The sequence below is a fragment of the Neomonachus schauinslandi genome, chromosome 12, assembly GCF_002201575.2.
Source record: "Neomonachus schauinslandi chromosome 12, ASM220157v2, whole genome shotgun sequence".
Taxonomy (NCBI): Eukaryota; Metazoa; Chordata; class Mammalia; order Carnivora; family Phocidae; genus Neomonachus; species Neomonachus schauinslandi.
In genome coordinates this window covers 88,329,238-88,434,277 of record NC_058414.1, presented here as the reverse complement: position 1 = coordinate 88,434,277, position 105,040 = coordinate 88,329,238, and the positions used below count along the sequence as shown (strand labels likewise).

At 39.3% G+C, this 105,040-nt stretch overlaps 2 protein-coding genes and 1 pseudogene across 2 annotated transcripts; 1 reads left to right on the top strand and 2 right to left on the bottom strand.

Moving 5' to 3' along the window:
* Positions 1–2,639: 2,639 nt before the first annotated feature.
* Positions 2,640–4,562, bottom strand: STMP1 (short transmembrane mitochondrial protein 1). Its single transcript, XM_021692859.2, has 2 exons — positions 4,458–4,562; positions 2,640–3,512 (listed from the first exon to the last, which is right to left on the bottom strand). The coding sequence occupies exons 1-2, from the start codon at positions 4,560–4,562 to the stop codon at positions 3,438–3,440; spliced, it is 180 nt and encodes a 59-aa protein (XP_021548534.2). The 3' UTR covers positions 2,640–3,437.
* Positions 4,563–22,515: 17,953 nt separating this feature from the next.
* On the bottom strand, positions 22,516–103,722 carry NUP205 (nucleoporin 205). The gene is made up of 43 exons (XM_021693039.1): positions 103,695–103,722; positions 96,270–96,412; positions 94,560–94,731; positions 92,413–92,557; positions 91,879–92,038; positions 91,182–91,410; positions 88,329–88,493; positions 83,349–83,524; positions 80,077–80,193; positions 79,755–79,892; positions 77,295–77,445; positions 76,080–76,285; positions 73,767–73,949; positions 72,323–72,373; positions 71,510–71,719; positions 68,775–68,874; positions 68,217–68,354; positions 66,676–66,865; positions 65,087–65,207; positions 63,248–63,329; positions 62,808–62,972; positions 62,141–62,265; positions 60,431–60,545; positions 58,160–58,309; positions 57,301–57,372; positions 56,792–56,949; positions 56,188–56,268; positions 54,525–54,716; positions 53,714–53,981; positions 53,525–53,623; positions 44,354–44,502; positions 42,943–43,134; positions 41,948–42,069; positions 40,014–40,152; positions 37,895–38,021; positions 33,218–33,294; positions 30,656–30,784; positions 30,311–30,437; positions 27,101–27,267; positions 25,434–25,557; positions 24,867–24,995; positions 24,459–24,532; positions 22,516–22,863 (listed from the first exon to the last, which is right to left on the bottom strand). The coding sequence occupies exons 1-43, from the start codon at positions 103,720–103,722 to the stop codon at positions 22,711–22,713; spliced, it is 6,039 nt and encodes a 2,012-aa protein (XP_021548714.1). The 3' UTR covers positions 22,516–22,710.
* LOC110582764 lies at positions 58,716–59,225 on the top strand (annotated as a pseudogene).
* Positions 103,723–105,040: the final 1,318 nt, after the last annotated feature.

Sequence of the window (105,040 nt, the reverse complement as noted above, 5' to 3'; positions counted from 1 at the left end):
GCTCGGCAGGGAGCCTGCTTCTCCCTCTGACCCTCCCCCCTCTCATGTGCTCTCTGTCTCTCTCATTCTCTCTGTCTCAAATAAATAAATAAAATCTTTAAAAAAAAAAAAAAAAGATTTTATTTATTTATTTGAGAGAGAGAATGAGATAGAGAGAGCATGAGAGGGGGGAGGGTCAGAGGGAGAAGCAGACTCCCCGCTGAACAGGGAGCCCGATGCGGGACTCGATCCCGGGACTCCAGGATCATGACCTGAGCCGAAGGCAGTCGCTTAACCAACTGAGCCACCCAGGCGCCCCCAACAGGAGTTTTCAAACAATTTTAAAAGGAGAAGAGTATGTCTTGTGATTCTTCCCATCCCTCTGATGGTTTATGAGGCAAAAGTCCCTACAAAACACCCAGAGAACGCAACTCTTAGTGCCACAATCACACTCACTGCAACCCTCACCCACATTACAAAGTTTCAGCCATACCCTAAAATCTGTGATGGTTCTCAGCTCCTCCTCTATCTCAGGGAGGATAATCTCACCTGAGAAAACTCTGAGCCCCGTTTCGCTGCTGCGAGAACCTTAAAACTAGAAGAGGGTACCTGAAGAGTGACCACTGAGGCAGCCTGTTCTCACTGTGTTGCAGTTCACATGAAGGTGAACGCAAGAACGGAGTTGCTGGATGGTTCCCACTGGTAGAAATGAGCCTATTAGCAAAGGGAAGAGTCAGTCATTCCTGAGGAAGCCCTGTATCCAAATGAGATTAGACATAATATAGAGATACTTAATCTCCTACTACCTAAATTACCTTTATCCCTAAAAAGCCACTCTGGAAACGACACACGAGCAATCATGCTACCATATCTGTGACAAGGAATCACACTCTGGAAGCCCCTTTCTAAACCTGTAGCATTTTGAATACCCTCAAAGGTGGTAAACCTTTATCCTTTAAGGCTGTGGTTCATTCTGCTAACAATTCAGTTATTCAAGATCAAATCTTGTGAACCAGGAGGTATGATCAAGGTAGATACTCTAGATTTTCATCAGCAACCAAGAGAGTGACCACAGAATGACAAATTTTGCATGGCTCATAAACTGGTTCCAAAAAAATGACTGCAGAAAAATAAAGTATTCTGACCAAAAGCAGCATGTTTGGACCAATATCTATTATTTATTGGGCAATTTGCAAAGCACTGTGCAACACATCACACACATAATCTCAACTGTTTCTCATGTGAGCCGTGTGAGGTAGATACTGCGTCCACATCTTAGAGAATACAACAGTGTCAAAAAATAAGCCCCTTGCCCATGATCTCACTTCTAGGGTAAAGCCAAAGCATAATATGCTGCTAATCTGTATCACACACCAGGACAAGCTGCCAGAGATAAAACTTATACCCATGAATGAGAGATCCCTGTTTCCAAAGAGAAGCAGAACCCCTTTGTTTTAGAATCACACAGTACCAATGTCATCACTGTCTGAAAAAAAGGTGTCTCTAAATTCCTCCTTTCAGTTTATGGATTCTGCTAAAATGTCTTCAGAAATGGCATTATCAGTGAGCTGCCTGACAAGTCCCTAAAACAAAACACACAATCAAATGGGACTTTATCTAGAGTTAGTGCAAATTCCACTGTTAGGGTTTAGTTTATAGCTATACCCTGCACAGATATGTACAGTAACTTTAGGTTCAAAGTTATCACTGTAACAGCAAAAGACAGGAAACCTAACATTCATCAGTAACAGATTAAATGCGTTATGGTATATCCATTCAATAGAATCTCATGTAGCCAAAAAAGGGAAAGAGGTTTCTTGTTCCTTACATACTGATATGGAATGATCTCCATTAAGGGGGAATAAAAGAGGGGGGAGGGGGGCGAAGGGTGAACTCAATACAGTTTATGATTTGTGTAAACCCCCCACACACACACACATGTATTTGTTTAGGCAGAGAATCCTTCTCAGAGTATACAGGAGACTGTTGATAGTGCCTGCCTCCAGGAAGAGGAACTAGGAGCTGAAGGACAGGAGTATGAGAGGCCCTTTGCTCTGAATCACTTTTGTATCCTCACCCAAGGTACAAGTCATATATATAAACATTTAACTTTTTAAAAATGGACTAATTATATATTTGACAAATTACAATGTGATCTTTCTCTTTCTCTCCTTCTTTCTTAAAGTAACAGAAGTTTACTGAATACACTGCAAGGGGGCAACGGGCAGGACAGCAAAGGAGAGACTGCCAAGAGGTGGTGATGAGGGGCCACAGTTATAGGGAGAAGTAAGGGGCTACGGAATTCTCCCTTTTTGGCAATCTCAGGGACCGTGACTGGTTTTAAGTAGCCCATTGGTCGGTTAGGGCCTATGGCTTAATGAGCCTGTATGCATCAGCTCGATGGTCACTGTGGGCCCTTTTGCCTTGCTCAGGTTTCTATTGCTCAAGCCTGTGGCCTAAAAGTGGCCTCTCTGTTCCACCTCGACAGATCAACAATGACAAATCTTTGGCAATTGGGTGGAGGTCTCATCATAGCTTCTTCCTGCTAAATGAGGGACTTAGAGATGTCCCTACCTATGGGTCAACATACAATGGTGATTTCTGATTGCAGGAAAAAAAAAAAATCCTCAAAGTTTCTCATGAGAATCGCTATAAAGGTATAATGTAAATACATTTTTAATGTCAAGAGGCAAAAAATTTCCTTTACAACTTGTCATTTATCCATCATGTAACGTCAAATGCACCTGTAATCCCCTAAGATAAGTAGGATTCTTTTGAGGGAAAGGAGCCAAATCAAAGACACGATTAAGGAAAAACATGCATACTAGACTATGAATTCTACGGAGGATAAGGGCCATTATTTTACATTTTTAAACTAACTCCCTAGTTCCTGACAGGATTCTCAGAATATAGTTTCTCAGTTAATGAGTAGTAAATTGATTTACTGATTAAATTAGCACTTATGGAGCTGTCTGACAACAGTATATAATAAGTGGATAATTCCGGAGTAACTGGCTTCTGGGCTTTAATTTTAATGACTTTAAAACAACATAATTTAGTACCAAATGTTTAAACACCCATTATAATCGCTAAGCTGTGTAATCAGCATTATTTATGTCTGATCGGCTATACAAAACTCATCAATTTTTCTTTAGAAAAGAGTAGAAATTCCAAGAATAAAGGAGAGACTACAAATTAAAGGTCACATTTACTAATCTAGCACCATAATTCCAGTCTTAGGCCGTCTCAAGTGGCTGGAAGGAGGAAGGGACGAGGTGAGGAAGTTGGAAAAGGGTGGTTCTTAACTTGTGGCCCCATCTGTGCTCTCACGCAATGCAGAATCTAACAGGAAAATTGCTGAGGCTGGAATTTAAAACAAAAGCTTTTGGTTCAGATGGTAAGGAGGCCCTCAAGAACAGCAGAATCCATACATCCAGAAGGCAGTGCTGGAGTCCGCCTCATGAACTAGGGGGTTTCTTCTTAGCATCCAAGTCCTTTTTAATTTCTTCTAGTTTTTTAGCCAGGTTTGGTATCTTTAAAGAGAAAAAAGATTATTGTAATTTTGCATCAACCTAATCAATAATCTTTTACTTCTCTTCCTCCAACAATAAAGGGTTGTTGTACAAGTCTTTATTTTTCTCTGAAAGTGACCTGCTAAATAGAATTTCTTAGCCTCCTAACTGCATAAGAAGGATCTCAGAAGTTGGAAAGTAACGTATGCTCCCTCCCTGAAAGCCAGATTCTGACTTCTCCTTTTATATACTCACTTAGCACCTCAATCCAGTGCCAAGTAGAAGCTGTACATATAAACAATAAAGGTGATATAAATTAATAAAGCTCCTCCCTAGAAAACCATATAAGTCAAGTGAAGGTTGATAAAGAATTTCTTTTGTCACATTAAAAGCTTCACCACAAACAAATCAAAAGTTAATATCATGTTTCCCTTCCTTCCCTCTTCCCACCCCTTCCTTCCTTTCCGTCTCTTTACAGTTTTGTCACCTGGTTTTCAACTTCCCATCTATAAAATGAGGCTAATATAACTCCTCACTTCACAAAACTCTGACCTTAACTGAGCTGCATTATAAAGATCCATCACTAAAATTCTCAGTCATTACTACCACGTAGCGGGTAGTACACTACCAAGTAGTCTTTAAATTCCCACTTATCACATAATTTTCCATAGAACTGTAAGAAGACTCCAACTTAGTAATTAATTACTCTGGGCTAACAAACATAGTTCAGGATCACAAGACCATCTTAAATTGATGGGATTTTGCCCTCTTGTGGTGATAATGGAGGACAGATGCTTCTGTGAGATGTATTTTTCAAACAATGGAAAATCTTTCTACAAAATTCAGGACATTTTCCTCAGGTCTATGGATTTCATTTATGCTGGAAGGCGTACCTGACTTTAACAAAGACAAATCACTACAAATTTGTGACATGGAATCGGGGTGGATATGGATATGGCCACTTACGTCATAGTTCTGAGCCAGATACATTCCAACCACGTTGCCAAAAGTAAATCCAAGCTGAAAGAATAGAACAGGAAGAGTTACACTGGATACCAAGTTCTGTGCCATCTGATACCAAACCAAACTATATAGACAATAGTCTAAGGAGCTCAGGACAGTTCAAGACCCCAGTTTCCAGTCTAGGGCTAGGCAGTATGAGATTCAGTTTTCTTCTATAAAATAAACATAGAAATACTCTCCCAAAAGGTTAAACAGCATACAAAAGTGAAAATAAATGGCAGCACTAAACAAATCTACCCTAGATTCTCCCTGTCCCCTCACAACCTCCATAAATACTTAACTGTCAGTTCCAGAAACCTAAGCCAAAGAGATGATTTTGTTGTTAAAAGTAATTTGTTTTTTGTCTTTCTTTCTTTTTTGGTTATAAGTATTGTTACTTCTTGCTACATCAAATTAAAAATATCCCATTAAAAAAAGTACTCAGCTAAACTGTATTATCTTGGACAATGAAGAGATTTTCACAATTCAATCTCTTCATACCTGAGTCCCAGGATAACGAAGTGATTTTTTCAGGGTCATTCACAACAAAGGAACACAGAACCTAAATTAGATTCATACTCAAAACCGAAAATGTATCATGACAGAAGAGCATGGGAAACTCTGACATACAACTGAGACAGCATATGGCTTAACACTCTGCCATGGGTGGAACCTAATGGGCAGAACACTTAAGACTGTGGGGGACAAAGATTCCCTAACCAGCTCTTACTCAGTGAGGAGAGACAGGCATGATTTTTAGAGAACTATAAATGCTTATGCCATTGGGTGACTATTTTCCTGAACAAAACCTGTTTCATGAAAATGTAAAGCACTCCATTCACCACAAAAGAACCGAAGCTCATTAAACTTTGAGTTTAATGATGATCCATAATTCCCTGAGGTTTTTTTCCTCCAATAATTAAGAATCTCCAACGGGACACCTAATTTCTAATTTCATAAATTCAAACTGGCATTTGTTTTTTTGTTTATCATTTTCTCTAATCGGCATTGCTCCTATTCAATACACAGCAGTTTAACAGAAAAAGTATGGCACTTAACACCGTCAGTTCTACATGGTGTGGTCGAACCTTCTCTTCAAGTCAGAGATACATATAGGGAAACAGAATACTGCCTTCCTGAGCTTTAAACACCAAAAGCACAATTTAAATTGGTTGTTAGTTAATTAAGGAGCATAAAAGCAGCTATCCATTCTCTAATCAGAGTCCATCTTCTAATCATTTGATTAATTAGGCACATTCTGTGAAATAATAGTTTTACCAAGTTGGCACCAAGAAGCAAAATGATTTTTTTCACTCCTGTGGGTTGAAACCAGGTAGACAAAAGTTTTCCAAATCCAGAAAGAGTATTATATTTACTTGGGGGGGGGGGGGGTCAAATGAGAATTTTAGCTCTAACTCCAGATAACAGGGTGAAAATTTTCAAGAAAAATAGAATTCTGGTTCTACTACTCACTATCAAGCTGTGTAGCTGTAGCTGATTGGAGTTTCCTGATCTATAAAACATTATACTAACAATGTTCCTTTCAGCTCCAACATTCTAGGATTCCTGGTTCTTACCACGTGTCTCTCAACATAAATATGGCATATCTAATGTTGGCTTCACTTTGGCAATTTCACCAGCACATGAAAAATTGGTAGTTGTTTTAAAACACAAAACAAAACAAAAACTATGGGCCTCTAGACAAGTGCTATCCAATTCCAGTTTCAGAACATCGCCATGTCTACCACTGGGATATTGTAAAATTAAATACATTACATTACATTAAATACATGTTACATATTAAGTGAAATGTTGAGGAAAATGCATGAAGCCAGAAAAACATTTATATGTTATTCATGGGATGCTCACTAGGCAAGTTTACACAGAGAGAACATTTTAATCTAATAAAAAATATAAAATATAAATCTGAGGAATGGTGACTCATTAGTCTGACAAGTTAGATTGGAGCCAGATTATATAGAAGGCCTTCAATGAGTCTGCAACCTCTCTGCAGGCCAAGATTGCTTAACTTCTTCCAGGCCAAGACCTGGACGCCTCATCAGGAGTCCATCCAGATGGCTGTATGCCACCTCCATGCGGCCCCCTCCACATCACTGATTCCCCCACAGTACTCCCTGCAGAGAAAGTAGTGCAGAAAAAAGAAAAATGACTGCTTCCCAAGCTCAACACTAAATAAATTACTATCACATCCCTTCTGCAATCATATATAGCTGCTTCTCACACGCACATGGGGGATAATAAATGGTAAAAACACCAGAAATGTGGGGACAGTGGAGTGACGTGAGCAAAGTGGTTAGAGAACAAATGGGTGGGAGAAAGAGGCTACAGCTAAGAGCCACAGGAGGCAAGTCTAGACCCACCCAGGGCAGCGTACATAAGAGACAGAATTTTCCAGCTCTACAATCACACCATACACTTAAGAATCGGTGAAGCTCCTCAATCTATTACAATTCTGAAACCCAAAACTCTAATCAAACTGTTTCACTCTAACTCAACTGGCAGCAAAATCACACCTGACCTGAACTGATATGATACTATTTATAGTCTATCACATTTCAGTGTGAATACTCACTTTTTGCTACAGAAAAAGCAATCTCTAAACATAGGATCCTGCCCCACATCCCACTGGAGAATATGTGTAACAGTAAATATTTTAATATAGGTCATTAAAGAGTGCTATCCCAGAGTGCTACTGGGTTAAATAACAAGGTATATACAGCTTAAACCTTTCTAGAATCTTTTTTAAAAAAAGTCAAATACATCTGGCCCCCAAAGGTTTTGATTAAAAGATTCAAGACCCTTATATACTAAAAATAAATTCATATTCAGCCCTGTGAAGGGATTCTAAAACGGTCCCTACACATTTTAAGAGTTCATACAGGATGTGTAGGAAGAAAAACTACATTTAAATAAAATAGTTATATAACTGAAGGCAGCAGCCAGTACAGGACCCTGAATGTAACAGATGCAGGAAAAACCAGAAATGGGTCATGCATTAAGTGGCCACATGAATGACACAGAAGTGATTCTTCTAAGAAACCATATGTGAAAGAGATCATTGCACCTCAACTTATTAAAGCCTCTAATTATGCTGAGAAAGTGTTAAAATATAAACGGGGAAGGGAACTGAATGTGGAGAATCAAGGCATAAGGTATGAATGAGGAGGTGATGACTTTACTAAAAGAAATAGGACTGACCAGAAGAGGATTTGAATTTAGAAATGGAGAGAAATAAGTATGGAGCCCTGGGTAGGGCTGGCTCAGGGACCTCAAAAAGCAGGCAAAGTTTAGTTCCCATGTAACCTCGGTAGGGAGCCAATGGCTACTCTTTACCAGCAACAATACGATAAAAGCACTGCTTTGGAAGTATTCACCTAGCAGCTCTACTCAAAAAAGGCTGAACAATGAATAAGTACAGATCAGAGAAGGCCCAGATTAGTGTGGCAACAGAAGGGACAGCAAGCAAACATGACTGAATTGTTTTTCTTCTTAAAAGTCAATGATGATGATCGCAAAACAGGCTCTTAACTATAGAGAACTGATGGTTACCAGAGAGGAGGTAGGTGGGGGAATGGGTGAGCACTGAGTAATACACAGAATTGCTGAATCACTATACTGTACACCTGAAACTAATATAACACTGTAGGTTAACTATACTGGAATTAAAATTAAAATTAAAAAATAACAAAATAAAAATCAATGATGACCAATGAAATAGAATGGAGAGTCCAGGAATCAACCTTTACATTTATGGTCAAGTGATTTTTTAACGATTTATTTATTTTAGAGAGAGAGAGCAGGGGAAGAAGGGGGAAGGGCAAAAGGAGAGAGAACCCAAGCAGACTCTCCACCAAGCTCAGAGCTGGACATGGGGCTCGATTGCATCACCTGGAGATCATGACCTGAGCCTAAACCAAGAGTGGATCAATAGACCGACTGAGCCACCCAGGTGCCCCTGGTCAAGTGATTTTTAACAAGAGTGCTAATACATTCAATGGAAAGAACAGTCTTTTCAAGAAATGATGCTAGGACAACTGGATATCTACATGCCAAAGAGAATACGGACCCTTATCTCACATCATAAACAAAAACTAACTCAAAATGGATCAAGACCTAAATGTAAAAGCTAGAACTATAAAACTCTTGTAAGAACACAAAGTAGTAAATCTTATGACTTTGTATTAGGCAACAGTTTCTTAAACAGGACATCAATAGCACAAAAAGTACAGTTTCTTAAACAGGACATCAAAATTAAAAATGTTTGTCTTTCGGGCGCCTGGGTGGCTCAGTTGGTTAAGTGACTGCCTTCGGCTCAGGTCATGATTCTGGAGTCCCGGGATCGAGTCCCACATCAGGCTCCCTGCTCAGCGGGGAGTCTGCTTCTCCCTCTGACCCTCCTCCCTCTCATGCTGTCTCTCATTGTCTCTCTCCCAAATAAATAAAATCTTAAAAAAAAAAAAAAAGTTTGTCTTTCAAAGAATACCATCAAGGGGCGCCTGGGTGACTCAGTTGTTAGGCGTCTGCCTTCGGCTCAGGTCGTGATCCCAGGGTCCTGGGATCATGACCTGAGCCAAAAGCAGATGCTTAACCGACTGAGCCACCCAGGTGCCCCAAGATTTTATTTCTTTATTTAAGAGAGAGAGAGCCAGAGAGATCAGAGAGGGGGAGGGAGAGGGAGAAGCAGACTCGCCACTGAGCAGAGAGCCCGATGCGGGGCTCGATCCCAGGACCCTGAGATCATGACCCAAGCCAAAGGCAGACACTCAACCCACTGAGCCACCCAGGTGCTCCTGAGCAAAGGATCTGATAGACATTTCTCCAAATAAGATATACATGGCCCACAGCACATGAAAAGATGCTCAATATCACTAATCATTAAGGAAATGCAAATCAAAACCAGAATGAGGTGCCACATCACACCCACTTGGGATGACTTTAATCAAAAAGATAAACAAGTGTTGAAAAGGAAGTGGAGAAAGTGGAACCTTCATCCATTTCTGATGGGAATGTAAAATCGTACAGCCACTCTGGAAAATGGTCTGGCAATTCCTCAAAATTGAGCGCAGAGTTACCATATGATGCAGCAATTTTACTTTAGGGTATATACTCAAGCGAACTGAAACATACATCCACACAAAAACTTGTACACAAATGTTCACAGCAAGATTATCCATAATAGCCAAAAGGTGCAAACAATCCAAATGCCTATAAACTGGTGAATGGATTAACATAATGTAGTATATCCATACAATGTAATGTTATTCAGCCATTAAAGTACTAATTCATGCTATAACATGGATGAACCTTGATAACACCGTTCTGAGTGAAAAGCAGTCGGAAGAGACAACGTATTATACGACTCCACTTAAAGGAAATGTCCAGCATAGGTAAATGATAAAGACACAAAATTAGTGGTTGTCCAGGTCTGGGGAAGAGGGGAATGAGAAATGAATGCTAATGGATATGGGGTGTCTTTTGGGAACAATGAAATATTGGATATAAAATTATAGTGGTAATGGTTGCCCAACTCTGTGAACATATATAAAAAAACCACAGAATCCTACACTGTAAATGGATGAGTTGTAGGATGTAAATTATATCTTAAAAATATTTTAGGGCGCCTGGGTGGCTCAGTCAGTTAAGCGTCTGCCTTCGGCTCGGGTCGTGATTCCAGAGTCATAGGATCGAGTCCCACATCCGGCTCCCTGCTCCTCAGGGAGCCTGCTTCTCCCTCTGCCTCTGCCTCTCTGTCTCTCTCTCATGAATAAATAAATAAAATTTTTATTTTTTTATTTTATTTTTTTAATTTTTTAATTTTTTTTTTTTTTATTTATTTGAGAGAGAATGAGAGAGAGCACATGAGAGGGGGGAGGGTCAGAGGGAGAAGCAGACTCCCTGCTGAGCAGGGAGCCCGATGCGGGACTCGATCCAGGGACTCCAGGATCATGACCTGAGCCGAAGGCAGTCGCTTAACCAACTGAGCCACCCAGGCGCCCAATAAAATCATTTTTAAACATCATTAAGATTTGGTAAAATATCAGCTATATGTGATAAAACTGGAAATCAAAGACAACTTCAAGGTTTCTAGATTGGACAAATATTTGAAAAGAATGGAAATGTTAGAGTGAAAAAAAATGAGGACCACGGAGATAAACCGTTGGCTCTGTGTATGAACACCACAGAAAATCAACTCTTTTTTATGTAAGGACACACGAGCTGTTTAATCACAACCACTAAGTCTTAAAAATAAGAAAGCCAACTCCATAGCAATCTCTTATCATTTGCTGCTCAACCTCTTCCCCAATCAAAAAGTTACATCTGTCAATTAGCAAATAAAGCTACAATTTTTACCCGGGGATGGCTCCTGGCAATAACCCCAACTGAATACCTAACAATTCTGAAATAGGACTCATCAAATTACATTTTCAAAGAGTACACAACCAAACCCAAGTTATGACACAGAATCTGAACCACGTCCTATTTACTGACAAGGGCTTAAGAAATCTAAAAATAATCTCACTAAAAATAAATAATAATCTCATTTTATTTAGCAAATATAGCTACAGCTAGCATTCAAAAGGATACCTAAAAATGTTTTATGGTCTCAGGTGAGAAAAGCTACACAATGACAAGAAAACCAGAAGTATACATTATCTAACATTAATAAAAAGACAAATTGATAATTTTATTTCTCCACATAAGTCTAGAGACCTACAGAAGCTCTCTCAAGACTGCTCATCCCAAGGAGGCAAGAAAAAAATTCACCTTTAGTCTTTAAACATTTAAGACTTGTTGTGGAGAAATTATCAACTGTGTTTAGCATCTGCTTCAAGTAATAATAAAACTCATATTCTATACATTAAACCAAAAATCTGCTGAGGATATAACCTATATCTCTTCTACTACCACCACAGAGATGTGCATTTTAAAAATGTAAGCTAGGTTTTATATGCAGTAATTTTCCTTAGATAATGGAGGGGGGGGGCTGTTAATTCTTCAATTGAGCCAGTAAATTAAATAGGGACATTCATGAAAAAGATAGCTGTAACACTTTGGAAAGAGGTCCATCAGGTAGAACCGGTCTGCCTGTTCTCAAAGGAGCTGATTCAAATATTCAAGTATCTTATGAATATGAGAGTAGTAATCAGGCAAAGGAGGAATATCTAATTAAATAAATAAATCACATAGTATTGACTAAGTGCCATGTGCTTAGGAAATCTAAGCATAAGCTATGTTGCTTCTTCCCCTGGGATTTATGATCTATTCTAGAAAGACAAGACTAACATAAGTGAAGGTGCAGTGAACAGTGCATCACCAAATGATGGTCTGAATGGGCCACATAGTTCAAGGGCGTCATGTTAGAAATCTAACGTAATCTCTATAAACATATTACAGGAGAAAAATCACTTGATCATCAGATGGGGAAACAGCATGATAAAATTCAACAGTCAATCACAAAAACTCTTAAACTAGAAATAGAAGAGAATTTCCTTAATGTTAGGAAATATCAGAAACACAAAAAATCGTATTAAAACCTGAGAATCATTTCCACTAAAAGCAGAAGAAAAAACTAGGATATCTGCTCTGCCATTGGAAGTCCTAACTCGAGACAAGACAGAGAGAGACAAAAATTGGAAAAGAGCACGAAACTGTCATTTTTGCCTTCACTGGAGATATGACTGCCTTCACAGTATTGCATTTATTGATTTACTTCCTTTTTAAAATTTTTTTTAAAGTTTATTTATTTAATCTCTATACCTCATGTGGAACTCAAACTCATGACCCCAAGATCAAGAGCCACACACTCCTCTGACTGAGCCAGCCAGGTGCCCCAATTTTTTTTTTTAATTAAAAAAAATTTTTTTAAGTAAACTCTATACCCAATGTGGGGCTCAAACTCACAACCCAGAGATCAAGAGTCACATGTTCTACCCACTGAGCCAGCCAGGCACCCTGTCAGTGATTCACTTCCAAGAGAATCTGCAAATTATGGGAGCTAAAAGATAGCTAAGGCTGCTAGATACAAAAATCAATACACCAAACTTAGCATTTCTATACATCAGCAATGAATCTGAAAATGTAATTTTTAAAAAGGATGCCACTCACAACAACTAAAAAGCACCTGGAAATATAAATATAAAAAACAAAGTGAAAGACTATTACTGAGAAGATAGTAAAACATTGATGAAAGACATTTAAGATGTAAATTAACAGGGAGAAAGATAACAGTGATCCATGAGCTTTCTTTATGAAAAGAAAAGTTTATGGAAAAAGATGGGAGTTGAGAATAGATGGGGAGGCAAAAAAAAAAAAAAAAAGAGGACAAAGGGAAAACCAGATGGGAAGGTCTGAAGGCAGGAAGGTCCATAGGTGGTCCAGGTCCATAGGTGGTCCAGATCGGTAAGATAGCCTAGTCAATCTAAAACAGAGGAGGTATGTTGAAAGACAGTAGTAAGGGAAAATGGAGTCAGATGAGCAAATCTTGAAAATCCGATGTGCAAGTGGTTACTATCTGATGTGCAGGGACATAAAGACCATTGACAGTTTCTGATTATGTGAATAAGACAATTAATACTGGATGGTTACTCTGGCAGCTGCAAGAGTGGACAGAACACCAAGGGCGTCAAGGGAAACCTAGAACTAGAGAAGACAGCCTTACTTTTCTATGACTGATCAGACTGGAGCAGGAGTGCCATGTTTCAAAAAAAAAGAAAGACTGAAAAACTAGAATATTCAGGGAATAGGCTAACCAGCATGAACCTGAAACCATAAAGAATGGACGGAATGGACGGAAGAATCAGAGATGTTTCGTCTAAAGAAAAGACTAGAGGGGGTCAGGGAGATAGAGAGAGGTACCAAGATAATGCTCTTCAAATATGTAAAGGATTGTCACGTGGATTAGAACTGCTCTTTAGGGGTGGCCTGGGTGGCTCAGTTGTTAAGCATGTCTTTGGCTCAGGTCATGATCCCAGGGTCCTGGGATCGAGCCCCCGCATCGGGCTCCCTGCTCAGCGGGAAGCCTGCTTCTCCCTCTCCCACTCCTCCTACTTGTGTTCCCTCTCTCACTGTGTGTCTCTCTGTCAAATAAATAAATAAAATCTTAAAAAAAAAAAAAAAGAACTGCTCTTTAACACCAAGAACTAGTTAGGGAGACACTGACCAAAAATGATATAGATCATCTGAGAAAGTAGAGAGCCTATTTTAATGGGAGGTGATGAAACATAAACCGGAGACCCCCTTAGTAGTGGAAACTGACGTGTCAGCATGTTAGCTGAACTCCAGAACCTAAAACAACTCTTCCAATTCAAAACCCACATTCCTATACCAGCTAAGCTGGTGTAGCTAGTACAACGGTGGAGTAAAAGACCCCTACTCTACAAACCTGGCAGTAGGAACATAAAGATGGAACTTTCATAAGTTGAGTAACGAAGACCCCATGGCTTAACACAAGAGCTAACATTCAGAGTGCTGTGTGCAAGGTAGCGTTCTCTTTTTCATGAATTAATTTCAAAGCCTTATAAGCAGCCTTTTAAGCAGGTACTATTATTGCCCAGTTTATGTTGGGGAAACTGAGGCACAGAGCAGATAAGTAACTTGCCCAAGAGCACGCAGGGAAATATATGTGCTAGGCATAGCAGCTAAATGATATGGAGAATGAAGGAGAGAAATAAATCAAGGATTATGTCAGTATTTCAAATTTGAGACAGCCAGGACTGGAGAACAGAGAAAGAAGTTAGGTGTGAGGCGTGCGTTGCAGCGTGGGGAACAGAAGAGGTAATGGGTCCAGACGTGTTGGATCTGAGATAGAGGGGATGACGAGATGTTCAGTGGACAAGAGAGGACAGCCAACTGGAACTCAGAAAAAGGGATGCAGGGTAGTCTTGGAAGCAGCAGCAGAGGAGAAAGGTGACAGCATGGCAAGGAACACAGTCCCTGAGGGTGGGTTTGAAGAAAAGAGCTGAATGTCAAGGACTATGCCCTGAGAAAAACCTAGTAACCAAAAGAAGGGAAAAGCAGCCAGCACTAACAGGCGCGATTAGATAGGGCCCCTTCCCAGCTGCCGCACCAAGATACTGATCCCCTCAGCCCTTGGAGGGGCCAGCACCCAAGCCAGTCACCTTCACGGGTTCTTCTGTAAAGATAAATCCATGTGTGTTATGTTAAAGAATGTCAGAAAATACAGACACAAACGATCCAAAAGCCAAGGGAGGAGGGATTAAGGAGGTCGTGCTTAAGGGTACCAAGAGCAATAGCTGGTGCCAGTAACGGTCTGACAGGCAGTGTGCACAGAGCTCCCATCCTGTCAGGCTTCCCCTCAAAAGCTTCCAGAGTTTCCTTAAAACAACTGTAGCGAAACCTTAAGGAAGCCTCTGCAGTAAAAGCAAAGGGCAGCAGGACCACAGGAACAAGTTTCTGAGACCGGGATGATGGGCAAATATTTTAATCCACAGAGATCTGAACAATGAAAGCAATAGATAAGCAACCTTAAATCTTAAAAAAAAAAAAAAAAAAGCAACCTTAGATCTTAAAAAAAAGAAAAAATCAATGTCCTCTCAGTCTGTCCATGAGCTACCGCTGTATTAGGCTCAATGCTATCATCTTACACTTTGGGGCTGATGTTTTTTTGTTTTTGTTTTATTTATTTATTTGACACAGCGAGAGAGGGAACACAAGCAGGGGGAGTAGGAGAGGGAGAAGCAGGCTTCCCACTGCGCAGGGAGCCCGATGCGGGGCTCGATCCCAGGACCCTGGGATCATGACCTGAACTGAAGGCAGACGCTTAACGACTGAGCCACCCAGGCGCCCCCAGGCTGATACTGTTTTTAACCTGAGTGTTTCCTACAACTAAAAGGCAGTCATTATTTCTATTGACTCCTAGTTAGGACACTGGAGAAAACTTCCAGAGGCAAAGGAACAGCCCTGTCTTTGTTGGGCAATTTATGTCAAGGATACCTCTTTCCTCCTAAGGATTTAAAAAATCAATTACCACCTCAAAAAAGACAAAGGGGGCACTTTAAAAAATTCTCTTTGATAAAGTAGGTAACATTCCGGAGGGCATCTCCTCCCCAGAGCACTCCATTTGGCCACCTGGAAGATAACTGGAACGGTCACCTGCCTCTTAATCAGAATGAAGTTCGGAAGGCACAAACACTTGGAAGAAAGAAAGACTCGGACTTGGAAATGTCTGGCGAGGCCTCCGGGAACCTTCACCAGGCAACCTCTGAAATACACTCGGCTGTGCCAGAAAGCCAGTTTTTAACCGAAATAAAGAGCCATGGGATAGAATTTATTTACTCACAGTAACACTCATTTCCCCCCAGAATGAGCCCTCTGGAGGAGTTCCGTGCACACCGGGGTCTGACTCATGCCAGCAACCAGCCATCCTCAAAGTCTGGAAGCTATAAAAGGCCTGACGAGGGCTCCCCGAAGCCTCCAACTCTGCCCTTGTGCGTCCGCGCCTCGCGAGGCGGCTCACTTAAGAGTTCGCTGCTGGCCCTCCCGGCCCTGCCACGTTCCCAGAAAACCTACCAGCAGGGCCGGGTGGGGTGTGGGGGCAGAAGAGGGGAGCCTACAAGCCATTAGGGGCCCCAACAGCCTTAACACGAGGATCACCCAGTGCCCGCCAGGACGGCACAGAAGTGGCTGTGAAAATGCCCGCTGACACCTCCAGGTCTGACGGACTCGGACGACTGCACCAGTAATGGCCACGGGGCTTGGGCCCGGCAGACACCAAACCCCGCAGCCCACCCCGACAGGCGACCAGCGGGCGCCACGGGGATCCGCACACACGCCCAGACCCCCCGAAACCCGGCCCTAGGCCGGCTGGACAGGCCTCGGGCCCACCCCTGGCCCCTCCTGGGCAGCTCCCCTCACCAGGAACTGGAGCATGGCGTCGGCGAGGAGGGCGAGGAGGGCGCGAAGGGCGGCGGCAGCTCGGTGGGCCGGTCCGAGCCTGCCTCTCCCCGAGCGAGGGGCGGAACCCTCCGTGGGCTTCCGGGTCACGCCCGGCCCCGCCCGCGCCTCCCTCCTCTCCTCGCCTCGCCTCGCCTCGCCCCGAGCCGCTCGCGGCGCTCCGCCGCCCACTGGCGGAGCGCCCCGGAATTACCGCCTGGACTGGGGAGAAGGCCCGCGCCCAGGGCAGCCTCAAGTCCCGGGCAGGTCTGGCTGGACAGATTTGATCATTCAGAATCCAGGACGCCAGTCTCCAAATCCCGCTTCTGTAAACCTGGGTCGGGCCGGGGATCTAGATTACTACCAGCGCCCCAGCGATTCTGATGCAGAGCCAGACTTAGGACTCCCTCACCTAGAAGGTCTGCAGGAGGCAGCGGATCCCGTACCTAGGTGCAAAGCAGAATCATCCGTGGCGCTTTTGCAACATAATCTACCCAGATCCCACGCAGAATCTGTGGGAGGTGAGGAGAGCTGTACGTTTCAAAAGTGCCACAGGTGTGCTATGTAACCTGCAATGAGCACTTTTGATAGAGGCTAGGTACTTAAGTGGTTAAGCTAGAGGCCTTTGGAGTCTGGCACAGCCGCGTCCAATTCATGACTGCCTTCACTTCCTGGCTACTTAACCTCTCTCAAGTTCGCTTTCCTTCTCTGTAAATGGGGCTAATTCCAGCTCCCCGTTGAACTGTTATGTGAATCAAATGAGACAACGTGAGGGATCAATAAATGCTTGTCATGTGTCTGGGGTGGACAGTGAGCTCTAGAAGACCTCTCCTCATCCTGTCTCCACACAGAGCTACCCAATCATACTATGGGCCACCTCCTGCTCCTGGTCTTCAAAACCTTGAACAACCTCCATTAACACACGCTTCCAAAGCAAGACCACTTTGCTCTCTGCCTTCTGAATTCACCCATTATCTGTTATATTAAGTAGAACTCTAGTTCCAAACCATAAAAACCAAATCATAATAGCTTAAACCGTATGGGAGTGTGTTATGAAGATAAGGTGGACAACGATGGGGAATGGGAAAGGTGTCCAGAATTAAGCAGCATTTTCTCTCCATTTCTGCTTTTCTCCATACATCTGCTTCATTGTCCTCTCATTTTGACTTTTGTTTTTTTCTGCCTTCCAGAATATGACCATTGTTACTGGAGTTTACTCATTAAATGATCCAACGATAGAAAAACTGGATCACTCTTTCCCTACCATTTTCAAATACCTGGGAAAGGAATGCTGTTGGTCAAGTTAGTGTTGGGTGCTCTCTCATCCATTATAACCAAAGGAGTGGGATCTCTTTGAACTAAAGTGACTGCCAAGAGAGAGATGCTGGTAGATGGCTATAACACACTTCAATTTCCAACATATCTAGATTAAAACAAGACTCAGGCAAATCTTGACCAGTGCTCCTTAAATTCTAATGTGTATTCAAATCACCTGGAAATCTTGTTAAACTGCAGATTCTGATTCAGTACATCTGAGTTGGGCCAGACATGCATTTCTACCTAGCTCCCAAGTGATGCTGCTACCAGTGGCCTCTGAAACATTTTGAGCTGCAAGACACCATACTGTGAGCTCCACGAAGATGAGGATTTCATTCCATTCATGACTCCATCCTCAGTGCCCATCAAGTGCTTGGCACAGGCTCTGAACATAGGATTTATTGAAGATCCTTGCATAAAACCTTATCCCCTTCTCACAGATAAATCCTGAAAGGAAGCCTCTTCCTCTAAGGTCTTTTCAAAGGTTCTTTCTCTTATACCCCCAAATAACCACAAGGAGAGGGGGAAAAAGGGCAGAATTCTTTTTACTACTTTGAGATTATTACTTAAATGTCCTCTGATGAAAACACTTCAAGATTCATGCCTTCCCTTTATCCCTTCATGATCCCTTCATCTACTGAATTCCCAGGTGGTCCCCTCATTCACCAAAGGCTTTAGCATCTAACAGCCTTCCTTTCAGCCTTGCCAAGCTATCATGATCATGGGTGACTTCCGAGGCCACATATACTTGTATTTTCCAGACTCCTTACCTCCAGTGACCTTCATCCTCACACCACTTCAGCAATCTACCGCCATGTTCATAACCCCTACTTTATTATCTACTGGACCTGCTCCACCTTTGAATTATTATAGTCACAAATCTTATTTCCTATTTTACCAATTCTTCGATCTTAGCCAGATCTCCAGTCTCAGCTCTTCCATATTCTTACAAGCTGTGAGCTCCCCTCTGGCTTCACTCCCTTTCTAGCTGGTCTAAACCTCAAGAAATCTGAACTTCAATCTATGGAAACAACCAAGATGCCCTTCAGTAGGTAAGCGGATTAAAAAACTGTGGTACATCCAGACAATGGACTAGAAATCAGTGCTTTAAAAAAAAAAAGTTATCAAGCCATGAAAAGAACTGGAGGAAGCTTAAATGCATATTACTAAGTGAAAGAAGCTAATCTGAAAAGCCTACGTACTGTATGATTCCAAGTCCATGACATTCTGGAAAAGGCAAACCTATGGAGACAATAAAAAGATAATTGGTTACGAGGGTGGGGGGTAAGCAGGAATGGAGAAATGAACAGGCAGAGTGCAGAAGGTTTTTAGGGCAGTGAAAATACTCTATATTATAGGGATGGATATATGTCATACATTTGTCCAAACCCAAAGAATACACACCAAGAGTGAACCCTAGGGCTTTGGGCGATTATGATGTGTTAATGTAGGATCATCTCTGGTAAAAACATACCATTCTGGTGAGTGGTATTGATAATGGGGGAGGGGAGACTATGCATGTGTGGGAGCAGCAGGTATATGGGAAATCTCTGAATCTTCCTCTCAATTTTGCTGTAAACTTAGAACTGCTCTAAAAACATTAAGTCATTGGGGAAAAAAGTATGACAATTGGAACTGTTACTAATGGTATGAACAAACAGGAACTCTCACCCCATGGGTGGGAGTAAATTGGAGGAACCACTGAGAAAAATACTGCAATGTCTAGTGAAATTTAAAATTCTTAATCTCCATCTCAGGATTTCCACTTCTAGTTATGTAATCCAGAGAGGTCTTCTTACACATCCTATGTCTCATCCAACGAGACACGGGTGATAATCATTGCAGCACTGTTTGTAATAGCAAAATACTGGGAATTTAAATGTATGCCAGTCCACCAACAATAGAATGCATAAATTAGGGCATTTGTAAAATGCAGTAACTACCATTCAATATTTATAATAAATGAGTATGAGGAATTATTAAAAACACAATGTTGAACCAAAAAAAAGCAAACTGCAAATTGTTCCATAGTATGACAATACACATATAAAGACTAACAACCTGTAAAACTAGGGATAGGTTAAATGGGTGATGGGGATTAAGGAGTGCACTTGTGATGAGCACCAAGTGATGTATGGAAGTGCTGAATCACTATACTATATCCCTGAAACTATGTAACATGCTCTGTTAACTGGAATTAAAAACTTAAAAAAAAAAAAAAACACCCCTGTAAAACAATCCTTTTTAATGCTTATGTACACACACATATGTAGTGGAAGCACAAAACATGAATGGCAAATTCAACAATGAATTCTTGACAAAGCTTGTATCTGGGAGGGAAGTAGGGGAATGGGATCAGGGAGTTCACAGGAGCCCCAAATGTATATACCATAGATTTCCTTAAAAAAATAATTCTGGAGCAAAGATGGTTAATTTAAAGATTTGATCAAATTAAGTATATGACATGAGGATAGAGTGGGTATCTGCACGTTTATTATATTGATTATATTATTTGTATGATTGAAGCCATACACAAATTGTTCAAATTTGAATACATGATAAAAAGCAATGGATGAAAAGGTTTTTGGAAACATAAATTCACAGTCTTGACATATCAACCTACAGATTATTCATTGCAATGGAGAGGTGTGTCAAGCACTACCTCAATTGAGCAAGCTTAAAATAATGGCACAAACTGATATGTACCTCCTGATACGATATGCTGAAGGCATATCACCCATAGAATTGTAGTATTCTTGCCAAAAATGTTTAACCTGAATTAAAAAACAAAAACTGTGGGAACTTTTACAAAATAGCTTAAAAGTGTCAGGTTAAACACCTCCCCTGAAAAGGGAGGGGAACCGCTTCTGAATGAAGGGAACATGACAGAACTAAATGTAATGTGGATTCTTGGTTTAATTCTGGGTAAAAACATAAAAGTTCTAGAAGTACATTTTGGGGGGCAATTGAAATTTGAATACAGACTGACTATTAGAAAATTCTTTATTGCATTTTATTAGCAAATGTCTTAAGTGCAATAATGGTATTATGATTTGGAGGGAAATACTTGCTGAAATATTACGGATAAGGTGTCACGATGTCTACAACCTACTTTCAGACAGTTAAGGGAAAAAAAGATGAAGCAAATGTGCAAAATGTTAACAGTTGGTGAAGCTAGGTTAAAGTATATAGGTTCACTGTACTTTCAACTCTTGTGAAGAGGTAACATTTTTCAAATTAACTTGGGAAAACAGACAAATATTTAGAAAAGATTCAATTGTGTATGAACAGCTTTTATAGCTCAGATAAAGTTCAGACTTATATACTCATGCAACACTACTTTATGAAGACTACAGTAATAAAGAAGGTACTCACCTCTTTTTTTCTAATCCCACCAGATTAACTCAGTAAAAACAATGCTTTAGGATCCTACGCTTATTTAGCAGTTTTTAGGACTAGACGAACCTTCCCTTTAAACGCTGAACCTTTTTAAAATGAAAGTTCTACAGTGTTTGATCCCCTTTGCTTTGCTGCAGAGCACAACAGCCCCTCTCCACACCCCAGGTAACCATGCTGAGTCAGGCAGTGCGTCCTCTGCAGCCCCCAAGCCTGTTAGCTTCTCCCTCCGACTTTATTACACAAATCGCATTCCTGGTCAGCCTTCTAAGCAGCACACCTGCAGCTGCAATCCTTCCTGCCTTCCCTCCCCACACGTTCTCCAGTGTCCAACTTCCGATCCAGTCTGCTGGAGTTTTGGAAGAAATGATGGGAAAACAGGAAAACAAAGTTTAGTAAATCTAAAAATCTTCATTTTCAATTTAGCTTCACACTCCCAAGGTCTATAAAATGCTTTGACTCTGTGCCCCAGGCTCCTTTCTGATTCTTCCTGGGCTCCTGCCTGTGTTCTGATGTCACCAGAAGCCTGACTGTAGTGAGTGGGGGTGGGGGAGAGCTGCAGTTGCTACTCCATGGTGTACCCACTTATTCACACATTCACACTCCCCTGAGACTTCTATTTATTAGCAGGATGCTTTTCAGCTAAAGACTAATGTTTCTAAGTGGTGGGCAGTAAATTAACTTCAAAATATAACAATGACAAAGCACTTTTAAAAAAGATGCTAAAAAGCCATGGAAATGATATAAAAATTTTTTAAAGAGCAACACTGTATAACTAAGTATAACTTTTCTGCTACTGCATGACTCAAGACTCTTTCTGCAGTCTCTCCTATATATTAGGCTGAAATAATTGGTGGCTGGAAAGGGAAAAATGGACTTTGAGATGATGTAGTCACTTGAACGTAAGTACAACTGGGCAAGAAGTAGAGTGGTGATTGTATACGTTCTTTTGCCCTAATCGTAGCCATCATATTAATTACAGGTGATTAGTTTGGGAAATTTCACAATCATTTCTAAGGACCAAATGCAAATTATTATACTATCATTTATATGCAGAAAAGAAAAAAACAATTTTAGGGAAGAGATGGCTTCATTTCTTGGGACTTTTCTGTAATACATTCACAGTACTGAGCACACTATTCTGTTAAAGAGCATAGCTATAGGTTGTTGTCCGCTCTACCCCATGGAGTAACCCTGAATATCACAGAAGTGTAATGTAGACAACAAAGGGATAAAACATTAGAATTTTCAGACTATGCCTTTAATGTAACATTCAGAATTATATCCCTAGGGGAAAACCACCACTGTGGGAATTTTATTTGTTGGATTCCCATTAATGTTGATCATTTTCTAGGTAAAATTTCAAAAGACTAACCATACGTTTGTTTTGTTTCTTTTTTTAAAAAGTATTTATTTTTTTTTACTAGTGAGGTTGGAACCAGGCAAAGAAATTTACAGAAAAGATGTCCATATATAAAGAAAGAAATAGCAAAATATTTTTTGGTCATAATTTAGAAACAAACTGATCTATAAAAAGGGGACAGTTCTCCCCAATTCATCTCTTCCCTAGAAGAGCGTTAAGCACAGGCTCTCAGTTCCTGGATATTCTCAGCAGTCCTCGGATACGTCTGACAAGAGCTTGTATGAAACTATAGCGAGATCGAACTTTTGAGTATAATCCTTCAATGTCCAGAAGTTTCTTCTGTAGTGATTCTCCAAAAGCGCTGATGGCGTCAGCCTGAAGCTAGAGGAAACACAGATGACATGTCATTATTAAAATTATAGTCTCAAATATTTTTTTTATTCTATGTCTTCCAATTTAAAATACCTTTGAATTTTTGTAATGTGGTCCTTTCTCATGTAGCAAAGTAACTAAACATTCACATTTCCATGCTAGAATTTATCGGTACAGAATTGTTTTTCCCTTTCCGGTCCGTATAAAAGTGTAAAATCTTAAATAGCAACAACTACGATGCTGCTGTTGATATATGGGCATATACACAAAAACATTTCCCGAAGGGCAATACAAGAAGCTGTTAGGAGTGGGTGCCACTGGGGAAAAGAAACAAAGGGTAAGTTGGAAAGAAGCTTTTACTTTTATTTGATTTTTCAATTAAAAAAAAAAAAACATTTGCATGCATTTATTTTCAAAATATGTAAGCAGAGGAAAGGAACCTGGTACACATTTTAGAATTCATGTAATTTAGAATTCATATGTAGTTTTGGATGGATTCTATTGGTATTATACTGAAACGCTAAAATTAAGTGTAAAATTAGATGACTCTACCTGCCTTCAGTTTTGCAGTAAAATCAAAGCACAGAGTGAGAAGATTATTTATTAATCCTGCATTTCTTCTAACTATAACAGAGCAGTCTAATGAAACAGAAATAGTCATTAATTCAACACATATTTATCAAACATCTTCTGGAAGAACTATTCTTTGGCTAATTCTGCCCATGGCCTCACTAAATACTGGCTTCCCTAAACAAGCCTAGCCAAAACATGAATTACTATTATGAAGTCACTTAAAGGGCAGATGTAGTCAGGGCTAGGATGAGAGCACGCTATGTATGACGTCTGGTTAAGTATGGTCTGGAGGATGCTCTTTCCTGGATAAAGCCCAACCTTCACCATCAAGAAAGGCAGTGACCAAGAGGGATTAGGGAAGAGCAGAGGCTTTATCAAACCAGGGCTAGGGACACTCAGATGCCTAGCAGCAGATCTAGTTGTAATTCCATTTATCTAACATCACGTACCCTGCTAACTGCTTTGTTCCCAAGACTCCTATTAGGTTCATGTGAGGTTTTTACGTTAGTTGTTTTTGGAATGCTCTTCTTCCATTCCAATATTATTGGTCAAGAGGTTCTTAATACATAATACTGTATCATATCATAGTCTCCTACAATGGAATTTTTAATGGCTGCTCACAATCTCTCCATTAAATTATTTTCTAAAAAATTAAGTGCTAAGTGACACTTTGTGCCTAAGAAGTCCACAAAGTTAATCTAAAGAAATTGGGAGTTTCCGGATCACGATGCCTACTGATGACTGAACTCTCACTATGTCCCTTCCAGGCACTACTGCCCTAGAAGCCTCACATACGAGACCTCATTTCACTCTGACAAAACTCCTTGAGCCTCAACTATCATTCCCACTTCTTCGGTGAGGAAACGGAGGATCGAAAGTAAGTTGTTCAAAGTCCCAGAGCTGTTAGGCGGCCAGGTCAGAATCAAAATCAGGTCTTTGCACACAATCCTGAAAATCATCATCATACTAACATACCAGTCTTTCCCTTTTTCCTTTCAAAAAAGAAAAAGAGTACGAGAAGAGACCCTCACCTGGTCTATGTCATGTTGGCTCACTCCAGTCAGTCCACTTCTAAAATCCAGGTTGGTTTCTGGAGTGAAGGAATCTGGCAACAAAAGACACAAACAAACCAGCTTTACAAGTGCGTATCTATCATATGGTGGAAGAACCTGAAGACCAGGGGACTCTGGAGCTGGCCAGCCCTTAGCTGCAAGAAGCTGAAGAGCGGGGTCTAAGATGTTCTTATGCTCCACACAGTCTCCCATGAATAGAAGTAAACTACAGGAAACAGCTATGTCTACTAACTAAGTAGCTCTAGATTGCCCAATCCACTCTTAGTAACCCGGAAACACAAAAAATAAATAAAAGTGTAACTAGTTTTTCAAGGCACTGCAATCTGTAGGTATGTATGGTTCGCTAATTTTCAGAATAAAGTTTACCTTGTAGTCTTCTGCTTTTAAATAAGGTTCTGGAGGCAAACAAGGAATCCTGAGAATCCGTGGGCGTGCAGTGTAGCAAGTAGTACTCCAGATGGCGCCAAAGAATAAATAGGCAGGTCTCTATGATAACTACAGAGAGCTCGGACTAAAGGAAAACAATCTCATCAAACCAGTTTCTGAGGAGGAAAACAAAGGAGAGACCGCACTACTTCGTGATGTACCCACGGCCTCGGTCTAATAGCGAGGGGAAAGGTTCCACTGAAGGTGTCCCCCCAGAAACCAGCAAGGTGTGTTGAGAGGAAGGAGGTGGGGACCGGAGGGTGCTGTGTCCCTGCCTCCTGTCCAGACAGTGACTGTATACATTATCAGAGTTACTAGCTAAATCTAAAAGAGAAGAAAAAAAATTTCAGTTTGGAAACAGATCAGGCATTTACTGGAAAAAAAATTATGTCCCTTTTCATACAGTTTTCCTGCCCAAATAATGTGACAATCAATAAACAGTTCCTACATTTAAAGACTCTTAAAGGTCACCATTCAAGTTCCCACTGTGATTTCCATTAAGGATACAAGAACAAAGGGAAAGGAGTTTGGCTCGATTGTTGATCAACTTCACCAAACGCCGTCTTGCTAGAACATATTTCTGGGCAGTGGAGATTTTCTCAACACCAACAGGCATCACAGACTGGCACAACTGAGGACCAGAAACAAACACAGTATTAGCAATGACATAAACTGTAACAGAAACTTCATGAAAATCTACAGAGAGGGTCACTATGATAGGCACTGCGAAAAACATTCAAAGAAGTTTAAACATCCTTGCAGACAAGAGTTATTATCTAGTTAGGAAGCCGGTAACTAAAAAACTGAGAGCCAAAGTAGTCGAATTCACAAATGAAGATTCATCTGCTGCTTTCTGGAAAAGGTCTTATCTCTGAAACAGACGTTTCCAATCTGCTGAGGGGCCAACCAACCCTCAATTTCCTGTCAAACTAAAACAAAACACAACAGTAGGTTTTTCAAGCCGTAGGTTTAACAGTGCCATGGAGAATTTCTGTAACAGCCATCACGTATCTTCTGAAGAAAATGTAAAGCAGATTTCTACAGCAGAAACTAAAATAGGCTCATCAACCCAGAACTCCCTTCATCACACCTCTGCTCGGCATAAGCACAGTGGGCCAACTCAAAATTCAGCTGCTGGCTTTGGCAGAAGGCACCCTGAAGTGGGGCTGGGAGAGCACCACGTCCTTGACAGGAAGGCTGCATCCCTCTTGCAAGTACTGGTGTTGCCCATAAGCTACACATGAGGGGGAAGGGCTGCCAGAGTTAAACCGCCCAATCTCAGGGATTACCTGAACCCCATCAGTTACTCCTGTCTCGGGACTTGCTACCTGTGTGGCTTTGGGTAAGTTATCCAAACTTCCAGGGCCTCGATTTCCTCATCTGAGAAAACAGCCATAGCAACATCTGCCTCATGTACTGAGACAGAACTTGTAGCTCAGGACCTGGCACATTGTCACCACCCACTACACGTTCCCTGTGATTACTAGAAGAGTGGCAAGAGGGAGCTTTGACTACTCTGAAGAGTGACATGGAGTTTTTCAGGACAGTTGGTGCAAACGAGGAATGGCAACATGTTCTACATCCGGGCCGCCCCAGGCCACCAGGAAGCTTCAGCGTGGGCCAAGGGAGTCTCGTGCCGTTCAGCTGTGCCAAATGGGAAAGGCAGCTACTGAGGAAGCAAGCCTAGCAACTCAGCATCGTTAGCTACAATAAACAGCAGCGAGTGATTCTGGGTCACTGAGAGCCATCCCATTTGTCTGAAAAATTCACCCAACAGATACTGAAGATGCTGAAGGCACAGAGACATCTTAACTTAAGGGATCACTTCTATTGAATTAGCCTCTGCAATTGAAACCCAAGTTTCTCAGCACAGATTTTAGAGTATAAATTACCAAAACCCTTCTTTGGAAGCCAGCTGCCATTCTACTGAAGGGCAGGCGGTGTTCCCGAACAGGTGCGACTTCCCTGTCTTCCATGCAAGAGTTCCCCTGCTTACCAGGCGTGCCGCTCCGGCGGGCGACTCTTCTTCAAGCCACACAGAGCAGTCATTTCAAGCCCTTTCACCTCACTGCATACATCAACTTTACTCACAAATCGGACACCAATACTGTGACCCTTATTAGGAAAAGCAATGGCTTCTCAAATATCTCCACAGCTCATTATAAAATTCATACCTCTTTGATCTCATCTGGTGGAAGTTGCTCTACATTCTGTAGCTTGTTGACACTCCGTCGATGGCTGTCGTAATAGCTGAAGAAATCATTAGCACTCTGTTTCAACAGGTAGACAATGATGCCCAAACCAGGCAGGCGCCAATATGGAATCACTGGAGCTTGAGTATCTAACAGAGTTGATAATAAAAAACAATGTTCCACTTACAAGACCTGTTTTAAATGAGGGATGCCCAGGATTTGAAGGGCATGTAAACTATTATTAAAACCAACCCAAAACTACTTCTGAATACTTCTGATAGTTCAGAGGAGCAGAGAGGAGCTACTGTGATCAGTTATGTGCATAGAGCTAGAGCCCTAAAGAATAAGGAAATTTGGCTGGTGGACACTGGCAGAACTCCCTCTTTACTGGGGAAGACCTCTTTGAGAAATCTATCATGAACTTTTGCATCCAGCTCCCCCCCCCGCCCCTCCACGGGTGTGTGTGTGCATGTGTGCACGCACGCACATGCGCACACACACACACACACACACACGCACACACGCCGTACACACAAGTCTGGAGGTTCCTGAGCCCAGGTGAAGAATTCCTGCCTCACCCTACAGCTCTAGTTATATGGATTCATTTCTGGTCTGCACCTTTCTGGTTGCTGAATTCCCAGCTCAAAGTCATTCTCCCAAGAGAAGGAGAACACTGAGACAGTCAAAATATAGAATTAAATTTAAACTTCAACAACTGTCTTACCACCATTAGTCCATTTGGGTAGGAAAACATACTGATCTACCTTTTCCTCACCTAGCTTCTGATGAAGGTGCAAAGGAACCAGGAGAAGTTGGGAAAGTCGTTCGTGAAGGGAAGAACTGCAAGGACTGGTGCAAACAGAGTAATTCCCTCTTACAACTGAGGAATTCCTTGAGAAATACCTTAGTAATTTCAAGTTCAATTTGGAGATAATCTTTGTTTAATGGCTCTAACTGCCAAGAATACTGCAGGAGAGATGTGCATTTGCTTCCTTCCCCACTATCTCCCTTAACTTTGCTTCAAAGTCAAATTTCACAGGTCTTCATGAGGAGAGGAAGAGAGAGAACAGTTCCTTGTCAGTGGATGTTGCCACCAACCAGGACATCCTAGACTCATCTCAGTTGCCAGGTTTCCCCTCCCAGTCTTCATTGAAGATGGGACAGTCTCTATGATACAGAGCCTTCTCCTAGTGAAATTAGGGACCCTGGTGCCCAGGCAACATTTAGATGATACGTACTCTGGTAGGAACACATCCAGAAAGAGAATGGTCTAGTGCTGAGAGGAGTACTCCAAAGCCTATCAGGAGTTCTCATATGCTGATGTGCTCGTATCTAGAAAATATTAAGGGTGGGCGCCTGGGTGGCTCAGTTGGTTAAGCGACTGCCTTCGGCTCAGGTCATGATCCTGGAGTCCCCGGATCGAGTCCCACATCGGGCTCCCTGCTCGGCAGGGAGTCTGCTTCTCCCTCTGACCCTCCTCCCTCTCATGCTCTCTGTCTCTCATTGTCTCTCTCGCAAATAAATAAACTCTTAAAAAAAAAAAAAAAAGAAAAGAAAATATTAAGGTGTGCAGAAGCTACCAGACTTAGACGTCAGATGAGGATGGCTCACGACAAACCTGACTACAGAAACAGAGTCTGCAGGAGAGTGTGAGGTCGAGGCAGCAGAAGTGCTACAGGAGAGGGCCCTGAACCACAAGTAATAGCACATATACTAAACAGTAACAGTGAAGACCAGCAAGAATGAAAATAGTTACAGGTCACACTTAACCAGTGCTAAGTGCCAGACACCGTTCTAAAGCACTTCACATTGAGTAACACGTTTAATCCTTACAATAATTCACTGGAAAAGAGCTTGTTGTTACTCCCATTTTACAGCTGAGGAGGCTGAGGCACAAAGAGGCTAAGTAGTTTTTCTGAAGTCATATCAATAGTCGCTTACAGAACTGGGACTCGAATCTAGGCAGTTCATGATCAGTCTGTGTTCTTCACTGCTAGGTTAAACTCTCCCTCTACAACTGAATGTTCCTGAACCTACCACACACCTACCCACTCCTGTGTCTACAACTGGCAAAGATAAGTATGCTGATTAAATCTTTAAAAAGTCTGAGGAAAAATAAAGACCAATATATAAGGCTTCATAAACTTCATCATCAAGTATTAAAGATCTAAGAATGACCTGGTATGTGAAAGACTGGCTCAAAGTGAGAAGAAACCAAATGAAATTTTAATAATTACTAGTGATACATTAGTAGCATATGATTAATGTTTTTGAAGAATAAATGACAAAACCACAATTTCATTTGAAAATCTTATGAACAGGTTAAATTTGTTTTAAAATGTTAGATTCAAGGTAGAAGAAAGGGGCCCCCTTGGACACTTTATAATGAAGTTACACAAACAGAAACAAATAGTTCTCAGCACCATTTACATGAGACAGTGGTTATATGCTGTTAAGCTAATATATTTTTCATAATATCATTCTATTAAATATTTTATGTAATTAAGTAATTTTCAGGGAAAATAAGATCTTGAAGAAGATGAAAATGTGACAAAATGATTTTCAGAAACCTCACACAAAAAGCTTCTGGAAATCAGCAGCAGTGCATTCCATTACCAAGCACCACTAAGATCACAATGGGCTTTGTCTTCTGAGTGTCCCACAGGATGATAGCTTTAATCAACCCATAGCCCTCATATTCCAGACCTCACCTACTATGTCCTTAGGAAGTCATAGACTATGTCAGCCTACTTAGCATCTACATTTTACTTTGCTGTGGCATAGAAATTTGGAGCTATACTACAAGACCCAATTTAGACACTACATTCAGCTTAACATGATTTCACACATTAACCATCTGTTATATTTGTACATTTTTCACCCAGCTAGCTTACTCACCAATCTTAGAGCCTTTCTTTGGGGTCTCCAATACTATTCAAAACCATACTCTCCCCGCAAAGCTCTTCTAAATGTATCCTCAGAATATCCTGAAGTTCTCTGTCCTCTCAAGCTCTCTAGCCTATCCACGGGACTGACGACAGTACCTCCTTACCGATCCTTCCTAAAGGCATTTACAAATTTTCCCACTAATTACACATAAAGAAAAAAACTGCGTCTCTCTGGAGCCAACTAGAGCTTGTCTTAATCACAGCAGCTTAATCCTCAAATACAGAAAGAAAGGAGCAGCCTCACCTTGCCGGGGTCCATCTCTATTAATGGTTTCTGACAGGCTAGGGGTAAAAAGACACACAGCATGCTGAAATGTGGGGGAGCTCTGTAACATGAGTGACTGGCAATATTCCATGACATTGGCACAGATCTACAATGGAAGAATAACAGTAACAAAAATATCAGTTCCCCAAATGCCCAAATGTCACAGAATTCCAGATTTGAAGAACAAAGTTACTGATCAATTCGTAAAATTACAACAAAGTTATAAATCAAATTGCAAAATCACTCCCATCTGTTATTTTAATCACATCCTTCCAAAAACACACAAATGTTCAAGAACAGATACACAATGCCCACTCCTCTTACCTGCTGCATGGCCAGTTCGAGTTCATCTTTTTTGCTCACTCTATCTCCCTCCACATTATCATCTTGAAATTTAAACTGACGCAGTCTGTCAGAGCCCCCAAAGCGGCTTAGTAGTCCTAAACACTGACGCTGAGAAAGAGAAAGATACTTTGTTCATATCTAATTGGTATATCTAAAATTAGTGACCTCTCTTTGAGGGATATAAAAAAGAAAAACTCATTGGGGAGTGGAATCACTCTTTAAAGAGTCTGATTTCTTACTTCCAACTGAAACAAATGAAGTTAGCCCTATTAAAATTCACCTTTTTGCAAATGTCATTTGCTTGGCAGTCAACTCACTAAAAGAACACCATATTTGTTTTTAGCAATTAATCCCCATTACATTGTAAGCATTAGCCAAAGAATATTCTGTATCACACCAAGTAATTCCTTGGTAGATACCCATTAAATAAACACAAGTTGATAAACAATGAGAAGCAAAATGGAATGGCAAATAGACAACACTTTGTCACAAGCACATCCATGATAATTTTGTCTAATGGCTCAAACTTAAAGGCTGTTTCTCCTAGGGCCACTTCTGGGGACTCCATAAAAGGGGGTGGGAACACACAAAATGAAAATGTCATCTGCTTGAAATGTTGGTACTTTTCACCGACATTACAATTTTTCCTAAGGTTCTTGGAAGGAAAGGACGAGCTTTTCACAACTGGCAATATATCTAGTGGTTGAAATTAGAGATGTGGGTTCCACTAGGAGGTACCTCACCTCTTGCTTTGTAACCTACAACAGGTTACTTAACCTCCACAAGCCTCAAGGCTCACATTCCTAGGATGCAAATAGCGATTCCTATTCTACAGGATTGTGGTCAGGATTATTTGAAACAATGAATGAATCATTTACATTTGTATACAGTGCCCTGCACATAATAAGTGGACAATAAACATGTATTTTAAAAACTGGTATCTCACACACACACCTACGTACACATACAGACATAAACAGATATAATATGTAATAACTTATGTAAACTGATGTTAGTTTACATAGTAAGATTGGATAAGGCAAAACATATTAAAAAGACAATATAAACTTAGTTTGCCAAAATAGTTATATCTATTTTTTAAAATATTACCTGTGTGCTACCCTTACAGACAAAACAGATGCACTACCACATTTCTAGAAGTCACCTACAGAAGATCCTTCAAAAATATCTTTTTCTCCCTACCAACGAAAAAAATTAGAAGACAAAAAAAGAGAGAGGGAAATAAAGGCAGAGCATTTGGGTTTTACTGGTGAGAGGGCAACCCCTTCCGGAGTTGGATAAGGGCTCCACATGTTCTGTGTGTGCACCCTCGGATCCAGTGAGACCAGTTAGGTTTATCTAATCTATAGCTCAAAAATTTGTACACAAAAACACTGATAGCAGCAGTTTTCTTTTGGAAACCTGAAAAAACAGTTCACAAAAAGAGGACTGGTTAAGAAAATTACTGTATCAAAAACAATGAAACATAAATTTTAATATATAAATACAATTATTCCGAAGCCAATCAAAAGTGAAGCTGTTCAGATCAAAGCAGGCCAGGAGGCTCCCAGAAAGACTAATAAATATTTAGTTGACAAGCTATCTAATACGTTTGAATATATTAAGAGAAGATTACACAACTGGAAGAGAGCTTGGGAATAATTTAGAAGTAAGTACATAAAAACCAAGCAAATAGGGGCGCCTGAGCGGCTCAGCAGGTTAAGCGTCTGCCTTCAGCTCAGGTCATAATCCCAGGGTCCTGGGATCAAGCCCCACATCGGGCTCCCTGGTCGGTGGGGAGCCTGCTTCTGCTGCTCCCCCTGCTTGTGCTTGCTTGCTCTCTCTCTCTCCCTCTGTGTCAAATAAAATAAAATAAAATCTTAAAAAAAAAATTTTTTTTTTTAAAAGTCAAGCAAGTAAAAAAAAAAAAAACCACCACTCACTTTAGGGAAAACATAATGTTGCACCTAGAAGTAACCTATCACCCATTCTTAATCATAAATGACACGTGATCTAACCAAAATTATGATATAATTATGTTGCGTTTCAGTGGGGAGGGAGGCAGTGTTGTGAGAAATGTCCATATTGTACGGTGGAAGAAAAGGAGAAAAGAGATCTAAGGTCTCATCCTCCTCAATGGAAAATCAACAGGTGATTCCTAAAATTTGAAAATAAGCATATGATTTAGATATACCAAAAAATCAATTAAAAACCATCGAGAGGGTTTGCCCAGGGGCGCCTGGGTGGCTCAGATGGTTAAGCGTCTGCCTTCAGCTCAGGTCATGATCTCCAGGTCCTAGGGTCGAGCCCCACGTTGGGCTCCCTGCTTAGCAGGGAGTCTGCTTCTCCCTCTTCCTCTGCCTCTCCCCACTGTTCCTGCTCTCTCTCTCAAATGAATAAATAAAAAAAATTCTTAAAAAAAAAAAAAAAGAGGGTTTGCCCAAATCCAGGAAGCAGAATAGGGAGAATGGATAAGAGGACTGTTATATTTTGCTGTAAGTCTTATAGGAGCTACTCTTTAAAGAAATAAGAATCAGTTACCTGGAATCTTCCGATATGTCCCTGTAGCTCCATTAGAGATCCTTCATTTACGTCAACATCAAGTTCATTTAATATACCTATAAAATTTGGAATGCTTTTAAATATAGTTTTATAATCAACAAAATAAAAACATTAAAAAACCAGGAAGAGTGGTTCTAGCATTTTATATTCCTTATGTATAAGAACAGACACAGACTTGGCAGGAAGGAGCTTTGGGAAATACAACTTCACAAAGATTGTAAGTTCACCACTTGTTCATTTATATGCAACCTAAATCTAGACTGAATTCATAATTTTAAAAGGTACTTTTTAAAGGTTTTGATATAAACCTACTTTTTATTTATAACCATAAAGTTAAAATTTTCTAAACTCAGCAGTAAATTACTTTCTCATGAAAGAGTTTAGGATATAAAACACTTATAATGAAATACATTTCTTTTTTCATTTAACTCTCCTAGGTACTGTATCATTTGCTTTTTTTTCTTTTCCCTTAAGCAAAGTACAGTTTGCACATACACAAAAAAGTTCCCATGCAACTTGTTTAGACTTAGTACAAAATTCTTAAATCACAGTGATCAACCTCTCAGAGTATCAGGAAAAAAAAACCCTTTATTTCTATCAAGTCCTCCAAGCAAACCCACTGGTTTCTTCTTTGTTCCACGGCTGTCGTCATGCTGAGGATCCACCTGCGCCTGTCCTAGTCACCCTGACTTTGTGTGCGCAATCCTTTTAATTCAGTCCTCACTTCCAAGCATGCACTCCAGAGCATGTAACTCAGAACCTTATCCTTTGCTCCTCATAATGACAAGACCTCCTCTTTCTAGATCTCTCAGCCCAGGACCTCACCCAAACCCAAAGAAAATACCCCTATCCTTTGGTACCTGCTGGCTTGCTCTACCTCACCTGTGCCTCATTACTCTACCCCTTCCCACTCTGCCTCTTCCGGGAGTCTGCTCCCAGAATCACCTTCTTTTCCAGCTTACCAAAATCTACCCTGCCACAGAGGATTTTTCCACACTTTTTGAAAATATGTTCAGGTCTCCCTTGTATTCCAAAACAAAACAAAAACAAGCAAAAATCTGGATAATATCAAATTCTTGAAATATTTTTTCCACATTTGCTGCTTGCAATTTTAAGCCCTTCTTTCCCACCCTACCCCTTGAAAGCTGGATCGTGTATCTAATACTATCATGGAATTCAGGCCTTTTCCTCTTTGTCCTCAAACCTCCTGATCTCTGCAACATGTATTGCTACGCCCCAATTCTTTTCTTCCACCTGCTGCCTCTGTTTAAAAAGACTACTTGGGGCACCTGGCTGGCTCAGTCAGTGAAGCGTGGAACTCTCGATCTCGGGGCTGAGTTCGAGCCCCGCACTAGGTATAGAGATTACTTAAAAATAAAATCTTTAAAAAAAAAAAAAAAAGGCTACCAATTCTCAGTTTCTGTAAGACCCTTCTAAGTGTCAGTTGAGTCCTCTGTGTACCATTTGTATCGCTCTCAACTCCAAAACACTCTCCAGAATATTTCTGAGTCATGAAAAAAATTAACCTGCTGGTCGGTATTTGAGGAGGTAGGACATACCCAGTATAAGGCTAGGCAATAAAGGGGACACAGTTATAAATGGGCTTATAACTTAACGGGAGCATTTAAGATAAAAAAATATATACAGTAAAATTATGGAAGAATACAAAACAGTATGTCATCAAGGGCTAAACTGTGCAGAGTAGGGTTGATAGGAATTAAAACTGTTAAGAGTTTGTTTAAAAAAATTGGGGAGGGTATTCGGCATTATCTCCCCCCAAAAAATTTAAGTATATATATTTTCAGACCAAGCACTGTCAGGAATTAATCAAGCCTACCAGCTCAAATCTACAAAAACACTTATGTGTACACACACACACACCGAGTTATTAAAAGCCACAGTTGGAAATTTAAAAAAAGACTGGAAACAGTCAACATGTTACAGGGGTCTGGTTAAACAACAAAGATCTGGTTAACTCTCACAACTGGAAAATTATGCAGCCAATTTAAAAGAATGAGGTAGGAGCTCTATATGATGATGAGAAAAGATCTGGAAAAAAGAATTACAGAGCAGTGTGTATAGTATGATTTCATTTGTGTAGGGAGGGGACAATTTTATACCATATGCATAGAAATTTCTAGAAAAGTGAACTGATAACTAATTCCTTTTAGATAACAGGAACTGCTAGTCATGGTACTTTATACTCTGTTCTTCTATTTTGTTTGAATTTATCATGAGCATGTTAAAAAAACTGCTTTTCCGAATACAATCTTAATACATTGACAGGGTCAAATGATGCTATTAGCAAAATACAAAAATTTTAGGCATTTAAAAAAATTAATGACAGGAGACTTCATGAATAAAACCACCTTATGAGAGGATTTGATAAAAGGTAAATTCTCTTTATACCTAACTCAGCACTTCTAGGTGAAGATGGCAGAATGAAGTAGCATCATAGAATGTCCCTCCTGTTGGAGCGCCTGGGTGGCTCAGTCGGTTAAGCCTCTGCCTTCGGCTCAGGGATCAAGTACCACATCGGGCTCCCTGCTCAGTGGGGAGCCTGCTTCTCCCTCTCTCTCTACCCCTCCCCCCTGCTCTCTTGCTCTCTCTCAATAAATGAATGAATAAATAAATAAATAAATAAATAAAGTGTCCCTCCTGTCATCAACCTACAGAATGAATGAAATTCACCAAAAAGGTGTGGGGGTGGGGAGACATGCCACAAATACTGAAAAATGGTGATGGCAAAGGACAAAAAAAACAGAAAATTCTGGTGAAGCAAGCAGCATGATTCAGCTCATGACCCTTATTCCACTCCTCAGATGCAGTGTGAAGGAAAGAAGATAGACCAAAAACTCTTGCAAATTCTCATGGAGACTCTTCAATTTGCAGAGAAGCCTTTTAGAGTAATTAGGTAAGGCCTAGAGAAATCAAGGGAAAAGCGTTAGGAGAACCACTACAAAGCACCGTGGGACCTTAGTAGAGGCAAGAAGGACAGCCTGACTGGTATCATCTAAAAACACTGGGATGAGCTGGGGAAATGAGCATAACAAGCCTCCAGGACTGAGACACGCCATGACTGGGGGGAGTGGAAGCTGCGCTCTCCTCAGAATAAGCACGGGCTCCCAGTGCTTGCACGGGCACTGCCCTCCGCCCTACCAAACACTCTTCTCCCAATACAAAGGGCTCAAGCACTGATACCCCCTAGAGAGGAAAACATATCAGGGTTGGGGGGTGGAATCATGGGCTGGCCTCAGACTTGGTAGCAACATAAAAATGGAGGTAGCAGAGTCTACGAGTTAACTGCACAGGCTCAGAAGCCATACTGGCTGGGAAACCACACCACCAGTATTATATATGTGACTCTGGACAAGGCAAGCTCTCTGTGCCTCAGTTTCCTCATTTGTAAAATGGGGAAAATAATAGTTCTACCTCGTAAGACTGTTGTGAGGAATAAATAAATATACTAAGTGTAAAATAAGTACTTGGCACATTATGCTTAATAAATATGAGCTATTATCATGAGCTACAAGGTCTGAGGGAAATAAAATCATAATCAGCTATGCCATCATTCAAGAACAGAGGCAACCTTTAGATGTTGATAAACATTAGAGAATTCAGGGACTATAATATACTTCCTTTTTTATTATGTTATATTAATCACCATACATTACATCACATAATATACTTTTCTTGGGGGAGGGGACCTCAATAACAAATTAAAAATACCAAGAGATAGGGGTGCCTGGGTGGCTCAGTTGGTTAAGTGTCCAACTCCGAGTCTTGACATCTAGCCCGGCACCGGCTCCGTGCTCAGTGCAGAGTTTGCTTGTCCCTTTTCCTCTCCCTTTGCCCTCCCCCTGCTCACAAGCGCTCTTTTCTTGCTCTCTCTCTCTCAAATAAATAAATAAAATCTTAAAAAAAAAAAAAAGAATAATAGCTCTTATGCTCTCGTAGTAAAGAAACATTTGTCTGGAATTCAGCAATGTCTTCAACTTCTCTTCAATTAATTCTTTAATCTGTTAAGTTCCTGTAAAATTAGGGGCGCCTGGGTGGCTCAGTCGTTAAGCGTCTGCCTTCAGCTCAGGTCATGATCCCAGGGTCCTGGGATCGAGCCCCGCCTCGGGCTCCCTGCTCCGCGGGAGGCCTGCTTCTCCCTCTCCCTCTCCCCCTGCTTGTGTTCCCTCTCTCGCTGTGTCTCTCTGTGTCAAATAAATAAATAAAAAATCTTAAAAAAAAAAAAAGTTCATGTAAAATTAAATAATTTTCTAAAACTGCACATAAAAGGTAATCTTGTTCTCTTAAATCACCTCAGTATGTCTCCGTCTCCATCTCTCCTGTATATGCATATACAGAAAACAACATTTGAGAAGCTACTCACCCAATGTTAACATGTGGTGATTGACTAAAAAAAGCACTTGGTAATTTCTAGGTAGTGAGGTTCTGAGTATTAATTATTTTCTTGAACTCTTTGAATTTTTTTGTATGATCATATATCATTCTTATATAAACTTACTAATTTTAAAAAAGCAGTTAACTCTTAGTACCAATTTCAAATAAGTCCTATGTACTGCAAAGCCATAAAAGCCTCATTCTATTAAGTGTATGTCAGTCTGTAAAGAATTATTCAAAGTCCATCCAACCTAATCAACTCACCAGGAAGTGCTGCTTTACTGATAATTCCTGTCAGCAGAGCCAGTTCCTGCAAAGACCCAGCACTCACATCCTGACAGCGCAGGATTGCTTGTATGGTATCAGAATGTGAAATGAGAAACTGCAACACCTGAGCCAAGGAAAAGGAGGGGAAACAGAAAAAAGGGAGGTCAAGATTAGCAAATTTTTTCTACATCTGTAATTCATCTTTTTAATAACGCTGAAGCACCAAGTTCAATGTAATGAATCATAGTGAATGTATGAAAGCAACTGTCTTTTACATTTATAGTTTATTTCTTCAAGAAGCAAATATTTACCTAAAATTCATAAGAAAGCCAAAGATAAAGATGATTTCAACTTTTAGAAATTACTGTATTTAAAGGCTAGAGTAGGGCGCCTGGGTGGCTCAGTCGTTAAGCGTCTGCCTTCGGCTCAGGTCATGATCCCAGGGTCCTGGAATCGAGTCCCACATCGGGCTCCCTGCTCGGCAGGAAGCCTGCTTCTCTCTCTCCCACTCCCCCTGCTTGTGTTCCTGCTCTCGCTATCTCTCTCTCTGTCAAATAAATAAATAAAAATCTTTAAAAAAAAAAAAAAAAGGCTAGAGTAGAAAAGTATAACTTACAACTACTAAATGAAAACTATTACTTAACCCTTATTTAATTTCTTTTTGTCCAAATGGACCTAGAACAGGAGTAGGCATAAAAATGATTCACTGAATTTAAGTTGCTCTATGAAAATGTGACTAGCCTGACATGGGGACAATCACATTAAAGCTCTTGTTAAATTCTCCTTTTGATATAATACGAATGAGATAAAAATCCTGACCTCCAAACTCTGCCCTTCCACCGTGGCATTTTCTACTGTACTTTCATGGAGGAATCCAATTACTTACACATATGATGTCTCCTCAACTAGATCATAAATGCCTTGAAGGCTGAAACTATGCCAAACAGGCCAAACATCTGAATCACTCAAGAACTGTGCCCCCTTTTATTTTTTATTCAGATTCCTGGCCTTAACCCATAATTACTGGACGTAGAACTCTGTTATCTTTTTTTTAAGTAGGCTCCATGCTGGGCCCCAACGTGGGGCTCGAACTCACGACACTGAGATCAAGATCTGAGCTGAGATCAAGAGTTGGACACTTAACCGACTGAGCCACCTGGGCGCCCCTCAGTAATCTGTATTTTTGAAACAAGCTCCTTGGGGGATTCTGCCACAGCCAGTACAAGAGTGGCATTAGAGAATCTTACATCATCACAAAGTCCCACTTCTAATAAAAAAAAAAATCTTAATCTCAATAAAGGAGAAGACAAGGAAAGTCTTTGAGTTTTAAAGAACTGCTTCAAAGGCCACATATGGAAGTGGCAGGATGTACTAATGCAGCATAAAACAAGGTGCCGTGTTAGAAAGAGCAGCATTCTACCTCAGTGACAAGCCTGAAGGCTGATGGCAGGGAAAGCACCTAAAATTACTATAAGGTATTAGGACACAGTTCCTGAGGGTGTCGTAATAATAGAGCAATACAATCAAAAACTGCAGAGTCATATTGATAAGTCTAATCAGTGAATGGCTAAATTATACACTGTATTATTAATTTAAAGAAACAAAGATTTTTTTTGAAGGTTTCATTGAAAAGGGATGAAAATAAAACTAATTTCTGGTGCCCAATGAAAAAAATTTTTATGTTAGAAAATGCACTTATCTCAATTACTTCATCCTCTAAATATCACAACCCAATGGGCCATTATCATCTATCTTTCATATTTTCTGCAAGGTCTAAAATACTGTACGGCCTCTCAATAAATCCCTGGTTAAATTACATTTTAGAAGCCAGTTTATTCCTATCACAATAACCGCTTCCTTTTACAGAAGAACAAACTTAGAGATCTTGCTTTCCATCTCACTATTCTGTTCTTCGCTGTGGGGTTTCATTCAAATAAGAGTCAAGAGCGGGCCAATGAAGTTCACAGCAAAGCACAAGGGGCTGGCCTTCGACGCCCAGGGCTGCCACAGAGAGTGTGACTAAGGTAAAGGCCCGGGCGCTGTCGATGCCTCGGGTTTGTGCAATGATAAAAGGAGGACTCTGCGTAACGCCTTCTACACCAAGGGCTCTTCTCACCTGCCCCGCTGCCTGTAAGTGCTGGGCTGTGCTGGATGTGAGGATGACCTGGCACAAGCGGAGAGCTGGGAGCAGAATCTGCCGATAGCGGTCCACCGGGGCAGGGATGAACACTGGTGGGTCTCTCATGCCGAACATGCTTCATTCATTTCCACCCAACAAGGAGAGAGCGACAGTCCAAGAGTTAAGAGATGCTAACAGTTCCTGACCACCTCCATGTCAAACAATCACAGGTGCCTGATTAAGATGTGAAGCTACTAAGGAGAATTCTGCATCCCATACCAACAGTAAAAACAGTTATTTCAGTTCTGAAAAATCTCGGTAAAGAAAATCTGCATAATTTGAAGACAATGCTTGGAAGTTCCTCAACATATTTATTCTACTCTAAATGCTCCCGTGGGCCACAGAAACTATAAACAAGAAACAGATAAAAATGGAAGTTATTTTCTCCAAATTTCCCTCTCCTGTACGCAAAGCCAGAAATGAGTCTACATTGCCCATTATATTAAAAAATCAAGATTTTAAAAAGTTAAAATGAGGCTGTAAGATCATTTCACTTTTAAGATTAGGTATTAATAAACCATCACTTATTGTAAATGTTTGTATTTAAATTTTTAGACAAAAGAAAATGGTTGCCTGTTGAAGAGAAGGGAATGGAAGCAAAATATGGAATAAGAGAAAGGCTTTGCACAGACAAGTGATTAAATGCCAAGAGCTGAGGAATGTAAATAACTCAATCCTTTTTACCTAAGGGGAAAATAATAACTCTCATGTTTAAAATTTTAGAAAGCAATATAAAAAAAACATTTCTTTTCTGGAGGTAAAATAGTTCTACAGTTAATCCTGAAACACTCAAATATTCAATTTGGCAATGGATCTTTTGAAGAAAATTAATAAAACTGACCTAAGTGTTATTTACTGCTAAGAGGGTACGCTAACAATGTTGCAGCCAGGTAGACAAAAATGAGGGGGAAAAAAACCCATATACAAACTGAACTGAGAAATCTGTTAAAAAGCTCGAAACTTAGGGGCGCCTGGGTGGCTCAGCCATTGGGCATCTGCCTTCGGCTCAGGTCATGATCTCAGGGTCCTGGGATCGAGCCCCGCATCGGGCTCCCTGCTCTGCTGGGGGCCTGCTTCTCCCTCTCCCACTCCCCTTGCTTGTGTTCCCTCTCTCACTGTGTCTCTCTCTGTCAAATAAATAAAATCTTTAAAAAAAAAAAAGCTCGAAACTTAAAAAATTGTTTGACTAAAAGATTTCAAATGTGCAAGCAGTTGATAAAATGCTACAATGACAAAAATATAAAATACTATTCAAGTCATCAGGAATAGGAAATCCACAACAAGTTATAATTTCACTACAATACTTTAAAGGATCACTATAACTAAAAATAAATATTCTTTTTTGTTTTTTTAAGATTTTGTTTATTTAGAGAAAGAGAGAGAGCGTGAGCAGGAGAGGGGTAGGGGGAGAGGGAGAGAGAGAATCTCAAGCAGACTCCGCGCTGAGCTCGGAGCCCGACATGGAGCTAGATCTCACGACCCTGAGATCATGACCCAAGCCAAAATCAAGAGTCAGACACTCAATCGACTGGGCCACCCAGGTGCCCCTAAAAATATATGTTCTATTGAACAGAACACTAAAGTTGGGAAGAAAAACATTTACTAACAAAATGGCTCTATTTCCCTCTTACATTACTGCTCTAAAATGGAAAGCATTAGGTCCCTCCTACTTTTACTCTTACTAGCAACTTCCACTTATTAGTAAATGGCAGGGACGTAGGACCCAAAAAGAGTCATCAGGATGAAAGAATACTGCTCAAACAGAATGACAAAGCAATGGCAAAATTATGTTTGGAATATCTTTTTCCCTCACTGACCCTTTACAGTGAAGAATTAGTAAGGAAACAACACCAATGTATATGGACACTTACCCCTGTGGGTCCATCTCTGGGCGCATGTCATAGACCTGGCATTGTGCCAGTCTCACTATCACCCCAGACCTCAGCAGCTCTAACGCACCCTGCTGTATCTTAGCCACTCTTGTAAGAAATGCCTAAGAAGTTACAAAGGGAAAAGCATCAGTACAGAAATCATATTCAAGGGCCTGAGATACAAATGAGACTCTCTCACAGCACATTTGTGATCTTTAATCATAGCGAAGAGAAATTCTGAGCTAGCTGTGCAGGGGCACACACTATGGTTCTCAGAGGATTCTATGAGGACTGAACGGCACCGTGTATCTCAATCGCATCCAGTGCCTTGGCATGAAGGAAGTGTTCAACTCAACTGTAGTTTCTCTGATCATCATGTGGGCGTATGGAGGGCAGGGAAGATTGTTTTGCACACAACTGTATCTCTAGTACCCAGTGCCACACACCTGGCATGTAGTAGGTATTTAATAAATACTTACTGAATCAACAAAGGAGGGGAAAGAACTTTAGTAAGGAATCTAAAACTTCAGTGCTCCTGTTATTGTGACACTGTAGTATTTTCAACCAGGAGGAAACAGAAAACAAATTTGGAGGAAAGGAAATAATGGGTTATATACTGTACTGAAAATCCTGTGTTAAACTAGAACAAGCACATCTACACTAGAATGTTCACCAGGCAACTAACAGAGTCTGAATTTTATTGTGAAGAGACAATTTTGCTCATTGCTCTCCTCAGAGGACTGAATGTCCTATCATTCGCCATCAGCAGCAGCCTGAGTGAGCAGCAGTTCCATTACCCACCAACCCTCTCAGGATCACTTCAACTCAACTCTGGCATGCTAGGAAGATGCATTTCTAACATATGTTCCAAATTTCAAACTCCGTAAAAGATGGAAATATTCAAAATTGCGGCCACATTAATGTTCTTTAATATAGCTATAGCTCTAAGAGGAAGTGAGCTGTTGATCTAACTTCAAATGAATATAAAGCCTTACCATTTTGGATTCGTAAGTATAAAGGGCTTTTAAAAGGGGAGGTTGTGGAGTCAGTAAGCTCTGCAAAGTATGGTCATCTTCTACCAAGCTGTCCACAAGCACCTTCAAATAGCCACTGTTAGAAAGATACAAAAGCCACTGCTGCTGCTTATCTACGGAGACAATCCGATCAAGTAGAGCCAGGGCCAGCATCTGAGGGAAGAACAAATCACAGTCCGAAACACGGAAACGGCCACCAAAATCATTGACAGAAACTGTCTTTATGTGAAAATACTCAGAACTCTTCTTACCAGGGGGATGGTAGCTTAAAATAACATTTTCTTATTTTGGTTTGGTTTTGTTCTGTTTCTGAGAAACTGAAAGCTATGTATACAGAATCTCGATTTATCAATAAAAGGAGGAAAGGGACTTTTTAAAATAGCTTTTTTTCCTAGTTGTGAAGTTTTACATGCTCATTACAGGAAACCTAGAAAACGTAGAAAGCATATAGAAAATATGTGGTCTGATAAACACTCCATTAATCCATTTTGGTCTCTCTCCTCCCAGTCTTTTTTCAATGCATAAAAACACTTAAAACTTTTTTCAACGTAACTGAGAACTTACTACACAGTTTATATTTCATCCTATTTCTTAAAATCTCGTTTCCCACGGTCTTCAAATACAACTGACCCTTGAACAACACGGGCTTTAGGAGCACAGTGGAAAAACCACGTGTAACTTTAGACTTCCCACAACTTTAATTACTAACAGCCTACTGTTGACCGGAAGCCTTGCTGGTAACATAAACAGTAGATTAACATATATTTTCTACATCCCATGTACTATATACTGTATTCTCCCAATAAAGTAAGCTAGACAAAAGAAAATATTATTAAGAATATCATAAGAGAAAATACATTTACAGTGCTGTACTCTACTAGTCAAACAAATCCACGCAGTTCAAACCCATGTTGTTCCAGGATCACTTGTGTATGATTCAAACGCTATGAAATTCTCCACCAGCAGGAAGTTACCTTCTCACTGCGCTATCACCAGTCTGACACAGTATTTTAAAGAAATAGAAATGCAAATTCCCCTCCACAAAGCAGAGAAAGACATATTCAGTATAAAAGCTGTGCACCCAGCATTCTCTTAACCAAGATCTTCCTTAAGCAGCATTTCTACCAGTGTAGGGCCAACCTCACAGTCAGCACAAAGAAGATTCTGAACAAACTGAGATTCTGAACAGAATTAAACAAAACATATGAATAAACGATAGAAATGCCAAATCACAGCAAGTAAGAAAATTCACTAAAATATATTACAGAAAACAATTCTCAATATGCAACATGCATTTGAAAGTTGATGCAGTTTATACCTTAATGAGCCAAAATATTTATTCAATTATTCTACTAAATAGGAGTTACTGTACCCTTCCAATCTCATGACCGTCACAGGCATCTCGACAGACCACTTCCATGAGGGCAGCACCGTAGCTCTCAATGATGGCTATGTTTTCTCGCTGTAATTTACTAAATACATCTTCAGGGGCTGTCAGCCTTTCCCACATGGTTTTCTTGGCTAAAAGGGTTATAAAAGAAAATATTTAAAACACTCCAATAAAAAACAATTTGGTAACGAGTAATTACACCTCATACACACAAGAAAAAAATCCCTCCGTTACTGCATGTACCCAAAGGCCCACGAACCAATGGGTCCAGGTAGGTGAACTTCAGGGACCCAGTGCACACGTTCCACGTATGTACACTAAGATTAACAATGGTATTAGGAAAAGGATAAACTAACTATTCTTAAAGAAATCAAGATGAATTATGAGACTACAAGAGAACCAATATCCTGTGTTTATTCTGCTAACCAATCTGTTTTCATCCTTCACTGAGATCTATGAGAAATGTGGCTAAAAAAATCAGGTACAATGTAGACAAGTACCTGCTTCCCAAAAAATCAGATAATTTTATTCTTTTATATATATATATATATATTTTTTTTTTAATTTATTTGAGAGAGAGAGAATGAGAGACAGAGAGCATGAGAGGGAGGAGGGTCAGAGGGAGAAGCAGACTCCCCGCTGAGCAGGGAGCCCGATGCGGAACTCGATCCCGGGACTCCAGGATCATGACCCGAGCCGAAGGCAGTCGCTTAACCAACTGAGCCACCCAGGCGCCCTCTTTTATATTTTTTAATTGACATTAAAAGTATACCCTGTATGATGGCAATTTAGATAATTAAAGATATGATCATACATTTTAACATGGGATTCATGTAAACCTTCTAGAAAAGTTTCAAAAATATATTACATAAAACCATGACCTGTATTTGAAGCCAATCCTATGACTTTTTTACTACCTAGCAGCTATCTTTTAAAATTAGGGAAAAGTTCTTGGGGCGCCTGGGTGGCTCAGTCGTTAAGCGTCTGCCTTAGGCTCAGGTCATGATCCCAGGGTCCTGGGATTGAGCCCCACATCGGGCTCCCTGCTCGGCAGGAAGCCTGCTTCTCCCTCTCCCACTCCCCGCCCCCGCTTGTGTTCCCTCTCTCGCTGTGTCTCTCTCTGTCAAATAAATAAAATCTTTAAAAAAATAAAATAAAATTAGGGAAAAGTTCTCAAGATGAATTGATCAGAATGGAGACTAAAAATGAAGCAGGCTTCATCATGAAAAATAAAAGTTAATCCACATTGTGGCCTACACTCCATTATAAAGTTTGCAGCAGGCAAACTTCCAGTATTAATAATATTTTCTCCCTAAGTATTTTTACCACTACTATGAATTTTATTTGTCATACTTATTTGTAATCTCAAATAATGTCAAAGGAGGGTACGGTTTTTACATTTCTCATTATGTCTCTGCCTTAGGTCACATGGTCCCATCTACTTCTCAGCCTCATCTTCCACTCTCCACCTCTCCCACCAGCTGCCACCACATGAGCTTTTCTGTCTCTGAAATGTACCACTTTGGTCTCAGGATCTTTGCACTTTGATCTCCCATGGTTTTCCTTGGGTCTTAGCATGGCTGCCTCCTCTTCATCACTGCAGCCTCTAATACCACTTCTCAACCACCTCCAGCACTCCCTACACGTACACACATACACAACACGGTACTGTCGTATTTTCTGCATGGTACTGATTTACCAGGACCTCAGGTGGTGTGACAGTGGGATTCTGTTTTGTCCACCACTAGTCTCCCAGTATTTAGCCCAGTCGTTAGCACAGTAGCACCAATATTACTGACAGATTAACAGCTCAGAGAAAGTTCAGAACCTTGTCCCAGGGATGCCACCAGATGCCCTCAGGATGGGTAATTCAAAAACCCAGTCTGAGGAGCTATGGCATTTTTTCTATTTTACACATAGGATTGCCACAAAATTCTGTTTGAATAAAGGTTTTGAGTAACAGTCTGAAAGCCACCACATTATAGTTTGTTTTAGCCACAAATTGCATATTTCAAACATGGCTGAAATGAGGGTAGAGGGCTGCTGGAACATTACTCCACAGACTCTTCCACAAAAGCCCTAAGATACCCGCGATACCCCTAGGGCTTCACAGTGAAAACTGAAAGCAGTGATTTGCAGAAAACCAGGATAGGTATCATAGAAATAACTTGATTTTCATTTTCAAACTGTGAATAAGACTTCCAAGTTCCACATACTATTTATTAACAGCACCACCTAGAAATAAGAAAATTCTAAGTCTGCAATTTAATTAGAACTTTCTTTTAAATCTTCCATCTTTGGAGGGTAAATTAGCTCATCAGAAACCACCAAGTTAGTCTCTTATACAGCAAACCATCCCTTCTTCCAACATACCTTATAAATCACTGCCATGCGAGCTTTTCTAAATACCAACTTCATATCATATCTCTCAATAATTAAAAATGGCTACCGACTGCTTAATCCAACCACCTCTAACACTGCAATTTCATTTTCAAGGTCATCAATAATATGGTCCTACCCTCTCTACTTGACTTTGCCATCAACCTTCTCTCTTGCTTACACCCAGGACATCCCCCTTAGTCTTTACTCCCTCCTAGTTTGGGCCTTGCCTGAAAAGCTCTCCTCCATTTATTCCTGTGTAAAAACATCTTTACCTGCAAAGTCCAGTGAAAGTCTTGATCTCCTTTTTTCTCTTACCTCTTATAATTTATACTTGGGGTTTGAAAACTAAAGGCTGAGGGCAAAATCTGACCTGTTTTTATAAAGCTTTAATGCAACATAGCCACAGTCATTCATTTGCAGTCTCCGGCTGCTTTCACACTATAATGGCAGGGTTGAGTACTTGCAACAGAGAGCATGTGGCTTGCAAAGCCTAAAATACCACCTGGCCCTTTACAGAAAAAGTTTGCTGGCATCTGGTCTATATCATCCAATTTAACACTTTCTGTTTTATAAATACATATATTGTCATTTATACTAAAATGTAATCCTTATGAGAATAAGAACCCAATTAATATTTTCTGCTTCTTAGAATAAGTGAAAATAACCAACCACCAAATGATTACTGATTTTTATTTGTATTGTGAAAAACTAGAAATAATCTAAATGTCCAAAAATGGGTAGGCTAAATAAATTATGGTATTCCATAAGTGACAAAATGTACAGAACTATTAAAAATATTACTTAATGAAGAAAAAAGTTCATAAAATACTGAGTGGAGAGAAAAGGGAGATTATAAATCAATATAAAATGATGGCTGAAACTGTGGAAAGAGCCAAGATGCCCTTCAACAGATGAATGGATAAAGAAGATGTGGCCCACATATACAATGGAATATTACTCAGCCATCAGAAAGGATGAATACCCAACTTTTACATCAACATGGATGGGACTGGAGGAGATTATGCTAAGTGAAATAAGTCAAGCAGAGAAAGTCAATTATCACATGGTTTCACTTATTTGTGGAACATAAGGAATAGCATGGAGGACATTAGGAGAAGGAAGGGAAAAATGAAGGGGGGGAAATTGGAGGGGGAGACGAACCACGAGAGACTATGGACTCTGAGAAACAAACTGAGGGTTCTAGAGGGGAGGGGTTGGAGGGATGGGCTAGCCCGGTGATGGGTATTAAGGAGGGCACGTACTGCATGGAGCACTGGGTGTTACACAAAAACAATGGATCGTGGATCACCACATCAAAAACTAATGATGTATTGTATGGTGACTAACATAACATAATAAAATTTAAAAAATAAATAAATAAAATAAAATGATGGCTGGCTACAACCAAAATGTTGTGGTAGTTTTTAGCAGGGTAAAATGTGTGACTTCTTCTTCCCTTTATTAGTATATTCTAAATTTCCTACGTTCAGTATGTATTTTGAAATAAAAAATAAAAGCTAGAAATATTTTTTAAATGCCTGATTGTTAACTCTTAGTCAGATTCTCAGGTTTTTGTTTTTGTTTTTTTTTAATTTGGGAGAGAGAGAGAGTGAGTGCATGTGTATGCGAGTTGGGGGGGACAGAGGGAGAGGGAAAGGATCTTAAGCAGGCTCCCCGCCCGGCTTGGAGCACAACACAGGGCTCCATCTCACGACCCTGAGATCATGACCTGAGCCAAAATCAAGAGTCGGTCGCTTAACCAACTGAGCCACACAAGCGCTCCAGGTTCTCAGGTTCTAAAACAAGTGATGAGGAATGTGCATCTAAATTCACATCAAGCAAAGAGCCTACACTCAACTATATACACACACGTACAGCTATAGCTAGTGCTTTTAAGTCACTTACTGGAATCAGACCCAAAAGAACAGAGTCAACAGCAGGCAAGATGTTCTATGAGATCCTTTTAGTCCCACTACTTTATGACTTATGGGTGCATTTATACTATAATGCCAGATCACACTAATGCCTAGACCATAAAAACAGACTCTCACAAAAAATTTCTCAAAAATTTAATAATGGCAATAGATTGTCTTTTCTTTTTTTTTTTTTTTTTAAAGATTTTATTTATTTATTTGAGAGAGAGAGAATGAGAGACAGAGAGCATGAGAGGGAGGAGGGTCAGAGGGAGAAGCAGACTCCCTGCCGAGCAGGGAGCCTGACGCGGGACTCGATCCTGGGACTCCAGGATCATGACCTGAGCCGAAGGCAGTCGCTTAACCAACTGAGCCACCCAGGCGCCCTCTTTTTTTTTTTTTTTTTTTTAAGATTTTATTTGACAGAGAGACAGAGCGAGAGAAGGAACACAATCAGGAAGAGTGGGAGAGGGAGAAGCAGGCTTCCCCGCCAAGCTGGGAGCCCGATACGGGGCCTGGGATCATGACCTGCGCCGAAGGCAGACGCTTAACGACTGAGCCACCCAAGTGCCCAATAGACTGTCTTTTCTAACCGCCTTTTTAAAAAAGATGAATTGATATTATGGTTTCACAAAGAACAAGAATATTCTTGCTCAGGGGTGCCTGGGTGGTTCAGTCGGTTAAGCGTCTGCCTTCAGCTCAGGTCATGATCCTGGAATCCCAGGATTGAACCCCACATGGGGCTCCCCGCTCAGTGGGAAGTCTGCTTCTCCCTCTCCCTCTGCCACTCCCCTTCACTTGTTCTCTCTCTCTCAAATAAATAAAATCTTTAAAAAATATATATACATATATTCTTGCTCAAAAGTCACAAGAGCGCAAAAGAATTATGACAATTTCTAATGCTTACTTATAAATAAAGTGTAAAACTGAATATCATTAACTTGTCAAAATTAAGGGAAAAGAAAAGCCAATTTAAAACAGAACATGGGACGCCTGGGTGGCTCAGATGGTTGAGCATCCAACTCTTGGTTTCGGCTCAGGTCATGATCTCATGGGTTGTGAGATTGAGCCTCGTGTTGGGCTCTGCACTCAGTGGGGAATCTGCTTGAAGATTCTCTCCCTCTGCCACCCCCCCCCAACTCATGGGCACACACGTGAGCGCTCTCTCTCTCAAATAAATAAATCTTAAAAAATAATTAAATAGCCCCTCATCAGGCTCCCTGCTCAGTGGGAAGCCTGCTTCTCCCTCTCCCACTCCCCCTGCTTGTGTTCCCTTGCTCGCTGTGTCTCTTTCTGTCAAAAAAAAAAAAAAAAAAACTTAAAAAATAATAAATAAACAGAACATGTGAGAAAAGCTTATAGTAAAAGTGTTTAAGACTGCAACAATTTAAACAATTTTAAAATTAAGTAATTGAACCAATATCTTCCATACAGCTATATCAATCAGCTATAAATTAAAGTTGGATGATAAGCTCCTAGAAAATGAAAAGTCATTAATGAATCTGTTCTAAAAGCAATATAATCCACTTTACTGAGATTACAATAGAACATTCAAACAGAGCTAATCTCATGGAAATAAAACTAAGAAAGATGTACTACACTCTCTGCTCCGAAGTGTTAGCCTAACTTCATAAAATGGCTTTATAAATAAACTTCTATTGAAAATACTAACCTGCTAAAAAATGTGTATCTTTGTAATTATCAATCTGTCTTTAAACGTGAAGCATTTTTATAATACCAGAGCTTAAGAAATAAACCAAAAAAAGAAATTAAGAATGTAACAATGGTGCTTTACATTAAACATTTAGGCTCTGGTCAAATTATCCATATTTTCTCCTAGTGGTCACTGGTAGAAAAGAAAATAAAAAGTGAAAAGAATACAGACAAAGAGAGATATTCGTGATGTCAACTCTTGTCAACTAACCCCTAGGGATTACATACGCAAAAGCAATGTCAGATTTTAACTACACTGTTCTTAACTAGAAAGACATATAAAAATCTTCCACAGAATTTACTCAAAGAATATATGCTTTTGTTCCTTCCCAGATCTGCATTGCGAGCTCGAGGAGATAGAATCTACCAATAGGGATTTTCAGAAAGCTACCTATATGCTTAGGAGCCATATGATTTCCTTTTCCCTAAACTGTAAGCTCATAACCTTTGCCCATTTTTCTACTGGGTTATTGATTTGTAGGTGCTCTTTACATACTAGAAATTAATCCTTTATAACATGAGCTACAAATACATTGCTGGTACATATTATCTATCAAATTAAAAGGAAAAAATTACAAATTTCAAAAAGACAACAACAACAAAAAAGATGAAGATCTGGTCAGGAAAAGCAACATTCTATTACAAATTGAGAAAACTGAATTCTAATCTCAGATCTGTCACAGACAAGCAAGTCATTTAGTCTCTGTAAGTCAGATTCCTTTTAAACAAAACAGGGAAAATAGCTGCCTAGTATTCAGTATATATAATTATGTTAAAAATAAAGTAGGGGCATTTGAGTGGCTCAGTCAGTTAAGCGTCCAACTCTTGGGTTTCAGCTCAGGTCATGATCTCACGGTCTTCAGATCAAGCCCCATGTTGGGTTCCATGCTCAGTGCAGAGCCTGCTTGAGATTCTCTCTCTCCCTCTGCCCCTCCTCCTGCTTGCGTGTGCTCTCTCTCTAAAATAAACTCTTTAAACAGTAAATAAATAAAGTAAAAGTGGTATGGAAAAATAAGTATATAGACTTTAAAAATTCAGTTTCTGTTTTAAAACAAAATAGAAAGTAAGTACAGAGTCAAAATATACACATACAAAAAGACCCTCAATAAATATTTATTGAATTTAATTTTTTTTTTTTTTAAGTAGGCTCCATGCTCAGTGTGGAGCCCAATGTGGGACTTGAAATGAAGACCCTGAGATCAAGACCTGAGCTAAGATCGAGAGTCGGATGCTCAACCAGCTGACCCACTCTGAATTTAATATGTCTAATTTGAAACTTAAAAACACTAGTATCTAGGGAATAAATTACTTTGCTATTTAAAATAAGTCAAAATAAGCAGCAATTAAGTGGTAAAAAACTAATTAAGGGATGAAATTACTCTGAAAACAGATCATTTGAAAATAAAAACAAAGGAGAATTTTCTTTCGTGGTCCTATTACTTTTTTTTTTTTTTTTATTCATTTGACAGAGAGACAGCGGGGAGCGGGAGAGAGAGAAAAGCAGGCTCCCCGCTGAGCAGGGAGCCCGATGCGGGGCTTGAACCCAGAACCCTGGGATCATGACCTGAGCCGAAGGCAGACGCTTAACCGACTGAGCCACCCAGGCGCCCCACGTGGTCCTACTACTTTATCACATCTTGATAATGATGCCTTATAAAAAGCATGTTGTGGCGCGCCACCTAGTGGTTATGTGGTGATTTTGCCATAGTTCCACTAAATAGAAGGTTAACAAAAATTTTAGACAAGAGAAAAATGGGGGAGGTGGGAGGAGCAGGGAGTGGAGTCCCCATTACTATCTCTCTTTATAAAAGCTCTTATCTGTTTAAAAAGCTTCTCTGAACTATTATTTAATGACTTTAAAAATATTTTTGTGCATTTTTTAAGTGGGTAGGGCATTTCTATAAATATATCATTTGGCTATTATTACCTTCTAAGAAAGATATGTAAAAATATATAGCCAGTAAAGAATAATATGAGATGATCTGGGTCTTACATACAGAGTGGTTTTTAAAAATCTGTGTACAAAATAGCAAATACTTATAAAGGTTCTCAGAAGGGTACCAGGAGTCCATTACCAAAAGGTACTTACGACAAGTTCTTAAATAGCAGAATAACTCTGGTGTAGCATATTATATACTCATCTGCTGGATGGTTAAAAATATTTTTCATATCCAGAGACCAAAGAGTCCAGGTTATTACTCGTAACTAAAAATGCTAATTATATTTTAGAAAGTGGATTTATCAATATTTTTAAATAGGTATTACCTTTGACCAAGAAATTCTACTTCTTGGGATTTATCCAAGAAAAACCTCACATTAGTACAAAAAGACACATGTACACTATTGATGAGACTTCAAACTGGTAGGATGCCATCCGGTAGAATCTACTAAAATAAAAACGTGCATACTCTTTCACATGGAAATTTCACCATGAAGGATTCTTCTTAAAAAATACACAGGCATATAAAAGAATATTTGATGCAGCACTTTCCTGACAGTAAAAAATTAGAAATAATGGAAGTGCCTATGAATAATGCAAGTGGGGAAATAAATGTTTCCATATTATGGAACAACAGTCATTTGAAAAGATTCAACTAGGGGTGCCTGGGTGGTTCAGTCGGTTAAGCGGCTGCCTTCAGCTCAGGTTATGATCCCAGGGTCCTGGGATAGAGCCCCATGTCGGGCTCCCTGCTTGGTGGGGAGCCTTCCTTCTCCCTCTCCTACTCCCCCCCCCCCGCTTATGCTTTCTCTCTCTATCAAATAAATAAATAAATAATCTTAAAAAGAAAAAAAGAAAAAGATTCAACTAGATATGCACTGTGACATACTGCAAAGGAAAGAAAGACATGGACACGCTAAGTATCGCATATTGTTCAGTGCGACCAGAGACAATAGAGGGAGTCAAAAATATATATAAGCTAAAGTGGTATCTGAGGGTTTGTTTTTATAGTACTCATGTACTATCTTCTTAATTTTAGAAAATTAAACATTCTTCCTTGACTTTAGAGAAGGCGCTTTAATGATTCCATAAAGACTCAACAATTTGTTACAGCTTTGCTTAGCCAAAAGATGGAAAAGGGCCTTTTTTAAATTTAAAGTAACCAATCACTAAAACAGAAAAGATTAGGAATGTGTCTAGTTCTACCTGCTTCTAATGTGTCTGGTTCGTCTGGTCTTTGGGCGATTTGTAAGTAATACAACAGAGAGCCATACAGGTGTGTCCTCACTCGCTGGAATCCGCCACCTAGGGAGACATAGAGTAAAAGTCTCTTTTCAAATTAAAGTTAAAACAAATACAAAAGGTGTAATTTATAAGAAATTTAGATGAAAAGACCTGTCTTCAAAATGAAGTCCAAGAGCTTCTTCAATATAATGTGAAGCGAAGAATCTCCAATAGAAGCAAAACCCACCACAGGGCTGTCTGCTGGAGGAGGGGGCGTGAAAGAACTCTCAAGCATAAAAGCGTAATGGGTCTCTCCGGGTCCCAAGACTAGTGGTTGCTTCTGTTCCGTGCGAACGGCCTGGCTTAGGTGAGCAGTCAGGGTGAACACGGCACCTGCCACCACCGGCATTAACTCCTGCGCTGCTTCATCATCCAGGATCTTAAAGCAGAAAGACAAATCGGAGTGAAGACTGCGCTTTCAGCTACAGTCATTACGGGTTTTATATGCATTTAGCTTTCCAACTACCATAAGAATGTAAGAATGGAATGGCACTGTTCAAAGCAAATAAAAGCTAATATACAGAAAGAAATTGAAACATGATGCTGGTAACACATGTTCTTAACCAGAAGGGATTCCTATCAAAATTCCTTAGGGAGGATTTTAATGTAAATTCACATAAATGGTCTCACCACCAGTGTCCCATCCAGTATGTCCAGGGTGGGATCCAGCCCTGTGTATTTTTAAAAAGCTCCCTAGATAATTCCGGTATGTACTCTGGTTGAGAGCCACAACTGTACAGAAGCCTTTCTCAAGGAAAGTCTTCAACACCGCCAGTGCACAGCTCTATTTATTCCTACTATAAAAGGGGTGGGGGGGGCAAGGATGGTGGCAAACTGTGTTTAAATGGTATACAAATAAAGGCAATATAGGAAGTTATTAGGAAGTAAGGAAGTTCAGGAAGCCATTTAGGAAGTACGTCACCTTATCATGCACATCTTGTAAAATATCACGAATAATCAGTTGTCGATCCTCTGCCTGAATGAGGTCCTGGGGACAAGCTGTCAGTATAATTTCTACCAGCTGTCTCCATGACTCTAACACATGCCGTTTTGCATGAAGACATTGCAGCAATTTGTTTCTTCCTACCACATACTGAAGTATAGTGCTGATTTCCTAAAGCCACAGAAATTGAATCACAAGGTAAACACATGGGCAAATAATATCTTTTATTAATACAGTCCCATTTTCTTTTAAAGTTTATTTATTGGGGTATCTGGGTGGCTCCGTTGGTTAACAACGTCTGATTTCAGCTCAGGTCATGATCTTGGGGTCCTGCGATCAGGCCCCACATCGAGCTCCCCGCTCAGAGGGGAGTCTGCTTTCCCTTCTCCCTCTCCCTCTGCCCCTCCCCCTACTCGTGCACGAGGGCACTCTCTCTCTCTCTCAAATAAATAAATAAAATCTTTTAAAAATAAATAAAAGTTTATTTATCTTTTTTAGTAATCTCTACACCCAATGTGGGGCTCAAACTCACCACCCTGAGATCAAGAGTCGCACGCTCCGGGGCGCCTGGGTGGCTCAGCTGGTTAAGCGACTGCCTTCGGCTCAGGTCATGATCCTGGAGTCCCAGGATCGAGTCCCGCATCGGGCTCCCTGCTTGGCAGGGAGTCTGCTTCTCCCTCTGACCCTCCTCCCTCTCATGCTCTCTGTCTCTCATTCTCTCTGTCTCAAATAAATAAAAAAAATCTTTAAAAAAAAAAAAAAAAAAAGAGTCGCACGCTCCTCCAGCTGAGCCAGCCTGGAGCCCCAACAGAGTCCTATTTTTAACTCTGTCTGTTCATCTGAATACATTTTTATTTATTTATTTTTATTTTTATTTTTTTTAAGATTTTATTTATTTATTTGACAGAGAGAGACACAGTGAGAGAGGGAACACAAGCAGGGGGAGAGGGAGAGGGAGAAGCAGGCTTCCCGCTGAGCAGGCAGCCCGATGCGGGGCTTGATCCCAGGACACTGGGATCATGACCTGAGCCGAAGGCAGACGCTTAACAAGTGAGCCACCCAGGCACCCCTGAATACATTTTTAGTACACTTTGGAAACCTTCCACATGCATGCCAATAAGCAGAGGTGATAGGGGTAGAAATGAGCTTTTTAACCCCATTTTCTCTTTGTATTGTCTACTTACGCTTACTCTCAAACACTAGTTGCCTAAAACTCAAGGTCAAGGGCATGTTTCCCTGACACATCTTTTATTTCTTTGCCTCTTGCTTTGGCCTAGCCAGCTGTGTCTCCATGTATGTGGTTCTTCCTGCCTGACCTCTTACCATTACTCCCCACCTGTGATGACAAATGACTCTCTCTTCCCTCACTGACAGAGAGCAAGGGAAGTCTAATACACAATATGGACAGGTTGCAAATCCTTAACTAGCATAACAGAAAAAGATTTTATTTCTTCTGGCATCCAGACATTAACTTCAGTTTAGTTTATAAAAATTTTAAAGTCAAAATGAAAGATTCCATTAACGTTTAATTTTAAGCAGTTTACTAATTAATCAGCTACAAATCAATTTACTGTTTTGTTTTCTAACTGGCAGTTAAGTAGTTTAAAAAGGTTAAGACTAACATACACTCAATGGGGCTTACCTCCATTAGTAATGGTCGCTGGCCTATGGCTGCCATACCCTGAAGGGCATTTACTTCAGCTACAAGAACCCTATGAAGAAGCTATATAATTGAGAAAAGAGAGAAAAATCAGACCACTGAAGACACTGACAGAACAATACCTCTACCAATTACTATAAACTGACCTAGAGGGAAAAGTTTTGGATACCTTTACATATAATCTTCAAGTGGCACTGTCCAGCTTCTAGACACAAACTTTAGGTATCCCTCACATTACTAAGTGGTACCAAAGAGCCTCGGTAACAGGTCAGTTGGTGCAAATGCCCTTGGGTATCTTTTTCCTACTAGTGAGGCCATTACCATTTACCTGGTAGAGAGTTAAATAGCTTTACCGTTCCATAGCTGGGCAGCATGACTGCTCTCAGGAAGGTGATGGGGAAACTTTTAAAGAGGTAAAGTTAGTGTGGCCTATTCAGTTTCATTTCCCAGCTGTTTGAAAAATGAAAACACAGCCCAATAAACCAATATCCTTATCAGAAAACAACAAGTGTATGGGTTCTATTTTTGTCCGATGACTCAAAGTCAGAAGCCCTTGATACTGCACGCACTTCAAAACAATCCTCACCTTGACATTGCAGACTGTCTGTCCCCGTAAATTCTTATGTTCACAGTTAGCAATAACTTGTTCGATCTGGGCCCGATCAAAGAAATCTAACTGCAAAGGCTCAGGGATCTCCTGACTGAAGTCAATCGAGTCAAGAATACTTAGAATTTTTCGACGTACTAGAAATAAATAAAAAGTAGTTCAGTTGTACTTGGAATAGTGAGGAGAAAAGCAAACCATTGTACTCAGCTCACGCCCAAAGGCAGTGCTATGGTCAAGCAAGTCCAGCAACAGAAGACTGTGTTGAAATCTAAATTTGACTTTATTTCTAATATATCCATTTACAGAAATATTTTTTCCATTCATTCATCCTAATTACAAAAAAATTATTTCTGAATGGCAAATAATCCTTTCTATAGCTTTTCTATACCAGTTCAGAATTTGCAGACACAGGAGTAATAATTACCTCTTGAAATTTTAAGCAATTTAATATATACCTATAAAGTCATTACAGATTCAAAGGTCTTTACCTTTTGTAGCAGTGTCAAAGTGAAGGAACCCAGAGACAGACCTATTTTCATCTTCCATTCCTCCTTCACCATCTGTTAGAGCATCAATAATAACAGATCAGGAAAAGAACATACTTGTAACATTTATTTGGAAATAACAAACATAAGGTATTTCTTTTTCTAGGTCATTGTTGCTAGGTCAAAGAGCCCTCCACAAATGGATAATTGAAATGCAAAGATGATGAGGACTTAACAACAACATTCATCTAATTCTTTCCGTCCCTAGGAGATCCACTTCACAACTGTAAAGAGGATAATCAGAACTCCCAAAGAGGCAGGACCCAATCATGCCAATGAGATGATTAGAAAAGCTTATGTTTAATTTGCATGTATAATACACATTAAAATATCATGGGTCATGCTGGCTCAGTGTGACAAACTCCACTGAATATTTGTGGATATGAATATAGCAGAATGTGGATGCTTGAAACAATAATAAAATGACAATTATGGGATGATTTAAAAATTTTGTGTTTTAAGGAAAAAACTTTTTTTTTTTTTTTAAAGATTTTATTTATTTATTTATTTGAGAGAGAGAGAGAGAGCAGGAGAGGGGGGAGGGTCAGAGGGAGAAGCAGACTCCCTGCCGAGCAGGGAGCCCGATGCGGGACTCGATCCAGGGACTCCAGGATCATGACCTGAGCCGAAGGCAGTCGCTTAACCAACTGAGCCACCCAGGCACCCCTAAGGAAAAAACTTCTAAAGACAGAAAGAACTTGTTTGGCCTACAATCACATGCTAAGCACAAGACTGTTGTGCTTGCATTCACACAGACCAGTCAGCAGCACAATAAAACAAATGCCAACATGCACACACTGACCTGAGTACGGTTTCACGGGCATGTCATCCAGTAAGAGGTGTAGGAGCCTCTGGGTATGGGACCGTTGACGATTCAGAGAAGTTACCCTTAGTTCTATTGAGGCAGTCTTCATTAGCCATGACATCTGGTTCAGCATAGACATTTCATACTCTGCAAGTTACATACAGAAATTTAGTTTCATAGAGTAGTAACACAGAATCATAACAGACCTAAATTCCGTAACTCATCAGATATTTTCCCATGTCACATTGTCAATAACTTATAAAACCTGGCATCAGAATTTATCACTCTAAGAAAATTAAAAAAGCAAAAACAGATGCTAAGAGAGAAAAAATAAACAAGTATATGTCTATAAAAAATAAGCCAAAGCAAATGAAGAACAAAGGAGAATCAAGTTTCCATTACCAGAATAATTTTACACAGATCTAACTAAGTCTGTCCTATTTTGACATTAATATGGAACTTCATACTTAAAAAAAAATTCTCAAATATATAACTTGTAAAAAATAAAAACCTAACATACAGTTTGACTTTTATTTCCTAAAACAAATACACAATGCATGATTTTACGATATCTCTGAAGATAATCAAGGACACCCGATTTAACATACAACTAGGGTTGGTTTTTACACCACAGCAGCCACTCCAGAGCTACAGCCATGGCCTGTGCTACCCTACGGCTGTGGGCCTCACCGCGGGCCACAAGGTGACCAAGAACACGAGAAAGCTGAGGCACAGGCACCACGGGCACCTCACCAAGCACACCAAGTTCATGCGGGACATGATCTGAGAGGTGTGGGGCTTCATCCCACAAAAGCAGTGCACTGTGGAGCTGCTTAACGTCTCCAAGGGCAAGGGGCTCTCAAGTTCATCAAGAAAACGGTGCGGAAACGCACCAACACCAAGAAGATGAGAGGAACTTCGCGATGTCCTGGCAGCCACGAGGAAAGCGGCCATTGAGAAGGACCGAGCCCCTCCCCACTCTGTGCAAACTAAAACCTTTCCAGAAACAAAAACAAAAATGAAACCTATAATTAGATTTGGAACCACTTACAGAAGTTTTTGAATCCAATATCCTTAATGGGCCTGATCTGAAGTCCTAAATTCTAACAGTACAAACATAAAATACACCAAATACTCCTACTCCTACTGCCACCAGCTCTACTGCCAATAAGCAAAACCAGATGGATTTTTGAAAGACAGATACAGTAATAGATAAGACATTAACTTTTGGGGCGCCTGGGTGGCTCAGTCGTTAAGCGTCTGCCTTCGGCTCAGATCATGATCTCAGGGCCTGGGATCGAGCCCCGCTACTCGGGCTCCCTGCTCAGCGGGAAGCCTGCTCCTCCCTCTCCCACTCCCCCTGCTTGTGTTCCCTCTCTCGCTGTGTCTCTCTCTGTCAAATAAATAAAATCTTTAAAAAAAAAAAAAAAAGACATTAACTTTCCCTCCTGATTAGGTAGAAAGGAGGGTTTCTTAAAAAGCTTGTTATATAAACAAAATCTTAGGACTAAAAATAAGACATGCTTATTATGAAAATGAAGTGAAAAATTTTTTGCCATTAGATAATTCCCAAGGGCTTCTCACACCCTCACTCTAAAAAGTAGATTAGTAGCTGATAATTACTAGTAATCCAAATTTATTATGAAATCTGTGGGCTTACATTTCCCAAAACATAAAGATGATACAAAATAATCTTCAAAAAAAACTCCACAGACTACAACTGTCTGGATATAATATGAATTCAGAAAATTGTTACAAAATGATCAAAAAGAAAATTATAAAGTAGAATCCTATAAAACATAGCCTGGGATTGTGGTGGTCAGGTCAATAAACTCAGCTATAGTTTCCACTGTACTTAGTTTTCCATTTCTCATGTCAAGACCTGAATTGGTTTCAACATATACATAAGAAACAAAAGTAAAACAAATTTTAATTTATTAAACACCTTCACTCAAAAAATCTAAATTTCCAGAATCATATAAATATTTTCTTATCTCTTCAACACAATTTAAAATCTTTATTTGGTAGTATAAGAATCAAATTCTATCCTTGACAAGCTATTTTTAAATAATTTAATGCCAACAGCTAGAATAGTGAGGCTTCTCAAGAAGAAATTACAAAAGCAACCCAGAGTAAGAAGCAAAGTAACAAAATGAAAGCAGAATTCCACAAGTACTGTAACTGCTACCCCCCAATGTTGTATAAATAAAATCACTCAACATGGACTTTACAAATTAGTTACAATAGTGTGGGAAAATAACGTCCTACCTTTGTTAGAAAAAGGTAAATGTTGCAACTGAGAAAATAAGAAATCCTGGCTGGTTCTCAAGTACCTCATAGTAGGACCGGATGTGTCAGAGCATGCACACAACTGATATATCACCTAAAGAGTTCAAATGAAATAAGAAAATCCCCAAATCATTTTCTCTGTGTTAAAAATTTTAAGATAAAAGGTGACCCAAGGTTTACTAAATGGAAACTAAGACCCATCAATAACTCAAGCAAAATGGATAAACACATATAAAACAGATGCTCAGTTACAAGCAGTTGTTGGTACCCCAACTCAAGAAAACATATTGGAATATAATTGAGAGTGTTGATGACATCACTATAGAACTAATCTTTAAGTCAGCCTAAGTATATTAATACATACAGTTTAGTATTTTAACTATTATTAATAGCAAATTACTCGAAGTAACTTCTAAAAATTGTACTGAGTAGCAGCACATCTGCTTTCCGGTCTGTCAGACTCTCCGCCGTCACCCTCTCCCCAGCTTCCTGTCTTAAATCTGGCTCCTTTCACTAACTTCACCTGCCTAACTCCTTTAGCCTCCATGATTAAGCTTATCAACTACTTCTACCTAAATACGTCGAATTCTAGAGTACTGCTAAAATGCCCGTCAAGGGCGCCTGGGTGGCTCAGTTGGTTAAGCAACTGCCTTCGGCTCAGATCATGATCCTGGAGTCCCAGGATCGAGTCCCACATCAGGATCCCTGCTCAGCGGGGAGTCTGCTTCTCCCTCTGACCCTCCCCCCTCACACTCTCTTTCTCATTCTCTCTCTCAAATAAATAATTTTGTAAATAAATAAATAAAATGCATGTCAAGTTTGTTCTCCCATTAAGGAAGAATTCATTTTGATTCTGAGGAAGACCTAGCTTACAGGCTTTCCTTACAGGACTTACAGTTAAGGGCTGTTTGGACAGCCAGAGGACAGGAGAAAATTGTAACAGATTACAAAAAGAAAAATGGGAGAATAATAAAGAAAAAGCTCCAGGTCACTAGAAGCCAACGATGCCTTTTTTATTCTGAAAATGTGAATCAAGGGTGCTGCTGAAATTGAGAAACAAGTCGCATCTTATAAAGCCTAGTTTTTCACACACAAAATAAGACAAGAAATAATCACAAGCGAACACAGACAAAACAGAAGCTCTCAGTACAGTTTCAACTTTGCACTAATTTGACTTTCCACCACCTTACATTTAGCTCTAGTGCTGGAGTCACATGGTTCTTAAATCGCGCTCTCACCCACAGTCCTACATTCTCAGCTAAGTCTCACAACAGCCCGCTGCACACATTAAACTCAGAGAAGTTTCGTGCCCCACCCAAGCTGATTTAGCTAGTTAAGGGTTAGAGATGAGAATCAGAGGTCTTCTGACCCAAATCCACTACTATCTTCACCAAAAAGAGACAACTTGAAATAGCACCACTGGACACTTTCTACACTACCAGCTCAAAATCCATCTCAAAAATCTAATTTCCCTCATTTTTCAAAGGAGTGACATACAGGATCTGTAGATCTATAGGAACTTGGGGTTTGTGCTCCGTGGATTTTATCTATAAATGAAAGACCAGCCAAACTACCAAATGAACTCATTTTAACTCAAGTCTTACTGTTAAACTTCCGTACCTGTGATATATTCAAGCACCTAGTTAAATTTCTTCTACTAAGTGCTATCAAATACAGCCTTCTGTGTACCTGGTAACATAGTTCAGCGAGTTGAGGAGATTCTCTCACTGCCACCGGGCCTGTTCTCCCTTCAGTTCCCTTCTCCAAGATGTTTAAAATGGCATGAAGGCACGTCCGAGGGCAACCTAACACTCCTACAGGAGACCAAAAAGAAGTTCAGCTTTTCAAATTTCTGCATTAAAAACTTTAAAATCCCTTTAGAAATATTAAATTCCAGGGCGCCTGGGTGGCTCAGGTGGTTAAGCGACTGCCTTCGGCTCGGGGCATGATCCTGGAGTCCCTGGATCGAGTCCCGCATCGGGCTCCCTGCTCGGCAGGGAGTCTGCTTCTCCCTCTGACCCTCCCCCCTCTCATGTGCTCTCTCTCATTCTCTCTCTCTCAAATAAATAAATAAAATCTTTAAAAAATAATAAAAATAAAATAAAATAAAAAGAAATATTAAATTCCATAAATATATGCTCCACTGTAAACACACTTTCAAATACTGACACAGAAAATTAATAAATGCTAATTTTCCAAAGCTTAATTTGTTGACTTGATCTAAGTTCTAAAGACTTACCTACCATATAACCTCTCACTTCCAGTTAATTATCCCATGAGCCCAGAATTCAACGAATGACCATTTAACTACATAAAACCGAAAAGAAATCAATGTCTATGTGTCTTCTGGTTATACCTGGGTCTTGCAGGTTTGTGGTACTGACAGGTTTCTTCAGTTCAAAGCCCAGGAGATAGAGAGCAAGGTTGGGTGGGTTGCGTTCCAGAGAGGTGATGAGAAGATTCAAGATGTGGATTCTTGTTTCATGACGGATTCCAGCTAGCTTCTTTTCAAGTTCTGATCCTTAATGTGGAAATCCACAAAACAAAATTACAAAACAATAAACAAATCAAGATAAGTCAAGTTTAAATACATAAAGCTTGTATTCCAAACCTCCACATTCTCTTAAAGTTCACTTCATCAGCCATTAGAGTGCAGATTTAAGAGGTTTCCAGAAAGCCTTATGTGTTTGTGCCAGCAAATTCTCAAACTTCTCTTGTATCACCAAGAGACAGTTAACAGTTTTCTTTATATTATTTATAAAGAGTAAAAAATGTCCATGTTAGTAGAAGACATACCCTCTTCTAGACGTACAAATTCTTCTGTATCTTCACTATCCAAACACTCCACAAATCCAGCCATCAGCTTCTGACTTACACTCTGGGGTCATATAAAGATTTTTTAAAAGACAAATTATAAGCTTCTTAAATATTAAAGAAACTATGATAAATATGCTATGGATTATAAACATTTGTCTACAAAGAAGAAAGGCAAATCTCTAAAGTACTTAGGTTTCAGTTTCGCTTTTAATTAATAGGAAACTCAGTTCCTTAAATTGCCATAAGTTAGCTCTCTATAGAAATAATTAAAGAAACAAAAATTTTTTAAGTTACTGGTTTCAAAACTTGCTTCCCTAATTTTCTTTCCCAAAGGATCAAACCAGTTTAAAAAAAAAATGACATTAAATTGCCATCTCATGATCTCTTCATTGTATACCCAATGCTATGAGATCTTAACTAAAATATAAAATAAAATTCTCATCTTCTCTCTTTAGAAATGTATTGCTTATCACCAGTTTTACGTATCTGGGCTGGGCTGAGAGATTAGACACTACCCCATCTCCTCGAGGAACCTAGCAGGATATTAAAATTGGTAATAATAATTCATACTCAAATGTATATGAGTGAGCTGAGAACCCTCACTTTCCACATCCCCTATCATGTAGCTTTTGTGGGGTTTTTTTGTTACAATTAATTAATGGAACTTCAATATGTGGGTGATACACTGATTGCAGCCCAACAAAGGAGGATTCTGATGAAAATACAATCCTCTCTATCATGTAGTTTTATCCAAAAGCCAGATCAGACCGTGGTTCTCAACCTGGGTGGCACTGCTGCTCCAGACGGCACTTGGAAACATGTGGGGGCATTCTGAGTTGTCACAACTAGAGTTTACTACTGACAGACACTGGCAGGGCACCAGGGATGCTAAGAGTCTTGCAATATGAGGAAGAGTGACACAGAATGAAGATCTGTCCCATCTAAAATGCCAGAAGAGTCTCTGTTTTATTTTTTAAAGATTTTATTTATTTGAGAGAGGGAGAGCACGAGCAGGGGGGAGGGACAGAGGGAGAAGGAGAAAGAGAATTTCAAGCAGACTCCCCACTGAGTGCAGAGCCTGACATGGGGCTTGATCTCTGGACTCTGACATCATGACCTGAGCCAAAATCAAGAGTCAGACACCCAACCAACTGAGCGACCCTGTCACCCCAAGAGTCCCTCTTTTAAAACACTGTACACAACAAAATTCAACTAGCTAAAGCAGTGACTTCTAACATGAAGATACAAGGGGAAAATGCCTATAAAGAGCAGGGGAAAAAAGTAGCAGATTCCCCAATAGTGGCTATTCAGCATAGAACCGAGCTATTCAGAATAGAAAGAGATTATAAATTAGATTAATAGAAGAACATCTGAAAACTGTCTACAGTGCAATATCAAATGAAGTGACACAAATGGAAGTCACCAGAAAGCCACAGCAGCAGACAACTCAACAGTGAGACACATTCAGAATTGCACAGGCTCAGACTACGGTCAGAGTGACCGACAGAGTGAGACAAAGGATGCAGAACACAAGCAGAAGCCATACTTACAAACCTCATCACCTTAATGTACTCAGAGGGGCAAGAGTTTCCCTCCGCCTGCCAGGCACACACCACAGCGTCTGGAGCATCACTACGGATGGTGTTCTCTTCAAAACAGATCACAGCCCAGTACATGGACGGGTCTTCACCATCATATATAAATATACTTACTCTCACAGAATTTTTTCATAAACATGAGTAAGATTCCTCCACAGACACTGTGACTTCCATACATACTCAGAAAGTACCAGAAAATAACAACACCAAAATCAGTTACCTGGTCATGTGTGAAATCTCCAACCAATTTTATCTGAATATTGGAATTGCAAGAGATACAGCAGAGGATCTTGGCACTTTCAAAAGCCAATTCCGGATTAGTATTGCCATGATAGAGGTATCTTTAAAACAAAAAAACATTTGACGAACAATGTGACAAAACTTTTGGCTTTTCACTCCTCTCTACAAGGAACATTTAGAACCAGGCCATACAGCACTCTTGGGTGAATGAGACAAAGGTTTCTGTTCTAACTAGATGCAGTCTGTTATGGGTTGAATTGCATTCCTCCAAAATTCAGTCATTGGTATCTGAACACGCAGTGCTCAATCAGGACACACAGTGACCTTATTTGGAAATAGGGTCTTTGCAGACACAGTCAGTCAAGTTAAGGTGAGGTCATTATAGACAGCCTGGTCCAATGACTGCTGTCCTTATTGAAAGGGGGGATTTGGAACAGACGCACACACACAGGGAGAACACCATGTGAAGCTGAAGGCGGCAATGCAGGGGACACCTCTATAAGTCACAGAACACCAAACACTGCCAAGCAAGCCACCGGAAGCTAGGGTACACACACTGGTAAGCTTCCTTCCTAGCCCCTAACTGCCAAACTTCCAGCTTCCCTGAAGGAGACAAACTATATATATATATATATTTTTTATTAGTTTCAGAGGTAGAATTTAGTGATTCATCAGTTGCATAGAACACCCAGTGCACATTCCATCACGTGCCCTCCTTACTGCCCATTGCCCGGTCACCCCTTCTCCCCACCCACCACCCCTCTCTAGTAACCCTCAGTTTGTTTCCTAGAGTTCAGCATCTCTTGTGGTTTGCCTCCCTCTTAATTTTCATCTTATTTTATTTTTCCTTCCCTTCCCCTAAGGTTATGTGTTTTGTTTCTTAAATTCCACATGAGTGAAATCATAAGATATGTCTTTCTCTCACTGACTTATTTCGATTAGAATAATACCCTCTAGTTCCATCCACAGCGTTGCAAATGGCAAGATTTCATTATTTTTGATGGCTAAGTAATATTCCATGGCACGTGTGCGTGCGTGCGTGTGTGTGTGTGTATATACATACACACACATCTTCTTTATAAATTCATCTGTCAATGGACTTCTGGGCTCCTTCCTTTGTTTGGCTATTGTGGACACTACTGCTATAAACATTGGAGTATATGTGCCCCTTCGAATCACTGTGTTTGTATCCTTTGGATAAATACCTACTAGTTCAATTACTGGGTCATAGGGTAACTCTATTTTTTAACTTTTTGAGGAACCTCCAAACTGTTTTCCTGAGTGGCTGCACCAGTTTATATTCCCACCAACAGTGTAAGAGGGTTCCACTCCAGGAGACAAACAATATTAAGATAATGTCATTTTATACTTAGAAATGTTTAGGATACGGAATCCATCAGAAGGAAAAAAAGAAATTGTAAACATCAGAGTAATTAAAATCAGAAGGGCTAAAGAAGACAAGAACAAAATGAGCCCCCTACCCCCCAAGTAATGAATAAGGGATCTGACCAGATTTGGAAATCAAAGGTAGAATGCCCACGTGTTTTCGTCATTTTTCTACCTACTTACCTGGCAATATTCACCACATTATCAGCCTTCTTAGTTCTGGGATTGATTCCCTGTAACAGCTGTTCTAAAGGAGAGACTATTAGAGCCAGCTGACTCTCTCTTAGAAGATCCATAAAGAGATTTTCCTTTTGCAGAGTCAGATTGAGAAGTGCAAGGCAATGCTGCACTGCTTTCTCCAAGTGTTTCTTCCCTACAAAAAACATAAACTGAAGTTAGAAAGTTCTACATGAATCTTAGAAATGCATAGTTCTTAGAAAAACAAGCTAAAGGACAAGTTCTAGACTCAAAAGGCCCTCAAGCGTTCACTTGCAGCAGCAACTTCATAAAACTACTCACCCATGCCAATTCACAGTAATTATCGTACCTTAAGATTACCTGTATGCAATGGCTTCTCAGTCACTTTCCCTTATCTCTTCATTGATTATTTAGAGAAATGGTTCCCAGATTGGGGGGAGGGGGTGGTGATTTAGGCCCCAGAGGACACTTGGCAAGGCCTAGAGGTAATTTTGGTTGTCACAACTGGAAAACCACTACAGGCATCTAGAGGCCTACAACGCACAGGACAGTCCACACAACAAAGAATTATATGGCCCAAGATGTCAGTGGCACCAAGACTGAGAAACTGATTTAGAGTAATACATACTCATTGCAGAAAAACCTGCAAATAAAGAAACTGAGAATTTGAACAAGGATCATCTATAATCCCACCATTCAAATTTAAAATACATGGACTCTGGAGCCAAACTGCCTAGGTTCAAATCACAGAGCTACAACTTACTGTGGAAATACATGAAACCGCTTTGTTGCATCAATTTCCTTATTTGCAAACTGGAAATAATAATATCTAATAACAGGGATTTTGTACAGATTAAATGTGTTGGGGCGCTGGGTGGCTCAGTCGTTAAGTGTCTGCCTTCGGCTCAGGTCATGATCCCAGGGTCCTCGGATCAAGCCCCGCATCCAGCTCCCTGCTCTGCGTGAGGCCTGCTTCTCCCTCTCCCACTCCCCCTGCTTGTGTTCCCTCTCTCGCTGTCTCTCTCTCTGTCAAATAAATAAATAAAATCTTTAAAAAAAAATAATAATAAATAAATGTGTTAAATGTGCTTTTAAAAGCATCAAATGCATACTAAGCACTCAATAAATCATGATAATTAGCAGTAGTCATGATATTAAATAAAACCTATTGAATTCTATGTACCAGGCACTAATTAAGTTCCTTTACAAAAACTATATGGACAAGAAAACAAAAAGTACATTAGATTTAAATTTAGACATGTTTAAGACATTAAAGTGAAAGAAAGATAATCATAATTACCTATAAAAAAACATGCAATGAGACACAGTTATAGTGAGAGTCTCTGTACTTTACTCTTTCACTTTAAATATGCTTTTACTGCATGACTCACTGAAAACACCACTGTACATATGGAGAATCTCACAGTGAAAAAGAACTTCAGAAATCATCTACTTTAACCCTCCATTTACAAAAAAATGAAAATATGAGAACTGTTTTCACGACATTAAGACATTCAGGCACATACCAGGGAAAGGGGCATAGGTATCCAGCTGCTTCACGCCTTCTTCCAGTAAACTAAGGGCAAGCTCCAACATTGGTGACTCATTCAGAAGATGATACATCAGACTAAATCCTGGTGGCTTGTAGGCTATGATTTCTTCTCCTAAATAGAACACAACACAATCCAAAAGACAGTCAGTATTTTTATCACACCCTTGATTTATATGTAATGTATGAGACTTGTAAATTAAATGGCATCTAAATGGGCAAGTTTCAATTCAAAGACAAGGACACAAACGGTATACAGCTGTAATTCCCAAAAGGGCTATTTTGCTCATAGCAGTTAGTTACCTATAACATGTTAACTCATCAAAGAATCTGTAAGGCAGTGTTGTCTTTCATTTGGGGAAAGTTTATTTTCTCTTGCTCAGAACAATTAAAATAACTACAATAATGTAACAAAAAAGATTACACTCTAACTTAATTCATAAACTTAGAAATAATTTGTATCTTATAGTTTATAAATTATAAATAGCTTTATAAATAGCTGACAGCTTATTTGAAAGTGACAGAATTAAATTACCTTGTAATTCCACAAACTGGTCTACAAAATCTTCAAGTTGAGGCTCATAATCTCTGAGCAATTTATAAAACACCTCCAAAACAACCTCAGCAACTTCCCACTACAGAAAGAAACAAATGTTACAGTAACAATAAAACAGTCCAAGGTGACAGCCTTGCTAGACTTTTCATTCCTCCCACTTTTCTCCAGAACATGAAGACACTTCGCCAAAGTGTCAAATATTTCATATTTTCTCTAAAAATCCTGGCTGTAAAGGGTCTGAGAAATCATCTAATCACCCTTATTTCACAGAGAAAGCAAGTGAAGCTCAGAGCATGAGTAACTTCCCCAAAACCATAAAGCTTGGTAGCAAAGGTACTGGAAATCAAGCCCTGGACTTCTATTCCCAGACCAGTATTCTATCTTATGGCTCTAGCCAAAGAAGTGAAGAAGACTCAATCACTTCTGGGCTTGCATCTAATGACCCCATTAACACCCTTCTGTTAAAAAACATTTTTAAAAACTATGTACAAGGAAAAATATTTATGCCAAGGGAAAAATATATACAACAGTATAGACAATAAAATTAAAACTTTACTTTTAAAAAAATCCATTATATAGAATTTATGAAGGCTGAGGTTGGTAACTGTAGTTAGGGTGGTTTTTTTTAATTATTATTTTAAAATCATTTCCACTGCACATAATTTTATCAAGACTGAGTTTGGGAACTGGGACTATACAGTGATATTTTTTTAATTACTATTTTTTTTTTAAAGATTTTATTTATTTATTTGACAGAGAGAGACACAGCGAAAGAGGGAACACAAGCAGGGGGAGGAGTGGGAGAGGGAGAAGCAGGCTTCCCGCCAAGCATGGAGCTTGATGCGGGGCTCGATCCCAGGACCCTGGGATCACGACCTGAGCCGAAGGCAGACGCTTAACGACTAAGCCACCCAGGTGCCCCTAAATTATTATTTTAAAATTATCCACTTATCTGTATTTTCCAAAAATTTCAAGATCATTTATTTAAATAAAAAAGGCTTATCACCACATAATAATGGATTTTAGGATTGGTAAATATATACACTGGCTCTAATAGTCTATGTTATTTATCTCAATCTAAAGCACTGTTTTTGTGAGAAGCTAGTGCTCTAAAATATAGTAACAGAAGTTAAACCTGAAGAAGACTTTCAAGTGCAAAAAATTCATGAAGTTGAGGGAAAAAAGTCTGAGGGTAAGTATACTGGGGGAGCAGCTAGGGAAAACAGCAGCACTGGAAGTGTCCATATGCATGAATGAAAAACAATAACATGGAAAGAACACAGCTGACTGAAGCTCTAAACACTTAGGTCATAATGACCTTTTTAGGAAAAGGCAAATAAGCTACCTAAGACAAGTACAAAAACATTATCAGAACATCTTGTTAAAGAGATTGCCATTCTTAGTGTCCATTATTTGGTCACCGAGGTAATTTTAGGACTTAAATGTACACCCCCTCAGTGTTTATTTTTACTATGTGAGAAGCAAAAATCATAAAACAACTGACAAAAAATGAATTTCAGTTACTTGGGACTAAATATGAGAAACGAACTGTCCAATGAAAGGGGAATGAATACATGAACCACGCTAAAAACAAGGACCATGCAGTCATTAAAGAGACTGTTTTCAAAGAATCTTTGATGGCATGAAGAAGTGCTCATGATACCATATTTAGTGGCCAAAAAGAGATGCAAACTAAACTAATTATCTCAATTAAAGTATGTATGTATAGGAAAAAGACTAAGTTATCCTTCCTTTGGCAACAGGATTATGGATAATATCATTACTTCTTATATTTTTCTATATTTTCCTAATTGTCCCAAATTAGCACAAAAATTATTTTTATAATCACTAATACAACAACAAATAAACCCAACAGGTTCAAAAACAGCAAATTATAAAAATAAAGCAGAAATGTCCCTACAGGACACATCCAAGCATATTCTGTGAGGCAATAAACAGTATTATAGACTAAGTGAATTATGTCAGAACCTGGAAGGGTCTCTTACATAGCTTAGAGGTTATGAGCTTGAATCTGGAATCAGAGTCCTAGGTTCAAATCCTGGTCCTGGACCTTAGGCAAGTTCCTTAACCTTGCTAAGCCTCCATCTGTAAAATGGGAATATTAATAGTACCTGCCTCACGGTAATATTGGAATTACATAAGATGATATATATGGTAAGTATAGTTCTGAGTGTGTTGCAACCAGAGCAAATATGTATGTAAATTTCAGTGCTCCCTCAGGCTCCATTCGTGGCAAACATACCTGACGGATCATAATACATCTTCCCACTAAGCCGAGACTCTACAACCCAAAAGAGCTACTAAATCAATAGAAATTGGTGTGCAAGTTTAAAACTTATTTCAATCCCTAAACAAAATCATCCCAAAAAAGGACAATGTGTTTCCAACTGACAAAGGTATGACATTTTTGGTTCAATTTTGGTCCAAATTTGTTCAATTAAGGATCTGAATGACTATGAATTCACATCAATTAAACTACTGATCACTAAAAAGTCCGTGCTTTAGTTTTAATGCCGAGATTTTTTTTTTTTAATGCACATAAACTTAATCAGATCATGGACACCTCAGTATTAAGACTCTGAATTTTACTGATTGGCAAAAGCTAAAATGAATTTATAGCATCTTCTATCTTTCATAAAGGAAAAAGCAGCAATAAATGAATAAGGACAAAAAAGGTTTTCTCTGAACATTACCTTTTCAGCTGCTCTCCGGTAAGCTCTTGTACGGAATCGGAGAAACACAGAATCTCTAAGGAACTGCAAATAAGGGTCAAAGCCAGGGGGCCGCAGGCCAGCACCCAAATTAGAAGGAAATGAGCTCTCCACCAAAGTACTAATAAGCTGGCAAAAAGCCCGAGTCAGTGGGTATTCTTCACACCGGGATTCTATTTCATTTAGTTCAACCTACCAAAGAAAAATAAAGACATTAAGTAATATAAAACAATCAGCTATAAAGTACAAAACATCTTGCAGACATTGACTCATTAATACTGAACATATCATCACCACACCAAAAGAAACCTAATATAAATCACCATTTTTCATTTAGAGGAAAAGACACAAAAGTAGTATATAAATCTAGATCAATCAGATGGAAGAATTTCAAATTCCCACATATTGTTCCCAACTGTGAATTAAAAAGAGAAGTCTTACATGTTTCTTTATGAAAAAGAGAGGGGGAGCGTAGAGAGAGAAGAAAAGAAACTAAAACAAGTAAATTCTCACTTCAGGTTGACCCAAGTAACCTAATTAAATTGAATTTAAAGCAAACTTTCAGCTTGGATGGCTGCCATGTAACATCCTTTCCCAACTTTGAAACCTAGAGTATTTTGGTTCCTCTCACGAAAAATTTCATCTCCATTTCAACACTGACCAGACAACACTTCAAATAAAATTATATTAAATTTGAAAATTATAGGTACCTAACAGGGTTAAGAACAATTTTTGTTAATTTTCACCATGTGACTGTATGAATAGAGAGCATTTAAAGAAAAAGGAAAACTTTACCTCGATACCAATAGCTTGCCTCTGGCTTGGAACCCTTACGGTCTGCAGTATCTTAAAATAGTAAGAAAACAGATGTTAGGAACATCCCCCACTCCTCAATGAAAAGTAGTGGCTCTGCAATGTAATAGTCATATTCCTCACGCAACACATGCATGTATCTCCTGATGCTGATCAGAAAGCACAACTGAGAAGTCTCTGATGGGACTTTCATTGGCAGTTGTGTGGGATTCAGGTAGAACCTTCGATTATCTGGGCTTCAAAAAACTAGTAGTTTCTAAGTGCACACAAGAAGTATATGCAGCAAATTTCCTCTGAGATATTCTAGGAATAAATCTTAAGAGGATTTATGGGACGAAATCTCACCAGTGTTCAAGACCAGCCCTACAATCAGCACCAGAAAACCAATAATTAAATTTGTTAAGAACAGGTCTGAATAGGTTTCTTGTGTGGGCAAAAGTTCTGAGTTAAGATGTTCTGATCTGACCTTGCTAGGGACATAAGCAGTATACGGTATAATCAATTACACTTAATGTTATGTTATTTACCACTCTTACAAGCTGAAAATATACTATCAGGTAGGATCCTTTAAAAACAAGTCTTGCTCTAAGAATAAAAATGTCTAAATCCAATCATATTTCATTTTCAGTATAGAGGGGCACACTGAACACTTAGAACACTAAGTGGTGATACACTCATAAGTGAAAAAAATGAAGTATTAATACTAAACCTAAGGGCACACACCAGCTCCCTGCATTTTGCTCTTATAAAGTATCATTACATCTTCAGGACACACGTTAGAAAATATCATTTTACTGCTTCAAAATGGTGTTAGAATCACAGGTTCCTATACGTTTTATTATTTTTAGACAAACACATATTCCACCTAACCATTTTCCTAGAGATATTTCTGTAAAGCACAACCTTATTCTCCTTTTTAATCTTAGTGTATATACTGAATAACTATACCTTCACAGAAAAATTCCAATAGGCCTTACATCTAAAAAAATAAAAGTTAATAGAGATACTTTGTTCTTTTCAGATGGGACAGGAGGACATAAAAGGAAGCAACAGAAAAGAAAAACTGGTATTCCCCACATTTAATGAGTACAAATAATGTCTGAAGGCTTTCATCAGCCTGGTCTTAAAGACAAGAGTTGAGGAATTCTGTCCATTTATAAATATCTCACAGACACTGAAAAACAAAGTCTTGAGAGAAGAACCTATCTCTGGTAACCTAGTGAAGCTGTCAATTGATCTAATAGAAAAACCTAAGCCTGTTAGTTTCTGATGCTATGGCTCGGTTCTAAACCACTGGCTCGGTACTAAATCATTAATTGGGAAGTTCATGGCATACTGTAAGTTGCAAACTGGATGCCCTTGTTTCTACCATATTATCAAGCCTCACTTTCCAAACTGTAATAAATAAGAGAGCTTGTAATGCTACCTGAGTGTATTCCAACGACTGCCAAAGGGAAGCAGCAATTTCAGGGGATTTTCCAAAAGCTGCAAGGGTCTTCAGCAACTCTGCTTTGAGAACAGGGGGGATACTGCATTGCAGGAGTCCCAGAATCACCACAACCGGGGTCCACTGAGGATGTTCACAGAGTGCCAGACGAGCATTTTCACTCTGGGAATCAAACACAAAAAGAACAAGAGAGACTTTCCCATCTTTAAAAGCTAAGAAAAATGACCAGCAATCATCTAAATTGCTAGCACTTATACTGAGTATTCATAGGCTTGATACATACTAAAACAAAGATAAGCCTATGGCTATGCTTGAGGTGTACCAGTGGATCAAATCAAATTACAGCTCAGTCAATGTAAGGAATAGGGTAGAAATAGCCTTTTAGAATTACTTTTATAGCTCTCAGTATGGAAAATAATCCATATGAGATAAATGGTCTGCCAAGGTCACATAAATCTTACCTAAGCACTTGCAATCCTTTCTGAAACAATGTAGTATATTTTTTACTATAATATATGAATACCTTTTAGTTTTTTAAGAAAAAAAATGAAGATATATGTGGCATCAAATGCCACTTTCTTTTTAAGTAGGCTCCACACCCAGCGTAGAGTCCAACACAGGGCCTGAACTCATGACCCTGAGATCAAGACCTAAGCAGAGATCAAGAGCTAGCTGACTAGCTGATTGAGCCACCCAGGCGTGCCAATACCATTCCATTTTAATTCAACAAGAAATAACTACTAACTTTATGAGTTTTTTTTGTTTTGTTTTTTTAAGATTTTATTTATTTATTTGTCAGAGAGAGAGCGCATAAGCAGGGGGTAGCGGCAGGCAGAGGGAGAAACAGGCTCCCCGCTGGGCAGGGAGCCCGACGTGGGGCTCAATCTCAGGACCCCGGGATCATGCCTGAGCTGAACGAAGGCAGATGCGTAACAACTGAGCCACCCAGGCGCCCCCTAACTTTATGTTTTAATGTTTAATAATAATGTTAAGGGGCGCCTGGGTGGCTCAGTCGTTAAGCGTCTGCCTTCGGCTCAAGTCATGATCCCAGGGTCCTGGGATCGAGCCCCGCGTCGGGCTCCCTGCTCCGCGGGGAGCCTGCTTCTCCCTCTGCCACTCCCCCTGCTTGTGTTCCCTCTCTCGCTGTGTCTCTCTCTGTCAAATAAATAAATAAAATCTTAAAAAAAAAGTAATAATAATAATGTTAAGCACTCCTAGAAAAGCCAAAAAGTTAGAAGACACTATTCCTGTCCTTAAGACAGAATGTCTCAGTAAGCAATTTTGCTCTAGGAAATAATAGAACAACTAGAAGAGGTTTCTAAGTAGAGAAATTATGTAATGAAACTCATGTTTCCTATAAAGACTAATTTGATAGTGAGGGGTAAGATGGTTTGGTGTAAGGAGAGAATAAAAGTAATCCAGTAAATAACTTTTCTTGGTTTTTTTTTTCTTTCTTTTTTTTTTTTTTAGTAAAAAACTTTTCTTTTTAATTAAAAATATTCTTGGGGTTCCTGGGTGGCTCAGTCGGTTAAGCATCCAACTCTTGATTTTGGCTCAGGTCATGATCTCAGGGTCGTGAGACTGAGTCCTGCTTCGGGATCTGTGCTTAGCGTGGAGCCTGCTTGAGATTCTCTCCCTCTGCCCCCTCTGTCCCCCACTCGCACATGTACTCTAATAAAAAAATAAATTCATTAAAAAATAAATTTAAGGGCGCCTGGGTGGCTCAGTTGGTTAAGCGACTGCCTTCGGCTCAGGTCATGATCCTGGAGTCCCGGGATCGAGTCCCGCGTCGGGCTTCCCTGCTCGGCGGGGAGCCTGCTTCTCCCTCTGACCCTCCCCCCTCTCATGTGCTCTCTGTCTCTCTCATTCTCTCTGTCTCAAATAAATAAATAAAATCTTTAAAAAAAATAAAAAATAAAAACAAATAAATTTAAAAAATAATAAATAAAAAATATATTCTTTATGTATACATAACACCAACACACATATCCACACCTATGTTAGGAAACCTTCTAGAAGGATGTGCAGTCACAACTGATTCGTATTTGCCCTTCTATTTTCTTTCAGGCATATGCTATTATTTTCCCACTAGCTGACAGCAATAAGCTGGGCTACCATTACTACACCCTCTGAAGGTAAAGAAACACAGAGCTTAAAAACAGAATTCTATACATGCAAAATTCATCACTCATAAACTTCAAGCATTTCATGAAAATTTGGGAGTTCCTTAAAATGCCCCTGTGCTAGAAAACAAGTAAAATTATGCTCTCACATGCTGTGGATGATAATTACCCAAGTAATGATGGTGGAGGTGAGCTGTAAAAAAGCAATCAATCCATCCTGCTCCTTCTGGGTGATGCCACGTGAAGGAAGGTGACGGTACTGGACACTATCTGCGCTCGGAAGATCCTTCCGGAGGTGCTCATGGTAAAGCATTAAGGAGTGAAAGAAATGTTCCCAGGAAACAGGACTGCCACCTGTTCCCTGAATATTTTCAACTGTAAAGACAGCACAGAATTTTGTTTCAAGAATGTCTAAGGATGTGCTTGGAAATCGAGGGAGGAAAATAAATCTAAAGCAATAAACTTTGCCTTTGTCCTACGTAAGTAGAGTGTGTTGTCTGAATTAAGGAGTGTGTTGTAAAAGGGTTAGAATTCCTCTATAAACTAAAACTCTGGATTAATTTTTCCTCAGGGCTAAGAATGGGTGGTGCCCATGTAAGTGCAAAGGCAAATTACTTTGGGTGTCAGTTATCTGCTTTATATCCATAAGAGTTCTCTGTGTTGTGCTGTAATTATGTAGGACTACTTTCCCCATCAGATAATTCCTAAATGTGAGCTTAAATTCCCAGAGAGAGAGGTAAGTGCAGTCTAGATTTTAAATTACGCTACAAGCAGGCCTTGACAGAGTAGCCAGAACACTGGCCTTAGTGCTGGCAGATCTGTTCCAATCCTGCTCCTCCTCATGACCGTGGGTAAATTACTTCTCTAAACCTGTTTCCTCACACGTAAAAATGAAAGTAATAATATCTACCTAACAAAACAGATGCTTAATAACTATTTCTTTCTCTTCTCTTTTGCAGTGTTGCAAATTTAACCAGACTCAAGTCTGAAAATTAAATGAGGAAACTGGGAGGGTTGACAGAGAAATTGTAAGTACAGAAATTTAGAAAACAAGTACTTATGAACATGAATTTAAAAAATCAAACTCATGTGGCCAGGGTATATATTCTGTTTCGAGTACCAGATGGGTTCTTCAAAGTTTTTATGTATCAATTCTGATTTCTTAAACTAAATTATATTTTATAAAGCAAACAGTAAAACTGCCCAATCTGTGAGACCATCACTAATGCATAAAGCTACTAATGTGCTTCTTTCCCATTATTATAAAAATAACGTATACACCTGGTAGAACCTAGTACAAATAACTAATATTCTTTAATAGGCAGGGGGATAGTGAACTCAAGAATGTCACAACAAACTTAGACAACATCCAGATTTTTCTTACCATGACTACTACCATTGACTTTAAGCAGGCTGAAACAGTAGTGAGCACACTGGGGCCCATTGGCCAATCCCTGGAGCATTTTCAAATAAGGAATGTAAATCGTTGGAGGCAATAGGTCACCCATTTGCCTAACAAACTTTGACAAGACAACCTGAAATAGGGAAAAACCAATAGTTTACATAAAGCTTATCTTAACTTTTAGGTAGCATGAACTAACTAATAAAGACTACATATGAACTAAAACTAAATGCTCTAATTTAATAATCTGGTATTCTACTTATGAAAAATTTTTTCAAGATCGTCATTAGTAATTTAATGCAATTATAGAATATTTTCGTGAACATAAAGTACAATTATTTTTTAAAACATCTCAATGTCACAGAACATAAGACTACTCACATTTTAAATATGTAAAGCAATGGAAGAAATTTATTCCTCTAAAATTAACCACAAAGTCAGATATACTTGGAACCCAGGGTTCATGAATCCCAGTCAAATTTAGTATGAACACCTAGGAACCTGAAAGAATTTTGGATGCTAACCTAAACATACTGTTTTGTGTTCAGCCAGTACCACATTCCTACATTCCTGTTCTGTAAATCCACTTCTTAGTTTTTCCTTTTATCTTGCTTATTCCTTAAATCTAATAACAAAAATACTATTCAGACATTGAGGCTCATTGGTTGTAATTCAGAACTGAAAATGTTACAGATCTCTGGAAATCGTTGTTAAATCTGTTAGGTATAAATGATTTCCTAATTATGTAGAAAAACATCCTTATTTTTGAGAGATATTTACCTAGTAAAAGGGGAAATGTCATGCTGTCTATAACTTACTTTAATGTACTCCAGCAAAATCAAAGTAGTAAAAATAGCAGTAGTAGATGAAGCAAACAAGGCAAAATGTTAACAGCTATTAAATTGAGATGTTGGGTATTCATTATAATTATTCTCTCTTCCAAATGCTTGAAGTATTTCGTAATATAAAGATGTTTTTAATCTTCAAAAAATTTTAATAAACCCTTCTCCAAAACATTTTTTAAATGGGGAGAAAAATAAATATAAGAAATGCAGTAAAAAGGCATCTGATCCCAGACTCTAGCATAACTGAAAATTATTTGACATGAAAGCTTCTAGAACGGCAAATCCCAAAAAGATGAAGATAGATACTGCAATCCATCTTATTTGAGACTGCGTATCCTACTTAACATAGAATAGAAAATGGACTTTTTCCTACATTATCTATTGACTCATAGGCATTTTGTCATCAATTCTAACTTCTAAACCTTTCCTTCTAGTACTTATACCTCTCCTATCTTCCCCAACTTCTTAAGAATGGTATATATTGGGGGTGCCTGGCTGGCTCAGTCTGTGGAGCATGAGACTCTTGATCTCATGGTAGTGAGTTCGAGCCCCATGCTGGGTTTACTTAAAAATAAAATCTTATGGGGGCGCCTGGGTGGCTCAGATGGTTAAGCGTCTGCCTTCAGCTCAGGTCATGATCCCAGGGTCCTGGGATCGAGCCCCGCATCGGGCTCCCCCTAGGCGGGGAGCCTGCTTCTCCCTCTGCCTCTGCCTCTCTCTCTCTCTCTCTGACTCTCATGAATAAATAAAACATTTAAAAAAAATAAAAATAAAAAAATAAAAAATAAAAGAAATAAATAAAATCTTAGGGACGCCTGGGTGGCTCAGTCAGTTAAGCGTCTGCCTTTGGCTCAGGTCATAATCCCAGGGTCCTGGGATCGAGTCCCCCATCAGGCTCCTTGCTCAGCAGGGAGCCTGCTTCTCCCTCTGCCTGCCGCTCCCCCTGCTTGTGTGCTCTCTCTCTTTGACAAATAAAAAATAAAATCTTTAGAAAAATAAAATAAAATAAATAATATCTTAAGACAAAAAGAAAAAAGAATGATGTATATTGGTTACTGTCATGCCTGTTGAGTACAGACTAATACTAATACCAATAAAATTCAAATAAATGACACATAGAAAGACTAGACACCTTTCTGTCTACAATTTGACACATACCTAGTATGTTACAAAAGGCTAACTACATATCAGAACTTAAATTTAGGGGCGCCTGGGTGGCTCAGTCGTTAAGCGTCTGCCTTCGGCTCAGGTCATGATCCCAGGGTCCTGGGATCGAGCCCCGCATCAGGCTCCATGCTCAGCGGGAAGCCTGCTTCTCCCTCTCCCACTCCCCCTGCTTGTGTTCCCTCTCTCGCTGTGTCTCTCTCTGTCAAATAAATAAATAAAATCTTAAAAAAAAAAAGTATTCCTTGCAAAAAAAAAAAAAAAACTTAAATTTAAGAGTTTCAAATTTCCTTAAGAAAACAGTGTAAATTTCTAAGTTACACAAGAGATCATTTGTGTTAATGGCAATGACATCAGGAAATAACATTTGTTCATGGTTCAAGACTCCCAATTATCATACCAAGGTAGAAAAGTAGAAAAACTAAGAGCTCACCTGGCGTTGAGGGGGTCGCTGATGAGCCACCCCAAGGTAAGAACCCATGATAGTGGAAGTCTGAAGAGGCTCTGAGGGACACCAATATTCGAGAGCAAGCTCCAAATTAAAAGGGTTCTTTTTATATAGCTCACCAATCTGCAAAGTGTAAGCAAAGACTGGGTGAAAATGCCTATAACTCAACAATTACTTTTAGGTGAAAATTTACATTTTTACGGAATTCACTTGTATATTTGAAACATTAAAAGTGAAATTTTCTACAGTTAGGGAATAAATAATGGAAGGAGGGAGAGATGACCATCCATCCAGTGTAATGGCTTACCAAGAGCATTAAGTGTTCCAGATCTCTTCTAAGTGAAATGGGAGGTTCATTACCCATCTGCATACTCATATGAATTATTCGAGCATCTTCATCTGCCCGATTCCTCAACTGTTTCACCTATTAAATACATTACATACAGTTTAATATGGAAATTTAGTATATAGGTTAATAATACTGAAATCAGGCAACTGTCTAAAAGTGATTACATAATAGAAAAACTGTTTAAACATCTATTCCACTTTAATGACATGAAGAAATATACTAGGAATTTTGTGATACCACTATCCATAATTTAAAAATATCTTAAAATGTCAGTGCATTTTCCAGTACAGAGAAGTTGAGTTTTAACTACAGTATTTCTCAGAAGGAACATTACTGACATTTTGAACAGGACATTTCTTCACTGGGTTGGATCATCCTGAACACGGCAGGACAGTTTAGCATCTCTGGACTACCTATTTCTACCAATAACTCCACCAAAGATTTTTTTTTATTTTTTTATTGTTATGTTAATCACCATACATTACATCATTAGTTTTTGATGTAGTGTTCCATGATTCATCGTTTGTGCATAACACCCAGTGCTCCATGCAGAACGTGCCCTCTTTAATACCCATCACCAGGCTAACCCATCCTCCCACCCCCTCCCCTCTAAAACCCTTAGTTTGTTTTTCAGAGTCCATCGTCTCTCATGGTTCGTCTCCCCCTCCTATTTCCCCCCCTTCATTCTTCCTCCACCAAAGATATTTTAACAAGGAAAAGTGGTGCCACTAATTTCCCAAACACTCTCTGAAGGACATTATTGCACTGGCTGAGAACCATCACCTTATAACATTCGTGCCAACTGACAGAAGAAACTACTCTCTTTTAAAAACAAAACAAAAAAAGCAGGACAGACCCACAATTCAATACTCCTCTCTCAAGTATACAAAATCTGTAAGGATATGGAAGACTTAACACTATCAACCAACTTTCCCTAATGGGCATTTACAGAATACTCTATAGAACAGCAGGAGAATATACATTCCTTTCATGTGTGCATAGAACATTTTCCAAGATAGGCCATATTCTGAATCATAAAACAAACCTCAGCCAATTTAACATAAATTGAAATCCTATAAAGTATGTTCTCTAACCACAACAAAAATAAACTAAAATCAGTTATAAAGAGATGCCTGGAAGCCCCCAAATATTTGGAAATTAAACAACACTTCTAAATAAACCACTGATCAAAGAAGTCTCAAGGACAATTAAAAAACATTAAATTGAACAAAAAGGAAAACACAACATATCAAAATTTATGTGACACAGCTAAAGCAATTAGAGATAAATGTGTAACATCAAATATTTGTATTAGAAAAAAAGAAAGGTTTCAAATCAATAATCTAAGCTTCTACCTTAATAAATTGAAATTAGAAATGCGAATTAAGCCCAAAGCAAAAAGGAAGAAAATAATGTAGAGCAGAAATCAGTAACAGTGAAACAAAGTATAAGAAAATCAATGAGGCCGGGGCGCCTGGGTGGCTCAGTCAGTTAAGCGGCTGCCTTCGGCTCAGGTCATGATCCCAGGGTCCTGGGATCGAGCCCCACATCAGGCTCCCTGCTCTGCGGGAAGCCTGCTTCTCCCTCTGCCACTCCCCCTGCTTGTGTTCCCTCTCTTGCTGTGTCTCTCTCTGTCAAATAAATAAAATCTTTAAAAAAAAAAAAAAAGAAAAAGAAAATCAATGAGGCCAAAAGCTGGTTCTTCAGGAAGTTCAATAAAATTGATAAACCTCTAGCCAGGTTAATTAAGAAGACACACACACCCATACACACACACACACACATGGAAGATGCAAATTACCAAAATTAAGAATGAAAAAAGAAACATCATTACAGATCCTACAGACACAAACAGTATAATAAAGGAATATTAGGAATAACTTTATGCCAATCAATCTGAATAAAAAGGACAAATTCACTGATACACACAAACCAAAGCTCGTTCAAAAAGAGACCGATAACCTAAATACTCCTATTATCTATCAAAGTACTCCAATTATGTGAATTCACTCCTTTATTATTCAAGCCATTTATGATTATCTTTCTATAACTTAAGTCCCATCTGGACTACTGATTAGGAAACACTTAAGACTTAACCTTTCTACGACTTCATTTCTGCAAATGTAAAATGAAAGGATTAGCATGCTTCTTCCTATTCCAAAATTCTGTGATATTATCTATCAAGTCCTTCGAGGTTACTGAGGGTTCAGGTTATCTGTTAAAGTATTCCTTGACATTCTAGTCCTGAGGGAGCTATTCTTAGCCTAAATAAATCCATAAATTTACTGTCTATACCTCTCATTCACTGTTACTACCTAATCTCTCCAACTACATTATAAATTCTTTATTGGTAAGGAATGAGTGAGTCTACTACTTGTCTTCTTCACAACTTCTAGTATAGTACGTGGCACACAGGAGAAACTCAACAAACACTTAATTCATTAAATAATGAATAAGCACTTCACTCCTTGATCATTTGTTGCCACTTGAGGTAGTCTTTCCATTTGCCTTATGTGTTTCAGGAGGTATGGTAGCAGAACTGTACTACAGTATTACAAGTATAGGTCCTTTAGGGTGCTTTTTTTAAATACACACACACAAAAAGTGAGTTCATAGAGCTTTACGTCCTCATTTATTTCCTGCCCGCATTTTGATGGCTTCCTTGGAACAAAACTGCACGAAAAAAAAATGCTCTGGAGAAACTCTCTGAAATGGCTCTAAGAATCCCTTTTTGGATCAAAGTTACAGCTTGAACTCTTTATTCGAAAGTAGCCTTTGCATTTGTTTCTTAAATCCATTACATTACCTGTATGCATGCAGAAGTCCATTTATATACTATAATTAAGAGTCTACACAATTATCTATAAAACTGGAGATTTTCTACTATGCCTTCTTCCAAATAATGTATAAACATATCAATAAGACAATCTAAGCATTGATCCCTGGGGTATCATGACATTAACAATTTTCTACGCATAGTAATTTAACTATTACTCTCTCCTTATAAACTATTCTCAATGTCAAATATTTTGTTCTTTTAGCTTAGTCTCAATTACCAGGTCTTATTTCATTTTCACGAATTACTAATTCAAAAGCTGTAACACAACTATTGTCAAATTATAGTCTACAATAAAAGATTTTATTAGTTTCCAAAACATAAAGTGAATTGATCAGTTTATTTCATAAAAATTTTCTACTATTTTTTACTTATCCTACATTATTATACCTACCTTCATTGGCATAAGTGCAAGGAAATCTGTGATGAGATTATGGACTCTACGGATATAAAATTCCTCCTGATAGAAGTTTTCTGACACCACTACGGATTCAGTGAGGAACAGGAAAACATTGTCAGCAATTGCGAGCTCTGCCATTGCCTCATCTGCTTCTGTAAATTCAGCCAGAGCTAGAAATATATTTAGAAAAACAGCACATGAAGGGAAAGTTATTAAACTAGATTATAACATTTCAGAATACTCTCTTGATGTTTCAAAATTCAGGTATCTTCTGAACCTTCAAGCATGTGCTATGTTAAAAATAAGACTGTATTACTGTAATAGACTCAAATTCAAAAGAGCTACTGAAAAAGTACATTAAAGGGGCGCCTGGGTGGCTCAGTCATTAAGCGTCTGCCTTCGGCTCAGGTCATGATCCCGAGGTCCCGGGATCGAGCCCCGCACCGGGCTCCCTGCTCAGCGGGAAGCCTGTTTCTCCCTCTCCCACTCCCCCTGCTTGTGTTCCCTCTCTCACTGTCTCTCTCTCTGTCAAATAAATAAATAAAAAATCTTAAAAAAAAAAAAGTACAGGGGCGCCTGGGTGGCTCAGTCGTTAAGCATCTGCCTTCGGCTCGGGTCATGATCCCAGGGTCCTGGGATCGAGCCCCACATCGGGCTCCCTGCTCTGCGGGAAGCCTGCTTCTCCCTCTCCCACTCCCCCTGCTTGTGTTCCCTCTCTCACTGTGTCTCTCTCTGTCAAATAAATAAATAAAATCTTAAAAAAAATTAAATTAAAAAAGTACATTAGGAAACAAATGCTCATCACACTAACAACATGAGCAATAAAAAATTACTTCAAGAATATATGATGTAACACTGATATAGTCAGTGAGTTATTATCAAAACATTAACATATGAAAATGACGCCAAGGCTTTAATCTCAATAAATGAACTAGATCATTCAGAAAAAGTCTTCACAGCTAGTGAGACCAAGACCTGAACATGACCACATAAGTAACTCTTCTAATTTGATAACAAAGTAGCAAAAATTGAAAAACTAAACCTTAACCTAAAGACAAACTGGTCTACTTGTAACTTTTTTTAGCTTTTTATTCAAAAAATTTCAAATAGGTATCTAAAAATAAACCAATATAATGAACCATCACAAAACCCATCAGTTAACTTTGATGTTATACATTTATGCAATCATATTTCATCTGGATCTCCACGCATTCCCAAATGAGATTTAAGCAAATGCCAGACAATTTAACATTTCATTTGTAAGTATTTCAGTATACAACTCAAAAGAATACTTTAAAAACAAAAAATAAACCATACATACAAATAACATACCTTAAAAAAAAAAAACAATTCCTCAATATCAAATATCCACACAGTAATCAAATTTACAACAGTCCCATAAATGCTATAAAAGATTTTAGTTTGGTTTTTTGCTTTTTGTCTTTTTGTGCAATTTGTTTGCTTGAATCAGAATCCAAATAAGATCCACAGATTATGTTTGAGTGATACATCTGTAGACTCCTCCTGTATCTTTTTAATTTTTCACTTGCCCTTTATCTGCTGCAGAAACTGGACTTTTATCCTACAGTTTCCACAATGTGGTTTGATATCCATCCCAGTTGTATAGTTAACACACTCCTCTGTCTTCCGGTTATACTAAAAATTGGTAGTTCGATCTAGAGACTTGATCTGACTTACATTCAATTTTTTTGGTAAAAGTACATCACAGGTGCTGCTGTGTCCTTCCATCAAGAAATACATCATTGCTTGCTTCTTTTAAATTTACATATAAAACTGCTAAGTAACTTTGTGGTAATCTGGCTTTGGAAAAGAACTGTTTGTAGTTCATTCTACTTGAGCATTATACAGACCAAATACAGAGTATGCTTCTCAAAGTACATTTTCATTGCCTTGAAAAGGGTCAGGAATAGATATAAGCCAAGAGTTTCAACCAGAGGAAAACAGATGGATTTTTATGTTTTATTTTGCATTTTGAAATAAAGCCTGCATATCTACCCATACCATACAAACTCCTTGAGAACAAAATAGTTTAATTCTTTATGACTAATACTTATTATTAAAATTACTAATTAAATATTAATAACAACGACTAATTACAAACCTTCACTTGAATTCAGAAATACTGGAATTTAAATCACATGATGATCAATTCAAGAACTATTTCTTGAAGACTATTTAGGTAATAAAGCAGCATCAATCTTTTTTTTTATTATGTTATGTTAATCACCATACATTACACCATTAGTTTTTGATGTAGTGTTCCATGATTCACTGTTTGCATATAACACCCAGTGCTCCATTCAGTACGTGCCCTCTTTAATACCCATCACCAGGCTAGCTCATCCCCCCATCCCCCTCTCTCTAGAACCCTCAGTTTGTTTCTCAAAGTCCATCGTCTCTCATGGTTCATCTCCCCCTCCGATTCCCCCCCTTCATTTTTCCCTTCCTCCTATCTTTTTTTTTTTTTTTAAACATATAAGGTACCATTTGTTTCAGAGGTACAGGTCTGTGATGCAACAGTCTTACACAATTCACAGTGCTCACCATTGCACATACCCTCCCCGATGTCTATCACCCAGCCACCCCATGCCTCCCACCCCCTACTCCAGCAACCCTCAGTTTGTTTCCTGAGATTAAGAATTCCTCATATCAGTGAGATCGTATGATACATGTCTTTCTCTGATTGACTTGTTTCACTCAGCAAAATATCCTCCAGTTCCATCCACGTCCTTGCAAATGGCAAGATTTCATTCTTTTTGGTGGCTGCATAATATTCCATTGTGTATATATACCACATCTTCTTTACCCATTCATCTGTCGATGGACAGCTTGGCTCTTTCCATAGTTTGGCTATTGTGGACATTGCTGCTATAAACATCGGGGTGCACTTACCCCTTCGGATCCCTACATTTGTATCTTTGGGGTAAATACCCAGTAGTGCAATTGCTGGGTCATATGGTAGCTATTTTCAACTTTTTGAGGAACCTCCATACTGTTTTCCAGGGTGGCTGCACCAACTTGCATTCCCACAACAGTGTAGGAAGGTTCCCCTTTCTCCACACCCCCGCAAACATCTGTCATTTCCTGACTTGTTAATTTTAGCCATTCTGACTGCTGTGAAGTGGTATCTCATTGAGGTTTTGATTTGGATTTCCCTAATGCCAAGCGATGTTGAGCACTTTTTCATGTGTCTGTTGGCCATTTGGATGTCTTCTTTGGAAAAATGTCTGTTCATGTCTTCTGCCTATTTCTTGATTGGATCATTTGTTCTTTGGGTGTTGAGTTTGATAAGTTCTTTATAGATTTTGGATACTAGCCCTTTATCTGGTATGTCATTTGCAAATATCTTCTCACGTTCTGTCGGATGTCTTTTGGTTTTGTTGACTTGTTTCCTTTGCTGTGCAAAAGCTTTTTATCTTGATGAAGTCCCAATGTTCACTTTTGCCCTTGCTTCCCCTGCCTTTGGCGATGTTTCTTTTTTTTTTTTCTTTTTTCTTTTTTTTAAAGATTTTATTTATTTATTTGAGAGAGAGAGAAAGAGAGCGAGTACATGAGAGGGGGAGGGTCAGAGGGAGAAGCAGACTCCCTGCCGAGCAGGGAGCCCGATGCGGGACTCGATCCAGGGACTCCAAGATCATGACCTGAGCCGAAGGCAGTCGCTTAACCAACTGAGCCACCCAGGCACCCCATTTGGCGATGTTTCTTGGAAGAAGTTGCTGCGGCTGAGGTCGAAGAGGTTGCTGCCTGTGTTCTCCTTTGGGATTTTGATGGACTCCTATCTCACATTTAGGTCTTTATAAACTGAGTGTTAATGTCTAAAAAGCTTATTGAAATTTTGGAGTTTAATAAAGTTTCAAACACTATAAATTAGTGTAGTAAACATGTTTGGTAAGTTTTTCAGAAGTCTATGAAGAGTAGTAACTAATTTTTCAAAATTCCTATTTTATTTTAATAAATAAAAACTTGTCTGGGGGCACCTGGGTGGCTCAGTGGGTTAAGGATCTGCCTTTGGCTCAATTCATGATCCCAGAGTCCTGGGATCAAGCCCCATATCAGGCTCCCTGCTCAGTGGGGAGCCTGCTTCTCCCTCTCCTGCTCACCCTAACTTTGCTCTCTCTCTGTCAAATAAATAAAATCTTTAAAAACAGGGGCATCTGGGTGACTCAGTCAGTTGGGCATCTGCCTTTGGCTCAGGTCATGATCCCGGGATCCTGGGATCAAGCCCCGCGTCAGGCTCCCTGATCAGTGGGAGGCCTGCTTTTCCCTCTCCCTCTGCCTGCCACTCCCCCTGCTTGTGTTCTCTCTTTCTGTCAAATAAGTAAAATATTAAAAGTAAATAAAGTCTTTAAAAACAAACAACAAAAACTTGTATTATTTCAAGAATGGCCTTTTTTTTGAGAGAGAAAGAGAGAGTGCGCGTGCACACGTGCACACAAGTGGGGGAAGGGGCAGAGGGAGAGAATCCTCAAGCAGACTCCCCACTGAGCACGGGAGCCCTGAGATCTGACCTGAGCTGAAATCAGGAGTTGGATGCTTGACCAACTGGAGCCACCCAGGCACCCCTAACATATTTTATTTTTAAATAATACTAGTTTTTAATTTGTGAAAAATTATTTTGTGAAAACCAAAGAAGAAAACATTTTAAACAATCGTAAATTTTAATTTAAAAAATTATGATACCGCCATTTCAAATTTTACACTCTTAAGGAAATAAAGAAGCTAAAAGAGCATTGTCACTGGCTCTAAGAAAGAGAAACAATATTTCATAAAAATTCTTTCAGGAAACAAGAAAAAAAAAATTGGTATTTCACTACATTCCAAAGCTTCATTTAACACAACTCTAGGTATCTTCCTGTGCTCATCCTTATATATGTCAAAGATAATACCTCTTTCAAAATACCATTAAAGTTGATATGTTCTTTCTCATAACTAAATTACCTACAATCAATTTACCTGTCACATCAGGTAGCTGAGATATTCCTCTCAATGCCAGTGCCCAGGCAAGTCTAACAGTGGCTTGCAGCCCAGGGAGTTTCCAAAGCTGTGAGTCTTGAAGGCGGGAGTGAACTGTTGCGATGTACTGTCTTTCTGTCAACAGTGGAAGTTGATGAATCATATCTGAAAACACAAATATAGACCACTATACCAAAAAGTAGAAAAATTCTCACTTTTGATATACAGGAGTAATGTCTAAAAATCAGAAAATCAGAGTACTCTTATCAAATAACTGTGGACTAATTAACATTAATGTTTGACAAACCAAAAACAAAATCACCACCACAAAAATTATATGCAAACAAACTGAAAGAGGCAATCGACAACAATTCTAAATTTTAATGCTATTTTTTTCAATTTTTTTAAATAAGCTTACTATAGGGGCGCCTGGGTGGCTCAGTCGGTTAAGCGACTGCCTTCGGCTCAGGTCATGATCCTGGAGTCCCGGGATCGAGTCCCGCATCGGGCTCCCTGCTCGGCGGGGGGTCTGCTTCTCCCTCTGCCCCTCCCCCCTCTCATGTGCTCTCTCTCATTCTCTCTCTCAAATAAATAAATAAAATCTTTAAAAAAAAAAAAAATAAATAAATAAAAATAAATAAATAAATAAATAAGCTTACTATAAAAAATTTTAAAAATAGTTAAAGAGTCACTCATTTTTTCCTGTATATAAATTCTAAAATATATCAGGGCGCCTGGCTGGCTCAACCGGTTTAGCGTGTGACTCTTGATCTTGGGGTTCTAAGTTCAAGCTCCACATTGGGTGTAGAGATTACTTAAAAATAAAATCTTTAGGGGTGCCTGGGTGGCTCAGTCGGTTAAGCATCCGACTCTTCATTTTGGCTCGGTCATGATCTCAGAGTCATGAGATCGAGGCCTGTGTCAGGCTCCATGGAGCCTACTTAAGATTCCCTCTCTCTTCCTCTCCCTCTGCCCCCACCCCACTGCTTGTGCATTCTCTCTCTCTAAAAAAATAAAATACAAATCTTTTAAAAAATAAATTAAAAAAATATATAAATCAATGCCATTTAAAGATCAAAAAAGATATAATTTGGGGCGCCTGGCTGGCTCAGTTGCTGGAGTGTATGACTCTTGATCTTGGGGTTGTGAGTTCGAGCCCCATGTTGGGTGTAGAGGTTACTTAAAAATAAAATCTTTAAAAAAAAAAAAAAAGAATTTTACTAGATAAATAAATGCCTGAATTTAAAATATCAAGCAAAAACTGGCCAAAACAAAGGATCCAAATTGCAAACAAGTATCTACTCTGATTATAACAAATGAAATTGCTAAATAATACTATTTTTCAATTTACAGTTCAATTATACTATGGTACTTCAAACAAGCACAGGATTCTGAATAAATACTAAAATGGGAAACACCACTAACACCTAATTATTCATTTATTTTACTTCATTATTTTCTTGTACTTCCTTTTGATGTCAGTGGTTCCCAACCTTTAACCAAGAACACATTCTTTATTTAATTTCCTGTGTTTTAAAAGTTTCCATCTACTACTATACATGTACTACTAATTCACTTCTCCCATTTATCAATCAAACATATACAGAACAACCAACAAGAAATTACAATCAAAATGAGTTAATTAATATAAGCATCCTAAATTTATAAAATTACAACCTAATACAAAACCTTCCATTTTAGCCTATGAAACCTTCCAGGCATTTCATTTTGCTTTTGGAAGTCCCACTTACAAGCTTCCATGAACACAGTCTGCCCCTACTTAATTCTGTGCTTTACTTCATTCAAGACAGGAAATCTGACGAATGCAGTAACAGGCAGCATTCCTAGATGAGCACAGGTAGCACTTATTCTGTGACATGCAAAGCACTGTGTGACAATTTGACTGGAGGAAAGGGCTACTTATGTTTTCCATAAGCCTTTCCTAATGCCTAAAGATGGTCACCAAACATGAGTGGAAAATGTCTATCCTCTTTACATACCTACTGAGAGAACATGCCGATGACACGATCAAAAGTGGACAGAGGTAATGATGTAATGTATGGTGATTAACATAACATAATAAAGGGCGCCTGGGTGGCTCAGTTGGTTAAGCGACTGCCTTCAGCTCAGGTCATGATCCTGGAGTCCCAGGATCAAGTCCCGCATCGGGCTCCCTGCTCAGCAGGGAGTCTGCTTCTCCTTCTGACCCTCCTCCCTCTCATGCTCTCTGTCTCTCATTCTCTCTCTCTCAAATAAATAAAAATAAAATCTTTAAAAAATAATAATAATAACATAATAAAAAAAAAGTGGACAGAGGATAACTGTTCAAGTAAGTATAAATATCTATGCTGTTAAAAGGCAATAATCTTCCAATAATCTTCGGGAATCATTTTTGAGATCCTCATTTCTAAGCAGTAGTGTATGAGGTTACCAAGTAAAAATTTACCTACTTCAGAGAAAATATAAATTAGAGAGAATATATTACTAAAAATGATAGTTATCCTCCCTTAGAATGTTTTCGTGAAAGGTTTGAAATGTGAATAATTAATATAAAGAAACAAGCAATTGATTGTGCATGCAGAACTCATGAACATGTATTACATAACTTTTACCACTTTCCTATTCCAAAACCAAAAAGGACAATAGAGATATCTAACAGGGTACATATTTTTAAAAGGTGATCTTTATCTAAATATTCAAATATTGATGAATTACACACACAGGAAAAAATACAAGAATAAAATATACAATTTTTTATTTTAGTAGTTAAAATATTGCCCTTCTTAGGTGTAACCTCCAAAATTTAATCTGATTTTTTTAAATAAAGACATTAATAGGTATAAAATTCAATACCATCTCTTTCCTCTGTGCTTTGTTCTACAAAACTGATATCAAAGCAGTACAGAAGAGCCATAAGAAGAGCCAGATTCACGGCATCCAACGAGCCATTAGCCTCAACTGTCACTTTTTCCAAATGTCCAATAAGAAGCAGAGTGTCATCTTTGCCTAAAGGTGACTGACAAGCCCAGGCAAAAAGGCTTTCTGCCAGAGACTGCCTGCACTCCTTGATGAGATCAGAAACCTAGAGATAAAAATGTATGATCATCAGTATACATAAATCACAGTGAAGCCTCGTCTTATTCCAAAAAGTAAACCACCTTTTACAAAGCTAACTAACTAAATAAATCTATCTGAATCCACAAGTAACCCTAAAATCTCACCTCTAGAATTCTAAACAAACCCTACTGTTAATTCCTCATTTTAAGTTCCAAGCTCCTTTATGTAATGAAGGAGCTTGGAACTTACATAATTCCTTGGAACTTCACGTAATTCCTTCAAGAGTTCATTCCAGAAAAAGAGCTACAAAAACACATAAGTGACTAGAAAGAAGTGAAAACAGCTGAAAGTCAATTTTGGATAGAGATGCCTATACATTTCAATGGACATTAGCAATTTTCCTATGCCTGTGTTAGAATGTTCTAAATGCCATGACTTTTCTGCCTGAGAAACGACACAGACGACCCATGAACTGATCTCATTGAACCCTTGCCTCTTTTCGGTGTTTTTCACTGCCCAAACCTCTCTCCCGCTGTAGTTTCTCAAACTCATTGTTCACATCAATCTGTGACACCAGAGTAAGGACTTTATAAGTCAATCCTTGCTCCATCAGCTCCTCTGTAAAGCGGGTTGTCATGGAAACCAGCTCTGGACTGTAATGAAATCAATGGAGAAAGTTACAATGAACAGTCACGTCTACACTTCATCATACAGATACAGCAAGTGCTCTTGACAATAATGTTTCATTACTGGAAAAAAAAACAGGATGAATTGTAACTCAGCTCTTTTCATCCTTGCTAGGTAATTAGGCGTCAATAAACTTCTAACCATAAATAATTATTTTTTATTTGTAAACAAAATAAAGCAGCTTTAATTTGTCATTCTTTGCAGAATACTCAGTTATGTTACATATTTTACTTAAATTATACATACTAAAAGGAGAAATTTTTGTTATTTCTAATAATTAAAATAACAATTTGACAAGTAATTTCCAAAAACGCCCTGAAATCCAAAGAAGCAAACAGACCTGAGTTCGAGGGTCCATGTTTTTCCTCGTCTGGACTGTATCAAGGCTTTCAGGGAGTTTGCAATGCACCGTTTTCCATCCCAGTATAAAAGAACAGCTACTAATCCTCTGGTGAGACCAGGAAAATGTGGCTGTTGGTGCTCTCCTAGATAGGGGAGTTGAGAAATAATTTAGTAAATACGTGTTTAGGAGGAGACAAAAAATTACTATACCAATGTTCAGTTCAAAGAAATCACAGAATCTCAGGGTTCAAGGGGTCCTCCGGTCCTCTACTCGAAACACCCATCTGCTGTTTTCCTCCTCCCACATCCTCAAGAGGCCATCCAATTTGTGCTGGAACACCAGCACTCACATGGAACTCACCATTTCCCAAACTCTCAACCTCACCTTTATCCACAATTTCCACATGCTGGTCTCACTGCGGTCCACTGAGTCTAATAATATTTAATGCCCATTTCCCCCTCTTTCACATGAAGTCTTTCAAATGTTTAGAAGTTTCTTCCCCTAGAGTTTTCTCTGAAAAGTAAATAACCCAATTCCTATGTTTCTAGTTCAGTCGCCCTTTCAACTGCTCTCCTTTGAATAAGTTCCACTTTTGTTTTTTTTAGGTTTGGTTTAATTTCCTAAGGCTGGTTGTCGTCTCCCCGAAGTCCAATCACTCCACTCTCTCCTGTCCCCAAATTCATCTTGCGGCTCACACCTCTGCACAGGCCATTCCTCGTACCTGGACGCCTTTTGTCCTCCTGAGTGCACACCTATTCCATGTGACTTGTGCCTACTCGTATTTCAACACCTAGTTCAGGCCTCATGAGCTTTGTGAAGACTTCTCTGTACACCCTGAGGTCACTTTAATCCCTTTGCCTCTGGACCATCGCTAAATCTTGCATAAACTGGCATTAATGCACTTTAATGTATAATTACCTGTCTCCATATTTTTCTCAATTACTAGACTATGAGCTCCTTTACACTAGTTGAAGTTTCGTTCATGTTTCTATCCCTGGAGTCTTACCACAGTGCCTGGCCCATGATAAAAATAAAATAAATGTTTGTTAAATGCAAGTTCTGAGTTAAACTAAAAACTCAAAGCCTATCCAGTTAACATTTCCGCAATAGAGTGGGAAAACTACCTCCCTACTTCTCAGTATTATACTTCTTTTAATGTAGCCTTAGGTCAAAAAGGATTTTGGAAGCCACGTGATATCTTTAAACATAGGAGACTTTCTTGGGGCACCTGGGCGGCTCAGTCAGTTAAGTGCCCAACTCAGGTTTCGGCTCAGGTCATGATCTCATGGATCATGGGATCAAGCCTCTCGTGGGGCTCTGTGCTCAGTGCGGAGTCTGCTTGAGATTCTCTCCCTCTGTCTGCCCCTCCCCCCACTAGCGTGCACAGTCTCTCTCTTTATATGTAACTATTTTGCTTAATGCCCCTGTCAGCAACTTCCCATTGCAAAATAAAATCCAAGTAATTTTCTTTGCCTGCAAGACTAAATATACTCAGATTCCTGCTCTCTTCCTTAACTTCCCTCGCCCTCCCCCATCTTTGTGAGGCTCCTGCATCTTTTTACCCATGGTCTCATTATTCTTTAGTGTGCCTTTGGCCTCACCTCAAGCACTTGCTGTTTGCTCTGCCGGGGTCACCCTTCTCCAACAACTCTGGCACCTTGTCATCATGCAGGTCTCAGGTCAAATGTCCCAGAGAAGCCTTCCTTAAGTATCCTATTTAGAGTTGCCCCCTAAAAGCCCCCATCTCTCTATATCACATAGTTTTATTTTCTTCCTCATATTCAATATTACTAAAATTATCTTATTTCTAACCTATTATCTGAATCACCTCCTCAAAAAGAACTCCAAAAAAGCAGTGAACTTACTTTCTTAACTCATTACATGACAATAAATTCTTTGTGCTATAAAATTTGTGAGATGCTGCCAATGATTCTTTGCTAGTAAATTACCATGTAAATTACCTTTAACAATTCCAATCACTAAAGCCCTCCCATTAATCAAAGATAAACAGAAGGAGATATTTTGAGTATGGTATTTCAACTAAACTACTTTGGAATCTGAATGATACAACCCTTTAAACCCTGAGGGAATGACTTTATAATTCTGTACTATCTTACCACAGATTCACTTAAATGTCAACCTACCGGCAAGGAGAAGCTCAACAGCTGCCAATTCTCCAATATCAAAAAGGTCACTAAGGATAAAGGCCTCTTTAATGAGCTGTTCAGGAAGAAGTCGGGTTCCCTGTTGACCCTGGATAGCGACTCCCTCTGTACTGGCTTTCTGAACCTTCTCGTGTTGTTGGACATTTTTTGGCTACAATGGTAAAAATAAATAAAATCATGGAATGAAAATAGTATACTGGAGACAAGGTCTTAAATTATCACCTAGAGAAGTTAATTCATGATAAGGCAGACAGGTAACATGATGGAAGAAGTACTGCTTATCAGACAATCTACAATTAGACCTTTATGACATGACACTTCCTATTACCTTCAACACTTATGCTGTTACTATCTTCTCAATAACTGCTTCTGCTAAACTCTGAAATACAAAATGTTGAGAAAGCACACAAAACAGTACACTATTTTTCAAATTTGTAAGGAACGTTTCTAATTATATATTTCATAAATAAAAACATAAGGCCTGCAAGTGGGAAATAACAAATGGATATATGAATTGTTGAATCAGTTAGGAGGACTAAGGATAGTTTGTTAATATATTGTGTAAAATGCAGTCTTATTCACAAAAGTCTTACTTGATTCAAATATTTAACAAATGACATACAGTATAGAATTACTTGATGGATCATAAAATTTCAGAAATTTACATTTTATAAAAGGCCACATCGGCCATTTAATCCAACTCTACTATTAGCAGATGGAAAAGCGGGCGCCTGGGTGAGGCACTCAGTTGAGCGTCCAACTCTTAGTTTCGGCTCAGGTTGCGATCTCAGGGTCATGAGATCAAGCTCTGCACTGCACTCCACCCTTAGTGTGGATCTACTTCAGATTCTCTCTCCCCCTCCTTCTGCCCCTCCTGCTCCTGCTTACTCGCTCGCTCTCTCTCTATATATAAAAAAATTAAATCTTTGGAAAAAAAAAAAAAACCAAACAGATGGAAAAGCTAATGCCCAGATAAGTCAGGTGACATCCCTGTGCACATACAACTCTAGTGGTAGAGCCAAGACTGGAACTCAGCTCAACTGGCTCCCAGGCTACAGCTCTTTCTACTAAAGACAGCAAGGGAAAAAAATAAAAATAAAAAAGCTAAAAAGCAAAAGGCCATTTCTGGTAAGACAAACAGTTCTTAGATAGTCTTGTTAGTCTATAAGAGAAAATTATCAAACAGCAAGAAAAGGAATTTCCAAATATAAATTCCCTCCACTGAAGTACTCAATTCCTGGTTGAAAAGGATTTCAAGATGCAGTGATTAATGACACGCAAGAATAAATTAGTTCAGCTAATACAACTTACATAACATTATGAAGAGTTAAAATGTTGAAAGTGTACCTGGAAATAAACAAAATAATCAATCTTACTGAGCTTAGATATATTAACTATCGGTCAGAAATTCCAAGGAGGCTCATATTTCTGGAATATACTAAATCTTCTACATCACATTCAAATATTACTAAGATATCTCCTGGCTAGAGATTACAGTATTAGCATCTGTGGAGAACAGAAAGGTAATAACTGCTTCTAGGAAAAATTACACTCGTAAAGAAAACTTGAGTCAAGGACTAGGACAAGTAGTATATTTCATTCACATGCATTAAAAATGTAGTTGCTCTCTAATCTTTAAAAAAAAAAAAAAAAAAAAAAATCCAAGAAGCAAAAAAGAAAATTTCCTACTGGGTTTCTGAACAATGAGATGAAGTCAGGTTTGTGTTTCTTCAAAATCATGTCAAGAAGGTGGACAGCTTCAGGTTGTCTTCTCCAAAGAGCATTTCCCACTGTTTGCCAAATGTCTTTGTAAGGACCCCAGAGGCTGGCAGCTTCAAGAAAAAACAAATAAAACAAGCATCAGATAAAACATACATGTGGAAAATAACATCAGGTTACTGTCCACACATTTCAGTCATGCTCACCATACCTACTTCAAAATATACAGGGTTATACCTACAAACCAAACATTAATATAAAAGCATACATATCAGGTTTCTCAAGTGACAATAAAAACATTATTTTACTTAACTTAATATAACATAAAGTAAATCCTAACTTTAAACTGGAATATCTGCTATGGTTTTGCCACTTTTTTAAATGTGTGACATGGAGCAAGGAAATAACCTCTTAAACTTCAGTTTCTGTGCATAAGTAATAGAGAAATCATCTATATCATAGGGTTGGATTGATTCAATGATATAAACCAGGTGAGATACAAGACAGTGCCTGACATACTGCAGGCACTCAGTAAATGTAGGTGCTTCCTATCCTCCCCACCATCCAAATAAAAGCAGGAGCAGGGGCAAAAGATTAGATTTTGTAAAACTTAGCAGCTGAAAAAAAGCACTTTATTGTGGCTGGGACACTAGCTATTAAAAATCAACATAGAAATATGGAACACTTCTATAAATTTATATAAAAAGGATCACATTTTGATTTGTAAAAGTAATAACAGTAAGTAATACTGAGCTTTTGCTATGGTTCTAAGCTCTTCACACATATTATTTTATTTCAGAACACTATGAGGTCAGCACTATGTCTTCCATTTTATAGATGTGGAAACTGAGGCAGAGAGGTCAAGAAACTCACCCAAGGCCACACTGGATAGGTGAGTCATGAACCCAGGCAGGTTCTCATCAGAATGTGCCTTAACTGCTAAACTATATTGTCTCTATACATAATACTTGGAAAACGAAAATGTTTGGGATAAATACAGGTATTTCTGACATACCTATTAAGTGAAGAAATTAAGATCACATCTAGACATACCTAGGCAAATTCAACTAAACTCAGCCAAATTCACTTATCTAAAAATGTTTTAAGCCCTTAACAATAAAATATTACAGAGGATAAGAGAAACAATCTGGTCTTTAAAAACTCACATCAAGTTCTGGAGACAAAGCATACTTCAGTGAAAAATTTTAGTAACAATACAAAAAAGGGAACATGATCGTTGCCACAAAAAATAAATAAGGATTTCAAAAGACAAAACGATGGTCAAGAATTTCTAAGGAATGACAACACCTGTGCAGCAATTTGGGGAAAATCTGGGTGACAAAGAGCAGCCAAGGGAAAGTGGGAGCTAAGGCTCAAAGACAGGTGTGAAAGTGTAAAAGAGAATTCAAAGAGCCATAGTGATGTTAAAGGAGTTGTGACTTCCAAACTTTTTTGACTATAACCCACGGTAAGAAATATTCTGTATCTCAATCTAGTACCCACTTATATGCAAAACTGAAAAGTTGTATATAAAGTACTAATATTCATTCATTGTATCAATGCACGCCAAGATTTTGTATCCTGTTCACTATTTTATTCACTATATAAATTCACTATATTTATTTTAGACCCACTGTTTGAATAACACTCCCTGAAGACCCAAGTTTGTTTGCAAACAATCAAATATGGTACCGGTATGTGTTTATAAAGACTCTGAAAGGGAAACCAGTCAAAACCAATCAGTCTAGGTGCCGGGGTGGCTTGGTCGGTTAAGCGTCTGCCTTCGGCTCAGGTCATGATCCCGGGGTCTGGGATCGAGCCCCGCGAAGGGCTCCCTGCTCAGCGGGGAATCTGCTTCTCCCTCTCCCTCTGCTGCCGCTCTGCCTACTTGTGCTATCTCTCTGTCAAATAAATAAATAAGATCTTTAAAAAAACAAAAAACAAACAAACAAAAAATACCATCAGTCATTCCAGAAACTTGGAACTTATCTACAGCCTAAACTGTTAAGGGTGGTGTGTCAACATGCTTAACTGCTATCTGAGAAAACACAAATCCAAAGAAACCTACCAGGGCAGGCAGGGCACACTCTGCTGAGCATGGAGTCTACTTGAGACTCTCTCTCTCCCTCTCCCTGCCCCTCCCGCCTGTCCCCCCCTCATGTGTACACTATCTCTCTCTCTCTCTAAGAAGAAAAAAAAAAAGAATAAAAAATAAACCTACCAGGGCAGTAAGATGGCATGAAAATGTAACCTAATTAAATGTGTTAAATGTTCATTGTCCTATGAACAATGCTGTCAGAAAAAGGCAATGCACTGGGAAAAAATTTTTTAAGGGGGAATGCGCTGGGAGAGGACAGACTAAACTAGTCAAACCAGATCATTTATTCACTCAACAAGTATTTACTGAGGGCTTTCTATGTGCCAGGGACTACTGACCAAGCAAGACCAACAGGATCCCAGTCCTCAAAGAACTTAAGAGATTGACACAGAGAAAGACATTAAACATAGAATTCAGAAAACAATTACCAATATAATAAAAGACAATGGAGAAGTACAGAGTGCTGGGAGAACCTAGCCTAACCTAATCTGAAGATCAGGGCAGGAAGCTATAGGTCTTTGGTGTGGGGATGTGGGGGATGGGAATCAGCAGGTCTGGACCTCACATAAACAGCAGTCTACTCCCTGCTTTTCTTTCATTCTTGCCAATTTTCTGAGTAAAAAATATAGCTTGTCATATAAATTTCTAGAGTAAAAAAACCCAACATGAGTACCAGTGCAGATATACTTCCCATTAAAGATCAATAAATTGAAATACTGGTTTACCTATCTGTCTTTTGAGTCTCATTAAAGAAAATCAATTGCTAGGATCCAATCAACTCTGGATATACTAAGAGCCCGCCAAAATGAGAACCTAACCCCTAGATCCTGCTGATTGCCAGTGAGGTACTGGTTGGATGCTAACTAGCTAATTTCCCTAGAGATCATTTTCTTGGCCTTCTCTAACTGCAAAGGATAGAGCAGGTTTGAGTCCTGGATTCCAGGCCAAGATGGAATTTTTCCTATTAGTAAACAGGAAAGTCTCAAGTAGTAGATGACAAAATGAAATTGGTACTATAGGGCAATGGTGTGGTTGCTGGACTAAATAGAACCACAGAAGTGTCAGGAACCTAGGATGACAGGTTAAGTAAGCTGCTAATACGGTGATAGAACCTAAAGGATGATGAGGGCAGTAAAATGACAAGAAAAGGCCTGTTAGTAGAAAAGAGCCCGAACTAGCAACTGATTGGCACAGGGTACAAAAGAAAGGTATCAAGGGGAGCCTGGCTGGCTCAGTCGGTACAGCATGTGACTCTTGATGTCAGAGTTGTGAGTAAGCCATACACTGGGTGTAGAGAATCTTAAAAAGAAAAAAGAAAGAAAGGTATCAAACAACTTCTAGGCAAATTTGAAACTTGCCTTACCACAGGTATTTAAAAATTCTGAGAAAGAGCTGACAAAAGTAAATTCTCTTCTTTAACAGTAACAATATATTGAGGCACCTGGGTGGCTCAGTTGGTTAATCGTCCAACTCTTGATTTCAGCTCAGGTCAGGATCTCAGAATCGAGGGACTGAGCCCTGAGTGCACCTCCGCACTCAGCAGGGAGTCGGCTTGGGATTCTCTCTCTCCCTCTACCCCTCCCCCCGCCCCCCCACAGGCATGCACACTCTCAAATAAAAATAAATAAATCTTTAAAAAAATAAATAAAAGTAACAATATACAACAGAACCTCTGAAGAACCAATAAATTTCTTTGTATTAAACATACTTAGCATTATAAGCTGACTGAGTTATAGAGAAAAATTCTATTTCCCCCCCTTTTGTGAAGCTGAGAGGCATCCAGTAACTGGTCAAAAATCTACCAAAAACCCCATGTATCCTGGCATCCTTAGTCTATTATTAACATCCACACAACACATAGTTAATTGCAACAAAGAGCTTTCATTGGTTGGCTAATTTTCATAAATATCTTTCTGTGATTACAAATGAAAAAAGGCTATAAATTCTTCCAAATTACTAAATATGTTTTAACATAAGTGATCTCATTTGAGAAATATATTTTCTTTAATGTTTAGGAATACCTCCAGCAAATCACATTCATTCACTCATTTATCATGTACTCGGTACTGGTGAGCTTACAGTGCAGTGACAAAACACAGTAATTACATAGTCAGACGTAAGGGTAATATCCAACTTGACCAGTGCTATGAAGGAGAGGTACCCAGGGCAAGAGATTACAGAATCGGGGAATACAACCAAGTCAAGGAGGTCAGGCAAGAGAAGGATTCCTTGAGGAAGTGATCATTAGTTGAAATCTGAAGGATCAAGAATGTAGTTAACTGAAGGGAGGAGGGGAGAACATACATCCAGGAAGAGAGGACAGCACATGGGTTCCCATGGAAGAGGGAACACTGCCCTCTCAAAGAACTGAAAAAGCCAAGAGCGCTAGAGTACAGGAAATAAGGGTTTGGTAAGGAGGCAACTGGCATAGCAAGCAGGACTCCCTAACCCATATTAAAGATTTTGGTCTTTGCCCTAAAAGATCAAACAAGATAAAGATTTTTAAAGTCTGAGGTACTTAATGAAATAGAAAAGCACATTTACCTTACTGAAAGCTGTTTAAGAGGATGGGAAGAGACTAGAGTGGGTAGAGCAAGAAAAGGTATGGAAATGGTACCAGCGTATACTGACAAATCTTTTGAAAGGTTTGACTGTGAAGAGAAGCAAAAGGATAGTAACTGGGAAAAGGCATGAAATCAAGATCAAAAGGGGAGGTTAGTGGAAAGAAAAGAGAGAGGTGAATTTAGGAGAGGGAGGGGATAGTAGGGAGAAGGGCATAAAGGGTGGGAGGAGGGCATAAAGGGTGGGATTTAACTTAGACACAGGAAAACTGGTTAAAAAGGGTATAGATATATGTAGGTTTAAAGTTTTTAGGGTGAAAAAAGAGAGTGCATGCCTACTGGCTCTTATTCTTCTCTATGACTAGGAGGCTGAGGGATCAGTTACAAGTTAAAGTTTTGAGGAGTTGTGGAAAAAGTCTGAAACAGTCTTTTCAGGACAGGGGTGAAGAGGACAGGGGTGACAAGACTGCTGTGAACAGGACAGGGGTGACAAGACTGCCACAGAAAGCCTGCTAACCACTGTCAATGGTTGCTTACTAACAAGCCTGTAGGTCTACTCGGCTGGAATGATACATACAGGTCACAATACTAGTAAATCACGTGGCTGAAACTCAAGCAAAGGTCTTAGAATCTACAACCTCTATTTTTCCCTGTCCACAACTATGAGATGTTTGTTTGTTTGTTTGAATTGTGGTAAAAACAACAACACAGAATTTGCTATCTTAAACATTTTTAAGTGTAGAGTTCAGTAGTGTTAAGTGCATTCACATTGTTGCACAACAGATGTCCAGAACTTTTTCATCTTGCACAATGGAAACTCTGTACCCATTCATTAAACAACTCTCCATTTCTCCCTTCCCTCAGGCAACCAACATTCTTTGTTCCTGAGTTTGACTACTTTAGGTATCAAATATAAGTGGAATCATTCAGTATTTATCTTTTTCTGACTGGCTTACTTCACTTAGCACAATGTCCTCAAGGTTTATCTATGTTGTAGCATATGACAGGATTTCCTTCCTAAGGCCAAATAATATCCCACTGTATGTATATACTACATTTTGTTTATCCACTCATCCATCTACGGTCCTTTGGGCTGCTACCCTAGGATGTTTAATTAAATATACATATATTCTCCTGACTCAGCTGTGAAAAATGTTTCCTTTCTATGTTATTAATTAAACACTCCGGTCACAAGGCCTTATTATACAATGTATACTCTTTGCAGTTGTAGGTAACTCCCTTTCCTTGTTCCTTCAATGATTTATGTTTAATGATAATAACTTGGGATATGTACTAAAGAACAGTATATAACCACACATATAATATGCAAGCCTTGTTTTTAAGATTATATCTGGGTAGGAGACGAGGACAGAAATATTTAGAACATAACTTCATGACCAGCATTCATATATATGAAAATTTGATGTAATAAAACGAATTAGGTTGTGCTTAAGTAGTTTAAGCACCTAAGACTGGTTTACAATCATTAGGTGTATAAACTTGGGGATGTTACTTAACTACCCTAAACCTTTATTTCCCAATCTGTAGACTGGGGTACTTAACAGCAGCTACTCCATAGGTGTACAAAGGGGATTAAATGAGATAATGCAAGTACAACACTTAGTCCAATGCCTGGGACATACCAGATGCTCAATAAACATAATGCTTCATCATTATAAAATAATTTGTGAGTGTTCCTGAAATGGGTTGATTTGCAAAATTCAGATTTAGCAACTTTACAAGAATATGAGTCCTGTGGAAAGCAGAACCAGCACCCCCACCCCCCACCCCCCCAAAAAAAAGACTACATAGAGAAAGGGGGGGAAAATTGCCCAGTAAATATTACTCTTGAGTGAGATTCTCTACTAACATTTACCACACAGACATGCTCTTTAAATTGAATCTAAGAAGCTAACCGCACCTCATTCTGAGCAGGAATACTCCGTTTTCAAGACCATTCTGCCCTGTGCAGGACTTTTGGCATCTTTGCCCCGCCCATTAGGCGCCAGGAATTGTGACAATCAAAATGCACCCACTCTTTCAAAAGCCTCTGGGAACGGTACCGCCCAAGGTTGAGAATCACCAAAAGAGAACCCACCCGAAATTCTCTAGAGTCCTTCAACTACCTTCTTGGTTCTACCCTGCCCGGAAGATCTACCACTCCAAAGGCAGAGTATACAGGGACGCGCCACATGCGCAGAGCTCGAGAGTCATCGGCTGAGCCAGTGGCACCGCCTCCCCAGCCACCTTCCAGGTTGCAGGCTTCATAATCAAAGATATTCGCTTCCTACAAGACCGCCCAAAATCCATAAGGGACTGCGCTACCTACTCTGAGGTGCGAGTTTTCAGCCTACGCTTGTAGCTAAAAATTATCTCGGGTCCTCTGGCCTCACTGCCGGAGACTTGTGTATCTTGACGAAATCCGGGCCAAAGACACATCATGGGGTGGGGAGTTGAAGGGACCAAGCTCAGCCCCTGGCTGCAAGAGACTGCACGCCCGGTTCCAGTGGACCAAGCCTCCGTGCCTCCACCCCAACTCCAGGGCTAGAGCTGCAGCGCCGACGCGCGCCATTCAAACTGGGGAGGGGTGGGACTCTAGGCCCAGAGCTAGGGAAAAGCAAGCACGATACAGAAGTGAAGGTCTGGATTGCGAGGAGCCTCACAGTCCGGGTCTCTCCCTAAAGAACCAACCATCGCCCTGCCCGACTGTTTCCTTTCTGCCCCGGCCGCCCTTACCCGAATTTACCGCCAACAGCGTCGCCATCTTGGAGGCGCACTAACGGAGCCCTCCTGTCGCACGGAAGCCCCAGAAAAGGATGAGGCTGCCCGAAGCCACGCCTGAACGGAAAGGTCCCACCCTGTCTCGGAATGGCAACTCTCGACTGACTCAGGCAGACAAAGACTTGAAAATCTGCTGTAGGTCACAGATGTCAATTTTCGCCGCGATATTCTCATTCAAATTAGGCAAGGGCAACCAGCAAGGAGATGCGAGGTCCTCGATATGACGTTAGTCGTGCAGTGCATTCTGGGCCTTGTAGTTTCTATTTAATGATGAGTGAAGTTTAAGGGGAACGATAAGACAACGAGACTAATTATTGAAATTACGACTATTTATGATATTATAAAAGCCATAAATAGGGGCGCCTGGGTGGCTCAGTTGTTAAGCGTCTGCCTTCGGCTCAGGTCATGATCCCAGCGTCCTGGGATTGAGCCCCGCATCGGGCTCCCTGCTCCGCGGAAAGCCTGCTTCTCCCTCTCCCACTCCCCCTGCTTGTGCTCTCTCTCTGTCAAATAAATAAATAAAATCTTTAAAAAAAAAAAAAAAGCCATAAATAAATTGAAGTCATTATCTCCATGTCAAATTAAACCTTCCTTGCATTGCTCTCTTTGAGGAGTGGAGTGGGGTGTAAGGTATATAAATCCTAAAAAGCCATTTATCAGTTATAAACTAAGTTTTCATTACATTTCAATATACCAAGTGTGTTGCGTCAACATAGTTGCATAGATTGAAACAAATCAAAGTGAAACAAATCATAACTTTTTATTATGACACTTTCACATGTATACAAAAGTAGAATAATGAATGCTCAGCTTCAATCACATGGCCAATTCCTGTACTCCACCCCTCAACTCCAGGGGAGATTATTTTGAAGAAATTTCCAGACATATCATCTCATAAATACCTAATATTTTTCTACCTAAGCACCCCCAAATAGATGGATTTTTTTTTTTTTTTAGATTTATTTATTTGAAAGAGGGAGAGAGAAAGCATGAGTGGGGGGAGGAGCAGAGGGAGAAGGGGAAGGCGACACCAGGCTGAGCAGGGAACCAACATGGGGCCTGATCCCAGGACCTGGAGATCATGACCCCAGCCAAAGGCAGACCCTTAACTGACTGAGCAACCCAGGGCCCCCAAATAGCTGGATCTTCTTTTTTTAGTCACTAAATTTTAGTTTGCTAATTTTCAAACTAAAATATAAAGAGTCATTACCATTTACTATCATATGCCAGATGTTTATTACAAATTTGACATTATTGCACAATGCAATAATTATTATGTTGTCTCATTTAATCCCTAAAAC

Bases quoted from the DNA above. Each gene is read 5' to 3' on its own strand.
- STMP1 (XM_021692859.2), bottom strand. From the start codon at position 4,562: ATGGCACAGAACTTGGTATCCAGTGTAACTCTTCCTGTTCTATTCTTT. The intron at 3,513-4,457 runs GTAAGTGGCCAT...TTCTCTTTAAAG, and splicing joins ATCTGGCTCAGAACTATGAC to ATACCAAACCTGGCTAAAAA.
- NUP205 (XM_021693039.1), bottom strand. From the start codon at position 103,722: ATGGCGACGCTGTTGGCGGTAAATTCGG. The intron at 88,494-91,181 runs GTATTGAATTTT...TTGTGTTTTCAG, and splicing joins AAGCACAGAGGAAAGAGATG to ATATGATTCATCAACTTCCA. The intron at 76,286-77,294 runs GTAAGAAAAATC...CTGTCTTTACAG, and splicing joins AGTCAATGGTAGTAGTCATG to TTGAAAATATTCAGGGAACA.